Source organism: Zonotrichia leucophrys, chromosome 1A (genome assembly GCF_028769735.1).
Source record: "Zonotrichia leucophrys gambelii isolate GWCS_2022_RI chromosome 1A, RI_Zleu_2.0, whole genome shotgun sequence".
NCBI classification, from domain to species: domain Eukaryota; kingdom Metazoa; phylum Chordata; class Aves; order Passeriformes; family Passerellidae; genus Zonotrichia; species Zonotrichia leucophrys.
In genome coordinates, this window is record NC_088170.1 from 48,515,179 (window position 1) to 48,659,357 (window position 144,179).

At 40.1% G+C, this 144,179-nt stretch overlaps 2 protein-coding genes across 10 annotated transcripts; one reads left to right on the forward strand and one right to left on the reverse strand.

The window, feature by feature from the left end:
- The first annotated feature begins 22,743 nt into the window (after positions 1 to 22,743).
- On the forward strand, positions 22,744 to 27,077 carry LSM8 (LSM8 homolog, U6 small nuclear RNA associated). 2 transcript variants are annotated; one of them, XM_064702693.1, is made up of 4 exons: positions 22,744 to 22,869; positions 23,696 to 23,736; positions 25,100 to 25,227; positions 26,817 to 27,077. In XM_064702693.1, the coding sequence occupies exons 1-4, from the start codon at positions 22,839 to 22,841 to the stop codon at positions 26,905 to 26,907; spliced, it is 291 nt and encodes a 96-aa protein (XP_064558763.1). In that variant the 5' UTR covers positions 22,744 to 22,838; the 3' UTR covers positions 26,908 to 27,077. The 2 variants fall into 2 exon arrangements, with proteins under 2 accessions (XP_064558763.1, XP_064558762.1); XM_064702692.1 differs by having other exon boundaries at positions 22,766 to 22,929; positions 23,663 to 23,736.
- A 7,216-nt stretch (positions 27,078 to 34,293) lies between these two features.
- On the reverse strand, positions 34,294 to 81,829 carry LOC135442650 (ankyrin repeat domain-containing protein 26-like). 8 transcript variants are annotated; one of them, XM_064702695.1, is made up of 39 exons: positions 81,431 to 81,829; positions 79,561 to 79,675; positions 79,151 to 79,324; positions 78,917 to 79,023; positions 78,265 to 78,402; positions 77,346 to 77,491; positions 74,425 to 74,475; positions 71,618 to 71,651; positions 71,467 to 71,536; positions 70,194 to 70,254; positions 68,824 to 69,839; positions 68,168 to 68,297; positions 66,590 to 66,651; positions 65,377 to 65,488; positions 63,861 to 63,889; positions 63,698 to 63,764; positions 63,569 to 63,613; positions 61,406 to 61,488; positions 58,708 to 59,691; positions 57,665 to 57,873; positions 56,948 to 57,097; positions 55,988 to 56,021; positions 55,700 to 55,838; positions 55,059 to 55,272; positions 54,583 to 54,766; positions 54,032 to 54,178; positions 51,924 to 52,877; positions 50,365 to 50,517; positions 49,233 to 49,408; positions 48,943 to 49,036; positions 47,765 to 47,839; positions 46,492 to 46,626; positions 45,467 to 45,579; positions 44,299 to 44,440; positions 43,459 to 43,740; positions 42,506 to 42,741; positions 41,508 to 41,754; positions 36,847 to 36,892; positions 34,294 to 35,775 (listed from the first exon to the last, which is right to left on the reverse strand). In XM_064702695.1, the coding sequence occupies exons 1-39, from the start codon at positions 81,631 to 81,633 to the stop codon at positions 35,654 to 35,656; spliced, it is 7,479 nt and encodes a 2,492-aa protein (XP_064558765.1). In that variant the 5' UTR covers positions 81,634 to 81,829; the 3' UTR covers positions 34,294 to 35,653. The 8 variants fall into 8 exon arrangements, with proteins under 8 accessions (XP_064558765.1, XP_064558766.1, XP_064558767.1 ...); XM_064702696.1 differs by having other exon boundaries at positions 70,194 to 70,251; positions 71,467 to 71,539; XM_064702697.1 differs by having other exon boundaries at positions 58,726 to 59,691; positions 71,467 to 71,539.
- Between the last annotated feature and the right edge of the window lie 62,350 nt (positions 81,830 to 144,179).

The window sequence follows — 144,179 nt, forward strand, 5'->3', positions numbered from 1 at the left end:
GGTAGAAATCTCAGTGGAAACACAGTCCCAGTACCTTGCTGCTCCCTTGTAGGTATCATCAAAAGATTAAAAAGAAAGAAATGCTTACCCACTCTTTTACAGTCCAACAATAATATACATCTCCCAGGAATGCAATATTCGCAGATACTGTGTACAAATTCTGGTTAATATGGATCATATGGACTTGGCAACTATTAGTGTTTATGGCTTGTGAGCTAGATGACTTCCAGATAGATACAAGCTTAGGATCAATTGATGGTTTTCTTTAACATTTGTAGCTAGGCTGTTATTAAATATTTACAATAGTAAATAGTATTTCTTTGGGTGTTTTTAAATTTAGTACTTTTGTTTGTTTGAAATTTTATCTCTCTTGTATTACAAATTCAGAATATCTAGGTAAAACTGAAATATATCAATGTATAAGAATATGTGGCTCATTAGTATCAGTGTCCTGGACAATACTCAGGGAAATACAAATACATTGCTCCAGAATATTAAAAAAGTACCAAGGCATTCCTCTGCTGAAGTATTTTGGGAACTGGATACGAAAAAGTGCATTCTCAAGATCATATATTATCCACATAACTTTTATCTTGTACAGTGTTTCCTGGGTAGAGAACTGGAACCTTGTGAGTTAGAATCCTAGATTCATAGAATCACTTGGAAAAGACCTTTAAGAACTCAACCATTACTGTAATACCTGCAGGTCCTACTAAACCATGTTCCTAATTACATCTATCTTACAGGAGGGACACAGATCTGTTGGGGTGAGTCCTGAGAAAGGCCACCAAGGTGTTAGAGGGATAGAGCAGCCCTTTTACGAAGGGAGGCTGAGAAACTTGGGATGGTCCAGCCTGGAGAAGAGAAGGCTCTGGCAAGACCTTTTTGCAGCCTTCTGGGGCTTGAAGTGGGCCTACAACAAAGATGGGTACAAACCTTTTAGGTTTTCAACTAAAAGATGGTTAATTACAATTTGATATAAGGAAGCCTTTTTCACAATGAGGTGGTAAAACTCTGGTTGCCCAGTGAGGTGGTAGATGCCCCACCCCTGGAAGCATTCAAATTCAAATTGGATGGGGCTCTGGGAAACCTGATCTCATTGAAGAAGTCCTGCTCATGCCAGGGGGGTTGGATTAGATGACCTTTAAAGATTCCTTCCAAATCAATTATATTACACAGTTTGAAATACCCCCAGGAATGGTGACTCAACCACTTCCCTGTGCAGCCTGTGCCAGGGCTGGCTATGAAATCCTTTCCCTGCTTCTAGTGAAATTTTTTTCCCAATATCTAATCTAAACTTCCTCTAGTTTGAGCCCATTTCCTCTTATTCTATCAACTGTTTCTTGGGAAAAGAGACCAACTTCCATCTCAGTACAACCTCCTTTCAGGTAGTTTAGGAGAATGCCTAAAGGTAATCACTTTCAGAGTTTGTAGGGAGACTGGTGGGTTGAGCTCTAAGTCTTGTAGGGATACTCAACCTTTTTCAATTTGATGGGGAGTGTGGAGTGATGTAAGAGGTTTGCTGTCCCTAAATTTAGGCTCTGAATTTTACTTTGGCAGAATTCACCTCTGTATCGAGTATACAAAAATTAGGGAGAAAATATCTTATTCCAATGGACTTAATTATCTTCAACTCATATCAGTCAAGACAGATATAAATAAACATGGTGGTGTGAGTGTCATTCCAACAAAAGATTATAGTATTTAGAAGCCCTGCAAAACTGTTACTGTTTTTCAATATGAAATCATGAAAGTTGTCTCTCCTTTTTATGGGTGGGCCTTCTACATCTGCCTGGAGTAGATGGCAATAGAACAATGCAGGACAGCTTGAGCAGTCACTGCCAGCCAGCATTGTACCCACCCAACAGATAAAAACAGGATGCCAGTCTTCAGAGTTGTCAGCTTGGTAACTTCAAAGGCATTTCAACTCCTGGCAAAAATAAAACAGCCTTTTTCAGATTAACGCCAGAAATCTTGCATTATGGTGAATAGGTAGTACTAAAATAAGACTCCCTGCTGCCTTCCAATGTAAAAATAACTCAGTATGTCTGAGAATGCTACAGAAGACAAAGCACCCTAACAGTTTTTTTGTATTAACTAGGTAATTACTAGATGTTAGACAAAGATGTGTTTTTAATAGTGTACTTAGAGGAAATGTCATGGGATGGATGTGTACCTGTTCTACATTTTATCTCCCAAAAGAACTATTTTTAAAAATTGCATGGACTTAACTGATATTCATGAAAGTTCCTTCTCAGTCACACTAACTAGACAGATGCATCTTAAAACAAATGAAAATGCCATTTAAAAGCTACAATTAAATAATCACAGCTATACTGCATTAAAATTTTACAGTGGACACCTTATTACCTTGGACTTTGAAAGACTTTTCCATGCTTTCTACTTTCTTCCTTGCAAGACCTTAAGTAACAGAGGACCCTTTAACCTGGTTATGTTAGGAAAAGCTCCCGAGACCCATGACTGACTCAAAGGCAACATGACACATATTTGAAGGATACTATCAGCACAGCAGCACTTTGACGTCATTCTCATGTACAGTGATAGTCCTTGATCAAAATAATTCTTCTCTAGATAAAACAAACACAGGAAAAGAAAATAAGAGATTTACACAGATTTTCTAAGGTCACTGAGGAAGACTGGTAAAGACCTTGGAAAAAGACTTCATTAGTCATTACCCCATCCTTCCTTTCTGATTATGACTTTCTGCTGATAAAGTCCTGCTCTAAATTGAATTATGAGTTAATTAGTTTTCAGAAGGCTGGGTGAGAAGCTGCAGCCTACTAATTTGAAATAGAGCTCTTAAACAGAGCATATTAATGACAATACAGAAAGAAAGAAGGAATAAAGATTTTAAATAACAGCCAAGAGTCTTTGAAATTTCTTTTTTCAAAAAGACTAGCAACTTACAAATGAAGACATGTACCTAGCTTCCAAAGCAACAGGAACTAAGAGAGACCAGTCATAGTTTTTGTTTGCTGTTTCACAGCAGGGCTAATAAAGAGAAGCATGAAATACTTTATCCAAACCCACAGCAGGATTGTCATTGATAATTAATAGTGACAATTATTAAGATAATTTCATTAATTTTAAGATAATTTCATAGTGTCAATTGATATTTGACACTGTGAAAGGGGTTGCAAGGATATCATTAACTTAAAAAAAAGTTTGATGCAAACCACTGCTCAATTCACACAAGTGTTACAAAAAGATAATGTGTGCTTTACTTCGTTGCTGATATAAATGGTGAAGTTGAGGATCAATTATATCTTAATATTGACAGGAGCATCTTGGTCTGAACTGCAAATAGTTTCTTATTGATGCTCTGAGAGATCAGGCAAGAGGAGAGTTCAGAGCTGGAAGCAGATCTCCCAGGTATTGCCTGGGAGTAAAAGCTTTCAGTGGAGTTCAAGGGACTCATATCTTGCATGAAAACAAATTTCTGCTGGACCCTGACTTGTGCCTTTAGGATGTATGCAAATGACTAAGAATCCACACTCATTTTTCAAATTCAGAGCAAAGCACTATATCAGCAGGGGGGCTCCTGCTTTTAACAGCTTGATGAAAATGTTTCTACTGAAGCAGTCTTTTCGCAGAAAATGATGGCTTTGGTTAATTTTCCAAGGCCTGTTTTTCATGTTCCATTGATTTTTCTATGAAAAATGAAAACCTGAAAGACAAAACACTTCTCTGAACCTCAAAATTTTATGTTTGGAAATAAAATCAGGTGTCTTTTGAGTTTCATTATCCCTTGTCTTTTCTTGAAATGCTGTCCTGAGAACACCTTCACTAGTGCATTGTTGTCAGGAACTTCAGTGATCAACATTATTTACCAGTAGGTAGATCACCAGAAAAAGGATAAATGGAAAAACTGGACAAAAAAGAAAATTAATTATTACCTGCAAAATTAAATAATAAGCCACTGAAAAACTCTCACAGATTATTTGTGTGCATGTGTCTGTGTATGCTTCTTTTGAAAATGTGACTAGCTGTACTTATACCCAACTAGCTATAAAGATCATTATCTATATCTATCACTATCATTACCACTATCCTATGTAGCCACCTAATGTACTGGGCACCCAGCTATTCAAATATGCATGATTTACAGTGGTGATGCAAACTTCTATAAAGAATACTTAAATCACAGAAACTAAAGAAACACTCTTCCCCAGACAACTTGGGAAATTTCATCCACTGCAGAGTCAAGCCAGATAATGGTGCCATACCCCGCTTATAACAGATCTAGCTCCTTGGAAAAATATTAGCTGTGTGTCTATCCATCAAATGAATCACTCCGTCCTACAGAAGCCTTCCAAAACCAATGGGCTTCTCTGGGGTTTGTGCCAGCTTCTAAGAGCTGCCTGGTCCCCAGTGCCACTGATACCCCATGAGGCACTGCAATCACTACTTGCAGGGTTCCATCAGCAACTGAGGATCCCTCAGGACTTCATAAAGAAGAGTCCCTTGGATGGGATCCCCTTTCCCCTCTTGGATCATAAGCATGATGCTTCTGTTTGCATCCCTTGCCTGCACCTCTGATGGCTCCACTTTTACCAACAGTCAGATTATCTATCTGAGGCATCAGATAGAGAAGAGATACAGCAAGAGAAAAGATAAACAGGGCAAATAACATCTGCACAATCCACTTTGTCCTAAAAGAAAGTGTCTGACTTTTCACTCCCACTTCAACAGTCCATCATTTTGTTTCCCCAAGCCCCAGGGATGTCACCTTGATAGGAAAGGGGTCTCATGCAACCCTCCTAGTAGGTGTTGTTGCTATGTCTGTGCTGTGCCCTCAAGGCTCAGTTCTGGAGCTCCTCTGAGACCTGAGCTGTGCAGAAGAAGGGCAGACCTCTCAGCTGGATTTGTGTCAATAGGATCTGCTCATGAGGACCTATCAGATACAAGTCTACTTTTGAGCCTGACACACCAGGTTTGGGGTTTAAAGGGTGTTGATATAGGGACAGGCAGGAGTTACAGGCCCACTCTGTCATGCAAGAAGAGCTCAAAGTTTTAGGGTGTTCCACTAGGAAGCCTCCAAAAATTTTGTTGAAAGTGTCGATGCAGGGGTCCCCCTGATGCAGGTGTGATTAGTACTGACTCCAAGATGCAGAAGACTGAACCATTGCTTTATTCTTCTATACTATATTCATCCTATATTTTTAAGAAACCCATAACACCTTCCAGCCTGTCCGATACAGCTTTGACCTCATTGGTCAACCAACCAAAACACCACCACCCTTTGGTAAACAAATCTCCATAACACATTCCACATTTGCCCAGCAATAGGTGCAGCAAGTGGAGATAAGAATTGTTCTAATTCTTTCTCTGAGCTTTCTCACAGCTTCTCATAGCCTTCCCCAGGGAAAAAGCCTGGGAAGGCCTGTACCTGCTCTCTGTGGCCTGAGAGCTGCTGTCACAGAAAGTCTTATTTTTTCTTAAGCTTAATGCACAATTCTTGCTGGAGGAAACCCCTTTAGTATATCAACATGCTGTATGCCTCATGAAGCCTGTTTACAGACTTGTAAAGCAAAGAATATTGCTTAAGTGTAACAAAAGTGTTATCGTAGCTATGTGCACTTGTGGGATGAAATTAGAGGGAAAAGGCTCCAGGTTGAGGGCACAATAACTTGGCAATTGAGATGTTATGCACGGCATCCTTTAAATAATGAGTCAAATGCTAAAGGCTTTATTATAAACACTGTATTTCCTTTGAAGCAGTGTTTAGAATAAAATACCAGCTGGTAATGTAGGATTTTTCCAACTATTTGTATACAATTTTCTTTTTGAAATACAAGAAAAAAAGGAAACAAAGGTTTCCTGATGAGAACAAACTGAAATACAAGAACTTCTGCAGGGAACTGAAGGAGTAACAGGATTAAAAGCAAAAAATACATGCATCCCACAGACTCCCTTCTTGCCTCTGAGGCCTCTCATTCAAGCACTGACCAGGACCACTGTGGCTTTGTTTACGGCATCTAACAAGCTCTAAGCCTCTGGCTGTAGGACTGCATTATGTAGCTCTTAAAGCACTTTTGGAAGCTCTAGGGAACAATAAAATAGGAATCAAATTCAGCTTTTTCATGTTTGTCAGCACTCCATCTATACTGTTATTGTAGAGGTAAATGTATCTGTAGGCATGGATAGATGTGTGCATATATATATGTATGTAGTATGAAATATAGTAGAAATATCTTATTTATGTATAACAGAATTGCTAAGATCTGTCATTTATTTACATTAGAGAACTCCAGACAATTTAAGAAGGACATGTGATGTGATGCTTGTATATTCTTGTTTTATAAAAATTATCAACTATATATATATACTTAAAAGTTACATTTAACAGTCATTCATAGCATCTTAGCTTAAATGAAATAGCCTCTTTTCCATATTTAAGGTTTTTGGGGAAGTTTTTAAGAATTTGAGGAAGCTAAGTAATTTTTAGGCTTTATTTTAGTACCAGTAGAGCTAGTAATTTCTTATCAACCTTAGCATCTGGAGGACTGAAGTCCCAAAATTCAGATGGCTTACAGCTGTCAGCTTGCCCTCTAGTGGTATTTCTTTAAAGACACCACTGATGAAGAAAACAGATGGACAACAGTATTTTAAATTTATGAAAAACATAAATTGACTTATGTTGCTGCTGGAGAAGAAAATAGCTATAAAAAAGGCCTAACTATTCTAATTTCCCCTAGCACAGTAGGCAAAATAAAGCTGCTACGCAAACTCTGAAAACTTCACACAAGTTTGAAATTGTAGGTTGGACAACTCAGGTAGCTTGATTTATTTCATTGTTACACAATACCTCCGGTTTTTTCAACTTCTCCGGTATTTCATTGTCCTTCATCCCTGCTAAGAATATACTACCATTTCATTTCCTGGGTAGGGGCTATGGACTTGTTGGATTACTAAATATCATGTAGTTTAGCAATGACTGAGAGCAAAAGTTTAAAAAACCATCTTGATTGCAGGAATTTCTGCCTTTGATTTTGTGCAGGTAACTCTCTGGCTTGCTTACAGTATCCATAGAGGCTTAAATTCAAAACCTCCAGTAGAGTGGAAAAGACAGAGTTCTTCCCAGGCTGATGGGGGAAGAGGTGGCCAGGTACTCATAAAGAACTTCTTAGTCAGGCTGACCTGAAGCTGATTCACAGCAAACAAAAGGGATGCAGCATTAATCTAATTTATTTCTTACATCACTGCTGCAGTATGTTAAATGCATATTCTTTTATGGTCTCTACTTGCACTGTTCTGCAGGTAAAAACCAAACCAGGCTGGAGGCAAAATCAAGAGAAGGACAAGTTGTTCATAGGCACAGAAGACACTAGCCTATAGCCACCTAGGAGTTAAATATCTTTCTTAAGCCTTGTCACATGTTTCTACCTGGTTTTACACTAGAGTAGCATGATCAGGCAGGGTTTTGGAGAGCTGATCTAACTGCAGCCCAACCCAGCACAAGAGCAGATAATTTCTTTATAACTAAATCAAGTCTTCAATTCAGGTAAATCACAGGATTGATTTAAGAGAGGGAAGAGCTTCCCTGAAAATCCAGACTTTAAACAGCTTCATCTGCAAAGCTGCTTACTGCAAAATCTAGCAGGCCTGTGAGAACTAAACTTGCAAGTATCTACTGGCATAAGGTATTCTCACTTTTATAGATTGAACTTAAGATAATTAGAGTCTGATATTGACAGTGTACTAAGCATACATGCTTAGCAATTCTCAAGCTGGCAACTTAAACCCATTGAGCAATTCCTTAAAATACTTTTACAGTTTTGTCTGTATGCCAGAGTATGCACTTTATATATATGTGGATGTACATGCATGCCTATTTTATGCATGAGGTATACATGTAGGTATTATATATGATATAGACAGATAGATATTTAAAGAGAGAGATAGATGACCAATTTGTCATGGTCAAAGACACTTCAGTTGTTAGAAAGCTTACTTTTGTTTCGAAGTAATGGCAGGATAGTTAAAACATTTTCAAGGACCTGTCCCACAGTGAAGATGGGACTACTAATATAAATGGAGAAGAACAGTCCCCAGCATAAGCATTTGCCACCTGGCAGTCTAGCCACTGACTTGATCACGAAGTTTCTTGCTCATACTCTGACCTAACTTGAGCAGCACTAGTACTACTTAAGTAGTACTGGTAGTATTTAAGTACTACTAAGTAGTACTAGTAATAGTACTTAAGTACTACTGCTAAGAGTCAGGAAGTTATCATGCAGTTATCTACAGGCTCTGAATTACAAATATTCTTGAACATACAAATGTAGACACAATTATATATTAACAAAGAAAGAAAAGGAAGGAATGGAAGTACTGTGCCTAACATGTGAGAAGCAAAAAGGAGATCTGTCAAAGTCTGGGGTTATGCATAGCTGACTTTAAAAGGCACCCTACAGATGGATGGGTCCTCTCTGCAATGAGCTGAATTTCATCGAAAGTGCTTAATATGCTTCCTTTTACCTGAACTGGTACTGTAGGACCACCTCAATGCCAGGAGGACACTGGCACAGTCACTTTGGTCAGATGGAGCTCAAAGCTCCATGAGTTCAGTGACTCTGAAGGGGAAAGCCCACACAAAACGGAATAATGGTCTTGCTTGGTCTTTGCTGTAGAACAGAAAGGGCAGCAGACTTTATTACTTACCACCTAGCATTTGGCTTGATTTAAAACTGAGAAGACACCACTGGTCAATCTCATGTCCTGGCCTGAGAGGTGGAGACACATCTAACCTTTGGCAAAGTGAAGTCTTCAGAGACCTTTGTTTCAATTTTGAGGGCTGTGTTTCTATGGGTAGAAGTACCCATTATATAGCACAGAAACACAGAATATATGATTACTGTGTGCCAAATCTGTGGTGAGAGGGTGGGAAGTGTTCATCTGCATATGCTGTAAGAGTTCATTAAACACAGTAAAATGCCTGCAAAATTTGCATAATGAAAAGTCACCATTTCATTTTCTCCTCTCCATTTAACACAGACAGAGAACACCAAACATATCTCAGCAGTCATCATATTAAAGGATTCTGTTAATAATGGTACCTGGTAACACTTCAGTGGGGCGCGGCTTTAGCCTTGTGCTTGTCAGCTGCTCTCAGGTCCTTAATTCCAGAAACCAAAAAAATATGCTCCTAAACTAGAAGAAAATTTCTTTCAAGATTTTATGCAAAAAATCTTCACCACTATGTTTGTTTTATATAACTTATGCACTTGTAGAGTCACGTAAATGCAAGAGAAAATATCAGAACAGCAACCCTCAAAATCACTGTGGAAAAAAATTCAATTGTCAAGAAGCAGGATTTCATTAACAGCATCATATGATAAAGCTTTGCCTCCTGTTTGGGTGATCTCAGGTTACCTGCCATTTAACATTTGAACTCTGTCAGGAAACCAACAGTCATTCATATTTTCACTAAGTTACTTCCTCCAAGACAAGTCCTTAAGTGATTTGCCTTCTCCTGCTTGTATTTGCAATATATAATGTATTTGAAGTATATCATTATTTTAAACCAGAAAGAACCAGATGCATCCAGTCATCTTGGATTTCAGTGAAAATTACTCAGATTGAAAGGGATGCATTATTGTAACTCAGTCCTGTTTATATGCTCCAAAATATCAGCCATTGTGGGTGGCGGGGGAACCTCCACCATCATGCTGATTTGTTCTGTTACTACATGTTCTTTGAGATTATCAACAGCCTGCAAAATGAATTTGCCATATGTCTATACTCAGCCATTCTCCATTTGGTTGAATGGACAATTCCTATTTTATAGAGATCTGGATTTTACTCTCTTGAATCATGCTGAATGGAGAGACTTAGTACCCAAGTAAACTCAGTGATCTAAAGCCAAGCAGGACAATTACGATCATCTGTCTGACCTTCTGCACCACATAAAATTCTATGTAGTCGTAGCTCAGTCAATTTGTGTTTGAGTCAGGCTATTTTAGGAAGCTATCTGCCCTTTTAGTCAGCTGCAGAGAGCCTGAAAGTAAGGGGCAGAGCATCAAACATTTTTCTAAAGGAACTGGAACAAGCAGAAGACATAGCGATGCAGTCTCACCCATAGAAAATTATATTTTTAGCAATGCTGAGAGAAATCAGAGTTTTTGCGATATTGGATCAGGTTTAGAATATATCCTTAGCTACTGTGCAATGCTGCTGAAGAATTTCAAGTTCTCTGTGTATCCTCTTCTTTTGTCTCCTGCAGTTACACGAAGACATAACATTTTCTATAAAGTAATGACAGGTCCAAAAATGTTTGGCATATCAATTGAGGGCATTCAGATCAACTGCCTGCAGGAATACTTCTGGTTCCTTCACTAATTTCTTGGGGAGCAGACTCCCTACAGTCACTGTGAATACTTTTTGTAAAGTACTTCCTGTAACAATGTTACAGGATACACCACATTAACTCTTATTTCCTACCAGATAAGAAAAGCAGTAGCCAAATACGATTGACCAGATCTTAAACACCACCACAGTAGGAAGTCCAGGTTCTGGCACTTTTTCTCAGGGTTTTGTGGCTATCTTTGATGAGATGAGGATCTCCTTTTCTTTCATTTTTTCCTCTTTTCTTGTACCACATCCATCACTGAATGCAATGCAGAATTAGTTTCTTCTGTCAAATCAGGAGATTATCAGAGTCTGCCACAGACAACTATTGTCATTGTGCAATCCCTCCTGGTCACCATGGTGCTAAGACCTGCTTCACTCCAGTCAATGTTATCACTAGTCTATTTTCAAGGCAAGTAGTATTCTCTTTTATGACATAAGATTCTCTTTGGTTCCACACTCATGAACTTCCTTAGGCATCAATATTAACTGAATGACAATGCCTGCTCTTGACCCCACAAACTGCTCACAATGTGCTGCAAAGCCTTTCAGGAACCTCCACCTAGAACAACAGAGATGTGCACTGCAGGCTGCACCTTGGTATGGGCCATGGCCTATGAGAACAGTGTGTGCTATTTAATGGTGCAAGGCTTACCTTCAATCTTCTCTCTGCCCACCATACAAGGGTGAGCCAGTTAGAGGGAAAAGCTGCACCAGCAGAGCTTCCTCATGGCTGCTGGGGGAGCCAGGGGCAGGGGAAGAGAGATGGTATTTCACTAGGGGAAGCTACATGCACACCAAGTACAGAAGCAACGATCCACCGGAGAGGGGAAATGGCACCTGTAATACAGGAAACTTGTGGGAGGAGGCGTGTGGTTGCAAGGACTTGGTTAAGGAGGGATATGAATAAGCAAGGAAAAGCCAGGCATGAGATTCTGGATGTGAAAAGTAGGACATTGCACATTTGGTTTGACTGGAGTGGAAGTCATTTCTGAGGGGAAGAGGGACAGAAAGCATTTTGGCAGAGAGGTGGAACATAGAGAGTGAAGATCTGGCACAGACCAAAGCATAAGTCCATCTAAACTACCACAGCAAGGAAACTTGGGAATTGCTACTTTAATGAAATGACCAAAAAGTAAGAATGACCTCTAATCTTAGTTTAAATATTGATTCAATGTATTGCCCTCAGCAAGGAATTGGTTAGATAGAATTAATTAGATCTATCTACCTATTTCAAAGCACTGCTGCAAGGACTAATTAGTCATTGTTTGCAGATTTCTTTGAAGATGAAAATGCAAAACTGAATAATGAAATGAAATCATTAATCATAAAGTTATGTGACTTTGATGTTTTCAAAAAATACATAAATTAATACCATAACATCTACTTCCATTTCATTCTTAGGCATATTTGTAATCCTGGATAAGAATTAATAGTGCCTGTAAAACATTACTACACAGTGGTAACATGAATGAATTCCATTTTAAAAATAAGGCAAGATTAAATTAAAAAGTTTAAAGCCATAAGACTTAGGTTCATATATAAAGCTTCCTGTTGATATTCAAAGACTTAGTGAATCTGCTGTTTTAAACTATTGTTTCATCTATAGAAATCAAATTTCTGGTTGCTTTCCAACAGTCAGGAATTGTAGCTGATATTCCTCACAATAGCAGTGAAACCCCACTGAAGAAAAGGGATTACTGATATACATGTGATAAGGATTACAGTCTAGCCTTGGAGTTGTGCCTCCTGGGGTGACATGACAGCCAATGTGCACACATCTCACTGTCTTCTCCTGGACAAGCTTGGGCCACAGCACACAGGGAAGGGTGACAGGTTTTCTCCATCTTTGAATGAACTGAAAGACAGTGACACTGTTTGGCACACAGCTTCAGAAAGTATCAACTATGAAAGACCTACTAAGTCAAGAGATGCTGCACAATTTCATGTCATCATCTCAGGCTAGATGAGGTAATACCTTTGACAGAATCATATCTTTGACATTCAGTGAGGTTTTTTCGGGTTCTGCACACCTATTCACACAAGCATAACAAGTTCCTGTGTTTTTTCACCATGGTATCACAGTTCTATCATTGTGATATCACACTGAGTCACTTCATACCTATGAAGTCACAGTTTCTGCTGATATTTGAATTTTTCAACATAAATTACTCTGAAACCCTGGAAAGCTGCTTTGGGAAGTTTCTACGCTAGACTTGTTACCAAAGAAATTTTACTTTTTTATAAGGGAACTTTATGAAATGTTTCTGAAAGGGCACACCAGCTTCTCCCCAGTTTGCTTCACTGTAGGTGTTACTTAGCATTCATATAACTACAATGACACACCAAGTTTTGTTTTGAATTGGCTGTTTTCCAAACAGCCAGTGTTTTTGTGCACTGGTTTATTGAAGTTGACAGGCAGGAAGAAGTGAAAGGGAGTGTTAAGATTCCTTCAGGGTCCAATCATTCTACCTAACTTTTCACATCTTCTGGTATCCATACCACCCCCCCAGAGGACCCATCTGCTGGTAGGAAATTATGCCTAGGGCACTATACTTCTCACTTAACATTGCTGAATAGAAACAGAAGTTACCAAAATGACTGAACACAAACAAAAGATGACTGTTTTTACTTACCTGTCTTTAGATCACATGCAGCCAGCTTCCTTTATTAAGTCAAACCAGTGCCTTGACCACGAAGCTCAGAATTACGTCCTTATTTAATTCCATTGTATCCTATGGAAGCAAGTCTAAAGAAGATCTCAGCCAGAGACAAAGTACTTCCTCCTTGCCTTGGGACCTGTAGGGATTAACTCTCACCTCTACTCTTTTGTTTTGTCCTTCTCACCTTCACCTTGACTCTTGCTCTCCATCAAGAAAGTTATTGATTCTTAATTTATTCAGGAGATAACATCAGTACTCACTCCTCCCAAATCTTCATTGCTTTCACCTCATCAAACACATCTTCGTAACACAATCGTGTCCTGTTTGTATTTCAAGACTTTCAGAAAGTCTTGAAATGTGTTTTAAAAATCACTGCCAGGCAGATTCTTGGAACAAAATTTTCTTAACCAATGGCAATGTGCTGTTTTTCCATACCAAATGCATTTTGGATATTAACAATATCATGAGCTTTACGAAAAGATCCCCATTATTTATGAAAGTGCTATTCAAACAACACTGCTCATTTAGTCTAAGTAATCACAGCTCCTAGAGTGAAATTGGGAAGTCATGTTATACAACATCTGAATTAGATGAGACCATATACATGTAAGAACTCTGCAATTTAATAGCATGCTTGCATTTCTAACAGTGATAATGCTTCCGAGGTACAGAATAGAAATCAGACTCAAATCATCATGGGTACGTACGTGAACATAATGAACACTGAGTATGTTCTTTGAGAAATAAACATAACATCCTCTTGCCAAAAAATAGCAACGCTTTTTAAAATTATTTCCTCTTTAACACAGCCCATTTTCCATGTGCAGAACAGATCATCTCCTGTTTAAATACCACAATCGTGACTACAAAATACCAGAGTCAGCCAATACTAAAAACACTTACATGCTGTATATGTTCATAATAAAGAGCAAAAACACGAAAGCACTTGCAAAAACAGATTGTGCACATTATCTTCAGGGCAGCAGAGACGTGCACAGTGACAGCCTTATCTTGCTGCTGATTTAATTTGCAGTGGCCTTCTTTGCCTAAGAATGGTACCTGCCCCATCACTTATTTGACATTAAGAAATCGCAAACCATTTTGAAAGATGTATAAAGACCCTAAAATGTCATGCCAGTATCACCAGGAATGGCAATGAATATTCTTTCCATTATAATTATTATTTCTTTCAGATGCCTGTTATTATCTTTTTGTTTGTTTAACTATTTAAAGTCACACAAGTAGGTGAAGCAGATGATAGTCACTTACATCACACATAGCATCCATATTCCACTCTGAAACTTCTCTTTGAGGCTGAAAGAGGATGAAGGTGATTAGCAAAGTCCTGAAGTCTCTGGAAAGAACATGAGAAGGGGCAAGATGGGAAATGATCTTACATATTCTGTATCAAATTACATGTTGAGGGAGAAGCAGAAGATCCTTCCTCAAAAGACCACAAGGGTGTTGTAAAATAAACTACTAGAAATTGCCTAGAACATAGTTCAGAAATCTGGTTTGTTTTCTATGGGTAGAACAGAGCAGCCCTAGGCAAATTATTTGCTTTGCATTCTCTCTGTAAAATACTATAGAATAAAACAGAATAGATTATTTTCAGGTGGAAGGGAGTTTTAATGATCATGTAGTCTGTCTAACTACTCCTGGGCCAAACAAAAGTTAAGGCTTAAAAATGGAGACATTACCACCTTCTTCCCTTTCTCTTGACTATTCACTATGCAAAGTACTCGTAGCCAGAACTTTCTCTCTCTTTTCACATACCTATGTAGAGAGTTTACTGTTGTCATCATATTGTAAAGCTCTCCTACCTTCTTGGTGATTTCTCATAGGCATCTCCTCACAGCACTGACTCCTCCTTCTTCACAGCCCCACCAACAAACTCCATCTCTCTCCTCACCCAGCGACCCCACTCTTTTGTAGCACTCATCTTGGACACAGCTGTGGCCCGTTAAGGGCAGGCCTGCTCCTAATCTTTGGTGATTGGTACAGCTGCAACTCCTCAGGGGTGAGACTGCCTTCTGCATTATTTTTATTTTCTTACATTCTATCCCTCCACAGTTTACCACAATGAAGCCCTAATATTGACTGATGCCTTCTGGCATTGTAATACCAATATTTTTAAAATAGCTAATTTCTATTTATAGTTCCACCACTGAATTCAAAGGAAATTCTGCTATTTCAGTGAACATCTATGTAGTTCAAATAGCAGATTAGTACATGATTAGAGTAATATTTACTAATCATTTTGAGATAAGGTAATGCTCAAATAAATAGAAAGAATAATTTTACCCTCTACAATAAATGAAGCATGTGAGTCTTCAAAACATTAATAGCAGCACCATATCCAGCAGAAATTGAGTAAAATACTTAAAAAAAACCATTCTATTTGGAAATTTTATGCCTTCAGGATGGGTTCAACATTCAGCGACATATATATTTTTGTCAATGACTATAAAGGGAGTGCTTATGAATTGTATTTCACTCATCCCTCTTGCTATTCAATTAGATGTGGCTGATATATTAAGTGTTTTTCAGTAAGAACATCAGAGACCAGCATGGATGGCTTTCAACAGCATTAATCAATAATGCAATAGCACAGTGGAGGATAATGAAAAGGCAGAAGTTACCAGTGGTTAGCACAGTGCTCCCTGGGACACTGCTGTTCTCTCATGTGAGACACTGTGCAGTGATGGTAACCCCTCTACACCAGAGCCAGGTAAGCAGGTGAGACTCCAACAGAAGGACACTTCTCAAAGCCTTTTGTCATTGCACCCCTCAGCTCTAACAGCACTACAGAGCTGCAAAACCTGAGTAGTACTTTCAGGCCAGGTGTTAGTGTACCAATTCAAATAGCCCAGAAATTTCACAGTTTATCTGTGCCACCCATCACTCCAGAGTCACAATCAGGCCTTGGACACGTGATCATGGTAATCTAAGAACAATTTTTTTTTCCTGCAAATAAAAGGGGGAAAAATCCTTAGCAGTGTGCAACTTGCCATGAAGCTGATCTGCCTCAAACAAAAAGCTTTACCCATGACAATATTTCTTCAAACAAGAAGTTACAACAAAATTCCATCTCGTCATGATCCAAAGCCCCGGTTTGTTTTTTTTGGGTTTTTTTTTTTGTTTATTTACAAAGGTGTTCCCCAATTTAGACCAACTGTACAAACAGAAAGCCAACCAAAAGGAGTTTTCCTGCTGTCACTTGCTTTTACATCTATTAATCTCTGCAATCACAGCTCCTCCTTCCCCTCCAGATCCCCCTGTGCTGGCTGCAGCACAGTGTCCAAGGTGCAGCACGTAGAGTTCTCTTTCTCCCACCAAAGGCCTCAGTGCTGAGCCTGCCATTGGTGTCAGCTGCCCACCTGAATAAATCATGAGCTACCAGAGCTGGGACAAGCAGGGTCCTCAGTAAAGCTCAAATATCTCACTGAAGCTGCTTTTTCTCCCCATCCATTAACCCACCTCAGTATCTCAACAACAGCAAATAGCAGTTAAAAAGACTCATCACTAGAAGGTGTCTCAGGTGCCAGCTGAAACATGAACCAGAGGACATGAAGAGAGTGCCTAAAAGTACAAGCACCTACTCTGGCAGTGAACAAGGATGCCAGCTGTGATTACCACGGAGATCATGGAAGCAATAAGAGAAAATACCCAGCTGAAGCAGGAGCTTGTAAAATCCTAGGCTAGAAATAATGACAAAACAGCCAGCCTGCCTCAAGCTCTGAAGAAAGAATAGCATCTGCCATCCTTGTGTGCCACCTCTCTTCATTCTGTTGGTGAAATTCTGTGTCTTGTTCTTCAAGGTTTGCTTTTCACAGAATAGCCTACTGATAAGAAAAATAGCCTTCTGCTGCCCTCTGGCCTTATGCCTTTTATCAGAAAAAACACAGTGCCTATTATAGGAAAGCATGTAGTCCTATTTATCTTCTGCTCCTGTTGATCATTTGTCATTGGGGTTTCTGACAAGGATTCCAACACAGCTTCTAGGCAGGACAAATCTGCAGTATAATCTTTCTCTGCTTTCACAATTGGTTCAAAGGCCCTGCTGCCAAAAGACTGCTCTGTGGTACAGTGGATAACCTACTTCAAAAAATAATGATGCTATATAAATTACAAAGCAGAAATATATTGATTTTTTAGTGCAATCTACATTATATCTGGCAGCAGGCAAAATGTAAGTCACCTCTGAACAGAGCCCTTTGACAATGTGCTGTTCCTTTTACATGGTGATTATGTGCCACAGAGCATATGAAACAAGAAGTGGAATGGGGTCAAATGGGCATCTCTGCAGAGTATTAAGATAAAGGACTTTATAATTAAAACTGGAAGATCTAGTCATCTTAACGCAGACTAAAGATTAGGATCAGTGCTTTTACAGGAAGATGAATTATACTCTGAGAAACAGGGAATCTATCAGAAGGAAAAGCCTGCTTCATGAAAGCAATTTAGCAAATGCAATTTCAGCTATAACTGTAAAAATGATTCTATGACATGCTAGTAAATGTCAGTGACTTGAAGCTTATTATTTATTCTAGGTTCAACAGAATTGTCTTTATGTTCTGTTTAGAGCAACTGAAAACAAGAATCCATTAGCTCTGTTATTTTGTAGTAGGTACACAACCCATTACCAATGGCATTTTTCCTACCACTAGTTTGTAACATCCCCTAAAATGATTAGCTAAGAGGATAATGGTACTGAACTTCTACAGCTGCTATCCATTTCTTCAGTAAAAAAAAATGAGGGAAATGGAAAAGAGTTTGTTTTCCTGCCAACAGAAACATGCAAAGTTATTTTTTATGCTAACACATAAAGTAGGGATATTCTCATAAAGATTGCTATGGTATTTTGCATATTTTAGCAAAAATTGTTGGGGAAAATATGCACTTTCTCATATAAAGGAGCACTTGGAATAAATTTTTCTAATATTTCCCACAGCAGCAGTTGTTATCATAACAAAATTTAGATCAGGTGTTTGTTGATGAATTTCTAAAGATAAATAAAAAATACTTTGAGACATCATGCTACAGATTTGTTTCTAATGCATTGTAACACATTCACAGTCTACCAACCCTTTTCAGACTGCTAACTTTCTATCATATTTTCCAGTTGTTTAATTGCAAACCCGTCATTTGATATAATAATATACATGAAACTCATCTCAGCTTAGATTGCAGCTAGTCATGCATGAGATGAGTGAGATTGCTACTTTTCTCCAGCTACCAGAAAAAAAACAAATCTATGTCCTCACATTGCTGATAATGAGCTCTAAAGTATCTACAGATTCAGAGGAATAAAGTGGAGGTGAAGGGATGTTTCTGTTTTTCCTGAACACATAACCAATCATGTTTGCTAGCTTGGGTGTGTATAAACTAAAGACAAGCTAAAGGGCTAAGCTCTTTCTATGAAGTGATATTCTGGGCATCTGTAGGTGAAAACCAGAGATTTAAAACTTTCAGTCTCAGAAAGTACTAGAAAGGTTATCGGATTAAGTAAATTAAATATGTGGGATTTAGGGATGCTTAGTTTTCTTGTGGAGTACATACTGCCTGATTCTTCCTCTTCAGTATGTACCACTCCATTATTTCCTACCTTGGGTGCTACTTTTCTCTTGAGCAGCAATCAAGGGATGCAATTCTTGTTGAGCAGGCTGACAGATGTTACTAATTTGGGGAGTTTTGTTAAATTAAATTCTTTAAAGCTCCTATTCCCATAGTCATGAGGTGATTATACTAGATTTTCAGCTTCCAAGGAAGCTGGAGTAATAAGTCTTGCATCTTTCTCAATCTGATTTGACAGGGACATGGTTTGACATGCCATGGCACAGCAGTGGCAGTCAGGGCCCCTCTTCTCATGAGGCCATCACAAAGCCATTTCACCCTTCAGCATGGCAGGCTCTATAAAACCTGGCTGCTTCTGAGTAACTAAGGAAAGCACAGCCAGCAGCAGCTAGCATGGTTTAAAAGATGTAAAACTGATAAGCATTATAGTGACTAGCAACAAAACTTTTACTGAGGCATTTTACCAGCCTTAGGCTAGATAACAATTCTGCACACAGCTGCTTGCACACACACCTTACAAGTACCATTGCAGAGCTTCCTCCCTGCCCTGGCAGACTTCAAGGAAAGTGTGGAAAGCGGAAAGTGTGCAGGCACTACAGGGCATGATTAGTTGGTCACATATTCTGCAGAAAGCAGAACATGGAGCAATCACTTGCCATAGCAACCTTAACGTTTGGAGAATCAACTGCAGAAACAAACTGATTCTAATTATTGGAGCAAATGCAATTAGCAAGTAAGCTATATCTAAACAATGTAAGAGAAAAGGAAGCTTTTTTAAAAGGGTCTTTTGTTTCTTCAACTGAGAGCTTAATGGGCATTATTATTACTTAGTATGTCCCCAAGGCCAGTTCTGTAGCAACTGAAGAGAAGGAAGGGACAAAGTGTTGCTAGCTAGTTTTCTGATCCCAAATGTTGCCAATGTTACATAGTCACCAGAAATAAAATGTGTCTGGTCTAATGCAAGCTTGAACCTGTGAAACGTCCCTAAGTGAGTTACTCACAGTAGGCTCGCTATGTAAGCACGGGAGAAAGACAGGCATCTTTAGCGGGACACGCACCTCATTCTGGGGCAGAGCAGGATTTTTCCGTGTGGAGAAGGCGGAGGTGCCTTGCCGCGGCCGGAGCCGGTGGATCCGAGGCGCGGGGCCGCTCGCTGCCCTCCCTCCCCTCAGCGCCCGGGCCGCGCGCGGGGCGCCCCCTGCTGGGCACGCGGCCGAACCACAGCCTCGGGCCCTCCCTCACGGATCCGCGTGCTCTCCGCACCGGCCACAACTTCCACGAAATTACGCAACTCGTGCCCCCGAGTTGTAATTTAGCGTGCCAAACCTTGCTCCTGAAGGGGAGAGGCAGTATATTTTTTCCCTCCCCAAAAGATACGGGTTTAAATTAGGGCTCTCCATTTCCTCTGTGTGTGGGTGTTTTGTAAGAAGAGAATAAGAGCAGTGGTGGCTTCCAACAGAGGACAGAACCTCAGTCAGGGCTGTGGGAAGAAGGGCCGAGCCGCCTGCCTTCAGGGAGAGCCTAAGAGTAAACGAAGCCCGGAATTCTCTTTTCCGAGTTCCTTTATACTGAGGGTGCTAACTGCTTTTAAGCACCTGGTTTGGCAAAGCCTGGGCACCAGACTTCAGGAGTCTGGTCTTACTCTTTGGATTTTAATATTCCTTTGTAAAATAAAAACAGTTTTTTTAAAAGCCCTTCTCTGGTTTTCAGGGACACTTGTAATATAAACAGGTGGATCAGAGATCCTTGACATCAGGTCTTGTGGCACTGTTCTGCAAGTATTTTAAAATTTCATCCTACATCCTTGTATCCCAATGATCTCATGCTCTTGGCCTTGGAGAATGTCTCTTGACAGACAGAAAGAAGAGTATGAAAAGGAAAATGTCAATCTCCCCCCAAAAAACCCTTTAGCCTCTTACATGAAATACAGAATAATTATTGCAGTCCTGGTCTAACCATCAGTGGAAATTGTTAAGCTTCTTATAATAAAAGCTTAAGAGGATGAGAATTATGTAATGCCCAATTCCAAAAGTATTTTGTTCTCTGACATCTCTTGTCATGTTTCTGATAAAAGCTGAGCCATTGGACAAATTCTTCAGAGACTACATTGGTGTAGGTACCTTCATAGGTGCCAAAGAACTTCTTTTTTTTTTTTTTTTTTCTGGCTAATTTACCTTAAAAAAAAATTTGCTTTCCCTGTGGTTCAGATGGCTATAGAATGCAAGAAAAAAATTGGCATGTTAGGAGAATAAACAATAGCATTAACCTTTCTAGAAATTGTGTTCCCTGCAGGAATTAAACCACAGGCTGAACACCAAGTCCTAGTTTGGACCTCTTGCCAATTTGTCTCTTTTACTGAAATAAAAAGAAGTGGGACTACTGACAGGGACAATCTAAACTGCGAGGTTGGGAGGAGACACAGGGACAGGTGACCCAAACTGACCAAAGGTATATTCTGTACCATGACATCAAGCTCTGTACATAAAGTGGGGAGGAGGAGAAAGGGGGGACGTTCAGAGTGATGGCATTTGACATCCCAAGTCACCATTAGGTGTGATGGGGCTCCACTCTCCTGGAGATGGTGGAATACCTGCCTGCCTATAGGAAGCAGTGACTTAATTCCTTGTTTTGCTTTGCTTGTGTGCATGGCTTTTGCTTTCCCTATTAAACTGTCTTCATCTTAACCCAAGTTTTTCCAGCTTTTGTCCTTACAATTCCTTCCCCCATCCCACTGACTGCGAAATGAGTAAGCAGCTGTGTGGGACTTGGTGGCTGTGTGGAAGGGCAGCAGTCAGGGCCTCCTTCCTGCCCACCTCACAGCAGCAGCCCACAGGAAACCAAGGGAGGATTGCATGGCTCCCACACTAGCAAGACTCATATGAATTTACAGGTTGGAAGGGATCTTAATAATCATCTAATCCCAACCTCTCCTGCAATGGGTGGGGACACCCTCCACTAGATCAGGCTGCTCAAGGCCTCACCCAGCCTGACCTTGAGCACTGCCAGGGCTGGGGTATCCACAGCCTCCCTGGGCAACCTGTTCCAGTATCTCACCACCCTCATAGTAAGGAATTTCTTCCTAATACCTAACTTAAATTTATCCTCTTTCAGTTTGTGCTGTCACTAAAGTTCCTGAAAAGCAGTCCCTCTCTGGCTTCCCTGTAGGACCCCTTTGGATACTGGAAGGCTGCCATGAGGCTTCCATGCAACCTTCTCTTCTCCAGGCTGAACATTCCCAACTGTTCCCCTCTCTTCATAAGGAAGGTGCTCCAGTCCTCTTACCAACTTCATGCCCCCCCTCTGGACTTGCTCCAACAGTTCCATGTCTTCCTTTTGCTGGTAGAGCCTGTGACACAGGTAGGGTCTCACAAGAGGAGAGGGGAACAATCTGCCCACACTGCTTTAGAGGCAGCCCAGGGTATGGCTGGCTTTCTGGGCTGCAGACACACTCTGCTGGCCCATGTTGAGTTTTTCATCAACTATGACCCCCCAAGTCTTTCTCTGCAGGGCTGTTCTCAATGAAGTCTCCACTCAGCCTGTAGGCGTGTCTGGGATTGCCCCGAATAGGTGCAGGACCTTGCACTTGGCTTTGTTGAACTTCGCGAGATTCACATGGGACTTCTCTCGAGCCTATCCACATCCCTCTGGATGGCATCATTTCGATGGCACCACACAGGTTGGTATCATCAGCTATTTTGATGAGAGCAAACTCAGTCCCACTATCCATGTCGCCTATGAAGATGAACAGAGTTGCCCCCAGCACCAGCCCCTGGAAGGACATCACTAGTTACTGATCTCCACGTGGAGAAAGACCGCCTGACCTCAGCTCTTTGCCTGCGGCCACTGAGAGGCCAATTGCTGCACCAGGCGCTGAAGCCGGGCTGGGCTGCAGGGATGAACCTTCCCGGCCCACACCACACCAAACCCCGCTCCAGCCGCTCGGCTGCAGGGATGAACCTTCCCGGCCCACGCCACACCAAACCCCCGCCCCGGCCGCGCCTCCCTGCGGGCGGTGCCATGTGCCGCGGGGGGGGCGCCACAGCCTCCCCGCGCGGCTCGTTCCTTGGTACGGCCCTCTCCCATCTCCGGGCCGCCTCCTGCCCCCAGCGCTTGCGCGCTCCCCGCGCTCGCGGCCGGCCCCGCCCCCGGGCTGTGCGCCTGCGCGGTGGGCCGTACGTCAGCGTCGCGCGCCGGCCGTGCGGCGCCCCGCGGAGAGAGCCGGCCGCCATGACCTCCGCGCTGGAGAACTACATCAACCGTATCCTCCGCCGCGGGCCCCCTGCACCGCAGCGCGGCTCTGCTGCTCGGGCCCGGCACTGTGCGCGGTGCCGGCTTCTCTCACGGGAGGTTGGCCTGGGAGGCCGGAGGTTCCGCGGAGAACGGGGTCCCCTACAGCAGCCAGTGCTGCCGGGCTGAGCCGTGCCCGTGAGGAGCGGGAGTCGTGGTGGGCCTGCTCCCTTAAAGGGCTGTTAGCGTGCGCTTAGATAACAGCTGGGCAGCACTTGCTCAAAACCTGCCAGCTGGGGTTCTTGCAGCGCTTTTGGTGTTAATTTTTCTGTGCTTCTTGTAACCCGTGGACATTTTCAGTTTTATTCACTAACAGTAATCTAGCAACCCGGAATTAGTCAAGATGACGAATATGTGGTCATCGAATGGGGATAGTCAGATCTTCAGGAAGAAGGGATGCAGAATACTAGCCTCGAGATCACCACTGCAGAGCTTTTTAAGGACTTTTAAAGTTTTTTAAGGCCTTAAAGTGTTAATGAAACGGTTGTTTCCATTTTGAGGCAGTGTAGTTAGTAATGGGAAGAGAGGTGAGCTCAAATCTGTATTCTGTTTTTAAGGCGTTTTTCATGTTTGTGTATGACTGTCCGTGGTTGGGTGAAGAGAGACTTTCAGGGAGATGTTTATGAAAAATACTGCATTGTCACATGTTATTGTCAACCATGCTGCTTTAAGAAAAGTGCTGATAGGCTTTTGGGGGTCTAAATGGGTCATAAAACCTGTATTCCATATAAATGCTTTAAAAAATGTTAATGGTTCTATTCCAGATATGACTAAATGTTTCCTTAATGAAATATCAGGTACTGTTGCAGTAATTACTTCTGATGGAAGAATGATTGTGGTAAGACTTATTTTTTTTTAACATTTTGTTTTCCCCCATAAAGACTTCCCATCGTGGCAGTAAAGAAGCTCTCTTAGGGCAGTCTCACATATTCACACAACCAAACTATATGGCATAGAATAATTGCCATAAAGCTTAAAAAAATAATTTTATGAACACTTACTGTTTCTTGCATGTCATGTCAGCTTTTTTCCATTGATAAATTTGTGTCTGCAGATGCTCTGGCCTTTTTATCAAATGGCTTTTCCTGTGGGAATGCACCAAAGAATGCATTCCTCTTCTGTTCAGTAATTTAGTTTCTGTCTAAAATGTCCACTTTTTTCTGTATGCTCTTCAACTTTCCTGCTAAAACCATTTCTTCCCTATTGCTGTGAAAAACATCAGCTGGAGAAGTGTTGTGGGCTTCTGTTTGTACTTGAAAACCTGAGGATAGGCCTACTTGATACATTAGACTGTATAATATTTTTGGGTTTACTGCTTCTGTGTTCTGGGCCTTTTTTTCCTTGCATTGCTTCCCCCCATCTTTTATTCTTTTGTGTTTTGAGTGTAACTTAGTAGTATGATTGTTGCAGCAGGATTGTATCTTTCTGTCTGCACTTAGCTTTGTGCAGCCTCTGGAAAAATCTGTTGGCTTCACCAAATCTGCTTGGCTGAAGTCAGTGTGGTAAACTTTGTGTGTGTGCTACAAGATACTTCCTATCAATAAAGATTTGAATGGAGTTGGTATATAGGACTCATTGTTAGATGATACAAATGCAGATTATGGCTGTTTGAAGGGCTGTTTTATGTGAGTTTGAGTTTCTTAATCAATTAGTGATGGCAAATTTATGTTAATTTTCCAAACATGTACTTAAGTGCCACAAAATACTGTATTTTTAAATTTATTTTTTATATTATTTAGTAAACACAAGGTAATCTTCAAAGAGATACCGCTTTAAATTGCTTGTTAGGAATGGTTTCAATATTGTTGACCACAAGAATCCAACTTTTCTGTTCTTTGTTTATTTAATTTTTTTTTTTAAATTTCTGGAAATACCCATACAAAAACCAGTGTAGAAATAGTAAAATTGGTTGTCTAGAGGAACATTATTGATAAAATGATTTTTTTTTTTTTAATAATAAAGCTTAAGCTTATGGTCTTTTAGTATGAATACATAGTAACACATGGGTGCTTTTCTTAAATTGGTTATTGCATTTAAAATTTCATTCTTTAGCTTTTGTGTTTAAGCCCAAGAGTAAAACCTGAATAGAACATCTGTTCTCCAGTACCTTTATTTTGCCACTCTGTTTATGATATCCTTGACAGCAAAGAGGCAGTTTTTAAGGGCAATGACAGTGTGCTTTTTTGTGGTTTTTTTTTCAGGGAACACTCAAAGGTTTTGACCAGACCATAAACTTGATTTTGGATGAAAGCCATGAACGAGTATTCAGTTCTTCACAAGGAGTTGAGCAAGTGGTGCTGGGCTTGTACATTGTGAGAGGTGATAATGTGTGAGTATGGCATGCTCTTGTTTAAATCCTTCCATGCAGGCTTTGTGTGTGGGTGCACATGTGTTTGTGCATATTTATATATCCATAATCTGTATAAATTGTGATAGCCCTGCACACCTTGCATCTTTGTGGGTGGCACTGAAAGTGTTGTCAAAGCTGAAGGTACTGAAAGGATGTGTGGAAGTGACACTTGGGGACATGGTTCAGTGGACTTGGCAATGTTAGGGCAATGGTTGGACCTGATCTTTCCTAACACACAGCTGTGATTCTGTATTAAATAGCAAATGTCTACACTTCTTTTAAAGTAGTGATTGCCTTGCAGTGTTGAGATTGAAGATGATCTCAGGGCTGGAGCATCTCCCCTACAAGGACAGGCGGGGAGATGATGAAGGAAAAGACAGAATAATCACTAAAAAATGAGCTAGAACTTGTGTCTGCAAAAAGTCAGCAATCTGGTATACAAAGTTGACTTGCAACAGTTTTGTTTTTGTTTTTTTTTTTCTTTACTTTAGAGCAGATGTTCACAGAGAGCACTTTATAATCTGGAAAATCCTTGAAGGTTCTGACTTGGCAGTGTAGCAAGTGTTGAAGCCAATGTAGTGATGTGTCAAGCGTATGAGTTGGTGTTTGATGTAAAATTCCTTTACAAAATAAGGGTGAAAGCTCAGTGGGTGCAGAGGGGAGTAGCTGGTGTGCCAAACCTGTGGGAAGGTCACAGGAGAAGTGGAAGAAGGCCTGGTAAGTGGGCCAGCTACGAAGATTACTTTTGCAGAAGTGTTGTGAAACCAATGGCAAAAGTAAGATTATTTTTTTATCACAGCTGGAAAAAGAGTATGTTGCAGTGACCAACACATGAGCCTGGATAGGAATTTTCATCTTTAATTCTAATGGATACTTCTGTACAACAAAATGCCAAGGCTTAAATTGATATCTCGGTGCTTTTACCTAATATTGAGAAATTGGATCATTCTGAATGCTTTCATCACTTTGGACTTAAAATTTTAAGAAAAACTAATTTTACACATTGTATGTCACTCCACCAGTAGCTTTTCATTCAGATACTAAAAATGTGCCTAAAACAGCAGATAATGGTTTACTACTTCACTGCTTGATCATACAATTGAAATGTATGATGAAAGACATCATCATACAGCCACATTACTGAAATATATTCAGAATATGCTTCTGTGATATAGAATTGTTTCTGCAGTCTTAACAAATTCAAGCATATTTAATACAAGTAATAATTATGTATTCATGCAACTCTTCAAATTGCTGAAATTCAGTGTCCTTACAGGAAGAAGTAAAAAGAATCAACAGCTAAGTAACAGTAACTTCAAAATAGGGGACTGTCATGAAATAGGGAAGCTGATGAAAAATAAAAGGAAAGAAAGAGTACATGGTACAAAGTACTTTGAGCATTCCAGTGTGCATCACTAGAGGCTTTCATGGAATAAACAGCATCAATCAGAAGTTGGTATAGTTCAACAGGATGTAGGGCTTGTTAGAAGATAAAATACAGCTTCTGTTTTAAAACTGTGTGATTTGATTTCAACAAATAATAACCTGATTTTTTTTTTTAATTGCAGTGCTGTGATTGGTGAAATTGATGAAGAGACAGATTCTGCTCTTGACTTGGGGAATATTCGAGCAGAACCTTTAAACTCAGTTGTGCACTGAAAAGATAAAAATGCACTGGGACTTTGTAAATCTTTGGTTGTACAGACCTGTTTAGCAATGTGGACAGTTTTTACAAATTGTGTTTAATTTGTTTAGTCACCAGTTTTTTTTATTATGAACATGTTGTAGTTTTGCATGTAAATTAAAGTTTCTACATTTTGCTAAAGATACTTTCATTGAATTTCTTTTGAATTTCAGGCTGCATAATTTCACTGGGAAATGCAATCAGTATCAGTGATGGTCCTGGTACTGTGTATATATACCTTGTTCTTAAAATAAGATCTCATTCCTAAAGTTAAACCAAGGTTTTTTTCAAGTTAACCGAGGATTATTTGAAGGTAGAGGTGTGCCAGTCAGTTTAACCATCTCTAAATGTAGTTGGGGCTGTCTGTAGAGAACTGTTCTTTGTAATTTTTTTTTGTCTATGTGTGTAGTGCAGAAAGGAAGAATGTTAAAAGCTTTCACAGTCTAATTAATGGCATATGCACATAGTACTTTTTTTTTGTGGTGTCAGACCTTGACTCCACTGGAAGTGCAGGAGTTTGTAATGCCTTTAATCCTTGCAGACAAATTGGAGAAACAGATTTTTGAGCAGGAACAAAAAACCCAAATGCATGATTTATTTGAAGCCCATTAAATTCCAGACCAACTAATTCTCTGTCTTTACCTTTCAGCAGCTGTTGTGTTGCTCAAAATTTGGGTGAGACCTACAGAAGAGAATTGTGTGTTTGCTAAGGTGTAACCATTGTCTTAGAATGTAGTTTAGAAGACACAGAAGTACTTTTGGTAGGAAAATTACTTATTTTGAAAGAAATTTGGCTTAATATTGGATCTAAGGATCCCAAACAATGGTCACATACAGACCTCTTATACCAAGCTGAGTGGGACCAGCTGTGTGCAGCATAGTGTGTTTGATGCCATATCAGCATGAAGTCTGTACTCTTGAACAAAGCTCTTGTTATTCCCCAGTGTCCCACAGGTCCAGTATTTTTCCCCTGTATATAAATGTGCTGCCAAAACAAACAAAAAGGAATTTTAATGTGCATATTAGGGGTTTTTATACTAATTTTACTATTAAATGGGATTTTTTTCATTGCAAGTTCACTGTTTGGAAACCAAATACATTGAAGATACTTGTTTTCTATAAAATGTCTCTCAAGTCTTGTAGCTTCCGCCTTGTTTTCTAAGATTGTTCTTGGTGGAGCATGTGAAGCCCAGCAGACCTTTTTTTGCCTTTATCCATCTTGTGATCTAGTACTGTGTTGTGTTCTGTCCACGTTTCTTCTTGGAACTGCCAAGGAAACATTGAATAAGTCAAATAATGTTTTTCCTGTGATTACCAGAAGTCAGTACTAATCCTGGCCATAATTGATTATGTCAAGAGAATCAGTTTCATTAAACAGTCAAGAAAAAGCCTTTTTGCTACTGAAATGCTGATACCGTCACAAGAGAAAAGAAAGTATAGGAACTGAATTGTATTGATAAAGAAAAAGTAGGTTATTAAATTAGGTATTTTAGAGCTCAGCAAAAAGTGCAGAGGCAAAGAGTGGAGTCAGGATGCACTAATGCACTACTTATTGTTGGATGTATTAGGAGAGCTGTAGTTGAAGCACATGGATTGAATACTTGTAGTAGCACTGGAAAAACTATGGAAATATGTTGTCTTATAGCTGAGAAATTATGTTTGAAGATTAGTTATGGAATGCTAATGCATTATGGGGACCATTTACCTGAAACACATCATTTGCAATGGTGAAGGAATCAAAGCCAGGAGACCTAGTCAGAAGGTATTTATTAAAATCAAATGTAGGACTTGATAATTCTTTAAAAAATTTAAGATGCAATTAAAGCTTTGTGAACTTTCAGGGACTCTAAGCTATAGTGGCTAACTAGGTACCTGTAAGTATAGAGAAATCACTCAGTAAAACAGTATTTAATGCATGAAGTTGAATTATAACCAGTCTGAAAGAGTATTTTCATTGAATCAAGACTGTAGCACAGTAGGCTAAAAAACAGATCACCAATGAGAGTAATTTATGTCATTGTTTTCATAAATGAAAAAAGATGGGAAAAATCAATGCAATTGAAACCACAAAGTGGCCATAGACTGATGGCCTAGTAGTAGTGATCCTGAAGAGAGCCAGAGAGTGTTAGTCCCCAGAGGAAGAGTGGGGTGGAAGCTCAGCACATGGAAAGCCTGTGTATGTGTCTTCACACTAGGGGAACTCTGCAGTCAGTGTTGCAAGCACATTGAAGGTAGTAAAAAGGTACAACAGAGCAAATAAGGCAGAGCTGAATTTTTGAGAGCAAAACCCAGATGCTGAAGAGGTGTGAAAGGACTGGATGGAATGAGAAAAGAGCACTACAGGTTCTCCTTCTGTGTTGAGAAGGGACCTTTGCTGTGTGCAGCTGGCTGGGTTGAAGGTTCTCCTGTTTAACAGTGATTGCAGAGATGCAGCAAAGCAAATTTCTCCTGGGAGATAAGTAGTGTCTGCAAAAAGCCTTTGCTTTATTCTTCCTGGAGAGAAAAGTACTCTCAACAAAGAAAGAGTAACTCTTTCTGGAACTGAAGGTGCTCCCTAAGAGTTCTGACTGCTGGTGCCTTATGGCTGTCAGCTGGTTGCATGGGGTACATGAAGAGCCCTGCTGAGATCATGAATACTTTCTTCCTGAAACTGTCTTCCTGCAGTGAGCCTAGATTAAATATTCAGTAAATAACTGGGATATTTACAGGGATAAAATCTAGTGAGTCCTTGCAGAGTAATAAACATACTATACAAAAATGAGAAGGGCAGAAAAAGGTGATACTAAGGCCAAAAGGAAGTAATGCTGAATTGGAGGTAATTGTCATATGCCATTGAATTTCCTGCATTGTCATAGGTTGGTCACTTCCTCCTTTTGTTTGGTTAATTGAGATCTTGAAGTGAAAGGACAACTCTTGACTAGTGGAGAAACCCTCCAGTGAAATGAATGAGCTGGTTTATGAAGAGATGAAGTAAATTAATTTAGTGTGCATGAAGAAACAGAGAAACAACCTTCTGTGGTCCAAGGGCAATTTCTCTAACTGCAATCCACATCAAAGTGCTTCAAATATTGCATGGCCTACAAGTGGGTTACTGGCTGTACCTGGATTGAACACGGGTACTGTTGTGAGGATGTAATCCCACAGTGGACAATTTCTGTACAACTTGACCTTTCCTATCAACTATAGCCTGTTGTCCTTAGCCCTGGAGGTAATGTTTATTCTCCACTCCATTTTATAAGTAAACAGCTGAGATACACATCAAACACTCAGTGCTAGAACTGAACATAAAGTGCAGGTCGACGGTATTTATCTCATGGCCACTACTGCTTTTGTAGCAGATGCACCAAATCTGCGTGCCTGAGTAGGTGTTTTGTACCCATGGCAACATAATTCCACCAATTAGCCTCTGCTGCACTCTGCTAAGAATTTTATTCTGCAGATTGATATAGAAATTATCCTTAAATACCAGAGTTGTATTTTCCATGCATTGGTATGAAAGGATTTAATTTATTCCATTGTTAACATGACAAATAGTAAGTCATCTACTGTTGCTTCTTTAGGAATTAAATTACCATGACCACAATAGCACTTCTCAAGGAGAAGCCTCAGTTGAAGAGACTTGGAAACTGTGAGTGTGAGTTATGCCAGTTAGAACACCAAGGTGTGTCTGCTAGTTATATTTGGTCTATGATACATTTGTGTACCAGTGTATGCTACTCTACTTTTTACTAATGGATTCTTGTTTCTACTTTCCAATTTAGAGAACTGCAGCTTATTGATAAGAATAATGGAAATAATTCAGTGGATTAAATGACACTTGAAGTAGCCAGAAAAACTCATATCAATCAGTTTGAACTTGTGTGTTGCTTAAATAATAAGGCATTATAGCTTCAAGTATCAGGTATTCATGGACAAATAACTATGAAACCCAGATGTGCCAGAAGTTCAGGATTGTTGAGGTGAGGGAGGGAAAGCTTGTACAACACCTAGGTTAACAATACATGACAGAAGATAGTAAAGAGCCAGGTATTTGTTCTGGAAATCCTGTTCCTGATGGTCTCTCTCAGAGTGCTATATTTTGCCTTAGGGTCCTTTTCAGGGGCCTGTTTTTTCTGTAGCTTTTACAGTAGGGGCAGAAATGCTGACATTTCTTACATCAGTAGCATTTTCCCTGAAGGAAATAAAAGCTCCACTGACGCAGGTGAAAACCGAAGCTGAAAACGCAATAGCATTCAGACTTTTGCCAAAACCTGCTTACTGCCATAAAAGCAGGACTTATCTACTTGTTAATGTTCCTTCCTGGAGCATTGCAGCACGTTCCAGGAGCTCTGGAACTTGCTTGGAACAATGTGCTGCTGCCGGTCAGCCTTACATCAGTGCCACCGGATGCCAAAAAATTTCACTCAGTGATCAACTTCTTTCCGGCTCCTTGCACTTTTAGATGAAAGGCTTGCATTGCTTTAGAGAGGACAAGCACATGTGCATGTGCTGCTTTTGTCTGCTTAAACCTCTTTAATGGCTTTCCTGCCATTCTGTTTTATACTCTAGGTTTATTTTATCTTTTCTGTCAAATCCAGTGATGATTACAGTGCATAGAAATGAGAGTGGAAATTATTCAGTGGAGAAATTGAAGAAGTTGGACCTGAAGTACTCTAATGCATAAAAAGTAGAAATAACTAGGATGGAAACCTGTTAAATGTGAAGAGTGTTGGGCTTTACAGCAGTGGTCATTGTAGTGAAATTCTCTTAAACACAGGTACAGTTATTGTATCTGTATAAATCATTCATCTTATAAGAAATACTGAGAAATTGTGAGAAAACCTTTTCTACTCAGAAGTATTTTAAGGCACTGGAATTTTATATGGAAGCTTCCTATCCTAAAATGGTACTTCTTAATTATGGCTATTGCTTTTTATTTTTGTGCTTAAATTTTTGGTAATTCTCACTTGTGTAAATTTCAGACTTCAGCTCTGTTGGTGATGCAGATGGAAACCTGTATGCACATAAATGCTGTCATGTTTCTGCAAATTGGCCAGAGCTGCAGGGGGTGTATGGCTGGGATCTGCAGCATTCACAGTGATGAACATGTGTGATGGAGAGACCTTGGATACAGGGGACAGGCTGTCAAGCTTGTATTCAAAGCAGCATGCATGCAAAAGACCAAGAATAAACATGCAGCATTAACCCCCCCCCCCCAAGCTATCTATAAAGGTTTCAATTTTGGTTTGCAGCATTTCCAACTAATAAAACCATTTCATGCCAAGTGCCATGTAAATACCACCTCATCTGTACCATTTAATGCATACAGACCTCATCTACAGTTCTGTTTTGCACTGAGTTACCAGACTGAACAGAAGCCAAGGCAGGAAGTGATTGTGGCTAAGGAGCTGATGCTGATTGAAAATGTGTGGTGCTGTGGAGGAAACATCAGACAATAGAACCTCAGTCAGTTTGGAAACAGATTTAAAAACCAGCACCTTAGGATGTAAACAGTCAATAGGACTGGGGCCAGCCTTTCTCCTAACAATCACATCATTAGCAGTAGGAGTGTGCAGAATGATTTCCATGATTAAAGTGCAAGTGCAAAATCCATGAAGGCGTGTGCTCATCAATACTGAACGGGAGCAGCCTTCTTGCTTTTTGCTGTGTTTCTTCTATGGATTATTCTAACTCATCCTGGATACAAGAGTCAGGCATGAGGTTTAAATCTAGGAAGGGCAAATGGTCAAGGACTTTGAAAAGAAAGGTGTAAGATTATTTTGTGTAACTGTAATAAGGTAGGATCCCTCTGAAATTGTGCTTCTGATTTTCAAGACAGCTTCTGTGAAAAGTCATCAGCTCACATTCAATTAAAATTGTCAGGATCCAAGTGGAAACAGTCTCTGATAAGATTGGAACAGAGCAATTATAATTTAAGTGAAGATTATTATGTGGCTGAATAGGACAGCTTCCTCATTTGTCTAGAGACTAGTTTAACTTGGATCATTTATAACAGCCATGAAGTAATTTTGAGTTTTATGCTGCAACTTCTGATTTCACCATTTTACAAAAGTCCAGCCAATGCAGAAAGGAATAAGAAAAGCAAACATTAATATGTTTGTATGTATCCATTTCGTTGATGGGTAAGACATGTATACTGTACATGTCAATAGTTTTGAGTTTGGTTCTAATTATGCTATTTCTGAGTTTCAATGGCAAAGTGCAGATGGCAGCAAAATGGCCCTTAGCTAAAGGGGAATTACCAGGCTATCCTACTGTTAATGCCACTCTTCAACACACAGGTGTGCCTGAGCAATGCCCTGCATTGTCTTGGGTCTTTAAGCAGCAGAGCATTAGTTATGAAAGTACTGAAAGGACTGAAGTTCCCATGCTCCCTGCCATGGGCCACCTGAGCCTCAGTAATTTAATAAAGTGAGAAATTTCTAAGAAGCTTCTACCACAGGACACATTTGCCTGGCCTCTGGCTGTTAAGATCTGACCAGTTATTAAAATTATTAGAGACAAGCCTCTGTCTGACTAAAGGTGAAAGCGAGACCATATTTTTATTTATCAGTAAATGTGAGGTAGAGAGAGATAGGAAAAAGTCAAGTGGAGAAGGAGAGGGAGAGAAGAGAGACTGAAAAACAGAATAGACATCAGAAGTATCACCACCCCGCAGGTTCCAATGACAGCCTCTTGGTTCTCTTGTCTCATTGGGTTGCAGTCCTGTTGATGTGGTGGTTGCAGACTGTACCCATCAAGTGGGCAGGAAAGAGCCCACATAACACCAGGTCCATGGGGTTTATATTAGCTGAGGCTAGGTGGAAAGGCCCCTCTACTTCCCCTAGATGATGCAGGACTGGGTCATGGGACATTCTCTGAGTCGTTGACATCTTCTAAGGTGTTGCAGCAGTCTCTTACCCATTATAGCTCAATTAATCATGGCCCACCAGCTGAGATAAAGACCTTCACCCCATAGTACTTCAGAAGGGAGTTCTCACAGCTGAGCCATTATGTAAGGGAAGATCTGGCATGGTAAGAAGGACTATCCCACTTGGCAGGATTTGCCTGTTATCAGCCTCTTCTGTTATCTGGAATCCCAGTTTGCAGCCTCAGGTGTGCACACCCACCTGCACTGGGGAGGCCACTCTGTGCACCAGTGGCCAAGCACCCAGGTGATTGTTTGAGCCAGTCCAGCCTCCTGCAGCAGCTGGGCAGTTACTGCACCTGGTCCAGTGTTTGAGTCACTCAGCTGTAGCAGGCCAGTCTCTTACACGGGGACAGGAAAGGTGCATCTGTGAGCACAGGACAGTTCTGGAGACTTCTATGAGCAGGGAAGGGGTGGAAAGCAGTGTCAAAAAAAAGGAACAATAAAACAAAGCCATGTTCTAGACTGCAAAGTTTATTAAATATCAAGTTCAATTAAACACAGTGTAATAACTTCACAAAAATGTATTCATATAAAAAAGAAGAGTGTTGACAGCAGCATTTAATGCTTTTCTCACTATCTGTTAACTCAAGTCCTCAAAATAGTGGGTAAAATCCTAAAATTCTTTCAGTCTTGATTCATCTCAGTACAATTATTCTTACTTTTCCAGAACTGTGACTTTTGCGATGGGAAGTGACAACACACATCTTAATTAAAAACCAGTAACTCTCTGAAATAAAACTGCGTATATGGTTGCTATCAATTTTCCACCGCATCTGTGCTACAGACACCACATCATTAGCTGCTAGCAGCAACAAAAAGATTGGGTATGCTATCACACAAGTTCTGGAGAGTACTGAGTACTGAGGAGTGTTGATAATAATAATGTTCCTTTTTTATCCCTCCCACTGAAAGTGTTTTCAGGTGTACCGTGTTTAAGCAAGAGCTGCAAAAGTCTGAAGCTGCAGCAATTTTTCATACAGAAATCAACACCAATACCATGAGAGGTACTGAGTTTGAATACCCCTCATGATATTCAAGTGTATTGTGACAGTGACTCATCATGAGCCTATGGAGGCTTTGGAGTCTCCATTTTTTAATTAAAAAACCAACACAGATCTGGGAAACTAACTAAAGGTGGTCCTCCTGGAGCAGGAGGGCTAAAAAAAATAGCCTCCAGAGGTCCCTTCCAAACTCACTCATTCTGTGATACAAAATAAAAATACCAAAAGACCATAAAACAAGTCTTGGCACTACTACACACTCACAGTCATTTTAAACTTATGTTGCGTAAAGTGACAACAATGTAAAGTGCCCTTTTCTCCAGCTTGAACACCACTATAAGTTAATTAGCAGAACTTAGTACTGCATCAGGATTGAAGCACTGGGCTCAAAGAACATCAAATGATGTCCTAAGCACTGAAATAACACTGGAGAACTTACAAACACATTGAATGAAAGGAATAAACAAAACAAAGGGAATGCTTTTGTTAAAACAGAGAACACAAATAATGCAACATAATGAAACTACTGTAAGAGGAAACATTTCTGACAGTTTTGTCAAGCTCAAGAATCCAGATCAGTCAATCTCCTGGTCAGAAAAAAACAGATGTGGTTCTTACTGTGAGTGCAAAAGAAACCAGCTATGCAGAAAAAAACCCAACAGATGGGTGAACTGTGCTTGACATCCACTTAATAGAGTTTGTATTCAGTCTGCAATGAACAAATTTTCATTTCTGAACTGGGGAGAAGGGAAACCATAAATGTGCTTTCTATAAAAGCAAAGTGTTCAGAGCCTTTCCACAGCACTTAATTCAAATCATGTAATTTTTGGTTAAAACATCACGGTACTCCTCTATTGCTCTGGAAAGGGGATCCTGGTCCACATTAAGGTTTTTGGAAGATCCAGCACTTCCAGTTTCAAGTTCAGCAGTGGCTGAGGGGAAAAGAGACAAGATTCCTCATGTTACTTCTACAGCAGACATGGAGAAATAAGGCACTGTAAGAAGATTTGACATTACTTGATAGTCTGCAAATCTGAACAAGACTTTAAAATTTCCAAGGACACCTAATAAGGGAAGAGCTGGGCACAAAGGAAGAAACACATTTTGTGCACATGTGCTTATCAGTCAACAGCATTTCTAAAGCTACTGACAGACATTCCAGAGGCTACACCCTGAACATCTTGTGGGACTCCACATGACTCCAGTGGCCTTTAACAGGGCTGCTTAATGGAGCCCCTGCAGAGCTCTTCAACCTGAAGTCTTTGCTTTCCTTAAACGTTCAGAGCTGTGCTTGATTGCAACACTGCAACTGCACAGCTGCAGTCCCTGCAAAGCAGCGACTCTGGAGGACCAGCCATCATGAAGCAAGTGGATTTCCTCTTTGGATGCCTGGCCTCAAGTTACAGAGTGTGTTTTAGGCTCCATGTTGCAAGCATTGAACTCATGTTTGCCTAAACACTACTGAACCATCTCTTCCTAAAGAAATGTTGTCTTTTATCCCTGATCAAGTTCTTCTTAATTATTCAAAACAAGACTGCAACACCTAAGCTACATAGACAAGCCATGAATCATAGCAAAAAAAAAATCAAGATCTAAGAGCAGAGAATATGTAGGGTATGGTTTAGTACTGAATGCAGTCCATGTACAGGAAAGAAAGGGATGGCTGCAGTCTATAAAGATCTGTAAAAATCTGGGGGCTTCTTTGATGTTTTTGCTGGAGATTAACTCTAGTGAGTAGCAGCTTCATCCTAGGCTGTGTTTCTGAGTGGAGCAGTGGATGAATTTTCTTTTTGCTTGTGCATGTTATGTTATGCACTCCAAGGCAAGTGCATAACATTCTATGCAATGTTTTGGAAAGCAGGAATTTTTTGCATTCAAGTCTAAACTGGAGAGCTTGCAGGAAAAAATCTCTGTGCTTAGCAGAAGTTGAAAATAATGGCTTGAAAATTGTTAGAAATAACACCTTATTCCTTAATAACCCTCTAAATGGAATGACTCATTACCTTCTTTCAGTTCCTTAGTAATTTTTTCATCCAGTTCCTGTCGTACCTAGAATTATACATTAAAAATATAGTTAAGACACAATATGACCCAAATGTAACTGCTAAAACTTCTAAAACATTCTTAAACCCCATGGACAACATGATTAAACCTAAAAATATCATCCCAAATGGAGATGATGGCCAAGAAGATGCTGAAGGCCACATGAGCTATGTGGAAAGGCTGAGAGAGCTGTGACTGTTTCTTTCATGGAGCAGACAAAGCTCAGGTGACCCTGTCTGTGTGTATTAACTACCGGGGCTGGAGTAACAGAGATGGAGCCAAACTCTTCTCAGTGCTACCAAAAATTTTTCAAGTGTGGAAATAAAGCAAACACATGGATTTCTCTGAAAAGGAAGGAAAAAGGCCGTTGAATGAAAATACACCTTCAAGGACTGACAATGTCTCCACTGTCCTCCTGCCCCCTCTGGAAAAGTCATGAAGTACCAAGGACTGAACAACAGGCCCTAATGAGGCCTCAACAATAGACCTGGAGGCAAAGTTGACCTTAGATGAACCTTCCAACCAAATGTTATCTATATATATATATGTGCTCATTAACAAACTATTGTTATATGTGTACATTTACTGGCAGAACATGTATTTACCTTTCCGCTTCTAGAAACTCATCTGGCCTAACCCCCTAAGGGGGTACAGGATCTAAAACTTGATTCCTCCTTGAGCCCTGGCCAGGCTTTGGGAGAAAGCCGACAGGTGAATGAAATTACACATTATGTCAGCTTGTTTGTTTAACAGTATAAAAGCTGGACTATTTTCACAGCAAAGCTGGGGGAGCCTGGTGGCCTTCAAGGTGGATGCACCACAGGAGTTCCCAGTTACCTCAGTTCTCCAGTCCTTCACTGACACTTTTCCCTGACAGCTGAGGTGTCTCAGACTTGTTTTATAGCAAAGTACTGGAGTAATTGGTGATGTATCTTTCTTTATTACTAAAGGCAATCTTTTGTAGTATTCATTAGGAGCATTACTTAGCTTGTCCTTTATAATTATTTGCTAATGATTATATGCTTTGCTTAGCTCAGCATATCCTTCCAGAATTCAATGGAGTTTTACATTATAGTAAATTCCACTGTTCCTCGAGTCGGTGTCTGTCTCACTGCTTAGCTCTTCAGGCAGTAACATACTGAGTCACTTGCAGCAGTCACCATCTCAGTAATTCTGTTTCAGGAGGTGATGTTGACTTACTACTTACCTATGGGGCTTCTTGAGCACAGAGTAAGTTGGATCTTCCAAGACTCCATGAGATGATAGTCAGGGTCTAGGAACTCAACTTCACAGCAGCACTGCTACTGCACACACAACTGCTATTGCTACCCAGAACTTCCTGACTGTCAGAACAGGCAAGGGCACTAAAGAGCCTTCTCCTCTAGTTTAACCAAGTTCCATCAGCAGAGGTGAAATCCATACATACGGTGCCATCTTACAGAGGCTGAGCTACCACAGAAGCCATAACTTCACAAAGACAAAAAGCACAGAACTACTGGGCAGGAGTCACTCTTTTACTCAAGAGAAACCAGCAAGTTCAAAGTGTCCCCAGCTTTAGGCTAATGTGAATGCCTCAGTAAGTTTGAATCAAACCCAGCAGCATAAATAGACAAAACATTTGCAATAGCACCCAAGGTTAAATAGTACAGGCTACAAACCTTGTCATATATCTGGCTGCAAAGAGAGAAAAGATTTTTGATTAAGGATCTGAAGAAAGAAAAACAGCCTGAAGTTCAAAGGTCTTCAGTGAGACACAAGAACAAGGCCTACATGTACATGAGGCAAGGAAAAAATCTCACAACAGAAAGACCACTAAAAATACAAGGAGGCATTTGGAAAATGAAGCCAGAAAAGGAACAAAAGTTGAGAGAGAGAGTAGGGAGCTGACATTCCCTTTCTCACATCGTGTAGGGAAGCTGGTTTCATAAATCCATCAATTCACACTGGTTGCAGCTAGCAGAGTTCACTATTCTTTTGTACACACCCACATTCATTTGCAGCAGCCTTTGGCACAGCTGTTAGGATGGAAGCTTGACAGTTCGTAAGTATAACAAGTGGCCTCGTGTCCCAAAACCTTCTTGCAATACTTGCAGCAAGTAGTCAGACATTCTCTGCCTTGGGCTATGCACTACATTTCCAAATTCTGGTACACAGACCACTAACAGTACTTCCTATTTATGACTCAGAGAGGGAAGACCAAGTTTTAAGACTTCCCTGAACACACTGAACACTGAGGTACTTGAGGCTACAGGTGGTGCCATGACAGTCTCAGTTGTTCCCTAATTGATGATTTCAGGAAGACTTATCACAATAGAATGTGCAGCTCAATTTAGAATGAAGGCAGATAAATTCACAGCAGGAAATCTGAGTCCCAGACACCACTCTTTTGCTTTCATTGAGAGAAATCTGGCATGCTGAGATTTCCATCTTTCTCTTAAAAGAACCGGTGGAAATGGTAAGAAATAGGTATGTTTTCTATGGGTATAGCAGTTGCTTGTCTCACCTTTATTCAAGGGAGAAAAACTTCAGAATTTGATACAATATTAGAGCTCAAAGGGAATCCTAAGAAGACAAACTGTGTATAGTGAGAGTAAATTATCCTCAGCTCCTCTGGTGACAACAACCATAGGTTGTGATCAAGAGCAGAGAGAACTTCAGGGGACTAAGTCCTATCAACAAAACTGCACTAGGAAGGAAAAATGTTAGTATAAAAGAAAGCCCCCAAATTAAGAAGAAAATACTGGACATCAGTAATTGAAGACTGAGGAAATGTCATATATAATTGTTCAACAACTTCCTTGAGAATATGCTCAAAGCTGTGAGACACATGCTCTGGAAAGAAACTCTATGGGTGCTCTTGAAGTCAGGACACAGAGGGAACCATCTCACCACTCTCAGATCTAATGCAGACTTGTCTTGGAATCAGCTCAAATATTTTTCACAAGTGGATTTGGAAGCATTTTTCAAAAAACATTGAAAAGGCCTGTATAGCAGTTTGAACTATACATCTGTATTTATTAGCAGCTGTATAAAACAATGATCCACGAAATAGCCTGATGAAATGTTTAATTTCTGTAAATAAATTTCCCTACTTAGGGGAAGGCAGAAACCCGTGAAGGTGTCTATCTTGATATTGACAAAGCTTTGAGATTCTCAGAGAGTTCCAATGTGTTCTGGAAAATGAAAATGGAAAGCACTACCTGAACACTTGTTGTAACTGAGTTTTAAGAAGCACTGAGTACTTCCACTTTCTTTCCCTTCACTATCTGTTTTCCTCATTCTTCTCCAAAAAAGCCACAACTGCTAAGCTTTTCCTTGTAACCTAGGGCAGCTTTTTTTTTGCCAACAAGAGGAATGCTTTCCTCTTTTGCCTTTTTTTTAATGCCTTGTTTCCATCTCTCTGTCCTTTCTTTCCCTCTTTTGTTCTGTGCTCCCTACCCTCCTGGTCTCCTCTTTATTTCCCTTTCACAGTGAGTCCCTGTATTTTCCTTCCTTTCTAGTGCTTGTATGCAGAACAGCCCCTGCAGATGATACAGTATGAACGACTTCATGAGTGCTTCCAGTAATGTCTGTCCACCTCTGCCCTCAATAGAATGTTCACAGCTACACAGGCAAGTCCATCTCTGTAACTGCCACAGCTACACATTTCCAATGCTGCTTTGATCCCATCTGTTGTCTTGGCTTGCTTTTGTAGAACAGGTGCTCTGTGTAGACACACGGTTTAAATGGGTTCTTTCCAATGAGGGGGGACCATCAAACTGAGATGGACTTAAAAGTGAAGAAATACTTGTCACATTCCCTTGACAGCAGAATACAATATCTCAACAGAGAAACTTGGCCATGTTAAGTGAGTCTCTCACTGATTACAACTATTGGTGTGGGGTTTCCATGGCATAATCTTCAGCCTTCTGTGAGGGATGTGCTATCACAGGGGCTGCTAATTACACAGCATACTTAGACCAGAGGCATTGCAGAGGTTGCAGCATTGCTGTAAAATAAGAAAGCTGTGAAGACTTGCCAAAGGGCAGGTAATTTTACCATTTCATAAAATAACACATGGCAGAACTACAAGAACAAATGTCTCCTATGCATAGTATGTATTCTGCAATGAAGTGTGAGAGCAAAGTTATGCCATCCCATTCATATCATCCTACTTTTGAAGCATCCTTTTGTTGGTAGTAACATACTAATGCAAGATCTGTGAAGAAACTGCTGGAGTGAAGATCAAGGAAGAAGAAAAAAGTGTCTCAGAGATGTCTGATTGGATTTGTCACTCAACGTGATGTTAGCCACTTTAAACAGGTTGGCCAAACCATACACTGGAATTTCAGGATGAGCTTAGCTGGGAGCTCCCTATGCCACAGTACTCCTTGTCACAGTTTCTCTTGTAAAAGAATGTCATGGCACAGTTCACTGCTTTGACTTAAATATTTTATGGCCTTTACCCTCTTGAAATTTTTTACAACCTTGATGGCCAAAAGTCTTCAGCCTTACAACATACAGCTGTGCACTGTTCTGGAGATTAGCAATTGCTTTGGCCTATTATACAAAACCGCATGGAACAATAAATGGATTCTAACTTCAGGCTAAAAGGGAGAACCTTGCATATGACTACTCTTACCTTGGCCACAAAGGCTGCAACCCTGTTTCTCGAGGATAATGTGTTCTCAGCTGGGGTGAGGATGCTTCCTCCTAGACTGAGACTTCTGCTCAGTCCCAAATTGTTGCCAAGCTGTCCCAGTGCAGTTGAATACAGAACTGGAGTTGCAGCCAGACCTCCGCTGACAATGCTGCTTGTGATTAACGATTTGCTTTTATGGCGCTCCCGGAGGAGCTTCGCGTTGGCTTCCTCAAGTCTCTCATTGGCTCTGAAACATTTGCAAGCACACAAACAGTTACCTTCAGCAGCAACACTGGCCCAAAGTTACTCTCCAGGTCCTCAACTATTATTTGACTTCTGAGATGAAGAGCCTCCAAATTAGTACATCATTTGACCTGAGCTTGTTTGGAGGGCCTGTTTCTAGGACGTCACACTCGGTGCAAGGAGCAGTGTCACCAATGCGTAGGAGTGCTCAGCATGAGGGCTTCAAAGCCTTCCGTGAAAGCCAAGTGTTCACAGAGCTTCTTCTGGAAGGTACATCACCTCTGCAACAACTCTGGGCTGATCCCCTTCCCAAGGAAAGTTCAAAGCTCAGAGCCACTGCTTAAACAGAAGCCAAAAAAGGTAATTCCTATATTTCCTTCACAGAACAGAAGTTCTCTGAGAACTCTCACAGAACTGTTCTCTGAGAGGCCTACTCTTATTCAAACAATAAAGGACATGAAATTAATTTTTTCTGTTGTACAGAGGATGAGATTATAGAAACTGGCAAACAAAGCTGCCAGTTAAAACAACATCAACTTGAAAAGTATCCTATTCATGCTATGATCAGCTGTGTTCCTGTTGAAACACTAGAGAAATTAAGGCCTGCGAAATGGGAAGGGTCTTGAGGTATTTTTCCCACAAACATGTCATCATAGCCTTTCAATGCTGGCCAGGTGCAGAAGAGAAATTAACAAGAAATATGCATGCGGAAAAAGGAGTCTCTTATTACCAGTCCAAAGAAAGCACAGACTTACCTTTCCAGCTTCTTTGCTAAGGATCGTCTAGTTTTCACTTCCTCCAGATACAGCTCCTTGTACTTTTCCACTTCTGCCTGTACACATTCTTTTGGAAAAGTACTCTCTTGTTGAGTATTTTTTATCTTGTCCAATTCACATTCAAGATCTCTAATTCTGTCTTTTAGCTGGTTTCTCAGAGAAGCATGATGACTTGCTCTGATGTGTTCTAGTCTGTCCTGGGAGGCTGCCTGTGCCTGAAAGAGACAGTGCACGTTCAACCACCACAAAGACCAAGAGAACTCTCCCCACCTGTCAGTTGCATGTACCCAAGATCATGGGCCCAGCCTGGCTCACAGAGGCAGCTGTGCCTCTTCATTACCATCAGCAGTCAAGGCAGAACCCTGGAGCTACCACCAGGGTAAAAAATTCTTTTCACTCAGGATGAAGCCCAAATCAGCACCACTGTTCAAAGCTACTAATGAAAGGGCATTATCTCTGTAGGACAGGGCATGGAGAACAGGATTCCTCAAAGACCTCAGCAGGGTGCCTCACCTCCTTCCCCATCTCCACACCTGCAACTTCAGTCACTTGTTTTCTGAGCACTCTCCCTTGTACAAGGAAAAAAACTGGACCTGTAGGTCTGGCTGTGACAGCTGGAAGGTGCAACACCTCTTCAAACATGAACAGTGAGAAGGAGCAGACCAGTGGACAGAGACAGCCCAAGCACTGCAAAAAGGAAACCTACCTTGGGCAAGCTTTTGATTCAGGGACCTGCCTTCAGGGACATTGCTCTTATGGTGATAAGAACACTCCTGCCCAGCCATATCCCCTTCTCCCACTGCCCTTTGGCACAGACACAAGTACAGCACTGACACACAGAATCAGGCACCCAAAGCAAAACACTAAAAGATGGTGACCACAACCAAAGTCTGTACAGAGTGCCTACAGACACATGTCAGAAAGTCACTCACTTGCAAAAACAGATTGACTTCTTGTAGTTTTTGTCTTATTTCTTGGCCTGCTCGTTCATCAACCTCTCTTTTATACTGCTCTATTTGGCTGTGCTCCACCATGTTAGTCTCTAAGTGATGTTGGAGTTTTGCCACTTCTTCTTTCAGCTGGCATTTGCTCTTCTCCAGTTTTTCACAGTTCCCATGCAGGGCAGACAGCTCTTCTCGCAAATCCCGGTTTTGGGCTTCTAGCTGCATGCTTTTTTTAGACTCCATGTCCAGCTGCTGGGAAAGTTCAGCAACCTGTATGTGGGGGAAAAAAAAAAAAAGAAACTCAGAGGCAACTAAAGGCAGTGAATTCTGTTAAAATTGCTAAAGGGGTTGTCCATGGAGACTATTTATCATCTGCACATTCAGCCCTGACCCTCACCCATGGACATGAAATCCTGGTAGGACAGCAGAACTGCCGATCCCTAAGGCCCTCCCTGAGGATCTGCACTCTTGGCTGACCCTGCCCTGTCCTGTTCTTCTTGGTGAGTGCCTGTGGAATGGCTCCTTGGCCCATGAGGTCATGGACCCTGCCAGCCTTGCTGCCACTCTTGGCCTGCCCTTCTGGTGCCAGTGCAGATGCTGCTTTGCACTTTAGGATTGCATCTTTACCCATACTGAACTACATCAGTATTAGTTAATAGTCAGCTGCTTCTCTAACTGTAGAAAAACCATAGAGAGAGACCAATCAAATCAAAAATACAGCCAAGGAAAGCAAATCATCAACATGACAAGAAAAACGGCAAAGCTTCACACAGGGTTGAAAAGTAGTAACACCACAACCAAACAAACGTCAAATTAAGCAGAGCTCACCTTTGTTCTCAATCTATCAACTTCACTGACCATTTCAGAGTATCTACTCTTCATTTCTCCCTTCAACTTAAGCTGTGACTCCATTTCTCTCTCCTCATACACCTTTATTTTCTTCGTAGCTCTACTGAGAAGTCTCTTCAACCTAAATAGCAAATCAGTTCAGGAAACAACAAAACACAGGAATAAGCAACTTGCTTATATGCTCTCCAGTAAGGCATGCAGAAATAGCTTTCTTCATCTATAACATACTTGAAAGTACCAGGAATTGATAAAAACCTGGTCTTCCTGTGCCACAAACCATCTGGCACATCCAAATTTCAGCTGAAAAGATGAATTGAAGACTATGTTCCCCACCCCCAGAGAACTGCAAAGCCACCTGGATTGGCAATTCTTCTTGCAGCTGTAAGTATAGGCTCATGCACAGAGGTACCTTGCAGGAACTAAAACAAGACTTCAGTTTGCTTGCAGAGTACCTATTCTTATGTTGCATTGTGATTTCAGGATATACCTCATAACCTCGGGCTCCTCCCATGACAATTCCCTGCCAGGTGTGTCAGGCACCTCTCCTTCCCCCTCCCTTGCCCCCTGCCAAGTACTGTCTGGAAATCCTGGCATTCCAGATGGGCATGGAGTGATTGGCAGAATTCAAAAGATGCCATCTACCCCTGGGGGCACATTGGGCCATCCAGGTGTCCTTTGTCCCTTGAGACCTCCTGTCATGTACCTGGTTGGTGGGATCCCTACCCCTTCCCTCCCCCTCTGCCCAGGGTTAAAAGAGCCAGCAACCACACGGTTTGGGAGTTCTATTGGAGCTGTTGCTGGATTCAGAGGCCCGTGGGCCAGAACAAAGCTCTGGATTGAAACCCTCCATCAGAACCAACTCCTTTCCTTCACCATTGCCTTAAAGCTTCTCTGTCAGAGGTAAACCTGAGCTCCTGCATGCCTGGACTTGTCTCCAGGTGCCCAGCTGCAGCATCCACCCAGCCAAAGGTGTCTCTGGGGTGAAACCACCACAGCTGCCACTGTTTGGTCAAGCAGCAAGGACCAGACAAGCTCAGGCACGTCCTGTCCGGCTATATTGCTAATTATTCCAATATTCTTACATTACAGTTCACTAAAACTGCACTTCTATTCAGGGATATCTCTCCACCAGATGGAAAAGCCATACCTCTTTAAGTCTTTCTGCAATTCTACATTTCGTCTCATTTCTTGGTCCAGACGGAGTTCAACTGGGCGTTTTAACTCTATCAGTTTCTTCACTTTCTTTCTTTCACTCTCACACTTCCAAAACAGAAAAGACACACAACATACACAAAATGTAAAAACAACAGCTATGTGCAACATGTGTCTCTAGCATTCTCCATGGAGAAGCTGCAGTCCATTCCCATTAGCCCAGTTACATGTTAGGTTTCACAGCAAACCGGGCCAATATCGAAGAACAAAAACAGAAGCCTCCACTGAAACAAAGGTGGAGAAGATGCTGGACTACTTCTAAGAGTTCTCAACTCATAGTGAGGATTATTTAGATATGCTTATCATGGGAGAATACAAACTAATCTAAAGCTTTTACAGAATCTTCATTGATAAGCAGGCAGAGGAATTTGATCTTTGGGAATTTTTTCAATAAACTATTCCCTTCCACCCCTTCTTTGTGGCCACTTATGTGCTAGTTGCTTTTTACTTCCTTTATTCCTCTACAGACAAAGAGGGAAAGACTGCCCTATTGCAACTGTCAGTCACTTCTGATTTCCCAAGCACTAGTTCATTCCCCCAGAATTCCTTCACTATGTTTTTCTGCAAGGATTTTAAACGTCCACTACCCTGAAAACACGCTGTTGCTACTCCCTGCACTGCACTGGAAAAATTAAATACTTCAACCCTGCCCAGAAAACAAGGGGTCAGAAGATAGCCAGAAGGAATCCAAGAAAGACCTGGGGAACTGAAGCCCTGCTTGATGTGTTCAACTGAGGCAAACCATACTGGGAACTCTTTCAAAGAGAATCACTGCAAAACTTACACAAGATACCCAGATAACTTTCATTTGCCTCCTGGATGATCCACAAATCACGACATATCCAGAGCCCGAATGGCAGGGGTAATAAAAAAATGTTCTTTACCTAAGAACTTGACCAAAAGGTTAATGTGGTACTCTCAGGTACTGGCTTAGGTCTCTAGAGAATTTTCTGGATTTACCTGTTCAAAGAGGTCTGCCTTTTCCCTGTCAAGTTGAGCAACACGCTCTTCAAGGTTAGATCTTGACTTAAACTGCTCTTCCCACATGTTCTGCAAGTCCTTTGATGTCAGAGCCAGCAGATTCTGCTTCTGCACCTGTAAAAACAACAATAGCAGAAGAAGAAACTAAGGTGACCGTAAAGAATACACTGGAACAGAAAGCTGTAACTTAAATGGAAACTCTCTCCTTCCCATCGTTTATGTTAATGTGGGATGTAGAACACAGCTTGGGAAACATAACCAAGAAGAGAAACTGAAGATGGTAAAAAGAATGAATGCTGTAGGGGTGGTTAGATGAGGTGAACTTTGAGGAATAACAAACACACACACAAAATCACCCTGTAGCTTTCTTCCAAAGGTTCTCCAGAGTTCATTACATATTTTCTAATGCAGTCTTTTCTAGTGCCCACCACAGAGTATACCCTACCCTCATGGCTTCTGTGACAGCTGTATATCTCCTCACAGCAAGAAAACGTTTTGAAATTGACAATGGCATTGATAGTTCTATCTAAAGGCACAAAGATTTGCCTAACAGATGCATTTGAGTTGAACACAACTTGCTCATTCAGTTCAAGTATAAAGACTGGAAGTTGACTAGAGGCTTTTTTCTTTTTTTAAGTAAAAAAAAAGAAAATTACAAAAGCATAAAAGGAAAAAACAAGAGATGCTTACTACAGAAAGTGACAAAACACTTAACACAAAGTCTCAGGTAAAAAAGAAATCCTTAGGGTGCATGACTTTCACAAGTCCTCACAGAGGAGGTAAAACACTGGGGTCTCACGACAAAAACTAACATGGCCTCAAGACAAGCTCTGACAAACTTACAAAGAAAATATGGATCTGTAAAGTCTGCTCTCCTCTCTCAGGTTTCAACCACAGATCCCCATGCTGTCCACAACACCCACTCTATCAGTCATCTGCTATGGCTTAACCCTGGTAGGCAGCTAAGCACTTCACAGCCACTGGCTCACTCCCCGCAGGTGGCACGGGGAAGGGAATTCATCACATAAATCACACTGATGAACACAACTATCTTGCACACCACAACACATATAAAACACAGCAGTAGGAAAATCAGGAAATTTACAGTCTTTTCCCTTGAGGGTGCCTTGCCCTAAAACCAGGACATTTAACAGCTGTGTGCTTACACAACCCACATGATCTTTTCATCAATTACCTATACACAAAAAAATTCAAAGACTGAAACAGTCGTTCACAGAAGCCCATCATGTACCTGCTTGTGGTGGTCCTCTGCAGCTGCCTGTGCTGTCTGTAAGCTCATTATCAAGTCTTCCAGGCGGTTATGAACCTACAGAAGCATTACAAGAAGCAAGAAGGCACACTATCACTTTCTAGATTGAAGTTACACCTCACTGACAAAAGTATTACACAAAACCTCTTAACCTCTTTATTCCTACACTATTTGCACCCAGCAACAATGATCAGAATGGCCTTAGTTTGATGCCACTGTAAAATTGTTAGCAATCATCACCTCTGGCATTTGATGTAGAGAGTGAGAGAGAAAAGACCATGTGGGGTATAAAGAATATTCAGTGAAAACTGGCAGGAGTAGCTTTTCTCATCCCCAATACACTTCAAAATCATGCCCTATTAATCAAAGTGGAAGGATTTGTTACTGCTTTCCCACTGGTAGTCACAGTATCAGTACATCACAAAGTTTGACTACCACATGTAAAGATTTTCAAAATACCTTCAGCTGTAATTGATAACTACAGTCGTAACAAGAACCCTAGTTCAGTGGCTACAATACAAAAAAACAACAATAACAATAAAAAAAAATCTCTTAATTCAGGCCACAGATGTTAGCGCCTTATCAAAGCTAAAATTAAACACTCTGTAGAAGCTGTGGTAAAGTCCAAGGCTCGAACTAAGTTTTGCAGATACCACAAGCAGTCCACTGTTTCATGAGAACAGACACACAGCAAGTAGCCAAAGAAAAAGCAATTCTGCACAGCAAAAGCTCTGGGACATGTAATTTTTGTTTCAGTCTGATGATGTCAGCCAGATCTCTGGCATAAAGGGCTTAGCATCAATATACCCTGTGGAATTTCTACCAGTAAACTTGAAGAATACCTTAAATGGAACACATTGCAGTCCCCAAAGCAGCATCTGATGTTACAAAGGGCCTAAAGCAGACAATAGTTACACCAGATATTGCTGTCAAATCCTTATCTTTTTGAGTCTTATGTTTGACTTGCTATAGCATGGAAAAATTTTCAAAGCTGGATGGCTGGAAAGTAGAACAGGCTGCTTTCTGAGCAGCCTCTATTCAGAAAAAGCAGGCACTGAGCTCCCCTTGGCACTCCAGGAAAACCTCACCATAAAATTTCCCCACAGAAATAGGTAACTAGGCTCAGGAGACACCAAAAGAGAAATTTATAATCAGCTTACTGAGGCAGAAGCTTGCAGGTCTCTCTGCAGGGCTTCAATCCTATTGCTTTGTTGCTGGACAGTGGCTTCCAATTTGGTGTTTTCAATTTCAAGGCTTAAAAAAAAATACAGGTCTTATTATAAAAATCTGCCAGAGCACCAATTCCCAAAGAACAGTGCAAAATAAAAAAAAAGAACATTCTTCATAATCTTCATAAATTGCTGTGACACAACAAGGCTACCTATCTATGCTGTGGTTTCCAGCCAATCTCTGCAAGTGACAGATACCTCGCCCCACTGTGTTCTCTTACTGTTGCACGTGTTCTTCCAGTTGTTTTATAGTAGTGTTAGTCTCAGAAGATGCCAACAGCTGGTCCTGCAGTTTCTGGGCAGAGGCTGTTGCTTCTCTTTCCTTACCATCCAAGGCAGCCTTCAAGTCACGAACACAATGCTCAGACTGAAGATACTTTTCTTCCATCTCCCGCAGCTGTAAAATGACAGAAAGAGTCCACAGTCATGAGGTGAGCTTTTATACAGGGCAGTCAGCTGCTGCCCAAGGACTCACATGCTGCAGATATCTGCCCATGCCCACTGCTCAAAGAACTGTAATTATCTCAACTATAAAAGCTTCTACTAGCAAATGAACACAAGCTGTGTTACTTCCTAATCTTCTACAGTGGCCTCTCCCATCCCTCCACAGATTTCCCAGAGCACAGCTCTAAGCACTGACACTGCTGCCCTAACCCTTTTGGGGACTAAGGATGCTCTCTGTAGTCACTCATTTGCTTCTCTGTGAAAGCATGAATCAAAAAGTTTATCTGTCTGTAGTGACTTCACAAGTCCCTCATAAGGATCAGATTTTAAATTATTTTCCTTTCAGAACTCCAAGGCCTCTCTACGTCCACACCTTGGAAAAACACTGTGAAAGGTAGTCCCTAACTCAGAAAGCGCTTACACTTCCCTTGCAGGAAAACCACTTAAGGATGGCAAATTATAGCAGGGCCAAAGGGGAAAAATGTAGAATAAGTACAAAAGCATTCAAAATTTGACATGTTACCTAGGGGCAGGGCAGGGTGAGGGAGTGGGGGCAAGGGGAAAGCAAGAGCATAAAAATGTCCAAATACAGCAGTCCAATATTTCTACTGAATATTGTCGGAATTCAGAAATCAGACAATCTGCTTGGCTAAACCAAAGGTAACAAGGCATAAATACAGACACAAATTTATTGTGAAAAGCACCTTTGCAAAAAAAAAATTTGTCCAAGTTAGGGCATAATGTCCGCATGTCAAAGAAGTGGACACCAAGTTTATAAAACAACGCAATTGATTCCCACATCATTAAATCTATCCTCTTTAATTTTTTCCTGGGGTTTTAGGATGACATCCAATCCTACTTTTAACAGCCACCATTAGATTTATTCATATAATTACAGACATTATGTACCTTGCTTTTAGCCTTTTCCAATTCCTTTTGCAGGCGCAGCTTGTCTTCCTCCAGGTCACTGCGGTAGCGCGCAGTAACTTCGAGTGAAGCTTCTGACATCGACTGCTTTTTAAGAGCATCAGCAAGCTCCTGCTGCAGCTGTCTGACCATGCCCTAATGAAACAATTAAATGAGCATCAATAAAGTTGTAAGAACATGAAAAATGCCTTTACTTTGACTTATTTCACTATAGAGTTAGACTTGTCTTTGGACTGAACACAAGTGAAATTGTCACCAGCAGGCATGTGCACAGACAATCATCTCTCCATCATCTCAGCTGAGCACCCCCAAACTGTCAGCAGCTGTTCATGAGGATTTTTGTTTCCTAATACATAAAAGATCCAGATATTGTTCTTCTTTAAACCACGCATAAGCACACACTGCAATCATGGGAATTTTACTAATGTAATCCAAACAAATCTGTTGTGATGCAAGAGCCATAATCTGACTGCAGATACTATATTGTTGACCAAAGCCAGGACTTGATATCACATCATTCTTTGTTCTATTCCTACATTTTACAAATATAATTAAATTAATACCTATATCTAAAAGTTCTTTAGATAGATCTAGTAGACAGATTTTCAGAGGGAACTCGTTTTGGTATGAAGAATACACAGCAATTCACAGATTAAAATGACTGATAGTATTGCTGGAGTTCTCTCCCCACACACACCTTACAGTAACTGATAAATGAAGAGTAAAGCAGTTATCTCACACACGCCTGTATTTTTCTCACTCAAAGATTCTGGACTTGTTAGGAAGAAGGAAGTGTAATTTTAAACCACTGTTCAAATAATTAAAGGCAACAAACCATACACCAATGTGTCTAAATACTGACTTTTATTAGTTCCTATTTTCTAGAAAGTAAAGGAGATAAAACGGGTAAGGCACTTTTTAAGTCATTGCTCTACCCGAAATTGGCCAGAACAGTCTATCACAGAGTACCCTACCTACTCCTGGGAACATAGATATTGATGCAGTCTCTAGGCAGACCCCTTAGAGCCCCCAGAATATTCATAAATACCTGGACACTAAAATACTCCTCAATTTCAATAGCAACTTAGGGAGAAGCAATGTTTTTCCTCTGTAAGAACTCAATATAAGTCCATCTCACACAATTCCCTCATCTGCATTTTCATTTCTCAACTGTCATATATTAGATCATTCTTCCTTTTACATCACTTACATGTGTCACCAGTGCAATACTGAAAAAAAAATTCATCAAATACCTAAACCAATTTTACAGGGCAAAAAATGGACTATAGAAAAGAGAAGAAGTTCTAGAGAAAAATCACCTTTCTTGATCAAAGCAGACTTGGATACCTTTTTTCTGCTCTCTGCTCAGATCTGAGCAGCAACACCCCATTTACCAAACCCTTCCAGTTTCAAGACAAACAAACCAGAACAAATCATCATTATTTGGTCCAATGCATATGGCTTATATCTGATACACTTTAGAAACACAAAATAATTTCAAGAACTGGAAAACTTTAAATTGCTTTAAGTCTATATTTTACCTCTCTCTCTATTTTGTCAGTCTCATATTTGAAGACTTGTTCTCTTAAATCAATACATTTGGCATTTAATTCCTTGTTTCTCTCTTCCACTAGGTAAACTTGCTTTTCAGTATCAGCTCTGAGTTTGTTGAAAATATCATTAAACCGATCTTGCACATCAGTAACTACTTTTTCTTTGATGATCCCCTTGTTCTGCAGATCTTCCAGTTGCTGACGGAGCAAAAGGTTTTCACTCTGGAGCTGGGCCAATCGCTCCTGCATGGATTCCTGCTTTATTGTAAGTTTGTTTACTTGGTCTTTTTCAAGCTGTCGAGCATGATCATATTCCTTTGCCTGACACTGGCTTTGACTTAATTCTTTTTGTGTCATTTCTAAAAGCAATGTTTTCTCTCTGAGCGTCTGTCTTAACTGGTGAAGCTCATTTTCTAGACTATTAGCTTTGCTTTCAGCTTTACTCAGCTGCTGGGACAAGCTCTTGTTGGCTTCTCGCACATCTGCGAGGTCGTGATGGAGCTTGTCTTGCAGGCGAAGCCATTCATCGCGGTCTCGCTGAAACGCCCGCTCAACGTCGCCTCTCGATGCCTGCTGACGTTCAAGCTCCTGAACAGTCGTGTTCAAGCGGGAACGAAAGGATTCAATTTCTGTCTCTAGCCTGTCTTTGCTTTCTTTTGTCTGCTCAAGTTTGGAAGTTAGCATTGCAGACTCTGTCTTTAGTAAGTTCAGCTGTCCGTTGTACTGAAAAACCGTCTGCGTTAAGGCTTCCTCATTCAGCTTAAGTTCTTTTTTGAGATCTTCATTTTTTTCTTTCAAGGTCTCATTTTCCTCTAAATATTTTCCTTCTTCCTCCTGGTGCCTAAGTCTTATTTGATCAAGTTCTAGTCTTAGCATGGCAATCTCATCTTGCAGTAACTGATTTTTGTACAACAGATCCTTTTCTCTCTCAGTGTCGGATTCCTGAAAGACAGAGAACATGAAAAAATATCCAGGAGGGAAATAAATGTAAAAAACCACTTCAGCATTAAACTGCATTTTAATGTTTCTAACACTGCAACATGACTGCAAAGATGAGAATGAAATTTCAGATAAGACAAGCTACTCTATGAACCAGTGCATGTGTCCAAAGCAGGCATAGAATGAAGGTGTAACACATCCATAAATATACAAGCCAAATACACAATGCCTTTTTTTCTGTAAACCAGCAACTAAATAATAAAATTATTTCAAATATTTCAGGTATAAACGTTATAAAATAACATTGCTTTCTTATGTGTGCATGCCTTTAAAATATTCCCTTTTAGATTAATTTAGCTGTGTTACTGATCTGATAAAATCTCTGCTTACCAGGCTAAAACGGGTATTTTCCTTTTTAAATGTCTTCTTGACACTTTTTTTGGCATTACTGAAAGTTTGCTATACAGCTGAACCATCTCTGGAATGCAAGAGTCTTGTACAGTGCCTGTTTATTATACAAATTATTTTCCATGTAAACACATTCACCCTATATTTATTGGGCAGTACAGCCAAGAACAAATAATTCTTCCAAGAATTTCACATTCTTAGTAAATTCATTAAACTTTTCAAGATTTCTTTTTTTTTTTTTTTTTTGTCCATGATTGCTTATTCTCCTTAAATTATTTTAACTGGTATTAAGAGTTTTATTGCTGATCTTCCTTCATAAAACTTTAATATGTGGAGGTGGAACAGAACTTCATACTTCAAGCTTGATAAGGGAATAAATAATTTAAAAAACCCCAAGTAATGGGAACAGAGAGTGTCAACTTCCTTCCTGGCCAGTCTGGATGTAGGTAGCTAAGTGCTTCACTGCTAGAAACCTTAAAAAGTGGTAATAACATGTCAAGGAAATAAAAACAAGACAGTTTAAAAAATAGTGAAAATAATGTTTTCTTTTAGCTTCCTACTTGCACATACAGCACTGATACTGCTTCCCAAAACTTTTAAAGACATAAGGGAAAACAGAAGACGTGTTTGCACAATAAAATCACACTGTAAATAATCCATCAAGAACCAGAAAAGAGTTATAAACTTTATTATAACTTTAGAACAAACATGGTGAAATTGAATTAATTAGAAAAAAAAAATCTCCTTACATCTGAACTTTTTCCTATAGTTCTTCTTGTCTCTTCTTCTAGTTCCTTTTGTCTCCAAAGGTGGTTGTTCAAAATGCCTTCTTGCAGGGCTCTGGCACTCTTCTCCTGAGAGAGCTGCCTCTGTGCTTCATCACGCTCGTCTTCAACCTACAATAATACAATTAAATAACCTGCACCTTCAGAAAAATCAAAGCTAGCAATATTGTTCCACTCTCCCTTTTATTCTTTTAAATATTTTTACTTTCCAGAGTTACAATAATCCATTAATAAATTTTAATTTTATTCTGAAAATTAAGAAGAAATACAGAATAATTTAGTTATTTTAATTATTATTTTGTAATAATTTTGAAAAGTAACTCAAAGTTAGACTTTGAAATACAAACAAAAAAAAGGGAACACACTACTTGGAAACCAGCTGTTGGCAAAATCTGGCAATAGTTACCCAATGCCTCTTCCATGAGCAAAGTACCTCTAGGTATAGTGGAATACAACACCAATTAAAAAGAAGCAGAAAATAAGAAGACAAGTGTTTAAGTCATTATCTAACATACCTGTTTGAAGAGCTTTCTCAGTGTTACTAACTCCATTTCTAAATTCCTTGACTGTAACTCAAGTTGCTGTTTCTCCTCCATCTCTTTACAATATTGCTCTTCTTTCCTTCTGAGTTTTTCTTTTGTTTTCTCATAGAGTGTTTCTAGTCTGAGTCTCTTTTCTTCTTCTTGTTTCAAAGTAAACCTGGGAATTAACAGTATAGTTGAGAAACTAAAGCACTAATATAAAAATTAGATATTCTACACTATGAACCTGCAGAAACAACTCAAACCATAAAAAATGGTAAACATTTTCAGATTTTATATTTTGACTCTAATTTTTAACTTTTTAAAGAATTCTATCATCATTCCATTATCTACAGTATCACATTTACAGTATATGGAAATAAACTATTGACTGTTTTATCACTTGTAAGTTTATCTAGGTAAATATACTGTTACAAGACAACACATTATCAGAACACAAGATTACATACTTAAGGCTTTGGATATCACTTTTCCATTCCACTTCTTGATGAGCCAATATGGATTTCAAATCTTGAGTCTCTTCTACTATTAATTTTGATTCTTCCTTTTCACTTTTCAGTTTTTTTACTTCTCTCCAGACTGCTGCATACCGATTTTTTTCATGCTCTATTATTTGTTCATATTTAAGAAGTATGTTTTGAATTTTCAGTAAAATAGCAGAACCTATTTTGAGATAGAGAAGACAAAGTTGCACATATGCATAAATACTTTCTAATGTGTAAATTATTTGATTTGGTGCAGGTGATAAAAGTTTTGGTAGTGGGAAGATTGAAGGAAGGCAGTGGGAGTTCTCCATGAGAAGAGGCCAGAGCTTGCCCCATTCCAGACACAAGACAATGGATCAAATGCAAGGGCACAACTGAGCCTCTTAGCTATGCTGGTGGCACCTCATAAAAATATATTTAGGAGAAGACAAAACCACCACTGAGGCAAAGGCAAAAAATAGGAAAAACAGCTGCTCTGTACACACATGTCAGCGATGAAGGGGGTGGTGGGGAGGTGCTATCCTAAATATAAATGAACCAAGATATCTAGGAGTGCACACAAAGAAACTTGTAACATCTGAGGAAAAAGTGACTTTAGAATATACCTGTATGATCCACAGTGAGCTGCTCTAAGAGCAACACAGCCTCTTTGTAGGTGGATGTTGGTAACTTGATGTCCTCTGATGTTGTGTCAGATGAGTGAGTTAAATCGAGGTCATCAGTTACATCCATGTGTATGCTGACCTACAAACAATACAGTATTTTCAGTACACAACTATGTAATATTACACATGTATGAATTACTGATTCTTTCATTCACAGTCCATATCTGATTGGTTCCATCTAAGTGATTAAAAGCTGATAAAACTATAAAGAAACTAATTTTGCAATACCTTGTTCTTTTCATTCGCTGTCTTTGCTGCAGGTCTGGAAAACAGAAATGTATTTCAGTTCTGGAATGTTTATCTTGCATTAAGAACAATAGCTAAAGTTGTTTTAAAAATGTAATTTCAGTAGGGAATTAAAGTAAAATTTAATACGAGAGTATTTTTAGACGTAGGTGAATACTGGAAAAAATTATCATCCTTATTGGAAGATTATTTTTTTACAAGGTATTAAGCGAATAGTTGAAATAACTGTTCACTCAAAGTGACAGGAATCATATAGCTACAGACATGGAGACATACAGATACACAGTTATGTGCATTCTCTGTTTAATACTAGAGGTTTTGTTCCCTTCAGTATTTAGACTCTTTCCCTTAAGGTCAAAGAACTGTAATTTTAGATTCTCTAGTGTACTTAGGCTGACTGGAGCGGAGTTATTTTTGTTCAGAGCAGCCCACACAATACTGTGTGCTACATTTCTGACCAAAACAGTGCTGACAACACACCAGCTGAACAGTGCTTGTACCCTGTTGACAATTGGTTTCTCATTTTGCCCCTCACTGTTAAGTCTGAGTATGCGAGTAGTCAAGAGGATGTACAGGTGAAGAAAAAAAAAATAAAAAGAAAAAACTCAAGCCCTAAGATGCATGTGATGAAATAGCAACTTTGTTCTTGCATAAGTCTCTCTTCTCCCTTTTAAAAAAATATATGTTCACATATGCAGTGACCTTCAGGTAATTTTTCAGCACTTGTGCACATTTGTCTTTATAATGAACTTGGATAAGATGTTCAAAGCACATAAAGCAAAAAGTTGTGTTTTGAAACACAAAAGATATCAAGTCATATTGTCACATGAAGGAACAAAAACCACTGTGCACATCAGGTTTACCAAAAAAACTCACCTTTAGCCTTAGGTCAATTTTTATCATTAAGTAAGTTTTAGTCATAACAGTTCTTATATTCAGTACCTTCCTTCCTCTTGAGATGTTTCACTTGAAGTGCTATCATCTGGTACTTGAAAATGATTCCCACTGGAAGAGCTCATCTGCTGATTAGCCTTCTTCTTTGAAGTCTGTCCTTTATTATTCTTTGCAACATCATGATTCAGGGAAAGTTCACTACATTTAACAGAAAAAAAACCAAACCCACCACTTGAGTAACTTTATAGAAAATATTTCTTTGAAACAGACATAAGATGATGTCAGAAACTCAGACCTGCCAGATCTCAGAAGTAACTGAGATTAAAAATATCTCTGATAAAAACCAGACAACTCCAAGCATTATGGAGTATTTAAAAAACCTTGCCCTAGGAATGAGGGGGGAATGTGGAACCTGAACGAGATTCAGGCAGTATCTTATATTCACATTAGAGGAAGTATAAGAGCAGAGATCTTTGAAGGACAGACAGAAAAGCCCTCCTGCTTAGGACTTCATAAAAATATCAATGCCTCCTTCAAACTTTTAATATTCATTTGGTAATATCTTTTCCCTCTTCCTAAAAAATAGTGTTTTTCTTAAATGTTTCTGAAGCAGTGGTCTGCTCAGTATTGCTTTCAGCATCAAAGAAACTGCTTCAACTAGTACAATATTAGAAAATCTGAAAGATACTTAAGCATTCCTACAGATATGAATTAGAGATCATGTCTTTAGTTTCTACTTTCATTGGCATTTTAATAATTTCTGACCTTTCCTCAGGTGAAAAATTCTTGTTGGCTTTTTCTTCTGTAGTGTTTTCATCCTCCATTTTCAAAGAGTCATTCTTCTTTAGTGTAAGCTTTTCTTTCATTTGCTGATTAGTAACGTTGGCTGGTAGTGTATTTAATTTATCAACATTTTCCTCTTTCGCCACTGTCTGTGTATTGAAACTTCTCTCTTTGTTTTTTTCCTTCTCAACCTACAAAAATAAAGTTTCAAGTATTAATCAGTCTTTCCATAAAAGAGAAACACAACATCCAAGACTGATTAATTCAGGGTTTACCTCTGAAGAAGTGTAAAATGAAAAAAAATATAGACAAGTATTTTCACAAAAATTACATTACAAAATGTATTGCTATTGAAAGTCATTCAAATTCACTCATGATTCTATGATGTAACAGAAACATGGTCCTTAGAAAGAAAACAACAATGTATCTTAAACCATGAACAACAAAAATACAAGAGCATTACCGATGGATTAAAGGGTTAGAAGGACTGCACAATGTTTGTTATAAAAACAGCAATAAAAAAAATCAAATGGAAGTGTGCTTGGTTACTGCTTCCTCCATGGAGGGTAGGCAGGGTAGCAGGGAAAAAGATGCCAAACCCACAGGTAGAAACAACTCCACTCAGAGCAAACAGGAACTTAAGTGAAGGGCAATGAAGACACACCATGCAGAAATCACAGCAAATGAGAAGATCAGTCAAGACCCTGTTCAGAAGCTATTTTCATTCTTTGTTTCAGAAACAAAACTGATTTAACTGTGTGCACTTCTTTTAATGTCAATGAAGTGATAACTTCTTACACTGGAACTGAGTGCCACATAGTGTTAAAGCGGAACAATAGTGCATTCTGTGTTTTCTGAAAAAGGGGAAAAGGCAACTCTCCACTGCTGTCTTTATTCATAAGTATTGCATTTTCATTCAAACAACTAATGTGCACAAAGCTTCTTCATTTAATGATGAATAGCTGAAGTGAACAGGACCATTGATATGGAGAAAGACAAAGAATAAGGAGTAGCAGGTGAACTACCTCTTTTTGCAGCTGTACCTTCTCTTTCTCCAAAGCCAGGAATACTGCTTGCAGTATTCCTACCTTACTCTTAAATCTTTCCATATCTCTTTTTAGCTCTTCATCAAGACTCCTTTCCAGCACGTCACACGATTCCTGAGCACTAACGAAAAGACTTTCAGTTTCTCCTATATTACTGTTGATACAGCAGTCCTTGGGAACATCATCATTAAATCCAGAGTACTTTTTAAGTTTCATTTCTGTTACAGAATGTACACTTTCATCACTTGCACAAACAGGTCTTATTTGAGGAAGAATATTAGAAATGTCACCCAAAATACTTGATTCTAAGCTATGTCTCAGGCAGTAAGCAGGACCTTCCTCTGCACTTTTACTATTTCCATTATCATTCTCTTCTGTTTTCATAGTAGGCATTTTTTTTTCCTCTCCTTTAGCTAGAAACACCTTTCTGTTATTGACATTGTAATTGCCAGCTTCTTCATCTGTATTCCAGGTATCTTCTACATTTGTCTTTAAGTTATTTTGATCAGGAAGAACATCATGACTTGGAAATACAATTTCCATTTTGGGTATTTTTCCACCTAGTGTAGTTTTAATATCCCCAAATTCACCTTGGCTTTCTAAATTATTGCTTGATTCTGTCACAGGAGATGAAAAAATGTGAGAACTTCTCAATTCTTCACCAATGCCATCTTCTGGTATTTCTTCCACAAGTGAAGCTGTTTCCCCAGCTTCATTTTCACCAAACAACTGCTTCAGCTCTGCTGTAATGTTTTTGAAATTTGTTTTCAATTCCCTTTTCTCATTTTCAACCCACATTCTTTCATATCTTTCTTCCCAAGGTTTTAGATTTAACTCCTTGTCAGCACTGTGCGATTCCTCATTTTTTGTTAGGGCTTCCTGATGTGAAACTTCTGCTTTGTCAGTCTGATTTTCACATGCTGTTTTTTCTATCAAGTTAGCAGATTCTAAAATATATTTATCCTTAAGTAAACAGGTACAGACAAAAAGATTACCAAGAAAAAGGAAGTTAATCTAAGTAATTTCCACTGCAAACTCATCCTGTCATGTAACAGAAATAACAACATCAAGATATTCTGAAAGCAATTTCTATAATATAAATCAAGGGATACTAAACTAAAGGTTCACTGACTCACCTTTTTCTTAAAAATAAAGGACTTACTAGCTACTAGGACTTATTAGAGATAACAGCTTTTCCAGGATTGGAGTTGTCTAGACAAGGGTTACTCTCACCTTTAGGCCCGCTTGCTTTCTGTAACCAGCGGCCTTCGTTAGAAAGCAATTCATTTTTTCATGTTTGCTGCTTTAATACCACTTTTCTTTGGAACTGCCCATGTTTCCTCACCTTCCTTCCCTCATACTGTCTGGCATTTTACAATCCCCTGCCAGCTAAGCTAATACAGTGTAAATGAACATGACAAGCTTTTTACTGTGCACAACATGAACAACTGGGCCTATTTCTTCACCCAAGGCACAGATATGTTAAATTTCATTCCAAGAGCCAAAGAAAAGCATTTATGAGGGAAACCTGTCCATTCTTTCCCTCATCCCAAAAGTCAGGAACCCAAGCTTATGTGAAAACCATACCATGGCTCACTCAACCCCCTCCAGTCTCTGACCCCACACACTTCTTCCCCATTGCTTCCTAGTGCCTTCCCCACAGGCCTGTGCCTCAGGCCCCAGGGGCTAAAACCATTCACCTCCTCTCTCTCGTTAGCAAGCCCTTCTCTGCGCCAAATTCCTGCTTTCAGGACAGGGAAGGAGCACCTCAGCCAGCTCCCATCTGTCTCAGCCTCACCATCCTCCAGGTTCACTGCCCAGCCACTGCCACTTTCAGTAGGCCTTAGTTCCATGCTCTGCCTGTCAACATTTAAGCATATTCCTTTGTCATCATACATGGGTGTGGGATAGAAGTGATTTGTTCCACTGTCCCTTGAGGTGCTACAGAAGACTCCAGACCCCTCTATCCAGCCCTGTCCCTCTCCAGTTGTAGGCCCAACACAAACAAGATTGTCTGCCTTATTCCTGTCTGAAATGCCCTCTGAAAAAAATAATTTCGAACACTTACTAACATGGCCAAACAAGCACATATTTTGCAGAGACAAGGAAAGCACTGAGGTCACAAAATTTAACTTTTTTTTGTTTCTTCTTCTGTTACCAAGTGGAAGGCCAGGCATACTTAATCAAATTGATCAGCATACTGTAGACAAATTCTCTTCTTTACTTGAATGTGCATGTTGCATAGGGAAACAAATAATTTGACTGCGCTTTTTCTCAGCACTGTGCAAAAGGAAAAACACTGAACAAAATCTAAGCAAACCAATCTTGAATGTGCACGTTGCATAGGGAAAAAAAAGAATTTGACTGCACTGTTTCTCAGCACTGTGCAAAAGGAAGAACACTGAATAAGGTCTAAGCAAACCAGCTGGAAACAAATTAGTGTAACAGCAAATATCCAATATAACAATAAGGATCTTTCCTCATTATAAGAAGACTATTCCATTTTACTTCAGGCTGTTATACAACCTTTATCTACAGAATTCTCCAGAATTACTTACTCCTTGACTGGTAAGTTTCCTTCACTTTACATGTATATAACATATAATTCTTTGCTTTACAGTGTATAATACAATTTACTGTTTCAGGCTCCTAATTCAAAACCTTTGGTGTTACATACCCACACTCCATAGTTTTCAATGGCATCCTTATCTTCTTTTTCAGCTGCTGATGACATATGAAAAGTAGATCCTGAGCACTCACCTACAATGAGAAAACTATATTTTGATAACCAGCATGACCTAATACTACTTACATTTAGAGTGCATCTTGAATCATATTTGTGAGAAAAATCTTAACACAAAATAATGCATTGCCTCTAATTTGTGAGCTCTTAGAGACAAAAATTACCCTAAAACAGATTGAAGATGTATCTGTGTACATTGCTTTCTTACAGGGCACTTAAAGGAAATTTGCTGAAAATTGCTGCAAGTGGTGACAAATTAAGCAATCCTCTTTCTTAAACATGCATTACCTTGATCTTTCTCTTTGAAACACTGTGAGCCATACAGTAAATAGTTACATGGCTCCAGCAGCTGTAATTCCCCTATGTGTATATGTGCAGTACACAAAAAATCATGAAAAAAAAAAATCACAGCTTTGAAATATTTTAAGGCCCTAGCTTTACATGAAACAAATCTGTTTCTAGACATGGATCTGGACTGAGTATTTCAAACTGCTACCTTATCTGTTGCCAAATGGAAAATTGAAAAACAGACTTGTGTAATGCTGAGAAACAATCCATGATCTGAACACTTTGCTTATATTGTTGAAAACTGGATTCCACTCTTCCTTCTCTCAGAATTTCTATATAATATGGGCAGGTCACAAACTTCTCAGATGCATTCACTCAGTCTGGCAGCCTACCCTGAATCTCTGTTACACCAGAGAGCTGCACTCCAGATAATCCCAGACACAATCTAGAAACAGCACCTCACTGTCATTGTTCTTGTGGAAGTCATATTGTACACTTTCAAGTGAGAAGTTTTCAGAAAGAAATGAGTCTTAGCAACTCAACTGGGGAATCTAAAAACAAGAGATGGAGGATTTCACCCACATCACTCTGCACCTCCTGTCTTGTTCCATAAGGTCATGGATTCTACACAACAGCATTTCTATATACAAAGCTTCACTGCTAAAGAAGGACACAATATCCTTCCTACAAAAAAATGAGCAAGACTGAGAAAAATACATAGGTATCATCATAAAAACACAAAAGGGCACAACCTCACGTCTTGGCATCTTCGCTTTAGGTGAATACTTTTGCAAGCCTTCCTTAAAGAGTTCTTCACATTTGATACAAGCTCAGAGTTACAACTTTATGTCTGAACTCCTCAGTCAGCCAAAGGTCTCCAGAGGTCAATTCTGACCCCAAGTTACTCAGTGTGAAGTAACAACCTTTTCCTCCCATCTCACTGCTAGGTAAAAATTCTGAGATTTTTGTAGATTTGATTGTTGGATATTTCAGTACAAGGCATTACACAAGTCATTAGTGGATTGACAGCACTTCTTTCACAGGGTTGCTATGATGATCTCTTGATAACTGATGCATTTCAGATAGTCTGATAAATACTAAAGACAATAATAACAGCAATAATTAGGGATAATGTTCTACAAGGAACACAGGCACTTTCCCTTTTCCTTGTTTTTCAGCAAGAGGAGCTTTAGACTTTACTCATGCTTATAGATATCCCAGTACCAAGCTGTTTGCTGGTACAGATGAAGGCTCCAGCCAGCAGTAAAACCAGACAGATGCTGGTGGTCAAGGAACATTTGCAGGTAGCACCACAGAAATTACAGCAGAGGGTATTCTAAGTTATCACTATCAAGACTGCTGTAATCAAAAGCAACTCTAACTCCCATTTAGTCTCGCTCATCAGAGAAGTTTTCAACAGCAGCTATGTTGAGTTTGGAGTCTCAGTCTTCAAGAAAGATTTCAGGATCTTTGGAGCCCATAAGATCTATTTCACATAGTATTTAACCAATCTTGAAATTTCTGTAACTGGCAGAGAACAAGGGAAAAGGTAGGAAAGACACAAGGCATCAATGTTCCTCCATCTACAGGACTGCCTGAAAAGGGGAATGACAACATGTATGCTGGAGGAAGCCATCCTCACGGAAGGGTAGACTGCAGGAGGGAGCAAACACGTACATGTGCATATTTCACTAGTCCTTCTGCTTCCAGAACACCTTGTTAGCACCATTCATTTAAAATTAAGAAAAGATTTGTGATTACAATGTGTCTGTCCATGAAAGAACATGACAAAGAGACGGTCATGAATACCTTCAATATCCTCAACATCTTCTATATCAAATTCCTGCAATAGATCTGCAAAACATAAAACAGATGCCTTATTAAATACTCCTAAAAGATTATGAAGCTAAATCCAGAATCACTTAAGGCATATATTACCTGATTTCTGCTGCCTGTTTTCATGAGAAGTTTTGTTCATTTCCAAAGAAGAAATGGGAGTCTTCAGCTACGAAAAAGAATTCAGCGTTAAAACATCAAATTCAAAGCAACTACTATTTAATGAGCAGAATAAGTAGTCAGTCTTACATGAAGAAATACTTACCTGTGAATTGTTGGGTTTCTCCAAAAAGCCTGGAAGTGTAAAATATTTTGGGAAATGTTATTTTTTTAAATTATGGGTACATTTTACTCCATTCAACATCAGTAGTTTCTACAACTAAGTATTAGTCACAAGCATTATTTCATCAAGAGTACAATACTGAACATTCCATTTACTTCATCATGCAGCATGTGTCTTAGTATACAAGAAAAGAACAATGCACACTTCCCATCATACACCTTGGATTTAAAAAATTATTATCACAGAACTAGGACATTATAGGTGAAGCAGTAAAGTCGTGCTTGTTAACAGAACAAGATTAAAATATTTAGTCCTTTTGAGGAGCTGAATCCTGCTTTCTAAAAGGATTATTTCAAAAGCCAAAGCTGGTCTGCTGCAATAAATGATCATCAAACAGCCCTATGACTGTGATTATTCTACAAGTGCTTAATATAGAGGAGCATTTTCTTTTCCATTGATGGAACTAAGAAAGCATGGGTGCAGACAGAGAAACCTCATATATGTCTAACAAGGTAAAATCAAGGCAGTGCTCATCAGATTGTTGTGGTTTAGCTTTCAGGGGAACAACAGAAACAAATGTTGTCTGGTTTTAATCTACATTTATAGTATAGTTCCAAATATTTTTTAAAATTTTGTTCAACATTAAATAATTTCCAAACCCACACAATCCCATCTGTACTTCTCAAATCCTCTGCTTAAGTCATGTTATGGTTTGAGTCCTTTCACTAAAGAAGTATATGAAAGGATACTTAGAATTATTAAGAATGGCTCCATGGCAAGAACTCTATATTTAAATAAAATTGTTTATACTTTATATTTAAAAAAATCCAAACCAGCATTAAAAAACAAACAGTATTCAATTTCAGTAAACCTGGTGGTCCAGCAGTGTGGAAAGACCTTAGAAAGATTACCATAACCACCTTTCACCATCTTTTCACACTCATCCTAAACCTTAGCAGAATTCTTGTCTAAGCAGAATTCCATGACAAATAGTTAACTATATTTGAAACTTCTGGAAGCTTGTAAAGTTTTGCTCAAGACACTCAGGAGACAGTGTCACGAACTCCAGGCAGAAATCCTCAGCAAAAATCCCTGTACTTGTAGTCCTACTTTAGCTCCTAGGCAAAGCACATCATAAAGTTATCAAAATGCTATCAAAGGTTAAGCTAGGGGCAACAAAAAGGCTAAGCCAGATCACAGCTGTCTTCTGCTGCATTATCATCTAAGAATGGTCAGTCCTAATAGACATACACTGTCATCCCTATGAAACAAGAACCTGAACTAGATACTCACTGGAGGAACACAAGTAATGCAAAGAATTTCCTTTACAAACAGGCCAGCAAGTGCTGTGATTACTGGCATTAGTTAACAAACAGTAAGAACTTCATTGGTATGGTTCACACTCACATCGTGAAGCATTTCTAGGACAGACACTGATAAAAGTTTACTCTAAGCTTATAAATGCTTACAGACAAACACTAGCCCACCAGGAAGTTACCATTGTCACTTTCCCCTGAAACAAACTGGGAGCATGTTCCATGTCTCTCTGCAGCTGGGAGCAGCACACCACATGGTATCTTATCTGGCATTTCGGAATCCGCCTGTGTAACCTAAAACACAAGAAGGAAAATTAGTACAAATGCATTTTCAATTCTTTTCTATATAATAAGTTCCTGCTAAACCAATTCATGTAGCACAGTATGTAAGTATATTCTAGATACAAAAATGTTTTTTGAGGCCCTTGGCAAGAATCCATCAGAACACAGTATATTGGAAAATCACAGCAATTGTGTTTGTTTTCAGATCTTAAGCAAAAACTTCATGCCACTATTCTGCCACGCTGACAAACCTGGACAGACTGGATAACCACAAACAAGAATTAACATGGTAACTCAAGATACAGGTTGTGAACCAACAGCTACATGTCTGCAGTGGCCCAGCATTAGTACTGAACTTGTATATGACATTCAAGCTGGTACTGACATTCCCTGCAGCAGTGAATGACCACAGTGCTGCTCTCAATTGCAAGAGCCATTTATTGAACAAAGATTAGCACAGCAGAGCTTAAAATTACCTTGAAACTAACAATGTTTGGGCCTTGTATTTTTAAGAAGGGGATGGGAAGAGTTCTTTTTTTTAAAAGAAGAACCAGAGGGACTTAGCTACAGACCTTGCTGATTGTCATGGACAGAAAAAAATGAAAAAGGCAAACAGGGCCAGCATGCGCAGTGCGCCTCTGTTGAACATGATTTTAAAGAGGGCCAGAGTAACCTACAAAAGGTGGAGAGGATCTGTTCAGAAGCAGCAAGCCATCTAGCTTGTAGAGCCCAAGGGCAACAGCTAACCAGGTCAGCAGACTGGAGCTGTATGGTGAAAAAGCAACAGTCCTGCCAGCCTCTGTGAAAAGGTCAGAGTATTTTAAGCAGCAAGGAATTTCACTGTTTCAGGACTATACTAGAAACCAAACTCAGCCAGTTGCCTGTGACCCAAGCCATCAGCTCACCCTAACTTCATCCCAATCCTAACCGAGCAGCTGGCCTAGAGCAGAATTATTTCAATGGCCCCCAGTTATAAATATACAGCAAAAGGAAGAAAAGAGGAAATAAGTCTTATCAACAGTAGTGTCCAAATGAAAAGGAAGCTCTCAAGTGATTCTGGATCTTCCTTCGACTTCCTGCAGTGGAAACCCTTGTGTCCTTCACAAAAAGTACCTCGGAATCCCAGGGAGATTCAGCATCTTCCTCTTGCTCTGCTCCCACTGTTGGAAGGGCACCTACAAATAAGGTAAGAAGTGAGATGCTTGAGTGCTTGTACATCCAAAGATGCAGGTTCCACTGATGAGGACAAACTAAGAAGCAAGTTTTATTCAAGTGCTTCTTCCCACCCAGACACACCATGTTACCTCCTTTACACTTCCAGTTTCTTTTGCTTCCTTTCTATCAGAAGATAGCTATGCACAACAGCTAGCAAAGCTACAGGCAATATCCAACATACTTGGGTAACATTCAGGAAGATACTTCAGTATCCTGCAGTTCTGCTGTATACAGAGTTAAGGTCTCCAGCCTACGGCTCCAAAATTTGGCATTTGCTTTCACTTTCCATTGTACAGGGGGTACCACAGAAACCCTGCCCAAAACCTCCTCACACTAACATGCACAAAGTCACCAAGAAACAATCCTCCCTTTGTTGTGCTACTAGGAAAGATCTTCCCTGACAACGTTGTTACCCGGCCCCTTCCCAGAAGCTACACACCTAAGCATTCCCATTTAAAAATAGAGGCTCACACCTCAAACACTTAACCCAAACACACAAAAGCCATTTCTGTCTTGTGGGGGATGGAATTAAAATCCAAACCTCTTCCCTACAATTTTAAGGGTCAGTTTCAGGGGGTTACTAGCCAGATTTTACAATCGTACTTCTATATGAAGCTACTCCATTAGGAAAAATTGATTCAGGATTCAATTGTGGGCACACACACACAAAGCAGGAGCAAGGACCTGGATGTCTGTGAGGGCACCCACTCCAGAAGAGGCAACTGCTGGTTCCAATCTCACCTCTGACTACTTACACTATGCCAGATACATACTTACAGTAAACACATAAAGGCAGATGAGCAGGTACAGGCACAGCAGGACAGCAGGTTCTGCCAGTGCCCCCTGTGCAGCATCTGAGCAGCAGCTACACATGCTCTAGTAACATCTCTGGAGACAGACAATGGAAATGGTGCTTTGTCTTCCTACTGTCAGACCTCAGCTAAGTACCAAAGTGCTCTACACTCTGACTAGGCTGGCAATGTTTTCAAGCACACACATGTGGTGCTGGAGAGACCTTCTACATTTTACAACTGGACAAGGTGAGGCACTGAATAGCTTTCTCTCAGCTTGACTCAAATACCTCCCTGGCTTCAGCCAAGAGCAATTACAGCCATTCAGTGTGACAGTACTCGTGATAAAAGGAATACTGTTGTCACTCAAGATCTTTCAGTCCTCCTTCTCTTTGTTATCTGTGCATTTTGTTCACATCACTTCAGGAAGAACACAGCAACAAATCAAGAATGGCACTTGCTTCGTACTGCATTGCTTCATACCCAGTGCTACAATTTCAGTTCTTTAAGAATGAATGAAAAGCAACACAATCTGCTTTCCTTCTCTGCCAGTGCCCACTGGGACTCACAGGAAAGAGAAAATTTTGCTATTGTAGGAGACAATCACCATTTTAGCTCATTTATGATGCATTAATATTTGTAGAGGAAGAACTTGGGTCAGGATTTACAAAGTCATTTCTCTCACCAGAATTGTCCTTTGAAGCTTTGTGGACTTCGTGCCTATCATTACAAACAGAATTTTTCACATCCTCAGCAACTGTAATTCGTAGCTTTTTGCTAGCACCCTCCTTCTCTTCATGTTCAGATGATTCTTCCTAAAAGAGACCAACCAAAACAGCTGAAAATAACAGTAACACACATTATCTTTGCTGCTCCTCCATAAGCAATTCCTCGTGTCAGTCTAACTCCAGCTTCATTTAAGTTCCAACATTCCAGAGCATATTTCTTTTTTTCCTCTACTTTGCTCCATGGAAAATCATTAGTTTCCTGCTCTCGATCTAATACAAAATCCTTTTTGTTTCCTCACTTTCAGCTATCATAACATGAATTTTCCTAAATGGTAGTAAAACTTCACAGATAAAAGCTGTAACATGGAACTTAGAAAAATCTAATTGATTCCAGAGTGTACTGCCTATTCTTTTTCCATACTATAATGTATTACCATACCATAGCAAAGAAACTGTTTGGACTCCAAGTAAGGCACTAACATCAAAAATGAATGATCAAAAGATGGATATATGTGAAAAATAAGTGTTAAGAGAAATCTGGTTTAGAATGTGTTTCTTACTTATCTGACCCTTACAAAATACCCTTGTGATTGAATCATCCTTATATACTTACTTCACTGCTGGAACGAAATGCTGCTCTCAAATTTTCTTCTTGCTTATTTAAGTGCAAAATTTCACCTTCTTTTTTCAGTGCTTTACAGACTTTATCATCTACTCCATCATATTCCTCTTCTTCAGTATCTTCACCATCCACGCGTTCAAGTATGACAGACGTTGGTCTTTCCCTTTCAGGTCCCGGGGATTTTTCTGCTAACCAAGAATTATTGTCACTTTCAGAGCCTTCACTGAAGTTTGGCCTTTTCTCCTTAACACCACAACTATCTGAGAGAGGCTGAGGTATCTCTTTTTTCCAGTCTGTCCCTTCAGAGTTTGGAAAACAGGAGTCAGTGTTTCTGTGAAATTTCTCCTCAATCATGCTTTTTCTGTTGCAGCTTTCTTGCATATCTTGCAGATTATTTAGATTTTGAAAGACAGCTTGTTTAGGTACTGACTTGCAAGATATTTCATTATTCATGACCTTTGGAGAAACTGCTGTTATATTTTCTTGAAACCTTTCACAAGACCCAGCTATGAAAGACACAGGAGTATCAACCGATTCCTCCAGTTTTTCATCATGCTCTTTATTTATTTCATCATCATCACACACATTTCCTGTTCCACATCGAGCATCCCCTTTATACTTGGCTTTACTCAAATACTCTAATTTCTGATTAATTTCCCCTTTAGGTTCTGTTTTCTCCTCTTTCAGTATTTCATTAGACTGAGTTTCTTCATCCTGCAACTCTTCCTCCTCCTTTTCATCTTCAGTAAAATCTTCATCATCATCTTCCTCCTCCTCCTCCTCTTCCTCCTCATAATCTTCATCACCATCTTCATTGTCATTTTCATCCTCTTCTTCTTCCTCCTCCTCCTCTAATTCTTCTTCATCCAGGTTGCTTGCAGCTGAGATATCTTGATTGAACAATTCTTCACTGTCCCCTTTGTTCACATTTGCACCTGATGGGATTCTTTGTTTGAGACTTTTCTTTGGTGACTTAGGACTTTCAATTCTAGAACCACCACCATCATCTTAAAGTACAAAACAAAAAGAAAAATGCATGTGATCAGAAAGAATTAGGTAAACAGTAATAGGGATGTTCTCAGATTAATGTACAAGAGAGGAGCATTTGGGAATGTCTAGAAATAGAGAGGTTGGGCAGGATGGAGGATGAACTTGATGAAGGAAAGGGGCTTAAGAGGTGATTAATATCTTCATTTTAATGACTTATTTTATTCTGAATTATTCAGTGCCATGTTTACAAAACGCTACTTTTCTCATTTACTATTAAAAAAAAAACAAAACACCAAATTAACAAAAAAACCTACTTAGCAAGTCCACGTTATGTATCAATATATCATCCAACCTTTTGCAAATTAACTTACTATTTTTCCTGAACTGCTGTGATGCATTCATTAACAGTGTCAGGTTTGGCTTCTGCAGCTTCTGTAAATGAAGATTTAAGATTTTTTTTAACAGTAACAACAACAAATCCTTTGTTCACATCAAATCTTGAACAGTAAATACAATCACTGTCCTTATGATAGTGCTGCCTCCATCCTACATTTCTAACTACACAAACACTCCTCTCATATCTAATTCAGTAAGTAAGTGCAGGCACACTTCTGCAAATTGTTTCCAAAAATGCTTACGCGCATAACTGTTCTAAAAATCTGTTTCTAACATGTGCAATACTTAAGTAAAATTCAATTATATTTAAAAGTGCATTTTCAGGATGCTTACTTGCACACGTACACAAGGTAACTGTTAATATCCCCATACTTAAGGCATAAATTTAGTCCCTGCAAGTACACTTAAAAAATATCCCTAAATTTCAAAATCATGGCAGAAAAATGTATCATTTCTATTTAAATCAGTGCAAGAAAATAAAATCAAGTTAAAACTAAACATGCTTGCATCTCCAGCATTACAGAGTGGGTTGAACTACCACACTCAGGTTCTGCATCACAGCACAATGCCAATGCAATAGATGATGCTCCAGACACCACCCAGAAGTTCATAATTCTACAGATCATTAGTAAAAACAGTAGGCATAAGAGCTTGTAACTAACAAAAAGAGTACTACCCAAGCATTAAAAAAAAGTGGAAAAACATGCAGTGTGAGATCACATGCAAGTACTGAATGCCATCTTATAGAAGAAAATAGATGACCCATTTGAGTAACTCATCTGCTCATTGAGTACTCTTGAGGAACCTGCTGAGGAAAGGAGAACTAGGTGATGTGGATTTTTACAGATCTTGATAAATAAATGTCCTTTATCACTTAGGAATCTATCCCCAAATTTACAGAAAACAATAACAATGGTCGGACAAGAACAGGATAGGTTATAATAATAGCTTACAAATTTTTCAAGTCTGCAAATCTGACTCATATTAACAAGAAAAAATATAAAACTATGTGGTTATCTTGTCACCTACTTCTTTTTGGCTTCAAATTACAAATCTACTGCACACTCTGTCACAGCTACAGGTCCTTTAGGAAAAACTTACAGCAGAAGGAAGGCTGGCAGGCCAGAGATTACTTTAAAGAGAAAATAATATTGGCTAGAGCTGCAGTTTCTTTCAGTTCCAAAGAATTTGCCTTCAAACCCCTTATTTTTTTATTTACAGGATATTTTTCCTGTAAATGCACCATACCTTGGGGGTAAAATCAAGTTCCTCTTCCTCAGAGGTATGCCAACTGTCATCGCTCCCCTCTTTCTCAGAGCTTCTTTAAAAGCAAAGCAAAATGAGTACCGTGTCTCTCAAGTCATTCCTCAGGTAAGTGTTATTATTTTTAAAGTCTCACCTTATTGAGTCTCCTTGGGAGAAGTCATCTATTGCTGTTCAAACATTAATCAACATGTTGAAATTAAATTTAGCATGCTAAAAATTAACCATTTACAAATTAAATATTTTACATGGACAACTTTGCACATCATAATAGAACGATGCTTTGGGTAGTAAACTCAGTACAAGGTGGTATAAATGACTGCATTTCCAAAACAAAACTGCATCTCAAACAACACTGAATTTAAAAAAAATAAAAAAGGAAATAAAAAGACCAGAGCTATATCTCTTTTGGAGTCTTATACCTAGAAGTTTAAAAAGCATAGAAATATCCCTAAACTTAAAAAAACAAAAAAAAAAGCATAACATTAATATCCTGCATTAGTAAACAATTAACAAAATGGTGGTGGTTTAGGAAGACATTAAGACTTCCAAAGTCCTCATCTTACACACACGTACACACCACATGCAGAGATTTATTATTTTATGCAGCATTATGTCTAACATTATGCTAACATTACACTATCAGCTGCTCTACCCAGATACAGATTGTTTTGCAAAGGTAATGAAAATCAAACACTAAAGCTCAAGTAGAAGAATCACCAACACTTCTGTACACTGCAGCAAAAAGGGAATTCAGCAGACACAAGTGACAAACCCAGGGCACTCTATAGGACACTCCAAGCTTTCATCAGTGTTACAAACACGACTTGCACGTAGGATAATAGGATAAATCAGGTCAGAAGGAACCTCAGGAAGTCTCTTAGCCAGCCTTCTTAAAGCAGGCTCAGTTATGAGGTCAGAGAAGGTTGTTCAGGGCTTTATCCAGTCTGGTCTTAAACACTTCCAAGGAGGGAGACTGTACATCCTCTCTGTTTTACTGTTCCCACATCCAATTTGAAACTATTTTGTTGCCATTTATGCCTCTTATATCTCTGCCTCCTGTCAATGTACCACTGGGAAGCACCTGACTTTTGTCTTCTCACATATAGCAAAAGCTGCTGCTAGGTCCCCTGCAAATTCACTTCTCTAGGTTGAAAAATTCCAGTTTCTTCAACCTGTCCTCAAAGGGCAAATACTCCCGTCCCTGATGAATCTGATGGCTTTCCACTGAGCTTGCTCAATTTTGAAAGACAAATCTCTCTTCAACTGGAGGCTCAAATTACACCTAGAGCACTGGACATAATCCTGAGAGCGCCAAGTAGAGGTGGATAATCACCTTCCTCAATCTCTTGGCTATGCTGCTCTTAATACAACTCAGGACTGTTGTCAGGGCACCCTGCTCCTGGCTCATTCTCAGCTCACTCTGCCAAGACCCATCAGGCTTCCTCAGCAAGGCATCTCTCCTGCCAGGCAGTGGTAGCATGCTTTTAGCAAGGGGTTGTTCTTTTCCATGTGCAGATTTTCCATTTGTCCAGGCTGAATTTTGCTAGAAAGGCCTGAGAGTTCATTTACACAGTATGTCAGAGTAAATGCCTCTCAATTACAGCATTGCCCTGAAGTGCATCCACTGATCCTCCCAACCCAGGGCTATTTGCAAACTTGTTGAGAGTGCACTCCAGCATATCACTGATCCACTAAAGAAACCTGACCTCTAGGAATCCAGCTTCAAGAGTCCTGGAACCTTCTCAACTATCAACAGCTCAGATGATATAAAAGGGCTCTTCAATTCCCAAAACAGAAGGGGAAAACAAACAATTTCCACAACTTCCAATAGTGCCCATTTCAGCATTCCTCAATTCTTGATAACTAATTCTTGTCAACTATCATAACAACCAATCCAAGGTTTTAGGCAGAATCATTAAAGGGAAAAGAAAACAAAGGCATATCATATGCCTGAAGACATTTCCTCCACTAGCAGCAAACACAAAAGAGCATGGGAATTTTGTCTATTTTTTAGACAGGGTACGTGTAGAAATGTTCATGAGTACATCTCCAGACCTGCACTGGGCTTCTGGACAATGAAATACAGTGTGCATGTCACGTAGAGAAAACCTAGAAGCTGAAACAAGGACAAGCTAACAGTTAAAAATACCAACACAGTCTCTAATTTTTACTGTTTCCTTTTGTAAACACACAATATTTAAATAATATTAATTACTTGTGCATACTACAGTTCCTGTTAATTCAATCAGTACCAGCAGTCTAACCTACCTGCTAATTTCCCAAGCTGAGTAAAAATGCCTCCACCAGAGTGGAGCAGTGAGTTATCATGCCTGATGGGTGACTTCAATTATATTTTCAATTAGTACTCAAGTAATCAAACGAGCTGAGTAAGTTTTCTGAAATTTTGCTGCCAATGAATAGATTAGTTCAGCTGGGTAGAGCCAGTCACTTAAGAGCTGGAGTTGATGATCTTTGTGGGTCCCTTCTAACTCCAAATATTCTGTTATTCTGTAAATAGTGACTTTAGGCAGGGATCAAGAACAAGTTACATTGTCCCTTAGAAGGCAAGAGACAAAGTTCATGAGCTACCTCTCAGACAGAACTCTGATTACAGCAGAAATGGGATCTAGAAAAGCAGTCTCTGGGGATTGCTTGTTTCCACTTTAATTCAAGCCCATTTCCATTTCAGAGTAAAAGAAGGGTGTACTGAAAAAAAGATTTACTATCATGAATGACACAAAGCAAACACTAAATTCAATAATAAAGAACAAGGCAAAACATGCAAACAAACAAAAACCACACAAAGCCTGCTCTCAAATGTAGTTCATAAAACCAGAACCATCAAAATAGGAGCCTCCAGGATAATAAACATCATAGATGTGTTGATATCTGTATACTGTACAACAGATTTCATATTCTAAATGCTACAGCACAAAATACCTTTCCTTGATTTTCCTGTTCTTGATGTCTGGTTAGGAGATTGCTGCATTTCTATATCCATTTAGGAAAAGGCATGGAAAGGACAGATGGAACAATGACATCAGAATAAACTGAAATTTCCAGTAACTTGGAAAACATAAGCAGTACATCAAAACAGCTACAGCAATGGGAGAACACACTGTGACTATCAGCCTGTTCTACAGTTAGAAGTGCTGGAAACAACCCAATCAGAGTCTAAAGAACTCTGCTCTCAAGGAACAGCATCAAACAGTAACTTAATGTACTTGCTCCATGTAAAACATCCATATTTCAGTATTTTGAAACACTGAAACATATTTTCAGAAGTATACTCTCCTGACAACTTTGTATTTCCCTCAACTCGACTACTTGTCTAGCAGAGATGCTAATTCCATTCCTTTGTGGTTGCAGAGTGCCTTACACATACAGCAATAAGGACAAAAGTCCTTATTCTAAGCATCTCAAAAATCCTTATGTGTCAAGAACCAAACTTTGGAGACTATCCAGAAGTTTCAAGGGAATCTTGGCTCCCTGTACTCAGACCATGCAACTTTGAGACATTATGTTATTTACACACACTCATCTTAAGTTACAGTTTTAGCATGTTTATATCCCTTGCTGAAAAAGAAAGCCAGTAACTTGTTGCCTTAAACCAGCTCATGTTAAAAGTTGTGTCAGTTGGTGCCTGATACAAACATAGGCCACTTCCACCTCAGTTTGAAGAGTCCTGCTTACATTCATTTGACCATGCTGAACCACTCAGACATGACAACAGAGCAGCATGTTCCCCCAGGGCTATAGAGCAGGCCACAACTGGACTGAAATGGGTGCATTGACTGGTGTATCACACATATGTATTTGTGTACATGTCTGTGTGTTGTGGAACAGAAGATGCATAAATCACTATGCATCTGCTCTACTCATCCCACCTAGTAAAATGCAAGAATTCATTCTGTTATTGCAGTTAACTGACACCAAATTCCTTCATGATGCAACATTTGTGTCAGAACAGAAGGGAGACCTGCTTCTATCGATTTTACCACAGGGAAGGAATGTACTTGTATCAAAACAAGATACATTTAAAGAGTTAAGAAAGGACTGCATGATGGTGTCTCATCTCTTCTACACTTCTCAGCTTTCTGAAGGGATAATACAGGACAGCTTTTACTGAACTTGGGAGACAGAAATCACTGAATTCTTTTCAAAGAGCTCTATGATGGAAACCCAACAGTTTCCATAGGGACCCAGGAACACGAAAGGAACAACACATCACACAGTAAGTATTCATATAAACAAAAGCCAACTTTTGAAGTAGGCTGAATTACTCATTAGAGGAGAGTATATTGAAAAATATTGAACAAGTGCAAAATCAGCAAAAAGAACAAACACAACACTGAAGATCCCAGAAAAACTATATAGAAGAGCAACAGAAACAAAAATAATCCCAAAATAGGTTTCTCTGTTCTCCTGAGATCATTCCAAGTTCTCCTCTAACAGAGGCTTCAAAGTCTGTTACTGCAGCATATCAGAAGGACTCCCACGGTACAGGACCTGTACTTTTTGTGGCCAAGTTAAAGACTGCAGAATTAATGCAGGTAAGTATTTTCTTTATGTTACTAATATCTAAGAGACAGTAACAGTGTGCACTGTTTGGGCAAAAGCAACAAACCACCTGTATCAAAATCTTTAAAGAAGAAAAAAATCTCTGCAATCTATCAAGAAACTTTCCAAATCTCTGACTAGGTCAAATCAAGTGTTCCTAAGTGAAAGCAACAAAGCCTGACTCTAAATTAAATTCCTGTATCTAGGAAAGTTCAGTGAGGAAGAATATCCCATTTTTTGCTCTTTTTTCTAGACATATTTAAAAATGGAGTAAGGAAGTGTATTTAAAGGAATAATGAATTGTGTTTGAGCAGGGTCTTCTGTCCATTTGCCACACAGTACCAAAGTAACACCCTTAAAAATTCAGAAAGAATAAAATCTCCCACTTGTAGGGCTTAAAATGTAAGGAACAAGACAAACTATTTCATTTATACTAAGGCATTCATTTTCTAAGATTCCTCTAGGACTCTGAGCTCATAACCGTTGACTGAATTTTTAAAACTCACTGAAGGAGTTAATTTTTTGATCACAAGGTAATTTATTTTTTCTGGATCACAAGGTAATAACTATTTTCTTTAAAAAATTCATAAAAATTACTGAAAGTGGAAGAAAAGCATTATTTTTATTGTAAATCAAACTATGCTCTAGCCAATGCAGCATTCACAGACACTGCAATGTTATTGCCAACAAAGTTACTTTTCCAATATAATATTTGCTGAGTGTGTCTCTACAGCACCTACATGGAAACAGCTATAACTGATTTTGAGAAATAGGCCAAGCAAAAAGGACCTTAGTGCAGATGGAACTATTAACATTAAAATGAAGACACAAACTCCATGAAAATCAACAAGACACATACCTTTCTGCTCATTTCTCTGTTGCTTCCCAAGTACAGAAAGAGGAACAACTACTCAGGTAGAACCACTGCTTTTGTAACTGGATTTTCACAATCTGAGTTGCCATCTCTAGGTAAAAGTATACACTTGAAATGTAAACACTTTTGCCTAGTTCCTTCCCTATCCTCCTCTCTCTGTTAAGAAAAACCCAAATAGGTGGACAGTCTGACAGCCAGAAAGTTACAACCCTAAGAAGTGAATACAGAGTGCAAACCAAATGCTTTCACAGCCTGACAAGCAGCACTTCCAACTACCATCAAATAAGCACACTGACAAAGCTAGTGCTACTCCATCTGATGCCTCCACTAAAGCCAATGGTGAACACAGTAAGCACTAAGAACACAAACCCACTAAAAAAGCCACACTGATTCTCCTCGTGAGCTACTCTCTGGTGAAGGGTCTTACCTCCTCTGTCCACAGCAGGTGCACCCAAGGTGAAGCCAGCAGCTGCTACCCTGTGTGGAGTGCCAAGTGCTGGGATGCCTCGTACACCTGCAGAAGCTTCTCCTGTGTTTTCCCAGTCTGCATATTCTGCCAGTTGTTTGCTAAGACTGTACAGAAAAGAGAGGAAATGCATTAAGTAAAAAATAATCCCGTACCAGAACATACCATTTAATAGAAGAGTTAACAGCCAGTACTTATCCAACCTATTCTTATCCTATCCATAGCCATTTAGACTTATATACTCATATGCATTAACTGCATGACTATTACACACTTCAATATTCACTACAGTGATGTTCACTCTACAGTCATATTCAAACCTACAAAAGTATTAACTCCTGCTTGGTACCTGTCAAGTTTCACCTCTGGAAAACCGTGGGATACAGATATATTTTAGAGTTTATATTGAGCAAATGTGAGCTTGGTAATAAAACTTGAAATCGAACAGAGAACTCTGGGTAAAAATTTTCCTCAACTTCCAAGTTCACACTAGACACTGGAATGATACATATTAGAAGACAGGAGGACATGACCACAAATTGTGCTGGGGAAGGTTAAACTGGATATTAGGAAAAATTACTTCAGGGAAAGGGTTATCAGGCATTATAACAGACTGACCAGTGAAGCTGCTGAGTCACCAGCTGTGGAGGTATTTGAAAGATGTTGTAGATTGGCACTTAGGGATGTGGTTTAGTGGTGGGCTTGGCAGTGTTGATTCTTTGAGGCCTTTTCGAATTTAAATGATTCTATGAAGACATCACTGAGAGCACCTTCAACACAAGTCTCAGCACACTATTAAACCTTGGTGCTGTTATCAAAAATTATCAAAATCCACACTGATAACTGACAACTTACTCTAATGATACAGTTTAAAATTTACCTAGAATATCCATGAATAACAGCATAATCCTCAGCTGTCCATCCATTAGTGTCTTTATGGGAAACATCAGCACCATACCGAAGAAGAACCTTTATCACATTAAGCTCTCCACCAGAAGCAGCAGTCATAAGTGGGGTTCTGAAGGATCCAAGAAATATGATATGAAATAGATTGATTTACAGTCACCATAAATATTTTTGTTTGTTTGCCCTCAAAAAAGTTTACTTTAAAATGAACAAAAGAAAAAGCATTTTTCATTAAGATAAAGAATAAAATGGGAGAGGTCTCAAAACAATTAAATGTTTAATCTTAAAACAAAGCTTTCACACAGACAATACTTAGAAATTCTACTGCTATGCAGGAGATGGCTTTTCAATGTGAGGGAATGCCACTGAGCCAGTGGCAGGCTTCCTTACAGCCAGAAAGGCCATCACACAGAGTAACATTTTGCAATCCTCAATGTGGAAAGCATCGAATGAGATACAACAGCAATCGCTGAAGTACAACAATCCTTCACAAGTCACACAGAAGGAACTGCTTCTGTGGGGCTCCTTGTTCTGTATTTTTTCAAACCTCACTCCCATTGTGGTCTCTTTCAAGCCAAGCTGAAGAATATTAAAGAGACCCATGTAAAGATTTGACAGTCCCTCACCTTTCACACTGATCTCGAGCATTCACGTCAGCTCCTTTTTTAAGGAGAAACTCCATTATTTCTCCATGATGTTCGGAGATAGCAAGAATAAGAGGGGTACATCCCTCCTGAAAGGGCAGATAAAGTTAAAAATCAAAGTTAAAAAACCAAAGAAACAAAAAAACCCCAACCAAACAAAACTTTATTGTGAATGCAACTTTTGGAAAGCACTTCACTAACAAATATAAAATTTACCTTATTTTGGGCATCAATATTGGCATCATGCTGAAGTAAGAGCCCTGCTACAGCAGTATTGCCAGACAGAACAGCCAGGTGAAGGGCAGTGTTGCCATCAGCATCTGCCAGATTGGGGTCAGCACCATGTTCTAGCAGAATAGCCACACATTTTTCTTGCTGGCATTGTACTGCCTGGAAACAAAACACAAAAAACTTCCAGCATTTACAGTTTCACTTTGCAGCAATTCCTCCATCTTCCCAATACAGGGAATTAAGAGCACCTTCAAAGATCGCTAATATATGCCCATTCCACAACAATCACAATATGCGTGATTTTACAAAAGTTCACATAAAGAATACTGAAAAATACATCATTTAGTTCAAAATCAGTAAGTCTCACTTGCAAGAACATACCATAGTCTACGTACCTTCATCAGTGGTGATCTGTTATCATTGTCAAAAAGATTTAGCTTGCACTTGTTTTCTACTAGAAATGTAACTACATCCACGTGGCCATTTGCACAAGCAAGATGCAGAGCCGTCCTAAAAATTAAATAAATTGAATTAGCACAGACAGGGATAATTTCAGGTTTTTTTGATAAACAGACATGACCACAAGTTTGACTTTGCAAATCTCAAACTTAAGAACCCACTCCATTAGCTGCACAATAGCTGCACACCAAATGCTTGGGAGTTGCTAGCAAATACCTTCCACAGCATCTGCTTAGTAAGGGGACATTTCCTTCAGTGTAGAATATAATCTGCAGAGATTCCTGTGCCCAGGCACTGGGTATTGTCCTCTGTAGTGTGGGACTACACATGTGGCATAGCAACAGAGACCAAAGCCAGGGAATCTGAGCTGGAAAATCAACTTCTAAGTTTTTCTTTGACCATTCATGGGCCAGAAGTGTACTGGAGATGTTAGAGATGGGTTGAATTGAAAGAATATTACAGCTTCCCCTCACTTCGAGAACTTTTCCTTTTTCTCTAGCTTTTTTACTACTGAAGCAAAACCAAGAACATATTTTCACCAAAGTGCCTCTAACAACATGTACCAAACCAGAGAGCAGAACACTCTGATCCTGACTACAGGAAAGTTGTTTTTTACTTTCCTGTAATGTTTAACTATCATAGTCATAAAAAGCCTACTACAGATTAAGTCCTCTCCAAGGAGGCAATACCGTGTTTCCACAATATATAACCAGCACAGGAAAGCTGAACTTTCTTCTTCAATTTAAAGCCTTGCCAGAAGGAAAAGCAGTCCTTCAAACCACATCATCTTAGGTCTGATGTCAATTAACCAGTCTACCTGCATATTGGTAGGTAGATCACTGTGGAAGTCTTTGCATGTGATTCCTTCTACAAATCTAGTAGGGGTTTTTAGGGCAATAAAACTAGTTGAGCATTATTGCTGCCAGAAGTCCAGCCTAGAAGCTGAGCTACTCTGCTAAAACCAGACCCTCTTCAGAACATCACAAAAGATTTGGCTCTGAGTCTTTTCAGAAAAGGTGATTCGCTTTTGCTTATGATAGATCACTAGGAACTATGCTGCAGCCCAGGGCTTCTCCTGAAGGTAGAACTGTGAAGTGATGCTGTGCTTGACTCAAACCCCCACACAACACCTGCCTGACAGCAACAGCTTCTCCTGCAAGTCACTGACCAGATATTCCAGTCCAAGGCACTGATCAGCTGTACCAAAGCCTCAGAGCAAAAAACTAACTGCTACCTAAAACCACGTGTGGCTTAAGCTGCCATATCACACTCAAAAAAGGCTACTATGCGTACAGCATCAATAAACAACATGTTTATTTTGCGTTATAAATCCTTCCTAACTGCAGCATCCACCTTTCTTTAAGTTGCTTCCAGCTGAGACAGTACATCCTTCGGGCTCAGCTACTGAACCTGCAGGCTGAGCCCTCAGAGGTGCACAGAGATGGAAGCGATTACACTCAGACTTCAAAGCCTGGCTATAGAATGGCCACAAGACTCCTCTTAGAACTCTTGTTTGCCAGGCTAAGAGCTCGCTTCCACCCCCGCGCCCCTGGGCAAGGACACAGGAGTCCGGGAATGAGGGCACTGAAGAAGCCGGGTCAAAAACTGGTAAGGCCGAATTCAAGGGGTTTTTGGTAGCCCCAGCCTGATTCCCACAGCCAACCAAGGGCTGCGGCGCTCGCACTCCCACTCCTCACAGCGCCGCTGCCGCTCCGCTCCTGCGCCGGGGAGCTCCCGGGGCTCCTACAGCTGCCCCCGGGGCTGCCGAGACCCGGAGCTACCGAGACCCGCGGCTCCCGCCCTTACCGCTCCGCCTTGTCCCGCCCGTCGATGCCGTATTTCTTCAGTCCCTGCCGCACCTGGGCCAGGTCGCCGCTGGCGGCCGCGCGGTGTAGCTTGCCCAGGTCCTTCTGCCGAAGCTCGTAGGCACCGCCGGGGGAGGGAAGGGAGGCGCTGCCGGCCGGCGGCTGCCCCTTCCTCTTCCTCCCGAACCCGAAGATCCTCTTCATCCTGCAGCAGGAACGCAGGCACAGTCCCGTCTAAGGAGAGCGACGGCGGGAAGCACGGGCGGGCTGTATCGTGCCTCAAGCAGGGGCAGGGAAGGGGAGCTCCCAGCACCGAGCTCGACTCGATGCGGCTCCCGCGGAGCGACCCCCGGGCGGGGCGGGACCCGCGGGACCCCCGGGCAGAGCCCGCGCCCACCGCCCCCGGCAGCCCCGTCCCACCACCCGCGCACCGCGAGCTCCGCGCAGGCGCGGCCGGGCCCGCGCAGGCGCGGCCGCGGGAGGCGGGGCGTTAGGGAGGGAATAGCTCGGACGGAGTTAATGTCCCAGGGCGCTCAGTGCCGTTATCAGGCTTGGGTGAATGGGTGAGGAGAACAGACAGCAAGGATTAATACAAGAAGAAAGGGGATGGAGCTGAGATTCAGACATCATCTATTTACGTGCCAGATGCTGGGGAATACGTCTGGTCCAGGTAGCTGAGATCGCAAACTGCTGACTGAGATTAAGCAGGTTAAGCTTTGGGTGGGAGCCCGAGATAAGAGACCGTGAGCTGCCAACCTTCGGGATATCCAAGGGCGCGAAGATGGGTGACGCTAGTCATGTGAACAGACGCGGGGAGACCCAGCAGGAGCCTGGAATTGCCGACTTTTTGGGTAGCAAAGGAGATGAAGAGCGCCAGCCAAGTCATTGAACACTGAGAGTGGGACAAGAGCCGAAGACCCCGGCAGGACTGGCTCAGGGGACGACTGAGGCTGTAGAAGCCTGGAGGTTCTTTATGTAGGTGCTCTCCTCAGAGGCACCAGCTCGAACTGTTCCTGTGTTACTGCACAGGAATAAATTGCTTTATGGAACGAGATATCTGGGACTCTGCTGTGGGAAAGCGGGGTCGAACGGTAAGGAAAGCCGGTGTGACCGTGTGAGAGTCGGGCTGCGGGGAGATGTGTCCGGCGAGGCGCCCTCACCGCGCTGGAGCCGTGCGGGGCCTTGGGCGCTGTGACCGTCAGAGCTTTGGGAATGGTCAGACTGGGAAGCTTCCCTAACATCCATGACAGGCTCAGAAAGTTACTTTCTGATAACTTCCCTAACATCCATGACAGGCTCAGAAAGTTACTTTCTGATAAGTGGGGCTACGTTGGCACCGACACAGAGGTATACAAACATGCATGCAGACAGCCTGTATGAAATTGCAGTAAAGAAAGCAAATATTTATTTATGAAATAATTATTAATATTGTACTGCTACAGTGATGCCACTGGGTAGTTCAGATACCATATAATTTGGGGATGATGCCATGGTACAGTATACCCTAGGGTATTTGGCTAATGGAACACCTTGCCAAAACAATTCTTCCTATCTTTAGAAACTGCCTTTTGCATATGAATTTCTAAAAAACAGATGGCAAACAAAACCTAATTCAAACAGAGAAATGCATTTCACTATGATAAGCAGTAAAAATATTTATTGGCAACTGGACAGGAATATAGTACCACTTTGTAGGGAGGTGATTCAACCCTTAGAAATAGCTTATTTTCCTTCATCACTAAGAATGGTACATACACTAAAATCTTTATTTTCCTTTCCAGAATGAATCTTCACAGCTTTATCAAATGTTTGCTTCTGGCAATATTCTCTTCTAATGCGGTGACTGATGTACAGACACTTTCATTAGTTGATTCTCAGTGTATTAGCAGTGTTCTGTTTTTTCAGACCTGACTCTAGAAAGAAGAGCCAAAACAATAACAATAATTTAAAAAAGATGTAGAAATACTCTTTTGCTGAAACCTCAACTAAGTAGATTCAAGCTGCAAAACCTAAATTTCTATGAGTATTAGGAAATAACTATTAGTAACCATTTTGAGAGTGTCTCTATAGTCAGTCTGACCATTTAATGGAAAAATGGGGAGCAAAATGCATTTTCTAACTGGATATATGTGTTTTCTTCCAGCCATCTTAGAAGAAAAACAAGTTTTTATTTACAAGATGGCAACATGGGATAAACATGAGTCATCTCTCTGCTCTTCAGGAGGAAGTACTGAATCTCAAGTTTTCAAGTGGACACATGCTCAGCCACAGATAGTTTTGTTTTTACAGGTTACCCCCCAGCTAAGACCAGGAAACCCTAATTCTATGTCAAGTATTTCAGAATGGTATTAATAAAAAACCCTGTGATTACAAAGTCAGTTTCAGTTGGTGACTTTGATAGCTGAATGGGCTAAAATTTAGTTTCATGCTTTTGAAGATAAGGGGATGCAGATGGGGTCATAGAGTCATATGGGTACAACAGGAGCTGTTCATTCCTTACTAGCCAGGAAAGATGCAAAAGAAATAACTAGTCTCTGTCACTAAAGCAACTGTCAGCTGTTTTATCAATATGACTTCTTTACTTGTGTTGGCTCAGAGTGCTGTTGAAGATACCAAAATACATGTTTTTAGTTTTGATCCATTTCTATTTTAAATTTCATTTTTATAGTTCTTTTTTGGATTTAGGTTTGTTTTTTTTTTTTTTTTAATTTTGGTATTTCCTATTCTGTTCAGTGTTCTATGTGCTTATCTGTAGTTTTCTCAGTGTCATCTAATAGCGGCTGTTTCTTTTCCTGTCTGCATGAAATGTTTCATTCCTGTTCCTGAATTCTTGTTTCATTACAAGACTTGTGTACCACAGGGAGATTTCCAAATAGGGCTTAAGTGTGACTTAAGTGTTGCATAAGCACTGGTATTTGGATTAGTCTGCTATAGGTACACCTTTCCTTCAACATGTTTCACTGTAGCTGGGTAATTTAGCTCACAGTCTTTGTACAGCTGAGTCTGAAATTCCCCTTTGCCAATATGGCTAATTCCCCTATTAGACCACCTGGTGTATTTTGTCTACCAGGAAGGAAAAGTGTCAGTAAGGACTTGGGCTGATAACAATATGCTGCTAAGAATCTGGTTTAGTACACCTGCTTTGCAACTGCTGTATTTATAGAAGAGTGGTACAGCTTAGAAAAGCTGCCTGGGAGGATTGCATGTCTCAGTAATGCTGACTCTGAGGCTTTGAAGGGGATGGGGTAGTTAGAACATCCTGCAGCCAGTGACTTCAGCAGCTTTTGCTCTAAGGGCAGAGCTGCAGCTGTGGGGATGCTTCTGGTGTGCCACTTCTGGAGCCTTCCAGAGTCATTGGATAGTTGTGAGTCCAGTGGGGACAGTTTACTTGCTCCCAGTCCAGCCTTATACACCATATCCCAAGCATATGGTAGGATTAGCAGCTAGCTTTCCATTCAGAATGTGGAAGGGATTTTTTTTTTTTGGCTTTCTGAGTGATGAAAAAGAAAATTTATTTTCTCTTAAATACAGTAAAAGAGTTACTGTATGAGATTGGCTCAGTTGGTCAGACAATAGTGCTAACACCACCAAGGTTATGACTTCAATCCTTTTATGGGCCATTCACTTAAAAGTTGTACTTGATGATCCATCCTTGCAGATCCCTTCCAACCCAAAATCTTCTGTGATACTATGATTCAGAAGAGGATTATTAGAGTATTCAGAACCACACAAATCCACTGGCTCACACTTTCTGGGCTACCAGTATACAGTTATCAAGGAATGAACTCTGTGTTATTGTGGAGTCAGGTAGGTCGCAATTGGATTTGTTAGGTTTGGTTCCTTTTAGTTGAGAAAAATGCAAAGTAAGACCTTTGTCTTCCTTCTTTTTATTAAACTACTTGGAAATTATAAACCACAAGAAAGAGAGAAATGTCTGCTGACAGTAGGACTGCAATGCATTGAGAACTTATTCCAATTCCTAAATGCTGTGGCTTAACCCTAGACCCAAACTGAGGTACCACACAGCTGCATGATCACTATCCCCTGCATACACACCACCATCCCCCTAACCCAGTGGGATGGGGAAGAGAATTAGAAAAAGTAACAAAAAACCCCTGACTTGTGAGTTCAGATAAGAACGGTTTAATAATTGATACAAATAAAAAGGTAAGAATTGTAATTTCTAAAAAAGGAAAAATTAAACCCATAAGAAACAAGTGATCCACAATACAGTTACTCACCACCCACTGATTGATGCCCATCCTGTCTAACTTGACCCAGCTTCTATGGTGTGGAATATGCCTTGGGACAGTTTGGGTAAGCTGTCCTAGCTTGCTCCTCCCAGCTTTTTGTGCACCTCCCCACTGGTTGAGACATGGGGCATTGAAAACTCCCTGACTTCTGGTAAGCACTGCTCAGCAACAAACAAAACAGTGTGTTATTGTGCTGGTGGGGCTGTGGTAGAGTTAATTTTCTTCACAGTGACTGGTATGGGGCTGTGTTTTGGATTTGTTCTGAACACAGTGATGATGATGATGATGTAGAGGTGTTTTTGCCATTGTTGAGCAGTGCTGTTGGGTCCTAAGAGTGCAGTCCTGGGCCATCTGCTCTGGGATAGCCAGAAAATATCAGGTTCTGAGAGCATAGTCACAGACCACTTACCCAGGTAGAAGATATTTGGGATACCCCTGGGCTAAATTAGGCAGAACAATGCCAGACAGTCAAGTAGAAAGTTTTATTCATGGCAGCAATGATGACAGAACTAATCTTAATTTCCAGTCCTACTCATTCTGAAAAGTGCTGAATGTTCAGAATACAAATGCATTAAGGCTGTACATTCCTCTTCAATGGAGAGTCTATCAGTGATTCCAGTAATGGCAATGAAATAATTTGAGCTGAAATGCTTTGTAGGATTAGACCTATGTTTGGGTTTGGTGCATCCTACAGTGAAACTTAAAACATCAATTATTCTGAGGCTGCAGTGCAAATATCAGCCCAGCCCAGAGCTGTGCTTGAATACAGAGACCGTGTGAGAAACGTTTTGATGGAGAGGTATGGGAGCCTTCATCCTTCCAGCAGTGAACAACTAATAAGAGAGTAGGCAGAAAGTTAATGATGACATTATTCATTTGTTGTTTGATGAAATGTTTTGTTGTCCTTACAGTTTGTGCCAGCTGTGTTTTAGATACTGATAAATTTGAGTTTAGAATAGGCTTAGACATGGTTTTCAACAGACACTGAGGGAGAGAACCATGATTGTTCCCAGAAAAGTCCCCTGAAAGCTTCAGCTGGTAAATGATTTTTCTGTGACCCTCACATACTGATTATTAGGCTTTTTTTCAAGTTCAAGTTAGTTTCAATTTCTTGAAAGACAGACTTTCTGAAATAATTATGCATACTTGGTGTTTAAAATCAAGCCAGCATCAAACAAAAAGAAATCAGTGCTAAATCAAAACACACATGCAGTGATCAAACTGCTAAATAGCCAGATTTCATCAGCTTACATGGCATCACTGAGTTTACTGCTGCTTCTTACATCATGTGCCTTTACTTAAAGTTTACAATACTGTTGCTCCTCTCCTCCTCTGAGCAGAAGTCTCATTCTCAATTATGTGAAGAACTCATGCAATGTACTGTTTAATTAAAATTGTTAGCCTCCAAAGGGCATTTGGGATTTATAACCCATACATTCGCTAATAAATGTAACTTTCACAGGGATCACCTGGAGAGGAGGTGGAACATTATTTTAATGCACATTTTGCCAAGTGTACTTTGGTGTATGTGTGGAGAGTGATGTCTCAGAATTCTAATGCCTGCCTTCATGAATTTGAGGATATGAGGAGTGGTGAGGTGGACTTCCATAGATTTCTACTTCCCAGCAAGACCTGGGAATGGTTTTTCTTCTTGACTTCCAGGTCTCAAACATGTCTTTAAGCATGAAAATAACACTGGAAACATTCCAAACACATTAAGCGAAAGGATGAGAAAGAATAAAGGGAAACTTTGGTTTAACTTTTGTTAAAAAAAAAACAACCCAACAGATGGGTGCACTGTGCTTGACATCCATTTAATAAAATTTATGTTCAGTCTGCAATGAACAAGTTTTCACATCTGAACTGGGGAGAAGGAAAACCATAGATGTTCTATAAAAGCATAAAGTCTTCAGAGCCTTTCCACACCATTTCATTTAATTAGGTAATTAATTCATTTAATCATGTAATTTTTGGTTAAAACATCATGGTACTCCTCTATTGCTCTGGAAAGGGGATTCTGGTCCACATAAAGGTTTTTGGAAGATCCAGCAAATCCAGTTTCAAGTTCAGCAGTGGCTGAGGGGAAAAGAGACAAGATTCCTCATGTTACTTCTACAGCAGACATGGAGAAATAAGGCACTGTAAGAAGATTTGACATTACTTGATAGTCTGCAAATCTGAACAAGACTTTAAAATTTCCAAGGACACCTAATAAGGGAAGAGCTGGGCACAAAGGAAGAAACACATTTTGTGCACATGTGCTTATCGGTCAACAGCATTTCTAAAGCTACTGACAGACATTCCAGAGGCTACACCCTGAACATCTTGTGGGACTCCACACGACTCCAGTGGCCTTTAACAGGGCTGCTTAATGGAGCCCCTGCAGAGCTCTTCAACCTGAAGTCTTTGCTTTCCTTAAACGTTCAGAGCTGTGCTTGATTGCAACACTGCAACTGCACAGCTGCAGTCCCTGCAAAGCAGCGACTCTGGAGGACCAGCCATCATGAAGCAAGTGGATTTCCTCTTTGGATGCCTGGCCTCAAGTTACAGAGTGTGTTTTAGGCTCCATGTTGCAAGCATTGAACTCATGTTTGCCTAAACACTACTGAACCATCTCTTCCTAAAGAAATGTTGTCTTTTATCCCTGATCAAGTTCTTCTTAATTATTCAAAACAAGACTGCAACACCTAAGCTACAAAGACAAGCCATGAATCATAGCAAAAAAAAAAAAAATCAAGATCTAAGAGCAGAGAAGATGTAGGGTATGGTTTAGTACTGAATGCAATCCATGTACAGGGAAGAAAGGGATGGCTGCAGTCTACAAAGATCTATAAAAATCTGGGGGCTTCTTTGATGTTTTTACTGGAGATTAGAGAGTAGCAACTTCATCCTAAGCTCAGTGTTTCTGAGTGGAGCAGTGGATAAATTTTCTTTTTGCTTGTTTTTTCCTAGGCAAGTGCATAAAAATCGATGCAGTATTTTGGGAAGCAGGAGTTTTTCACATTCAAGTCTAAACTGGATAGCTTGCAGAAAAAAAATCTCTGTGCATAGCAGAAGTTGAAATAATGGCTTGAAAAAAGTCAAGACTTAGAAATAAACACCTTTTTCCTTAATAACCCTCTAAATGGAATGACACATTACCTTCTTTCAGCTCCTTAGTGATTTTTTCATCCAGTTCCTGTTGTGCCTAGAATTATGCATCAAATGTACAGTTAAGACATAATATGACCCAAATGTAACTGCTAAAACTTCTAAAACATTCTTACACCCCATGGACAATATGATAAAACCTAAAAATATCATCCAAAATAGAGATGATGCCCTGTGATGGCCAAGAAGATGCTGAAGGCCACGTGAGCTATGTGGAAAGGCTGAGAGAGCTGTGACTGTTTCTTTCATGGAATAGACAAAGCTCAGGTGACCCTGTCTGTGTGTATTAACTACCGGGGCTGGAGTAACAGAGATGGAGCCTAACTCTTCTCAGTGCTACCAAAAATCCAACTGCCTCCAAGCTGCACGTATTTTTCAAGCATGGACAATAAAATCCTGGGGAAGAGGGATCCCCCTAGAACATGAAATTAGACATGGGTAGTGGAAGGAAGCAGGAAATCTCAGGCCTAGACCAAAAGATGACCTAAACAGGCCTAATCCTAAGCAAAGCCATAGTAGTTGAGCTGTTGGAAGAAAGCACTTTCCCCGGTTTATGAAGCCTTCACAATGACCAGAAGAGGTCCACAGGACCCTCTGCTACATGTGCAGATTAATCAAGAGAAGAAAAAGGTATTTTTTGCCTCTTATTTATTTTAGTAACCAGCAAGTTCAAAGTGTCTCCAGCTTTAGACCAATGTGAATGCATCAGTAAGTTTGAATCAAACCCAGCAGCATAAATAGATAAAACATTTGCAATAGCACCCAAGGTTAAACAGTTCAGGCTACAAACCTTGTCATATATCTGGCTGCAAAGAAGAGAGAGATTTTTGATTAACAGTCTGAAGAAGAAAGATAAATAGCCTTAAGTTCAAAGGTCTTCAGTGAGACACATGGCCTACATGTACATGAGGCAAGGAAAAAAGCTCACAATAGAAAAACCACTAAAATACAAGAAAGCAGGAAAATAAAACCAGAAAAGGAACAAAAGTTGAGAGAGTGCGTACGGAGCTGACATTCTATTTCTCACATTTTGTAGGGAAACTGGTTTCATAAATCCATCAATTCACACTGGTTGCAGCTAGCAGAGTTCACTATTCTTTTCTACATCAAGACACCCATATTCATTTGCAGCAGCCTTTGGCACATCTGTTAGGATGGAAGCTTGACAGTTTGCAAATATAACAAGTGGCCTTGAGTCGCAAAATCTTCTTGCAATACTTGCTACAGAGACATTCTCTGCCTAAGGGCCCATCTTTCAAATTCTGGTACACAGACCACTAACAGTACTTCCTATTTATGACTCAGAGAGGTTTATGAGTTTAAAATTTTTACAACCCTGATGACCAAAAATCTTCAGCCTTACAACATACAGCTGCGCACTGTTCTGGGGATTAGCAGTTGCTTTGGTCTATTATACAATATGGCATGGACCAATAAATGGATTCTAACTTCAGGCTAAAAGGGAGAACCTTGCATATGGTTGCTCTTAAGCAAGAATCGAGAGTGGTATTTCAGAATGCTTACCTTGGCCATAGAGGCTGCAAACCTCTTTCTTGATGATAAGATCATCTCATATTGGCTTAGGAAGCTTCCCCCTAAAATAAGACTTCTGTCCAGTCCCAAATTGTTGCCAGGATGTCCCAGTGCAGTTGAATACAGAACTGGAGTTGCAGCCAGACCTCCGCTGACAATGCTGCTTGTGATTAACGATTTGCTTTTATGGTGCTCCCGGAGGAGCTTCGCATTGGCTTCCTCAAGTCTCTCATTGGCTCTGAAACATTTGCAAGCACACAAACAGTCACCTTCAGTAGCAACACTGGCCCAAAGTTACTCTCCGGGTCCTCAACTATTATTTGACTTCTGAGATGAAGAGCCTCCAAAGCAGTACATCATTTGACCTGAGCTTGTTTGGAGGGCCTGTTTCTAGGACGTCACACTCGGTGCAAGGAGCAGCATCACCAACGCTTAGGAGTGCTCAGCATGAGGGCTTCAAAGCCTTCCGTGAAAGGCATGTGTTTACAGAGCTTCTTCTGGAAGGTACATCACCTCTGCAACAACTCTGGGCTGACCCCCTTCCCAAGGAAAGCTCAAAGCTCAGAGCCACTGCTTAAACAGAAGCCAAAAAAGATAATTCCTATATTTCCTTCACAGAATCCAATTCTGTTCTGCCTATTCATATTCAAAGAGTAATGGACATCAAATTAATCTTTTGTGTGGTCCACAGGATGAAGAGATTATAGAAACTGGCAAAAAAAGCTGTCAGTTAAAAAATCATCAACTTGAAAAGTATCCTATTCATGGCATAATGTTGCTACTGTGGTGTTGCTGTTGGAACACTAAAGAGAAATGAAGAGAAGGCTGATGAAGAGCAAGGTCTTTCACCAGAATTATGCCATCTCGTGCTTCCACACAGGACGCTAAGCAGGTGGAGAAGAGTGATTTGGAAGGAAGATTCAGGAGGAAACAAGAGCCACTTTTATTACCACTACAAAAAATATGGACTTGCCTTTCCAGTTCCATTGCTTGCCATTTGCTAATATTCACTTCCTTCAGATACAGCTTCTTGTACTTTTTCACTTCTGCCTGTATACATTGTTTTTGAAAAGTACTCTCTTGTTCAGTATCTTTTATCCTATCCAATTCACATTCAAGATCTCTAATTCTGTCTTTTAGCTGGTTGGTCAGTGAGTCATAATTGGCTCTGCTTTGTTTTATCAACTCCTGGGAGGCTGCCTGTGCCTGAAAGAGAGTGCACCTTCAACCACCACAAAAAAAAAGAGAACTCTCCCCACCTGTCAGTTGCATGTACCCAAGTTCATGGAATTCAATGGAATCCAAGCTCTTCATCTTCATCAAGGGCCCAGCCTGGCTCACAGAGGCAGCTGTGCCTTCTCACTACCGTCAGCAGTTAAGGCAGAACCCTGGGGCTAATACCCTAAGTCTTTTCACTCAGGATGAAGCCCAAACTAGTACTACTGTTCAAATCTCCTAATGAAAGGGCACGATCTCTGTAGGACAGGGCATAGAGAACACTCAAAGGCCACTTGCTATGAAAGACAGATAGGACCTCAGCTGCTTTCTGAGGAGCCTCTATTCAGCAGAATGCAGGAACTGAGCTCCCCTTGGCTCTCTGGGAAAACCACACTACAAAATTTCCCTATAGAAATAAGTAACTAGCCACAGGATTCATCAGTAGGGAAATGTATGAGCAGCTTACAGAGGTAGCGGTTTGCAGGTCTCTCTGCAGGGCTTCAATTTTGTGGCTTTGTTGCTGGACAGTGGTTTCCAAACTGGTATTTTCAAATCCAAGGCTTAAAATGAAATATAATTCTTACTATAAAAATCTGCCAGAGCACCAATTCGAAAAGAACAGAGTAAAATATTGAAAATCAAGTACATCATTCAAAACCATAATGATTTCCTCTGATGCAACAAGGGCTCTATTCTGTGGTTTCCACCCAACTTCTGCAAGCACCAGACACTATGTCCCACTGTGTTGTTCTCTTACCGTTGCACGTGTTCTTCAAGTTGTTTCACAGTCTCCAAATATGCTGACAACTGGTCCTGCAGCTCCTGGACAGAAGCTGTTGTTTCTCTTTCTTTCTCATCTGAGGTAGCCATGAGGTTCTGAACACAAGACTCAGAATTTTGGTATTTTTCTTCCATCTCCCGCAGCTGTAAAATGACAGAAAGAGTCCACAGTCTTCAGTGAGCTTTTATACAGGGCAGTCAGCTGCTGCCCAAGGACTCACATGCTGCAGATATCTGCCCATGCCCACTGCTCGAAGAACTGTAATCATCTCAAGTACCTTCAAAGCTTCTACTAGTAAATGAACACAAGCTGTGTTACTTCCTAATCTTCTACAGCGGCCTCTCCCATCCCTCCACAGATTTCCCAGAGCACAGCTCTAAGCACTGACACTGCTGCTCTGACCCTTCTGGGGACCGGTGCTGCTGATGCTCTTTGTATTCACTTTATTTGCTACTGCAGGAAAGCATAAACTGAAATGTTTTTAGTCATAAAGAAGGAAGGAGTCTTGCAAGTGTCAGATGAAAACTGCTCCACAGGACCTGCTCTGGAGCACAGCATTGTGCCATGGGAGCACAGGGAGTTTTCTGAAGTGGCAGAGACCTCAAATGCAGCACTGAGAGAGGTGCCCAGCTCCCACTGAGTGGGAAGCAGCAGATTCCTGAGGAATGGCAGCTCTGCCTCTGTGTGGTAGGGCCGGGAGGGCTGGCAGCAGTTCTATCCTGGTGAGCACCATTTCAGCAAAGGCTCCAGGTGAACTAAGCCATAGGCCTGCTCTGGAGTTGGGAATCATGCCAGGGTGCTTGGAGAGTGTTCTTAAACAAGGAAGACCTCGAATGTAGAGCAGAGAGAGGAATCCCACTGTCGCAGATATCTTTAATGAAAAATCCTTTCCTTAGGATTTTTCCTCCTGAGAAGCTGAGAGGCCTCAGGAAAAAAATGTAAACATTGATTATCTGCTGCTTTGGAATGCAATAGGTGAATCTTTGATTGGCCCATGTTGGATGTGTGTAATTAATAGCCAATCACAGCCCAGCTGGCTTGGATAGACAGCTGAGCCACAAACATTTGTTATCATTTTTTGCTATTCTATTCTTAGCTAGCCTTCTGATAAAATCCTTTATTCTATCCTTTTAGTATAGTTTCAATGTAATATATATCATAAAATAATAAATTAAGCCTTCTGAAACAAAGAGTCAGATCCTCATCTCTTCCCTCATCCAAGAACCCCAGTGAACACCATCACATCCCAACGCCTGAGTGAGGAGTGTGGAAACCATGAGGAGAGGCAGCTCTACCTCTCCATGGTTAGAGGAGGAGGCAGGAGGGACAAAGGCACATCAAAGCCCTATGTAACCACCACTTCCTAGGTCTCTCTCCTTCCCCTTGGAGTACTGTTTTGCTCTTTTTCAAGATGGATTGGAAGAGAGAGGCATGCACAGCTTGATTCTAAAGGCACAGGCTTTCCCTAACTCTGCTCAAACTCTAGCCAACTCCTTATGCAAGTACAGCCTGCCCTTCTCCAAGTCAGCCTCAAGGCTCTGACAGTAACTGACAGCGAAGCTTTGGATATAGATTGCTCTAGAACTGCACTGGCAACCTTCTGCTGCAGGTGTGGCACTGAGTCCTACGGAAATGGTGCTCCACAAGCCTGAAGTTTTTGCTGAGCATATTATGGGTTTTTACTTCTTCGGTTGCAGAATTACACCTGTCTTCAGAGTGAATTAAATTAAGAAACGCTGCTGGCCACCAGTAGGTAGCCAAAAAACCCCAATGAACTCTCACATCTCTTTTTCCAGCCAAGCAGCTCAATGCTGCAGGGCAAAACAGAGAAAACTTCACTGCTTCTATTCAAGAAGAATAGAACTGCCACTCAAAGGCCACTTGCTATGAATGCCAGGTCCTCAGCTGGTTTCTGAGAAGCTTGCATTCAGGAGAATGAAGGCACTGAGCTTCCCTCAGCTCTTCAGAAGTCGTCCACAATACAATTTCCCCATGGAAATAGGTAACCAGGCTCAGGAGTCTCCAAGAGAGAAATTTATGAGCAGCTTACTGAGGCAGAGGCTTGCAGGTCTCTCTGCAGGGCTTCAATCCTGTCGTTTTGTTGCTGGACAGTGGCTTCCAACTTGGTATTTTGAATTTCAAGGCTTTAAAATAAATAGAGGTCTTATTGAAGAAAATGCACCAGTACAAGCATCAGTCCCAGCATGAAGTAACAGAACTGAAAAGTGCCCTTTACAATCAGAGAATCTATTCTGTGGTTTCTGCTCAGCCCCTGCAAGCAACACACACATCATTCCTCTGTATTGTTCCCTTACCATTGCACATGTTCTGTCAGTCCTTTCACAGTAGTCTGGTTCTCCAAATATGCCAACAGCTGGTCTTGCAGCTCCTGGACAGCAGACAGCTCTTCTCTATCCTCCTCATCTGAGGCAGCCATCAAGTTCTGAACACAAGACTCAGAATTTTGGTATTTTTCTTCCATCTCCCGCAGCTGTAAAATGACAGAAAGAGTCCACAGTCTTCAGTGAGCTTTTATACAGGGCAGTCAGCTGCTGCCCAAGGACTCACATGCTGCAGATATCTGCCCATGCCCACTGCCCAAAGAACTGTGATCATCTCAAGTACCTTCAAAGCTTCTACTAGCAAATGAACACAAGCTGTGTTACTTCCTAATCTTCTACAGCGGCCTCTCCCATCCCTCCACAGATTTCCCAGAGCACAGCTCTAAGCACTGACACTGCTGCTCTGACCCTTCTGGGGACCTGTGCTGCTGATGCTCTTTGTATTCACTTTATTTGCTACTGCAGGAAAGCATAAACTGAAATGCTTTTAGTCATAAAGAAGGAAGGAGTCTTGCAAGTGTCAGATGAAAACTGCTCCACAGGACCTGCTCTGGAGCACAGCATTGTGCCATGGGAGCACAGGGAGTTTTCTGAAGTGGCAGAGACCTCAAATGCAGCACTGAGAGAGGTGCCCAGCTCCCACTGAGTGGGAAGCAGCGGATTCCTGAGGAATGGCAGCTCTGCCTCTGTGTGGTAGGGCCGGGAGGGCTGGCAGCAGTTCTATCCTGGTGAGCACCATTTCAGCAAAGGCTCCAGGTGAACTAAGCCATAGGCCTGCTCTGGAGTTGGGAATCATGCCAAGGTGCTTGGGGAGTGTTCTTAAACCAGGAAGACCTCGAATGTAGAGCAGAGAGAGGAATCCCACACCCCTGAGTGAGGAGTGTGGAAACCATGAGGAGAGGCAGCTCTACCTCTCCATGGTTAGAGGAGGAGGCAGGAGGGACAAAGGCACATCAAAGCTCAATGTAACCACCACTTCCTAGGTCTCTCTCCTTCCCCTTGGAATACTGTTTTGCTCTTTTTCAAGATGGATTGGAAGAGAGAGGCATGCACAGCTTGATTCTAAAGGCACAGGCTTTCCCTAACTCTGCTCAAACCCTAGCCAATTCCTTATGCAAGTACAGCCTCCCCTTCTCCAAGTCAGCCTCAAGGCTCTGACAGTATCTGACAGTGAAGCTTTGGATATAGATTGCTCTAGAACTGCACTGGCAACCTTCTGCTGCAGGTGTGGCACTGAGTCCTACGGAAATGGTGCTCCACAAGCCTGAAGTTTTTGCTGAGCATATTATGGGTTTTTACTTCTTCGGTTGCAGAATTACACCTGTCTTCAGAGTGAATTAAATTAAGAAACGCTGCTGGCCACCAGTAGGTAGCCAAAAAACCCCAATGAACTCTCACATCTCTTTTTCCAGCCAAGCAGCTCAATGCTGCAGGGCAAAACAGAGAAAACTTCACTGCTTCTATTCGAGAAGAATAGAACTGCCACTCAAAGGCCACTTGCTATGAATGCCAGGTCCTCAGCTGGTTTCTGAGAAGCTTGCATTCAGGAGAATGAAGGCACTGAGCTTCCCTCAGCTCTTCAGCAGTCGTCCACAATACAATTTCCCCATGGAAATAGGTAACCAGGCTCAGGAGTATCCAAGAGAGAAATTTTTGAGCAGCTTACTGAGGCAGAGGCTTGCAGGTCTCTCTGCAGGGCTTCAATCCTGTCGTTTTGTTGCTGGACAGTGGCTTCCAACTTGGTATTTTGAATTTCAAGGCTTTAAAATAAATAGAGGTCTTATTGAATAAAATTTTACAAGGAGAGCTCCAATTCCAGATAACAGTGTGAAGTAACAGAATCACTAGCATGGGTGTCTTTCAAAATCAGAGTATGTGTGCTTTGCAAGCCCATGTCCCAGCCCCTGCAAGCAACACACACATCAGTCCTCTGTATTGTTCCCTTACCATTGCACATGTTCTTCCAGTCCTTTCACAGTAGTCTGGTTCTCCAAATATGCCAACAGCTGGTCTTGCAGCTCCTGGACAGCAGACAGCTCTTCTCTGTCCTTATTATCCAAAGCAATCTTCAAGGCATGAGTAAAATGCTTAGACTTAAGATACTTTTCTTCCATCTCCCGCAGCTGTAAAATGACAGAAAGAGTCCACAGTCTTCAGTGAGCTTTTATACAGGGCAGTCAGCTGCTGCCCAAGGACTCACATGCTGCAGATATCTGCCCATGCCCATATCTGCCATGCCACAGAAGAACTGTGATCATCTCAAGTACCTTCAAAGCTTCTACTAGTAAATGAACACAAGCTGTGTTACTTCCTAATCTTCTACAGCGGCCTCTCCCATCCCTCCACAGATTTCCCAGAGCACAGCTCTGAGCACTGACACTGCTGCTCTGACCCTTCTGGGGACCGGTGCTGATGCTCTTTGTATTCACTTTATTTGCTACTGTAGGAAAGCATAAACTGAAATGTTTTTAGTCATAAAGAAGGAAGGAGTCTTGCAAGTGTCAGATGAAAACTGCTCCACAGGACCTGCTCTGGAGCACAGCATTGTGCCATGGGAGCACAGGGAGTTTTCTGAAGTGGCAGAGACCTCAAATGCAGCACTGAGAGAGGTGCCCAGCTCCCACTGAGTGGGAAGCAGCAGATTCCTGAGGAATGGCAGCTCTGCCTCTGTGTGGTAGGGCCGGGAGGGCTGGCAGCAGTTCTATCCTGGTGAGCACCATTTCAGCAAAGGCTCCAGGTGAACTAAGCCATAGGCCTGCTCTGGAGTTGGGAATCATGCCAGGGTGCTTGGAGAGTGTTCTTAAACCAGGAAGACCTCAAATGTAGAGCAGAGAGAGGAATTCCACGCCCCTGACTGGGAAGTGGTGAAACTCTGAAGAAAGGCAGCTCTACCTCAGCATGGTGGGGTGCAAAGGCAGAGGGGACTGAGGAAGATCATAGCCCAATGTAACCTCTACTTCCTTAGGTCTCTTTTCTTCTGGTCCACAGGATACTCTTTTGTTCTTTTTCGTGATGGACAGGAAAGCATCAAGCACCCCATGGTTTATTCCTGTGGGAACAGGCTTTCCATACCTCTGCTTCAACCCTCTCCAACTCCTCCTGCAAGCGCAGATTGTCTTCATCCTCATCAGCCTCATGTCTTGTAGTAACAGCAAGAGCAGCCCTAAAGAATCCACAATTTGATAGGAAACATCCAATTTGGCATCATTTTTTCCCTGCTTGCTCCCAAGTCTACTCCTTCCCCTTTCCTACAAGAACAGTGAAAGGACAGCCAAGTACATGAAAGTTTGGAGAATTCAGCTTAGAAAGAACCTCAGGATGACTCCAGTCCTACTGCCTCTGCAGCGCAGCCTCGACTACGGGGTAAGGCCATGCTGTTTAATGCTCTTTCAACTACTCTTCAAAATCCCCCTGGATGCAGCTGCATGAACTCCTGGGACAAGCTTTTCAACTGCCTGATCATCTACACGGCAAGATGTTTTCCCTTCATGTGTGGTTGGAATCCATCAGTTCCCCTTGGACAAGTTTCTTCTCTTTCTCCCAATGCTCCCATTCATAGCACTTAGTTCCTTTGCTTAAAACCCCCTCTCCTGCAGAGCAACCTTGCTGCTGATCTAATGGCAAGTTTCCCAGTGAGTCTGGGTCTGTGCGAGGAGAGTGCACCACAGACAACACGTTCTGGCAGTCCTCAGCAGACAAAATACAAGACTACCCAAGGTCTGAGAGCTGCCAAGAGCAGACCTGCTTTTACCAGTCACATTGGAAGAGCCTCAGGGCACAAGAGAATGGGTGAAGTCTAAGCAGCTGTGAATCAGCCCTGCAGAGACAGCAGCAAAGCGGCAGGCCTGCAGCATGCACTTCCAACAGTGCTCCAGCTAACCAGGCCGCTCCAAGCCATGGAAAACCCTAGAGTTCACTCTCCAGCTGACAGGACAAATCTCGCTTTTCAAGCCATTAGCTTGAACGCCATCCCACACAAGGCCTTAAGGGCGAGGGCTTCCATGTGGCATCGAAAGCTGTAGAGGGGGGTGCTGATCACACCATGCTGATATTCTCGTTCTGCCTTTTTCTGAGGAGAAGCCTGCTGAGGACTGGTGGAGCTTGGCTCGGAAAATGCCGCGGCAGCGCCTGCCAGAAGCAGCCAAGGTGTCCCATCAGTGGCCCACAAACTGACCGCCTCAGCTGCTCTCGCGGCTCCATGCCGACTCTCTTGAACCCCCAGCGCCATGGCCTCAGCCATGCCCGGTCGCGGCGGGCGGCCGAGCGGTGCAGCCAGCCCTGGACCTTGTCCCTGAGCTCGGAGGCAGCGGCGGCGGCACAGGGCTGCCCAAACAGGCTGCTGGATGGCCACTGCCGCCGCCTACTGCCGAACAGCCACCCGAGTCTCTTCTGCGGGGCGTGCGACGACATGGCCCTGCTGGGGGCGATCAGCAGCAGGAAGCACCCGGCGGGCTGGTTGGCACCGGGTGTGGATGGGGATGAAGGACAGGACGAGAATGAAGGACAGGGAAGCGAAAAGGACCAGAACAGGCGCTCGGCACAAAGCAGACAAGGTCGCCCCGCGCAGTGGCGGCGGTCTGGATTCCCTCAGAGGGCGGCAGGGACGGGCAGTGCTGCCTGTTTGGGACGCGCCGCGGCTTCCCAGCGGTTTGGGCAGCTCCGAGCGCCCGCTCCCGGCACCCACAGAACCTGCGGTGCCACAACAGCCGGCGGCACGCGCGGGGAGGCACCGGCGGCGTCACAGAGGCCGGGCCGCTCCAGCCGGGCCGGAGGCTGCGGCAGGAGCTCGAGAAACTCTCGCCTCATCCACTCAGGGCTCTGCCCTCAGCGCATGGCCACGGTGTCGCTGGGCTCACGGCCCCGAAATGAAGCTCAGGTGGGGTCGGATCCCAGTCCGAGCGGGCGGGGCCACCGGAGCTCTCAGGCATCTCGGAGGTGATCGCTCTGAGGCTGCAATGCCGGAGTTGCAGGACAATTCCCCAACTCCTCTGTCTTGTCCCTCCTGAAGAGCAGACAGAACCTTTATCCCGGTACACCGTGGTAACTGCTGGCACTTGCTGCTATGCCAGCTGCCAATGCTCACTTTGTGTTTTGCTGCCCCACCAGCCAAGCGGCAGCACCCGGCCCGCTGCAAACACGCTTGAAAACACCTCCCTGTTGGTCCCAGTCACAAGAGAGTGTGAAGGCCCAGAGGTTCTGCACTTGCTTTCTGGGTGGCTTCAGTTTGCTCTTTCTTGAGTCATCGTGCTTTGCATGGTGTTGTGAAGTCTTCTAAACTGAAGAAGCTTTGGAAAGGGGATTTCGATGTGAAGAAGGTTAGTAGGTGCAAAAAGGGGATGAATGGACTTTGTCTGTAGCACTGTGCCAGAATAAATGAAACTTGCCAGTAATATGGTCCTTTGTCACAGACTTGCCAGGATGTATAGCACAAGTTCTTGCTGCCCTATTAACCAGTGACCCTTGCAGTCATTCAGCTCTCAGGGACATGTCAGTTTTTATTCACAAAGATGCAGTGACAGTAAGAGTCACTTCCCAGTCTAGTGTTAAAAGGAGATGATGCTGTGTAGATGAGGGAAGTATGCTGGGGGATCTGTTCCCCAGTATGTTTGGAAAAGAAAACTTACACCACTCTCAGTGTGGTAATTAGTGTTTGGTGCCAGTGTTTTCTCAAGTGACTCCCACAGTGTTGCCTGTCCCCAGGCCTAGTGTAGGTGAGATAACTTTGTAATGTATAAGTCTCTGTTCATATCATGTGGCATGTCCCATAATCACTCCAACAAGACTTCTGGAGTAAATCCTTTCAAATGGCTCAGGAATTTCCTATGTTCCCTCCTCTTTCACTATTCTCACAACTTCATAGTCTCTTGCAGCCAGAGTTCTGAACTCTATTGTGTTCTGTCTTTAAAGCTTCCCTGAACAGCCTTTGGGGCTTCAGCTGCAACTTTGTTATTGTATTTGTTGCTGTATTTGTTGTATTTGTTGTATTTGTTGTTGTTAGCTAGCTTTAAAACACAGCTTGATGGAATGGGAGGTGAAGAATTAGACAGTGTTGGGATACAATACAGCTTTTCGAAAGGAACATTATATACTCAGGCAGGGCTTTTGTGTTGCCCTGTTGCCTTCCTACCTCTATTTCCCTATGACGGAGAATACTCCACTAAGTGAAGAGACCATTAGTTGTGCTCTCAGAAATGCGTTACTGCTTTTCATGGGCACTTTATGCCATCTAGTGGCAGCCCGTATGTCTTCGTGTACTGTTTGCCTCACAATTTTACTTTTTAGGCACTATACAAAACTTTGTTGTGTGACTCCTCCATCAAGCAGCAAGGTGCAACCCTCCATCCATGCCACTGACTGTACTGCTGTGGTGAAGGGTCAGCAGACTCGATGGAATGGTCAGATTGGGTGAAGGATGCAGTGTCAAGTAAAACCACAGGAATGCTCAAAATCGGTGCTTTTCTGAAGCTTAATGAACTTGTGAATTAATTAACCAAATACTCATTATGTGATCGTATGGAAGCCTGGTTGCTGATTTAGGGATGTATCCTGGAAGGTAACAAGTCTTACGAGGAATGAGTGAGGGAACTGGGGTTGTTTAGCATAGAGAAAAGGAAACAGCAGGGAGACCTTTTCACTCTCCAGGATGATCTGTAAAGGAAATTGTAGCCAGGTGGGGGTCAGTTTCTTATCCCAGGTAACAGGTCACAGGACAAAAGGAAATGCTTCAGGTTGTACCAGGGGAGGTTTATGCTGGATAATAAGAAAAAAATTCTTCACAGAAGGGTTTGTCAAGCATTGGAAGAGGCTGCCTAGGGAAGTGGCTGAGTCACCGTCCCTGGAACTATTTAAAAGATGTGCAGAAGGGGCACTCAGGGACATTGTTCAGTGGTGGACTTGGCAGGGCTGGCTTAACAATTGGACTTGACAACCTTAAGGATCTTTTTCAACCTAAACAATCCTGCAATTCTATGACTGTAGAGCCTCTAAAATGAAAAGCTGTATTTTGATGGGAGTGTGTGTTTCATGAGTGCCTCCCATAATCATTAGGTATGCTGTGTCTCTGAAATGCAGCAGCTGTGTAAGACATGTAGGTACTTAAAACAGGTCCACAACAGTGATGCCAAGTTGCTTTAGAGGAATTTGCTTCACTGAAATACAGTTCTGCACACCTGTAAGGATTGTATGTGGCCATTTTCCTGAGCTTCCATCCACTTTTGAAATGGTATGAACTGGAACTAGGGTGTCTTTATTGATGACTTTTTCTACCTGTTATGGGGCTATTAAAATATGTGTCTTTTCACATCCAGAAATTAGAGACTTGCTATTGGTTACTCCATATCTGAAACATGCTATAATCCCACCAGTTTGCAAGTGATAGGAATGATATCCATCCATATTACTGCTGAGGAACTGAGTCCCTGGCATGGATGGTACATGCAAAAAGTTCATAGCACATAAATTTGTGGTTCTTTGGGATAGTTGTTTCACACAGGAGTAGACATGGCATAAAGTGCATGTATTTGTGGATTATTTTGGACACGTTCTGATTTCCCCAGAAACAACTTTGGAGCATTCCAGATAAAAAAAATCAGGGAGCAATGCCTAGGAGCAATTTTGCAAAACCTCACTGAAATGGCCAAATAGTCTCCAGGAGGTTATAATGTCTGAAAAGTACTATGCAAGACCTACCTTTGGTAAGCAGGCATTTTAGACAATGCACTTGGCTTTAAACCAAGCATTAATTCCCAAGATACAGAAACACTGTGCACAATACAGTCTAGTCAAAAAGGAATATTCAAATCACAGTTGCATTGCACTGGAGGAGGGAAACTAAGGTTTCTAATGTAAAGAAGTGGAGGGTTCTTATCTACATTCCATGATAGGGGAACTTTCTTAGCACAATAAGATTATGTTGTTGCAGCTAGATTTGCACCCATAAGCATGTGAGCTTGTGTAGCAGTATCTTCAGCCTTCACCAGGACAACACGATGACAAGACTCCTATCCCACCACGTTTGCTGTGTGACTACAGAGCTGTTTCCCCACTGAACTCTAGTGGCTTGCTTCTCCTATGTGTGAAACTCGTTAATTTGCTTTACCCTGTGAAAACTTCACAGATGGCTACTCCCCAATTACTAAACTGTTTGTTTAGATGTTTAGTTGATAAATGTTTGCTTAGCAAGCATATGTGGTGATTTAGGATGATCCTGCCGCTGTGCTTTTGCCATCCGCTCAGAATGAAAGAGGTTGCCCTGATTCCTTCATGGGCTTTCCCTTTTAAAGTGATTATCTGGATTCCACCTGAAGCAACTGTGTGAAAAAACCAGCCAAAACAACCCACAGGCTCAGGGTAGTAGCTTTAGATATGGATATTGGTGGCTGTTTGCAAAGTTAACCTGCTTCCACCCAAACATGGTAATTTGTTCCCTCATTATTCTGAGACAGTGCTACTAACCAACACCTTGAACCAGCTTTTCCAGTCCGGCTGAATGCAGGGGGTGTGAATGGTCCAGCCCAAATGCTGCACAATATAAAGGATTCATATGTTTTCCATGCATCTTCTTGGGAATGAGCATGTTATTTATAAAAATCTATTACTTCAAGACAAGAACTTGAGCTGAAGTTAAGGAAGGCTAGCAAAGAAAAAAAGAATACCAATAACAGATATATTGAAGGTGTATTTTGTTATTGGGGTATTGACTGACTTTTTCATAATAAGTCAAAGACTTGATGTGCTGATCCATAAGGAGCCCAACATGGATGTTACAAATGTACTTACATAAATAGTCCCAGTAAATAAGCCAATTTTTTTTTCTTTTTTGATGGGAGGTGTGGAATGGCTAAGTAGTGTACCAATCTGGGGCAGAGCCCTTATCTCAAAGAAGCTAAGAAACTCTACCTGTAAGAATGATATAAAGAAGTGGCAAATTCCTCTCTTGAAGTGATATTTTTGATTAAAAGATAAGTAGCTAGAAATGGTGAAACAACTCTTTCTTCTGTGGTTAGTGCTCAGTTGGCTGTGTTTGGTATTGTACAGTAACTGGACAATTACTCTGTTTTATTGGTGTGTATTCGGTATTGGATAGTATGCTGAATGCAGTTAGCTCTTTCTTAACACCTTTCTCCATGTTTTCAGTTACTTAACCTCTCCTTGTTTCTCACTTCATGTTTGGATGGCCATGTGGCTCACTATATCTGTACAGAGCTTGCTGTAAAGGGCATTGAGTGTTCCACTGCTATTGCAGAGTTATAATAGTTTAGGTTTTACAAGTCTAACCTGTAAGTAGAGGAAAAATAGACATTTATAATTTTATTGGCCCACCAGTGATTACTGGATGGACAACCATCTTTTCAGTAACTGTGGTAAGAGGTAAATAAGCAACAAATACAAAGGTGTCTAATGAAATATAGTGCAGCATTTCCACAGATTGCAGGTTTTTGATTTGCCATTACATTTTATTAAAATGTAATTAAAAGGCAGAAAAGAATAGAATCACCCAATATACCAGCTAGGAAGTGTAGATGAATTTATTTTTCAGCAACACATTTCTATAAACACTGGCTTCTGTATTTTAAACTCTAAATAATGTAGTGTTATTGAAAGACAGGGTATTAATTTTACATAAGCTAATGAAAGAATTACTTTTGATGATGAAAATATTAATTGTGTAAGAAAAACATTTTATAAATGTTGTGAAAGAACTGGTTACATTTCTTTGTTTTGTCTCTGGATACTGCTGTTATGCCAGGTATATACTCATGTTTGGTTGGTTTCTATTAACAAGATATTTAAGTCAGTAATCACAAATCAGTCATTTTCTTCATATTTACAAAGACTGGAGCTTTCCTTGCATGTTGCTATAGATTTTAAATTACAATGATGTATTGTATACACCTTGTACTGTTTGTGTCTTTATATACATAATAAATATGTATGCATGTAGTTGAGTAAGTATGTATATAAAATACAATTGATAGTCTGCTTAAAACTTGTAGCTAACTTTGGAATACAAACCTTGTTGTTTTCAGAGGAATTATGGTGTTAGGCTACTTGGGAAAAAAAAATCTCCCTTGTTTTGTTTATACAGGATACAAGCAAACAAAAAAATCCCCAACAAAAATGAAATTTGGTGTTGTGATAATTAATTCTGATTCATCAGGGATCAAATTCAGAAAAGAATATTTTTCTCCTTGTTCCAAGAGGGGATAAAGAAGGATAGAAAGAAGTACATTTCCTTATATAAAAACCAAAGACATATATTTGAAGTGCCTTGTTTGTCATATGTGTAATACCACATGTCAGAAGACTCTTCTCTGCATCTAGCAGCTATGTGCAACATCGAGTGAGTGGGTCAGTAGTGAATACTTGTGCTGTTCCCAGAGGTATTTGATGGCTGTTGCTAATCTCTTTAGCAGGCTGCTTTTGTTTGTTCTCAGGGAAAGATATTACGGAGATTTTGATTCTACTTAATTTCAGTAATATATCTCTAGGCTTGACCACAATGAAAAAAAAAAAAAGGAGTGTCATTGTTACTGTCACTGTCCTCTAGGGACAGCTTACCTGTCTGTTCAGCACTTTGTCTGCAACAGGCTTTGGCTTAGTTGTGTCTCACCCTAGCAATCAGAATGCTAGCTAGGGAGCTGAGTTCCTGCAGTTGCCACTGGAGATTTTCATTTGTATATTGTGCATTCCGTTGTTTTTGGAAGTGTTGGTGAGCTCCAGGTATGGATGAACATGAATGTTTACTGAAGAACCACTAGATTTCCATTTTATTTGGCATTATCTTAATGCATAATTCTGTTTCCTGGGTTTTACTTGGCTGGCCACTTCTTTCTCACAGAAGTACAACATATAGGCCTCAGTAGAGTATACAAATTTAATTATTTCTTCCTGATTCATTTTTTTGCACAGGTCTCCAGGGTCTGTGATCTACTACTGAACTACTAGCTGTGCTGTGTCTGTCAGACATCTTGGGAGTAATGGTTTATGGCAAGATAGCAAGCTGTATAGCAGATTATTTAAGATTAACAATACTGGCCTCTCATTCCTTGTATGTTCAAGTTCAGTTTAATTGCAACACAAACAAATTAGCAGGTGCACTGATATGAAGAGAGCAGACAAAAACAGGTGTAAAGAAAGACTGTAAGAGAGGAAATTACATATGGGCATACTCAAGAGAAAAATATTTAAAATAAACCAGTACATACAGCCTGTAAAATGTTCATAATTTAGATCAGTCTTAACTGTAAAGATGGGGAACAGTGTGTCTGTGTTTCCACACAGAGCACCTGTTCTGAATTTTAAGGGAACAGCAGCCAAACTACTTCAAGGTTGACTACTTTTGAAGTAAAACCTCAGGCACCCCAGACACACAGCAGTTGGATGCAGGCTGAATGTAGGCTTCAAAAGTCCTTGCCTCAGTGGGCTCAAGGACCATAATTAATATGTCTAGGTCAGTCAATTGCAGAGTAAAAAGTCATTGTCCGTAGACAGTAGGGATAACCAGTGCCATTACTGGTTATCCCTGGATCCCCGAGATCTGAGAGACAGGCTACCCATCCTGTTTTCATTGGGATAGTTGGGGTAACAGGTCTCCATGTCCTGATATTGGTTGACATGCCTAAATATTAAATCCTCCAAATCAGAACTAGCATCCTTTCCTTCTCCAAGATGGCCTACCTAAAATCTGCACAGTACCTCTGGTACAACCACAGGAAGACAATCTCCTTGGTCACCTGGTGATGACTAAGCTTCTCACTAGCTGTGGTCATGCTTTTTGCTTCCAGAAAGCAGTGCCACCCATGAAGCCCTGCAAGTCTCCACTTCCCCCTTCACTTCTCTCCCTCAAAATCCCTTCAGGGCTGTCACTGACTGTAAGATGTATGACATCCCTGAACAAAACACCACACAAAACAGCAGTCAATGTGATCTCCAATCTCTTCTGCCTTTTCTCTGTCTAAAAATGGAGCAGAAGAGTTACAAGAATTCCTGTCAGCATTGCATAAGGGGTCTTGTTTATAACACAGAACAGTCCATGGAAGAGCACTGACTTTCTGACAAAACAGTTATTGTAAGACACTTTCTGACCATTTCCACAAGTCATTGGTCAAAATCTGTGGAAGGTTTTGTCCAGGACAAAAAGACCCATGCCCTTTTTCATGTATGGAGAGAATTGTCTTATCTTGAGAAGATTATTTGTAACACAGCTTTGGAACAATTTTCGCAGCTGCTTTATTGAATAATGTTAAAAGGTGCTTGGAGGCTGACAGCTATTCTGAGACCTGCAACACCCATTACCTGTGAATACTTAGAAATCTCTGCAACTGGGTTACTAAAAAGGCAAATCTGCACATTCATTCAAGGTGTTTCACTGGAGGAGCATGGAAACAGAATTTCCATGTGAAAAATAATGACCAAAAGTTAAATATTTCTAGAGTAGACTGTTGCTAGCAGGAGGTTGGGCTCTGTCACTGAGCTGGTAATTTTCCCCAAACATGTGATAAGGGCTGAGATCTCATCTCTGACCCTTTAGCTCAATTTTTTGAAGATCTCAGATAGTTAATTATAAGTTTTTTCTGCATCAGTAGATCTCATAATGTCTCATGCAGCAACCAGTGGTAAACTATAGAAAAGTTGTTCCACGAACCTATTCCTTGTAGCCAGAAAAAAGGGAGGATGGCCACAGCTGATCAATTGGAAGGTGAGAGAGGTTAATTATTTTTGCCTGTTAGCTCAATACCAGCCTTTTCAAGCCTCTGTAAGGAGAGGCTGTAGAAAATTAAGTGACACAGAAAATAATTTCCCTGGTGAATTAGTTTATTTACACTCTGTGCATATGCTCTGTAATGAAGAGAGAGGGGTGAGGCTCAGGGGCAGTGCTTTGTCTCAGTGTGAACAGTGTGAAGCCTTGCTGTCCATGGGGAACTCTTTTCTCAGGGGAGCACCACTGGGTAACCTGTGAGCCCAGGCAGAGCACCACAACGTTGGCTAACACAGTGCTGTCAGCAGCAGAGAAATCCCTGGCAGGAGATGTAAGCCAAGCCAGCCTGGGGCATCATTCCTGTGTAGAGTGACACAGCCGTGTCTGCTCCCGCTGCCCACAGGTCTGCATTTAACAAACATGGTTGTGTGGTTCCTGGGATGAGCCTGTTCATGGCTCAGTGGTAGGGCATAGGGGAGAGAAGCCCAAGACAAGTCCATCTGTCTAGACATCCCCCACTTGATGTCCATGGGCTCAGCTTTCACTGAGAATTTCCCTTGTTTTGATATGTTTCTATAAGATATAGAAGCTGCTAGAAGAGCAGGTAAATTCAGTGGTGCATTTCCTTTACAGAGAGTTATGCAGTGATCATTGGAGCTCAACATTCTTATTTAATTAGCAGCTTTTGGCTTCCTATTTTATATGTATAGTCTCTTTTCTGCCTGTTTGTTATCATGGCAGATTATCAATCATATTTTGGGAAGAAGTGTTAAAGCAAAATTTTACAAACTTGCATTTTATTAACGTTTTGCATTTTTTACATACAAGAGAGTTTTCTTCTGGATTTCCTTCATATTCAAATCCCTCTGGAAGATATATTTCCAATAAATACACTATCTGGAAGGTAACACAGATGCCTGATGCCAGATGGGAGCTGTTGCCTGCTCCAGTATATCCTTCACTATCCAGCTGGTAATGGTAGGGATACTCCTAAGGGAGAAATGTAGAACACAGCCACATGAAGAAAATTCAGGTTTTCTACAATAGTAACTTTTAGTTTGAATTTTAGGGCTTAAGTGTACCATTATTATTGTAATACATCATGCATGGCAGCTCCTGAAATCCTATCATTTAATGAATTAAACAAAAAAGGAATGGATTTTCAACAATTTCTATGGAAAAAGAATTAGATTAGAATTTTTCAGTTTAGAGAAATGGTAATTAGCTACTCTGCTAATTTTAGAGTGGATGAAAGAGTCCTGATCAGCCCTATGGGCAGTACATGGGGCCAAAACAAATGTGAGGAAATCCTGCCATCATTACACACACATAGTTACAGTAAGGGGATGCAGGAGATGCTTGCAGGCCTTCCCTAATCTCTGCTGGAGGTTTGATTAAGAGCTGCCAGGCTGCTGGTTGTCTCTTGGCATGAGAATGTATGGCACAAGGCTTTTTGGAACCAGCCAGGTTGGGAACCTGACGCTCTAAGGCACACAGAATTGTTCCGGCTAATGTGCATGAGCAGGGGTTTGTGTAAGTATGGGCTGGGTACTGCACATGGGACCAAGCAAAAACCTGGGTAACACTGACCTCTGCTCTGTGGGAGCAGCAGTTTATCTGAGATAGACTCAGTGTTTCTGCCTGACACTCATTTGAACAAAGCAGTGTAACCTCTGCTAGGATGCCAGAGAGATAGGGAGGTGTACACCTTTTCTCTGTAAATTTTTTTCTTGCATTCAGATGTTACTACATGATGTCTCAGATTTTAAAAAAATGGCATTTGACACAAGGAAAGTTTTTTTTTCAAATAAAAATAATTATAAAAAGCAAGTTATAATTAACTGATCATAAATCATTGCATTAAAAATGAATGAAACTGTTGTGAGCAAACATATTAACAGACTTTTGTTGCTACATTGACTTGCTTTGTTATGTATTCATCCATTAGTCACTAATTTGATCCTCCTAATCATTACTGTTAATTAATGAGGTGGGGCTGTTCCAGAATGTCAGTGAGAGATTTAAAATTTATAATTTATAATTGGTGAACTAGTACAGGATATTTTCAGCAATACTGAAACTCTGTTTTTATAGAATCATAGAATATCCAGAATCCAGCATTCATCATGATGATAAGCTGTACTGTCTTCTTTTTATGCCAAAACACAATGACACAAGTCATGAAGGCTTTTTACCACAGATGATGTGTATGGGAGTGGAATTTTTTCTGCCTTTTAAGTCATTAAAAAGAGCAGTTTTATAAATTGATCACAGGTGATAGGTGGGTTTTGAGACAGAGAAAGAATGCAGAAGATAAGTATGACATCTTTTTCCATCTCTCTTTTGGGCAGTTGGATATCAGCTACTAATCTATAATAAGCAAAACTTTATGCTTCCTTTCTCTTCCTCTTGTGTGCTCCACTCTAGTTTTTCAGTTGGGTTTTCATTATCTCAGGTGATGAAAAGCAGGTAAGATAAAAACAAAGGCCTTGATGTTAATATTTCTGATGCTGTAATTTGGTTGCATAGCAAAGTTATTTGCTAATGTAGGACTCTAAACAGAATTGAGTTCTTTAGATTCTCAGTCCTTTTTTTAGAAGGCACATGAGTGGAAGTTCTCAGATTACATTTTCAACTTCAGTAACTTGCAAATGACTCCTGAGAGTATTGTAATGTCTTACACAAAAATTGATGGATAGAGAGTACAAGGAAGGCTTTAACAGAGGTCAGGAAAGTGCACATGGGAAGCCAGTGGGGATCAGGCAAGACCAGTATCTGAGATTTTAGGAAGTTTCCCTCCAGAAAGTGATTTTTTTAAGGTGACAGAGTAATTTAGTTGAGAATGGAGACATTTTAGGATTTGCTAATATTGGGAGTGATTCATTTTACAATAAATTTTTCTATTCAGACTGCTTCTTACATTGATGCAGTTAAATGTTTTGATTCTTGTTAAATAACCCTACTCAGTATTAGCTATCTCTTTTATTTCAAGCTACAAAAGCATAACATGGAACATGTGCCCACAGGACAACTTCCTAAGATGGAGAACAAGATTATATTATGCATCCTTCAAAATTCTGACACGAGTCTTATTGTTACCTTCTAGTGAGCAATGTGTTTCTTTCTTTACTTATAAAATCTTCTGTATAGATAAATTTTGTCTGATTTGGCAGACAAATAATATAATTCTATTCCTTCTTTACTCATGCTGTATGTAAACTATTAACCCTAGCAGTACACAAAGGCAGATTTTTTGCATTTAATTATTACATAGTTGCAGCCTGGAAACAGTATTAATCAAGACAAAGTCTGGTATCACTCCTTTCAAATGTATGCATTTTGTGTGCTGTATTGTTGAGATTAGGATTATATTGGGATAGTGCTTCTCTATTAAACTCTTATTTTGCATCATCTTCTGTATTTCATGGGATTATGAAGGAACTTACTGAAGCCAGGAAATCTTAAAGAGAATATGGTCTAGATGTGCTTCACTGTGGTGCATAAAGAATTTTAGCTCTCTTATTAGCCCTTGGTCCTCATTTTCTGGTTTTCCTTTGCAGTGCTGACAGCTGACCCAACCTTTGCTCCCGCTCAGGGTGAGCCTCTCCTTTAGCTTCTCTTATGTGGATATGCATTAGTGGATGGCATGACCCTCTTTTGCTGGGTCTGTTTCTATCCCTGCATTCCAGTGAAAGTGGGGAAGGGACCATGTACAGTGCAGGAGATGGGTACTCAGGATGGGTTGCAGGATTGATACATTTCTATATAAAAGAAGGATGATGTAGTTGTTTAAAACCTAGCTGGAAAATTAAACACACTCAAGCTTCTCCCTTTCCCTTTCCCCTTCTCCTTCTGATAATGGAAGAAAACTAGGACACATTATGAATTGGAATAACAATTTACTGAAAATTGCAATAAACACAACAATATTAGTAACAAAAAGTGTACAAAAGAGAGAGAGTGTTTTACTCACAAAAGGATATTCACCACCAAGCAAACAAGATCACTTCCCTAAGGTAGTGCCCTGTGTGGTTTCCCAGATGAAGGCAATATGGCAACTGGCCCTGTGCCGGGGCCACGTGGTATTTGGGAAGACAGGAGCAATATGGCTAATGAGAGTTTCCACAGCTTAATGCTCCCACTGCTCTGACAAAGCAATGGAGATCTGGGGCAAACAAACCCCCTCAGAAACTAGAGCAGCTGCTCTGTGCCATGCTGCAGCCTCAGACTGTTCTGAGCAGCTGCCTCCAGCACTGGTGTCACTCCACTGGGGCGTGTGCTCTTCATGGCTTGGCCGTGTACGGGCACCACTCTCTTGCTTGGGGCAGTGTCTTGGTTCACTATCATGCAAATGCTATGTATAGATCATATTAGAGCAAAACTAGCTTGGAGGTTAAAGTGTGTGCAAATAAGTGTTGTGAAAAAGTCTGTATGTTTCAGAAATACATTTCTCATTTCAGTTGTCTTTATGGCATGACTTCAAATACATTATATTTTATCAGCTTTTGGAAGATGGGTAAATATTGCAAGAACCCATACCTCTTAGTCATGACAAGTTAATTGCATAAGATGTACATAAACCACAGGGCAGATGAATTCGTTGTGTTGATATTTTTGTGGAAATCCAAGTAATAACCAGACATAGGTATAGCAGCAGGGATGAGGCTTTATTCTTTCCATTAGGATCAGCTGACACAAAATATATTTTTCCATTGATGTCTGTGCTGTACAGCTGTGTGGGTTCCCCCTCCCCACTCTCTCCCCCTGGATCAGGACTCTTTCCATCCCTGTTATAATGCTGCAGGCTGCCATGGCCTGTGCTGAAGTTAAGCACATCCTGGCATCAAGTGTGAGAAATGGATGAGGATACTGTCAGACATTTTTAATTTAAGACATTGGTATTATCCATTGCTGTAATCAATCTGCTGGGTTGTGTTTTGTTATGCTGCAGTTTGCTGCTTTTATTCACTGGCCCAGCATAACACTGGATTTGGTGCAGGTGCAGAGCCCTGCTGCATTTCCCTCACTGCGCCACTCTGACATAAATGGATGGATGGCTTGGAAGACATTTTAAACAGCAGGGAAAAGGCAACAGCTACTGCAGTTTAGGAGATATAAATGGGAGAAAGGGGCCAAAATATAATATTCTTCTGTGAGAGGGGGGAGGAAAGGAGATACTGTGAATTGAAAGTACTCTGGGAATATTAAACACTGTACAGTTATATACAGTATATTTAAGCTGATAGGCTGCAGTTAATGAAGAAACTATTTTGGTGGGGACAGGAAAATTTTAAAACTATTATCTATCAAAAGTAATAAAAATTAGAAAAGCAAATACTTTAATATGCTATCAGACATCAGTGACAGTCACTAGGTTCAGTAAAACTCTTGCTGATTCACAAATTAGGCCACTGAGAAATTTGATGTTGATGATTTGCATGAGCTTGAAGCAGATCAATTCACCAGTGATTTTACCTTTGTTGATTCCTACAGCTGAATCAGACAGAGTAATACACTGAAACAGGCAACTGAATGAAATCGGATCACAAGTTCTGTACAAATAGGAATATTTTGAAGTTAACAGATTTAGAATAAGCTAAAGTTTAGTTTTAATATTAAACACTTTCTTTTAGTTACAAAACAAGCAATTTTGTTCCCTTGTAACAGCTGTGGGGCTAGGAAGTAACAGCAATATCCTTCCACAGATTTTCATACTGTAATTACAGAATGTTCATACATCTGAAACATCACAAGCATGCATTACAAAGCTACTGGTTACTTTGAAGCTTAAGTGAGAGAAGAGTAATAAAAAAAAATCCAAAACCTTTGTTCACACAAAACAATCAACACAGGTCTTTTCTGAAAACTCTTCCTCCTAAATTACTGACATGAACCTTCACTTGACACTCTGCTCTTCCTGGGAGCCAGGAGTTGCAGGAAGGCTCACCTAAGCTTGATCACCTCCCACCTGGCAAAGGCCCTCTGACCTACCTCTAAAAACTTCTCCTCAGATTTAGCCCAGTGCCCCTATCTGGCTTGATTTATTCTGAAAATGCTTAGATCAGTTTTAGATTTAAGCTGCACTTAGGAAGTTTACTAAAGGAGGTTCTAGGTGACATATAAAATAGTGGTGGGCAAGTGTTCTCAACAGCCAAAAGGTAGAATGAAGGAAGAATGTTAAATTCCTCAGCTTCTTTATTAGAGACTGTCTGGATCTCAAGGAGGCAGGAAGCATGTATTTGCAGTGTTAAAAGAGGATTGATTTATACATTCAGGGCAGATAGAAGTTGTTTTTCCAACACAGAGGACTCAGAGAATTTAAGTATAGAGCTCTGTGGCTTCTTTTCCCAGAGCCAATAGCAAATGCCATAATGAGACTTTGTGTCACTGACAAAACACCTTTTCAGTCTGATGTCCTTGTTCCTATCTATACTAATGATGGTTGTTTTTCCCCATAAGCAGTCCCAGGAAGGCTTTCAGGGCCACAAGAGGCCTTTCTTCCCTCCCAAAGGCATTAGGCCCAGCACCATGTAACCAAGGCACAGCTGTGCTTCAGCAGCCCTGTCTTCCATGCTGCAGTTTGTTTCCTTTGCCTGTAATGGCTCTAAAATGTGTGCTTGCTGCACCAGCTGCAGCAGGATGAAAGAAGTAGAAAAAGCTTGTGCTGAACCTGCCTCTATCCCAGAATTGTTTTGGGGAAGGTGCCTGTTTCAGGACACATGCACTCAGCAGTTGTGCATCAGAGTCCTTGTACTCTTACTCCATTTTATTTGGGGTAAGCATTGATTTCAGTACTTTAATGGATTTTATCCTGTCTCAGCCCTAGAACTTCTGTCCACCAGTGGAGCACTGATGGATATGCCAGGGACCTGTGGAAGAGAAGACTTCGTTCTGCTGTAACGTGGTTTGTGGTTTGTGAACTCGTTAGGCATGCACGTCCTCACATCAGACTGATCCTGATGCTACCCAGGCACTGCCCGGCTTTGCTTGTTCATCAGTGAGTCTGAGAGTTCAGAAGTCATTAAGTTGACTAGAGCATTTGTAGCTCAGACTTAAACTATAGAGGAGCAGGAATTTGTTCTTTAATCCTGGCAAATGATTTAAAATACTTGTGCCTCATTCCACCCACCTGTGAGAATAGGAGCAGCGCTAGTTCTCACACCACAAGATTTTAAGAACACATGTTGCTCAGATTAGAAACTGTATCAGTAGGAGCCAATAAGTATATTAAATAGACACTGAAGAGATTGGACTGAAAAAGTGCTGATGGACCCAAGACCTACCCTGGCAGCTCAGCATTTTCTGTTGTAATTATAATCTTCTTTCCCTACAGGAGACCGGCCAAAGACTGACTTCTTCTCAATGGGTGACATATAAATCACATAAAGGAATGCTTTTTGAGTAAACCAAATTATCCAATCATCTGTACTGATCTCAGTAACGCTGACCTGAGGGGTACATTTCTCCTGTGCTTTTAATGTTAAGTTATCAAACTGCATTTGCAAGGTACAGTATAACTTGGATGCATATATCTTGTTTTCTGTAGCCATGTCATCTGTTTCACATGGATTTGTGAAAAGGGATGTTTGCTTCATGTAAGTAAATGTTCTTTCACTAGCAATAAAACCTCAATGGGCTGAGACTAGGTGATGGAGAAGAATATAGAAAGGAAAGAAAAGTAAATGAAAGGGAAAGAAAAATTCTTAAAAGTGCAAATGCAGTCATTGCAGAGTTTCTTGCATATAAAATTTCCGATAGCAATAAATGAAAGAATGTAGTAGATGAACCTGAATGAGTAATAAAAAGCAATCTCAGTGACAGGAATGCATTAAAAAAAACTTTATGAAAGTAACCAGTTACTTACCCTTTAACAAGATAAAGAACAACTAAGATATGTGCATGAAAAGCACTTAGTTTCACCTAGCCATGATTCCAAGACAAAAGAAGGAAAAAGGAATTCTTGGATTTGCTTAGTTTTTATCAAACCTCTGTATATTTTTCTATTTTATTTTTTCCTGGTAGTTGTTTTATAGTTTAGTCAAAATACTGGGCAGCTAGAAAAAGAAAGCAGCATGTAATACTTGAAAAATGCTTGGTAACATGAATTCCTTTGTTCTAATGCTTTCTGTCACAAAAGACTGCAAACACCTTTTATGTTTTATTACATTTTCCAAAGATTAAAAAACCATCTTGCTGTAACAGCTCATTGACCAATTGCAAGTGAGGTTGAGATCTGGATGTTTCAATAGCTCAGTTGGGAGAGCATTAGACTGAAAAAAAAAGACATGCTGCTTACTTCTTTCAGCATGATAGAAGAAAAACTGAGTTCTTATCTAAATGAGTTTATTAATGTCAATTTGATTTTTATAACTCAGTATTTTATAATGTTATTGCATTTATATTTTTGTTAGCATTTATTGGTTAGGTTTAAGTCTTGATGTGGTAAGTAGCTATTTAAATATTCAAATTATTTTTTCAAAGTTACTTGGACTGTTGCAGACTTTAGATTATGAAGAAGAAGAACTTGGGCTGGTTTTAACCCCATTCCCCCACAGTCATTTCTCAACATGGAAAGAATAATTAGATTACTTTTTGCAGTTTCTTTCCAAAGCACTTAAGGTTAAATACTGCAAAATGTCTAAGTTTCCAGTGATAAAGTTAAAGTTGCTGTTAGATTAAAACATTACATGTTCATTGACAAAGGCATACAGAAAAGTTGCTGTTCATGCATTTCGATGCTGTTTTATTTTCTCCTCATGTTTTTTTAAGGTGCATGATATTCTGAATTATTGAGTGGAAGTCTATACAAAGGACTTCCATTATATTAGGTGTTCATACACTTAGAGCTATTTTAAGATGCTTTATGGATTTTATTACTTCTGTTCTTACCATTATTTCTTTTTCCTGAGTATTTACTCTGCTGTCTCTCACTGGTGCCCAGGGAGACCTGTAACCGACTATTTAATATTTGTTGCACTCTAACAAGAAAGTTGTCAGAAGCTAAATTCATGATAGCTACAGCCTGAAATTTGTCTTGTCACTATCATTTGAGGAAAGACTAATGCAGAATGTCTTCACTAGATTTATAGACTCATGTTAATCTCTCTTACTAGTGTTTCAAGATTTCTAGGAGTATAATACTTCCCTGATAACCAGAGAGTGGTTATTGCCTGTCACAGTTTGTAGTTAAACACACTCCATTATTGCCTGTCATAGTCTGTACTTCAAATACATTCAGTTCAATACTATTTCAGTTCAATACTATAAAACAGTGAATTATAACACAGAGAGATAGATCCTGAACTCAACTCTTCAGGTAATGAAATATAGTGTCATCTCTACAGTGTTATGATTAAGTGTGAATTCTTGTTAAAGCCATGACTTTACCAAATGTATTTTAAATTGTCAGTGTATTTTGTAGCCAGCTTGTAGCTCAGTGTGCTGGTTTTGACACCAGTAGGGAAATTAAACTCCAGCTAAGCCATTGGCTCTGCCCCTTATTTGTAAGTAAGGGACAATAAATGAGATCATGAATTGAAATAATAATTTACTAAAACCACAATAACAACAGCAAAATCATTTAGTGTACTTGCATTCCACACTACAAGTGATAATTTTGCTTGAAGATAAAATTTCCCCTACATGATGAAGGGTAACACTGTGTTGAATACACAGTAAGGACTAAACAACAATTTCCATTATAAAGCTTCACACTAAAAAATATTTTTCGGGGAAGTAATTTAGGCAGGTGGAGAATTAAATGTACAAAAAAGGCCAGATTCTTATTTTGAAAAAAGTATTATTTCCTATTTTATATAACTCATGGTTTAAAAGAAAAAAATGTGCATGTGTTTCTGGACATTCAACTGATAACTAATTGAGATGGAAGCTGCAGTGTGATGCCATCCACTTGCAAAATGTCTGGCCCCTACAACTGCTTGCCCATTTCTGAAAATATTGTGAAATGTTCATGACTTAATGTCTGGATTCAGTAGTGCCTAGTTAGTTGCTGTTGCAGGAAAGATCATCCATTGTTCACAGAGATAGCAAAGAAAGTGCATTTCGTTCCTTCCAGGCACAAATCTTGCCAGTAAAAATTCCCTTCCCTTCAGTTCTCTGCATGTAGATGGGTCATGTTACAAGGGAGATGAAAGGGACAGAAATGAAAAACTGTATGGGATTTATAGCATCAAGCAGTGTGTCCCCATCACTGTATTGCCCTTGGACTAACATCACATCTTCTGCAAAACCTGATAATAATATTTTAGATTTCAGTTAGAAAATCCATTTAACTGCCTCAGACTTTGTGTACTTTTGTCATTGGAGTATCAGAGTACCTCCCAGGGATTTAAAAGTAGTAATGGTAATGATCAGCTGACTTTCCAGCCTCAAGAAAAAAGTGTTGAATTAACTGATGTCATGGTTTAACCCAAGCCAGCAACTAAGTACCATGCAGCCATTAGCTTAGCCCACTGCACATGCCCTCTGCTGCAGTGGGATGGGGTGGAGAACAGGAAAAAAAAGTAAAGCCTATGGGTTGAGATAAGAACAGTTTAATAATTGAAATAATATTTATATATTAACAAAAACCAAATGATGATGATGATGTAATGAAAAGGGAGACAACAAAAAGATAGAAAGTTAGAAAAAGTGATGAACAATACAATTGCTGACCACCTGCTGATGCCAATGCCCAGCCTGTCCCTGGGGAGAAGTCTGAGCCAACTTCCTCCAGCTTATATACTGGGCCTGATGTTTTGTGGTGTGCAATATCCCTTTGTCCTGGCCATGCTCTCTCCCAGCTTCTTGTGCAGCTCCTCACTGGCAGCGCATGAGACACTGAAAAGTCCCTGGCTTAGAGTAGCAACTGCTTAGCCACATCTAAAACACCTGTGTATTATCAACATTATTCTCATACTGAATACAAAACACAGCACTTTAACAGATACTGAGAAGAAAAGTAATTCTATCCCAGCTGAAACCCACACATCTGATGAGTTTATTTTATTTTAATTACAGCGATGCTTAAGTAGATGCATTCTTGGACCTTTAAAGGTCATCTAGTCCCACCAACCCGGCAATAAGCAGGGCATCTTCAACTAGATCAGTTGCTCAGAGCCCTGTCCAACCTGACCTTGAATGTTTCCAGGGATGAGATATCCACCACTACTCTGGGAAACCCATGTCAGTGTTTTGTCACCCTCATAGTAAGAAATTTCTTTCTTACATTTGGTCTGATGTATGCGTGTAGATAAATTCAGGAGACTTCAGCTATTTTTGAGTTCACACAATATTATTCCAATATCATTAGAGCTGTGTTAAAATTTTCAGTCTTCTTTTAAATTTGATTATTGAGCTTAAACTGACTTCACATTCAAATCTGAATATTATCACTTTCCATGACTGTAAAGCATATTTCTCTTTGACTGTAAGTGAAGACGGTTTCTCATTATTGTCTGGTGTGAGTTAGTAAACCAAAAGGGAACTGCAAAAAATTTGTGAAGCTAACAGGAATTCTCTGTATCCATACTGATTCCTTAAATCTTGAGAGCATCTTATGAACAAAAGTGTATTCCCTGCTGCAGACTTCTACCATGTAATGTTTAGCATGGTGTATTACAACTGTGAATACAACCTGTATTCTAGAAGCGAAAATAGAGATTGTAGTAATTATGTGAGGCCAATATCAGGTGTCTCTCTGAGGAACTGAATGGATCACATAAATAATTCTGCAATAACATGTTTTTCCCATCTAAGATACATGCCAGTGCAATGTGCACCAAAATTTGTTCTGCTTTTAATGACATGATGAACAGTGAAAGTGTACATGCCAGTAGTCCCTGCAGAAAAGGCTTTAAAGCCCAGTGCATATTGCAGCACAGCAGCTATATATGATCTACTGGATGGCAGCCAAGAGGAACTTGGAGGAAATGGTAAAACATGTGCTTTACAGTAGTTCAGTGAAAGTTGTCTTCTTTGTAGGAAGATAAACATTTTCAATTATGTTGGTAGCTGTAAGAGTTTAACATGGGCCCCAGTGGTAGGATTTTGTGCCAGGGCTTGGTGCAATAGAGATGTTCCTATTTTATAAAATGTTGTTCCTTTCTCCCGCTTCACCAGCACTAAGGGCTGGAGCTTTTTCCAAGTTGAAACATTAGCAATTTACATAGCAATAAATGTGAAAAAGCCCCTGAGATTTAAATCTCAGTTGATGCTGATTCTGTAATAAAAGCATAGAAACATTTCTAAAAGGCAATTTCTTCACTTGATTTCCTCTTCTGTAACTGCATTGCAGTGATGGCTTTACCAATTATATTCATTGTGACCTTTATTGTCATATTCACTGAAAAAATCTTTTCTTCTCTTGTATTTTTCTTTATAATTGTTTTTATCTTCTTGTTATTGTTATACATAACACTGAATCATAAATTATGTTCTCTTCAGATTGACATAGATGAGTGCAATGTTGCTTGTGCTTTTCCCCATTCTGACATCCCTGTGTCATTTACCATCTTTTGGATGGAATGCCAGTTTTTATTGTTGCCTCCTCCTCTGAATTGTTTGTAGTAAGTAGACTGACAGGGACTGCAAGTTTATGACCTGTTTTCTTAGAAGGGTCATGTGTGACCTACAAGATTCAGTGTTATCTGAGGATTTATAACATCTCTGTTGAGAACTGAATCAAGAATTTTAACTTCAGACCAGTAATAACCAACTTGGTTTGATAAAGTAGAGCTTGGGTGTAGTGGATACCAGCAGAATTGCATTATACAGACAATTTGCAATTAGACATCAAAGAGAGAAGTGTTGCTGACAGAACAAATGAGGGAGAGTGGGAGGCATGCATGCTCAGTCTTCCTTCTAAAAATTGCACAAAAGTACAATGTGACCTGTTTCCATAACTCAGCACAGTAAACTTGTGACTAGTATATTTGATTAATGCATTGCTTGTCACATTTGATGTGATATGCCAAGTTTTTCCCAGTTAGGTTCTTAATTTTTGACGATTTCTTAATTTCTGATGTTTGTACAGCCAAGAATATTGCCTTACAGAGTCCATTTATTTCTTCACAGAGTCTACCACTCTAGTTATTTATAACAGAGATGCCTGAAAATGATGCATATAGTAGACACAAAGTGTAATCAAAGCCAAACACACACCTGAGCAATATGCAATAAGTAATATGGCTTATTATTGTTTGATGTATTTGTCCAGTCTTACCTGGATTCTGTTTGCATGTACTAAAGTAAAATGTCAGTAATGTCACTGGTTTGTTTATTATGGAAACTTGATGGTCCATGGAAAAGAATAGTTATAGTTCCAAATCCACACATTTTTCAGAGCACACATAGTTAATATATTGTATGTATAGACACAACTAAAAATCTTTTAATATAAATAGTTTTCAAATAAAAAGAATTCTAAGGCTATCCTGTGTCCTTGTAGTTTATGTGAAGGGATATCTTTTGACATTTTTGAAGATCGCTAAAGTAAAACTTAGATTTAGGTATATGGGTACCTAGAAGCAGTATATCTAAAGGTATTGATTTGTTGGGGTGTTTTTTTAGCAAAAAGAATGAATGTAGTATTTTGAAAGAATGAACACAGTATTTTGGAAAATGTTCCTGTTAGGTCTTGTAGTCAAATAATCACTAATTTAATGAAGCTGAGGGAAATTTTTTTTCTTTTTGTAATACCATCTCTGTTATCTATTGTATTTTGGATGTGGAAAGAAAATCAGGATTCTTGCTTCAGAGATAGAGTGACAAAAATACTCCTGAAGGCTGATGTTAAGAGATTTTCAATAATGAACGGCAAGTAAACACAAAACCTCCTACATGTGGTGTCTGCCAATTCAGATGGCAAAAGAGAGGTTTGGGGTTTTTTGTTTCTAGTGTGTAAACTTCAGAGTAGTCCTTAATTTTGTGCTCCAAAGGCATTTTAAAATTAGCAGGGATTTTTCTTTCTGCTTATATACATTGGAAAGCCAAATATCACAATCTTTCTCTAAGGCAAAAAATGAAATAAAGACTTTTTGCAAGCAAACATTAGTAGCCCATGTTTAAATATCATAGTACTTTGGGTGTTAAGGATGAGAGTAAGTATTTTTGTGGGCAGATGCATTGCTGAAAGTCCTGGTAATTGTGAACATGAAAACTTCTCCAGTTTCTGTTTCCTAATTTTTAAACTTTAAAGGTCTAGAACCCTGGCCTTGAAAAAAGTAGAAATCAACTATAAGTGATTTGTAAATCACAGCATGCAAATTGTATTACATGAAGAGCTGAGTTATGCCAACCTATAAACACCAATGTCCAATAAATAATTAAGCAGAATTTTCACCTATGTTCTTAGCAATTTCTTGGTTACATCACATCACACTCATCTTCAGGAATATAACTAGAACAGAATAAGTCTATGCCATCTCTAATTTAGTTTTTTTTCCTGGTATTAGATCTGTTTCCTCCCTGGTGCCTAATTGCTGTTAGAATAAGAAGCCATGATACATAATGAGGTATTGGAAAATAGCTCATCTGAGCTTTGCTAAAGATACTAATATTTATTGAAATATGCTTTATGTTTTCTAAATTATGTACAAGTATCTTAGAAAGTACCTAGGCTCTGTACCACTGCATACAGAATAAGTTTTATCTTGTAGAAGTACCCATGAAGTTTGATAATGAATGCATTATTGCTCTAAGCACAATTTAAAAGGAAGATCCAAAAATAGCCTCCATATTCCCCTGGAGTGACAGCTTTAATATTCAACCCCTTTTTTTTCAACCTCACACTATTCTGTTCATGCCACTGTTAATGCATGGGCTTTATGTCCTCTGAAAAACCAACAGCAGTGCTTTAAGTTTAGGGACACAGCAGTGCTTTAAGTTTAGGGACACTTACCATATACCATAAAATAAATCATTGGCCTTGTCATTTAAAATGACCTATTTTATGTTGGTTGAACAGTGGTGTTGGTGGAGCCCTGAAAACCCCTTAAATATATTTTTCCTTAATTTTATGCTTAGCACTTCAAATATAAAATAGCACTGAAAATATACTTTTCTATAACTCAACAGAAATAGGACTGATTTTGAGGAAGGTTTATATTCTCAGGGATCCACATCCTGTCATTTCAATTGCTTCCATGGGAAATGTGTTTCCAGAATGATGGTTTAAATGGTTGACAGCAAATTTTTTTTTTTTAAATGTAGACTAATTAGACAGTTCTTTGTCATAGATATTCAGCTTCTGTTCTCTACCGAGTGACATGCTTACAAGCATATTGCCCCACTTATAGTCTGGTGATAAAAAATGCTTTTAAAACAAATTACAAGTTTTGATATTTAGAAGATACTTCAATTCATCAAGGATTAATGTTACTTTAATTTCTTAGGGAAAACATGAACTGTGTTCCCAGGCTGGGCTCTGATGGTTCTATTCACATGTATCAAGTGACTGTATGCTACAGTGATCTGTGGGTGGTTCTCAGTTGTTCTGAAATAGAAACTACATTGCTGTATCTTCTTACTTTCCCTCTTCTGTGAGAAGTACAATAGGAAGTCAACAGCTGAACTGAAGTTTTCTTATTTTACTTGTGTTTTGCTGCATTTTAGGCCCACAAGGCCTCTCCAAACATGCGGTGCATTTCTGCTGAGAGGATGTTCTCTTGCTGAGTAATAGGCACCATGCTGCACTAAAGAGGTGTAACATTTGCCTAGCAGTAAAGAGCCATAGGCAGTTCCCAGGAACTGTGCTTTACTGACCTACAGAGTGGGCTCCAAGGCTAAATTAGGATCATACGGTTGGATGCTATGGATACCCTTTCCTAATACTTTTATTTCTGCATTCACAAATCTCATAGGAACTGGAACTCTCCTTTTGTCAGGGTACTACATAACAGTTTGTACATGCTGCAGCTCATTAGCAGTGAAAGAAAAATGGATAAAGGTACACAAGAACACAGGAAGTCAAGTTTGTACGTCAAGCCATGGCCAGGGCTAGTTTGATTCTTAATGCAGTGTATTGCCTGCTAAAGTGCCTTATACAGAACAATTTATATTTACAGAATTTAGGTTATGTGGTGAGACATTAGGGGTTGCAATAAATTCTATTTTTTCCTTCCAGTATGTTAGCATTTTGTACAGGCTTAAAATCCTAAGATGGGCAATTTGGGGCCACTGAATGTAAGCCCTTATCTCCCATCTTGAATACATTCCTTGTTCCCATAGAAGAATCAGTGAAATCTGTAAATATGTTTGTCAATAAAAAAAACCCACTAGGCTGAATTATTTGCCCTCTTTCTTTATTTTCCAGTCTATCTAGGCTGAGTTGTTATTAAATAGCATGTTTTTCAAGTTCTTAATCAAACTAAATCAGGATCTGAACTGAATATGCAAATGCAAGTCATGGGGAAAAATGTTCAGTTTGAGCCTGGATCTGAACATAACAATTCAATTCTTGCTTCCAGCCTGAAAAACAGCTGAAGTCATGCCCAGCTGATCTAAGGCAAGAGGATGAAGCTGCTTCCTTTCCACCCTCTTCCTTTCCCTCTCCTTCTACTGGATAAAGGACTTTATGATCCTTTATTTGCTCTCTCTTACCAACTGGCAAGAAAGATGGATTCAGACATAAGCAAAGTATGTGCTTCAATGGCCAACCTACATATGTCCTTAGTTTTAGCTTTTAATTTAGAAAATTGTAAATGTATTACCTTTGAGTAAAATGTAGCATTAGAACCTCTGCATGTTAATGCAATATACCCATGGCTGAGGTTCTGACATTACAGAATAAGAGCTGTGTTGAACTTGAGGGCTTGTGGGACATGGATATTTTTGAAGTTTAACCTGACTTGTGTAGGGAATATCTGACAGTAGCTCACTAGTGGAGCTTTTAAGCAGCACTGCAGTTTTCTGTTTGTTTACTATCACCCCAGAGATCCCTTGCTTCTGTGCTTTCTACTCTTCAGCATGTTTTCTCTCTTTAATATGACCTGTCAAGTTTTCCTTTTTCTACTTCACTTTTACCATTTTTTGTGATTACTTTTTTGTGCTTTCTTTATAGGGTGATCCTTGTTTCTCCCTAATTTCTATGTCTTGACACATATGCCAGGAATAGTTCAATCAAATACTCACAGGGATCTATTTTCCTTTGAAATGTCCTTGGAAATCTTACCCTGCAAGTCCAGGAATGCTCACTTGTGTTCTGTATTTCAGCTGCCAGTCCCATGGAGATGTCTAAAGTACTATAGAGGATCTCAAATAGCACTAAATGCCTCTCTTTCAGGAACTGAATTGTACTTACCATTTCTTTCTCATCCTGCTGTGAATTCACCGCTGTATTCTCCTCCTCTCCTAATCTTTCCCAATTTTTTCCATTTCCTACAGTTCCACCTTAAATTATCTCATCCTCTTCCTCAAAGCACTACTCCTAGCACAAGTGCTTCCCTCAGGACCTCATCTCAGACTTCTGCCAACAACAGTCTTTGTGCTAAGAACCATCATCTCCAACTTCCTCCTTTCTCAGACAGTCCCTCAGTAGTCATCACAGCTGTGTGCTCCCATCAAACTTCTGTCTCCATGCAACTGGAGACAAATATAGGACAGAGAAAGAAGATTAAGATTTTGTTCAAAGCACAGAGGAAGCTGAGATTTTGAAAAAAAAAATTAGTATGTGGAAAAACATGAGGAGGATGCTAAGTGAAAAAGTAATCTTTAGTTACACAGCCATACTCACTTGATAATTCTCTTTTGAAGTCTGACTGGAGGAAAGTGGATTCTTTAAGGAAATTCAGACAAGCAGCCTGAAATAGCATAGCCACAGGGGAATAGGAAGCAGACAACCAGTTGTTTGCTTTAGGAAGGAATGGAGGAGAATTAAAGACAATCAAGTTTGATACTGAGAACAACAATCTAAAAACACATTGTGCCTCCTCTCCTCCAGGGATTAACTGCCCTTGGCTGATAACGAAAAAGAGGCCTGTAAATGTTTTAGACCTAAATGTACACAGCACTTCTTTACACTTCAGGAGCACTGAGCAATCAATGAAATCTGCTAAATGCAGCTGTTGTCCATATTTAGCATGCATAAGGGGTCAATTCATACAAGTAGAGTTATGGTTTCCACTGTGCTTAATGAATGAATGAATGAATTGCTAGTAATGGGCTGTTTCAGTCTAAAAAACCCCAAAAGATATTTTGTGATATGCAATGCTGCTGGTAACAGGAACCAGATAATGTTCATGAGGAAAAGATTATGCATTTATTACCTTTTCCAACATTTCTTTCCTACAATGATGCTTTTGTGATTTTCTGTTCAGGTCAGTGCAACACTTCTGCATAGTCAAGGGAGGTGTTGAGGGGGAAATTTTAGCACAGACATTTGGGGGAAATAAATTTGAATCTCACACAATTTTAATTGCCAGACTGGGCACACCCATGAAAAGTATGCAAAAGGAAAACTCATATGCCTTGAGGTTACATCTGGTTTTATGCAGTTTTCCAACAAGTTTTGTTAGAAATTTTTAATAAGATTTGCCTGCAAGATGAGGACAGAAAGTTGTTAGGCCACAGCTGGGCCTTGTAATGAGCCTACAAAAGACTCACTTGCACTGTGTCACAAACTCATAGCTCAGGGTGGATATTCCAATGCATTATTGCGAACAAAGCTAAAAATAATGCTGATAGTAGCTGTACTGAGGATGGTGTAAAAATTACTCATTTTTGGAAGCAAGAGGCACCTTGATTGCTTGGCCATAGTGTTCAACATCATCTGAGTCCAACTTGCTTACATAACTGAATGTTCTTTTTATTTGCAGTGACCAAGTTAGCAACCTGTGTATTAATTTCAAAATCTAGGGTAAATTTTATAACTGCTATGTTTGTTATGTGTTTTTATGGTATGAAATATATGAGTCAATTAATAGCATAGTTGTTCACATCTCCCAGCCTGTTCTAAATCCTGCAATGTATACCTTTGTCATAATTAATTAAAAATGTAATTATTTCTTGGACTATATCATCATTATATAATAAAGAGAAATTTTTACTTGACTATAAAAGAGAAATTGAGATACTAGGTATAATCCGGAAAATTTTAATATAACGCTTATTACTCTGCTTGGCAACGTGTTTCCAGCAGATAAATTTACATTGCATATACATAAATAATACTCTTCTAACTCATTCTTATGATCTTTTATTCTCTGCTCATATCCATAATAAAAGGAACAAGAAGTTAGGCTTTAAAAACTGTTTCACTAACTTTAAACTCTAATGCACATCAAAACTCATGAAAAGTTCCCACTAACTTCAACACCATGTCCCTTCAGTCAGGTGGCCTTATACTTCAGGTAATTACTTTTCTTAGCAGAGCTTATTAGGGAGAATGAGGGTGTATATGCTGGGCTGGCTTCTGTGGAACTGGCTGCGGTGTTGATGCTCTCTACTGGCACAGTGGTTTGCACTGGTGCATGAATGCCCAAGCACAGAGGTGCCATTGGCTTTGTGCCAGTCATGGACTAACTCCACACAGAAATTTTTAAACAGAAACATACAATAAGAAAATTGTCTGATAATAATGGAAAGTTTCCATTTGCGGTCTGGTAGAAAGAAAATATGAAAAACCAACTGAAACATTTCACTGTCTAAATTATGTCTCTAAAGATTTTGTATGCTGATGTCCCTCCTGATTCTTCTGGCAGGCAGCTTATTTAAAAGCATTTGAGACTTTTTAATTCTTAGTTTATGGCAGCACTTGAGACAACAACCATAAGTAATTATGCTCACATACATGGATAAAGGCAATTGCCAGTCCTATTAGTGTCAGACAGTGATGCACATTTGAAAGAAAGTGGTGCTTTAGTTCATCTCATTTATGCCACTGACAAACTGAGAAGTTAATGGTTCCTGGGAAGTATTATGAGGCCTACTAATTGAGAACTCTACCAAGCTTTAGATAATATTATTATTACTGTTGTTAGAATTAATTATAGTAGTAAAAACCATAACAGCAGCCAGTCAGGAGGAATGCCTGTATGTGACTAAGCAGGGAATCATCGTTGCATCCCCCTCCAGAGCACCTGTGCTCATGCTGAATAAGAAACAACATTTATTGCAAATGTCTTGTGGTTTGCAGGTCTTCTAACTCTAAAAGCTTTAGATTTCAGTTATAGAGATGCCCCTCAAACCTCTATTTTACCCCCACCAACTTCTCTAATGCATCTGAGATATTTGAAAGAATTATCAGTAAAAGACACTTGACATGAGAAATGTACTGCTGCTACTACTACTACTGGCTAATTGAGATACAAAATGAGACAGCCTGCTGACCTGAAGGAGGCAGAACTGATGCTCAGGTTCTTAACAATGCATCAAAAAGAAAGAAAATGAAGTTGCTAGAAAACATTTTGTTATTTGGGGAGTGATAGGTTTTCTCTCCATCATGGCAGGGAAAGTATTTTCAAAAGGAAGAGGGAGCTATCAGTTTTGGGGTGTGGTAGGAACTCCAGGTGAAACCAGATCCAGACCTGGATCTCATGTTCTTACTAGCACTGTGCCCCCAGACTTTTTCTATACGTTCACTTCCTGGCTGAGGGAAGGCAGAAGAATCTCATAATTTTTCATGGACTTAAGACAAATTTTACTGGGGATTTTTTACAGATGTGGATGTGTGTCTGCATGTTTATCTGTCTGCATGTGGAACTTAGAGACATGGCTTAGCATTGGACTTGGCAGTGTTATGTTAACAGCTGGATTCAATGATCTTAGAAGTCTTTTCCTACCTAAAAGACTTTATGATTCTATTATCTGTTTATCTTTGTTGTATTCCTGATTTTTTGCTATCTTGCATGAGCGCATCCATAGCAGTGATGAGGAAGATAGCTCTTCTGGGCTGGGAGCCAGAAATCTTTTGGTACACAGTGTCTGCACTAACTTTTGAGGTGAGTTTCCATTAGGCAGAAGAACAAACAGCAGGAGGAGTCTTGCATTAATACCAGTGCACTGAGATGGAGACCTGCTGAGCGTGCCTGGCATTTTTCTGCCATGCTGCATGGAAAGGAGTAGAACAGCTGACACGAGGAATGGTGCACCCCCAGCTGCAAATCCTAGGGACATGGTATTTGACTCTCTGTGGCCCCATTTCTGTTTTGACTGTGTTGTTCCCCATCTCTATTCCTTCTTTTCCTCCCCTTATATCCCTCTCTGCCCACTCCCTCTTGTCTTTCCACTATTCATCCCCTGTCAGCCCTGCACATGCCACTGTGCAATTACACTGTTTCTCCTGTCAGGAGGAGAGGATGTTCCTGAGATGCTGGCCCTAGTGTTGGTCTTCATCTTACTGGCTGCCATGAGTGCAGAAGGCTGTAGCAGCATTTGGAAAGACATTCAGAGAAATGGCTGGAGGCTAAGACAGCTGCAGTCTTTTCTGTGGGACGTGCTGTGCTGGTCATGGAACATGCAGCTGGCAGAGGGTTGTGGGGTGAGATGCACAAAATGACTCCCCTATTTACTCAGTGGCACACATGATGAAAGGCTGAGTGGACATAACTCCTGCACTGCAAAGGCTCAAGCTCTTTGCTGTGTGCGTGTCACTGGAACTTGCCAGTGTTTCCAAGAACAGATATACCTGTGCAGGTTTTGCTGGTACAGAGAGACTGATAGCTTTTGTGAGTACCCAGTTTCTCCTCTCGTGTTTTTTGACTTTTGACCACAGTGAATGAGATTTAGCTGGGCATTCCCTACCTTTTTGACACTGATCAGACATAAGTTTCAAAAGTTATTGTTTAATGAATAAAACAAGAATACACATTAGACAGAATGGAGTATCTTGCCTCACCCAACTGGTAATAAATCAGTGTACTGATAAGATACAGATAAGATACACTCCAGATAACATTTCTGACTGACACAGTGTTTGACATCCCAGAACACTGTTTTTGCCAGAATAATCATGATTTTTTATTCTTGTCATGTGCATGATGTACAATGCCAGTATGACTCATTGCACAGTTTTTCTTTGAACATTTTTGAACAGAGTGTTTAGAAAGTGTCAAATGGCCGTATTTTTCCCAGAAGCAATAGTGCATATAAATTGAAAAATGATTTTATCATTTCTGCTAGAGGTGGGGAATATGATCTGCTTTGACACTTGAACAATTTTGCCAGCATTAATTGAAGAGATTTTAATTAGATTTTTAGGAATTACTTCAAGCTATAAGAAAAATGTAATTTCTTGATTAAATTTTGCATAATTAAGTTGTATTTTGCAAATCTTTGTAACCTATACCTCTTCACTTGTAAGCTAAAAGAATGGAGAAATTGTACAAATAAGAAACTGAATTGGCTGTAGAAATGGTCTTACTAGTTTTGAATGTCCAGGAAACTGAAAGTACTACACCAAATATAAAGTCTAATCCTAAATGTATTCTGTTGTGTGATTAAAGTCATTATAATGCTTTGGGAAATAAATGAATCAATTCTGAAGAGCTAGTCAAGTGAAATTAAATGGCAAAAGGATTATTAGTGTAACATGTAGGCGATGTAATTCAGGACACAGATTGTTAACAGCACAAAGCAGAATTAACTTTATTATCCTTGCATACAATAATTCAATCAAAAGTAATTTTAGTGACATCTTGAGAGGTACAAATAACTGTAAGGACTCAAATTTTTGTGGGCATCCAGTGGAAGTTAACCACATCAAGTTAACCACCCCTTTATGTTTTTGAAAGATTCCCACAATCTTATAGACAAATCTGCCATCGGGAAGCACTACAAGATGGGAGAAGCTGAATGGGTGTAGCACTAGGCAGTATAACCCTTTCTCCTGCATTATTCCATAAGACCCTCATTTTGGAGATGAGCAGCCTATATACCCATCTGGCCCCTCAAGTAGGACTGAAGCTGTATCAATCTTTGGGACATTATACTGTAGCTATCATTGTGGTAATTTGGAACTGTGTATCTGAGTATTTAATTTTTATATTGTATTTGGCAGATCCTTGTAGTGCAAAGTTCACTTGTACTGCAGTGTTTTTGGAAGGACTTAGCCGAGGTTGTTCTCTGAAGCTGGTCATCCTGAGTGCTGCCTCTGAAGTAGGATGGGGTGCTTGGCTGCTAGCAGGAAGAAAAACCTTCCCTCTCAGTACTACAAGAACCAGAACCGTAGTTGTACTTGAAAGAATTACTTAGTATTTTGTTGAAGTAGCTACACAACCTGTTCACACTGGAACCCTCTCTGTAGCCTTCTCCTGGCCCAGGCTGGCACTAGCGATGTCCAAGGATCCTTGGCTTTATTTTGCATGGACCAGATGCATAACCCTGGTTTATGTTGCTGAAGGAATTGCCTTATGGGGAGAACCAGCTATGAGAGGTCTACAGAGAGATAAAGAATGTGAAATTGCAATCAGATGTAGGGTTGTTGAGGCAGAGATTGAGAAGAAAATAAAATCCATTTTGAAAATATATAAAATCTCAGAGGAGAAAAATACAGGGAAGTCTTAGGCTTTTTTTGGTCAATAAGCCATTCCTTTTTAGTTTAAATAAGATATATGCTTGCAGGGTCTCTGCAAGAGGCTAAATGTGTTGGCTGGCCTGAATGGGACTGCTAACACTTAGCTGTCCTTAGGAGCAGTGACTTTTGCTGATAGTCGGGGTACCTCAAGCCATTCCTCCCATGGATCACTTCCAAAATGTGCCCATTGGTAGGCACTGTGTTACTATTAATCTTGGGACTTGGCACCGAAGTCCAGCAGTATTGTCACTGCTTCTCATTTGAACACCTGAAATTTTTAGGGAGCAAATGGATGATGAGTTATAGGCACACAGTTTGTGGTAATTGAGAGTGGGGCTGCTGCCCAGCCTCATCCCCAGTGGGCACAGCTGTGAGCAGCAGGTGAGCAGCACTGACAGCCATGAGCCATGGAGTGCCCAGGGGCACTGACCAACCACCAAAGGGAACAGAGGGCACACAGGGCCAATGCATGAACATGAGGGGTATAAAACATTGGGCTAAAGAACAACGAGGGCAAACACTTGCAGCCTTCTGAAGTGGTGTGATGCTGCTCTGATGTGTTTTGGTGTTACTCTGGACGGGTTGAAGCTTTCTGAAATTGTGTGCGATATTGTGTATTGTGGCTGTCCCCATTGCAGCAATAAGTAGCTGGATTACTAAAACCAAGTCCTGTATAAAGAAGAATGAGTGTTCTTTGTTGTGTGCAGGTTTATTTTGTTAGCTTTGGTGAGCGTTTGCCTGGGGAAAACGCATCACATTATTTCTGAAAGTGTTTGGCTAGTCTGAGCTCATGTGGGATAATGTTTGCTTGAGACTAAGAATGCAGCCTCTGGAGTTTTCATAGAAGTTTGCAAATAATTTTCTGATTGTATCAGACTCTTCTACTTCTTCCCTAATGGGCAGTAGTGGTCCTTATGAATGCTATCAGGGCATCTGTACAGAAACTGATATGGTTGCAGTCAGTGGTTCCAGAAAATTTGAGTCATATCTATGATTTTTTTTTAAGCATGAAAAGTTCCTATGAGAGGAAGCCATAAATATGATATATTAAAAAAAAGTATATTTATTTCTGATCTTTAGTGCTTTACAATTTTGTTTTATGTGGAAATGCTTAGATTTCTTTGCTGAATTCTGAGCTTTTGACTGAGTTTATGACAGTAGTGGTGGTAAAGATGGGATTTAACTTCTAAGGGAATATCATATGTGATTTAAAATTAATTAGCCCAGACATTTATTAATCAAAGGGAAGCTTTAAAATTAATGATTTTTGTGTAGCAACCTTACAGTCAGCTAGGCCATCATTTCTGCAATGAAATGCCACCTTTAGCAGAGCAATATGTCCATATAATGTTATGAGATAGTTATAGTGATGTCAGCATTTCTTTATTTGGAGAGTGTCCATAAAGCAAAGAGAGTTTGTGTGTACCCACTGAGAGAATTGGGTACACCTATCACCTTCACTGACAGATTTGTTTCTGTGTGCATCCATTCCACTAAACTGTGTGTGTTGAAGTGTGATATTTTCCCAGATGTGCAACAGATGTTTTAAAACATCAACTAGACTTTTATAAATTATACAGATCAACACTAAATCATGTTATAAGCCCTATTACTGCAATGCTAAAGCAGGATTTATATGACCAGGAGTAAATAATTAATAGAACAGTTGATACACAGGGAGGGTTACACTGGTAAAGGGTACATGAGTTATATTAGTTTACCAAACTAAACTTTTCCTTTGTGTTGAGAGCCTTTGAAGGCTGTCAGGGGTGAATGGATTCTGGGTTTAGCTCTTAATTTTTGATTACATCTACTTGTCTTCTAACAATTCACCTCTGTCACATAGACATGAAAGGTGCATCATTAAATTGAAAATATTGGGAACCAGCTGAGTAAGTGTCTGACACAGGATTTATTTCCCTTTCAGAAATATGGCTTTATGTTGTTGTGATTCCACCTACAAGGCAGGGTTTGTGTAGTCTTTCTAACTTGTGTACACAGAAATGCTCCAGCCAAAAGGAGTATTGAAGCCTAACTAGTGCAAAGCATTGATGCAAATCTGTTTCTAGCCTGTTCCCTCCACTCTTATCTCAAACCCATTCATGCTGCGGGAAAGCACTACAGGAAGATATTATTCTTGAGACGAAAAGAACTAATTACCATAGCTTTTCTTCTTCTATATTTCTGTCACATCAGCATATGTAAGAGTCTCACCGAAAAGCTTTCTGTTCTGTGGAATGTTAGATAGAGGGCAGATGTAGTGCTGTCTTTACTACTGAGCCTGTCTTTTATTGATTGGTTTTGGAGCAATGTGTTCCATCATGGTTAAAAAGAAGACAGGACAGCTCATTGAAAACATAAGTTGTTGGCTGTTCTTTTCCTCAGGAGGCAGCTGTAATAGGTCTTGTTTGCTCAACCAAGTGTTTAACTTGTGCAGAAGTTATTATTCAGCTGGTGCAATTTTCACATAATACTTCTTGTTAGAATCTCTACTCATTCAAAAGTCGTGAATAACAAAAATAAGTTTAGATATTGAACGAAGCTGCTTGCATGGCAGGTATATGGTGCTCAATGCAAATTCAGTCTATATTCTAGCTATAAAAAGGAAATAGTTTTTGGGATACATCCAAGCATATTCTAAAGCTTGTGACAAGTTTTCCTGTAACATTTTTACTTGAGATAGTTCTAGTACAGCAATTAATAATTGCTTTTTGAGAAATAGGGTTTGGACATATTCTGGCCTCTGAAAGTGATTGATGATTTAATGAGCAGTTTTCAGCAAAATACCTGTCCTATGAAATAAAAGGCAAAGTTAATCTGGCATACTGTTTTGTCTGCCTTCATTCACCATAATTTTAACAGTTAAAAGGAGTTATTAAAAACAGCTTAAATAACAGAGATATGGACTGGACAGTTCCTTCCACCTCTTTTTCTGTCATTCAAATGTTATTCAAAATGGACCTATCTCTGAGGAGAAAAGTTTTCCCTTGAAGCATTTGGTGATGCTGTATGCCAAGAAGGCCACCATATAAAAGCATAGCATCATGCATATCAATGAATGGCCTGTCAGACAAACTGTTCTTAGTTATAGAACAGATTACATTACACATTGTACATATTTTTTCATTATGTTTGGTGAAAAAAATGGAAGTATTTTCTATTTTTATAAATTAAAATGTAGCCTGCAAAGCTCTGTGTACAAATATCTGTAAAATAGGCATTGGAGGTGACACAAATTCATCTCATAGGGTTCCCTGTGCATGTGTTGTTTCCCAGCACTTACAGCAGCAGCAATGGCTTCTTTGCCTTTGTGGAGTCCATTTTCTCAGACTTAACTTCTTCTGTCCCCAAAATAGGTGAGCTAAGGGATGTTGTGAATGGATACTCATGTCAAAAGACCTGTCAGGCTCTCTGGTCCTTGTTGATGACATGCAACAGTGTAGCCTTGTGATAGCTTGATTTAACACTGTACATTTAATAGGTAAAACCAAACTGAATTTTGTAGCTTGAATCTATCACATCTGTCCTCCATTAAAAGTGCTCAATTAAATTACCAGCTATTTTCCAGTTAATGAGAGACAAGAAGAGAAATAAAGATGGTCTGTTTTTCCATGTCATTCATAGACAGTGGATATGTACATCTTCAATACAGAAGAATGACATTCTCTTTCCTATGATCCTTTACTTGGAAATTGTACTACCTGTGCAATTGGAGACACAGAGATCTTCAAGCAATGCAGTAGTCCACTATGTAACTGAAAAATGTCATACTATGCCGACATAAGGGGAAGAAGGCATTGTTGTTAAAATAATTTTAGTTCTAATTCTTTAGCTTTTCCATGACTAATTTTAGCTCCCTCACCCCACTTTGTTCAAAGGTCTTCTTTCCCCCATACTTTAGAAATTGTTTCTTCTAAGTGTGAAATTTCTATGTTTATAATGGAGAGTTATTGGAAAGTGAGCGACCTCTCCAAAATTTATTATTCTTTTAGTCTCATAGGAGTCTTCCCTGAACTCATGGAATGAAGTGGTGTCCTGAATCTAAAGTTAATATCTCTGAGTAATGTTGTTATATTAATATAATTTCATTTAAATACTTTTAACATTTCTGTGTGTGTCAGTCTCTTTTACTTAAACATGTGGGCATAAAATTCAGCAAGTCATGAGTTTAGTAAAAATATGCTTGATTTTTGAGTACAAATATTTTGATGAAACATCAAAGTATTTTACTTAAGATCTGATATATCTGTGTAGGTATCATGATGGCAAAAATGCTGATACACACTTTTTAAATGAAATTTCTTTTAATTTCAGAATAGTCTTTAAGAATATTTGGTTAAATAATTTCAGCCTGTTCGTAACTCTGAGAATATTCTTTTCCTTCTGCTCTAAGTGTGGTACTAGCTATGGTCTTTTGAGATTAAAAAAATTGTTGTTGCAGACAGCACAGATAGATGGCTTTCCATTGTGTACTATTTTCACTGTGCTACTTAAGTTTCATCATAATTTGATATCATAGTTCAACCATGTCACTTTTTGTTGAAAAAACAGGAACAACCATTTGTCTTTTACTGTCACCATATGGTGGAGATATTGATATGGAAGAAGGCATTAGTCAAATTAGCATTTTCTGCAAACCATGCTCATCTGTGTAACTGATTCAATAATTGCATGTGTTCTTTCTTCTCTGCAATGAAACTTACCATCCTTGCTAATTGAAAAGGGCCAGTCTCCTTTTGGCAAATCCATGAATGCTAAGTAATCTAGTCTTGGGAAGAAGTTTTTAGGTTTTTTTTGTTTGTTTGTTTTTGCTGACGGTTGCTTTTTGGAGAGAGAGGGGAGTCCAATAGTATAATACTAATATTGCATGTTACTATACAATGATCAAGAACTTTTTGTTACTCTTGGTACAGTGAAGGCTTTTTGCTATTTTAATGCATTTGTTCAAGGATGAGGCTACTGTTAAAACTCTTTCAGGCTTACCCTCCAAACACTTTTAAATTTTTATGTTTAAAATGGAATAAACCGACTTTACTTACATATTTTGCCATTCTGCATTTTTTTAAGTTTTTTGTTTGATTTGTATGTTTTGTCTCATTTTTTAAAACTAGCATCTTTTGAGCAGTCTGTCTTATGATGGTTGTGGTAACATGATGGATGCATGACTTTTACACAGTTGCTACTCCATTCATCAAAGTGATTTCATTACTTTCCATGGCAAATACTGTCCATTTTTTGAAAATTTCTACTTTTGCTCTTACATTCCCAAAATCATCATCAGGAATGTGGTCTGAAGCACACAGCCTGCAACTGAAACTTCTCAAAGTTTGTTCTGCTACTGTATGTTAAAAAGTCCTCAGCTCTTTGTCATTACTAAACAATGTTTTGGATTGGATTTGTGCTTTTAATTTTTTTTTTTTTGTGAAGAAAGGAGAAAGTGTCTGTCATCTTGGGGTCAAGCCTTCACATTCAGCAGTGCTCAGCATTTATTGAATAAAAGTGTCTGCAGAAACTAGTTCTGACCTGAGAAGGCTCAGGTCCTACAAGGCTCCAGGGAGACCCCAGTGTCAGCACTCAGGTGTCTGAGGGCTCTTGTAGATGCCTCATACTCCCCAGCCTATGGATTATGGAGGATCCTCAGCTGATTCTGAGGTTTAGCTAGGATGAATCTTGATCTGAGTTTATGTGGCTTTCAATGCACTAGATACATTATATTTGCTAGTTTTCTATATTTTCATTTAAGGTTCTGATTCTAACACAAAACCTGGGTATTTTAATTTGTATTTTGTACTTACCTATGAGCCAAGACTGATGACCACCACCTGCAGAGAATCTATGGGTAGTACTGTAAGTTAGAGACACATGAGGACACCATTCCCTTTGCTTTTGGAGTTAGTGGTTTTAGGCTCATGTAAGAACAATCTTCATGGACTTGTTGGTGAGCAAGAGTGGTCCCAAGGAAGATTGGACACTTTCTCTTTTGCTGTGACCTCTTGATCCCAAGATGTAGTGGGTGCAAACTCCTATGTGTCTGCGTAGTCAGTATGTTTTGCTTTCTCTCCCAAGCTAGCCATAAGTTAGGAAATATAGGCAAACCAGAAGGTGAGCTGAAGAGGATTCACAAACCTACAGGAGCATACAGTATAACTCAAAAAGATATCTCTGTAGAAAGAAAATCTGCTGTCCAAAGAGTGGGGTGTTTCTCAGTCTTCTTTTCCTGTTTGAGGAATTTTAACTCTCCTGGCCTCCAAATGCCAGTGTTTTGCATTGCCCTTTAGTCTCCTGCCTAATAGTCTCAGAAACTTACAGAATCCTTAAATGCAAGTTTGATGCTGAAGTCCATTTCACAAATACAGTTTTCCTCCTCTGGGATTGTGGTGAATTTTAAAATTTTGTAAATGCTTGTTCTGCAACCGTGCTGTAGTTATCTGGAGTCTGTAGCTGGCTGAATGACATAAGTAAAGCCCACTTGGATATACCTTATTCCTCTTAGTAACAAATTCCTCTATTTCCTTCTCGTTTATATTTAGTCCTAATACCTTGTAGTCCTTCCTTAAATGAATGGTTCCATTTAAAGGGCAGAACACAACATAAAATATAGCAGTCCATTACAGCCTTACCACTTTGCTACAGATTTATCTAAGCAGTTTAGTTTCTATTATAACTCCACTCAGGAGCTTTGCATGCCCAGTTTCTCCTCCCTTATCTCACTTATCTTTCTGAGAATGTAAGGTACAAAATGATAATTCACTTGCCTGCTGTCTCCCTCCTTCCAGGCTGTACCTCTGGGTGTACCCTTAATGGCTCAAAGAAATTTGGTGGTCACTTGCATTTATTGTATACATTACAATCATATTTGTTTTGTACAAAACACTGGGTATTGAATTCATTGCAACAGTACACAAATATTTGCTCAAGGTGGGTTATGGATCAGGCTGGGTCTCAGTGCCTGCCCCTCCTAGGGTGGAGCAGTACTGGTAGCAGTTTTGCTGAGTTGGCTGCTGGAAAACCTCTGAAGAAGGTCCCTTATCAGATGATGATGCTACTTTGGGGTGATAGGTTGCCCAGCCCCTCCCTACCTCTGCAGGGTGCTGTGCTGCTCTCTGCCTGCAGTTTTGAGAGGGAATGCAGGAGAGAGCCCCCTGTTCTCCTTCTGTCTCCTGCTCCCAGGAGAAAGGACTTCTGATGTTTGTTTGGCAGCCCAGTGATGCTGTCCCTTATATACAGCATCCTTTACCACCTGTCTGTCCCTTGTGATGACCCTTCTCCATGGGAACCTGTCTTTCTTTGCTTCCTAGCCCTTTCCTAGGAAACTCCATTGTAGACCACAGGAGAGCAGCAGTGCACAGCCACCTGATTCACTTAACGTGTATGTAGCTGAAAGGTCTCGTTTTCAGGCAGTGCTGAACAGTCAGAGCTCCTGGGACAGTCAACATGAATGCTAGCCTTAAACCTCGGGAAAAGTCAGATGTGTAATGATTCTTTAATTCTCAGGCTGGAGGTAGTTTTTATTATCTGTAGTAAACTGTGGCATACAATCAGAGCTGAAAGCATATTTATCTTAATGGAAAATGAAAAATATATTCCTCCCTCTGTTGATTAAATATCTTGTGTGCTACAAACCTTTCCATGGCAGCTACCCACTATTATTGTCATTACAGTTCAGGTGCTGTAGGACAATTAAAGTAAAATCAGGAGGTGTCTGCCAATCAAGCAGTTCTATAAACAACTGCTTGTATATCAACTCAGCTCTTCTGACATTCAGTCAAACATCTGACAGCTGCAATGTGTAGCAAGGCTTAGTCCCCATTTCAAATAAAATAAACTTCTGGCATGAATGGCTATAGCCCAGGGTTCTGAAATTGAAAAGACATTACTTTCAGGTCCAGTTGTAGATGACAAGAAGGTTAACTGATATAGCCATAAATCAACAACAAGAAAAAAATAATAAAATTAACCATCAGTGTACTTTTGGGCAAGTAAATCTTGTTCATCTTTCTTAGTTCTGTTTATCTAGAGAACCTCCTGCACAGAATTTTCCTCTCCATCAAAAAAGATAATTGGTAGGAATTTGGTGGTGGGTGTGGGTGGAGCTGAGAAGGTGGATGCTTGGCATTTATGCATTGAACAAAAAAAAAAAAAAAAAAAAAAAAAAAGAAAAGGAAAAAAGGGAGAAGTGTTTTGAAACCTGCTAATTTTCAGGCTCTGTGGGCTGTGGTGGCAGAACTGAGTGCTCTGGAGCTCTGCTGCTGCAGTGAGGCTGCGTCAGCCTGAGGACAATGAGGGCATGCAACACATTTTTCCTGCACCCCAACAATAACAACAGTCCAGGGAACAGTAGTCTTGTATCTTATGATGCAAAATCCTTGTGGTGTGACCTTCTGCATGTGTGTCATTTATAGGCAGGTTGCTGCTGCTGAGTTTTGACATGGAGCCTGGGATTTTTTCCTTATGTCAAACACACTGCCAGTTCTCATCCAGACTGTAACTGAGCCTTACATCCTTGGGGCTGGAGATTGCATTGCTGGCTGGAGAGGTGCAGGCTTGGTGGTGAACAGCTGTGGGGGAATAACAGTAAGTCAGCAGTAACACTGTCACTCTCTGGGAGCCCAGGAGACTCCTCTATCCCATAGATAAATCACCTCTCAGCTCACCATAGATTAATGAATCCCCAGACTGTGAGATCTATCACCATATGCTGTAGCCTATCAATAATGAATGAAAGGTGTAGATTAAAGTAGTGACTGGAGGTGTTATTTGTAAATAAGAAACATTGTCCTGTTCTGAGAATAGATTAAAAAAAGTGTTATTCACCCAACACTGTATTAAAGATTGTCTCATGTAGAAAAATTACCTGTGCTGATCTCACTCATACAGTACTTGCTGATCTGATGGTGGATAATATTGTATATGCTAAATTTAGGCAATATGGATGCTTACAAGAAGCTGTGCTCTCAAATACAACAGCACCTCCATACTCAGCAAATCTGTTCCCCTCTCTCTGTTCATAAACATGCCTGTGAGCGTTACAAATAATTTTTACTAGTTTTTCGGTCTTGCTAGCACTTCAGAAACAATATAACTAAGTGGTGTCAGCTGAATTTTATTCACCTGAGAGCATTGTTGTTAAAATTGTGCACTGCATTCCATTACAGGGACAAACAGGACAGGGCTGCTGCAGTGCTGTAATGGGTCACAAAGCACAGGACAAATTCCCTCTAGCTAAACCTGTATGTTGCAGCTACGTGCATCAAGGACATGCTGTACTCTGACTTTTCATGCTTTCGCTGTCCTGGCTTTGGCCCGTGCCAGCTGTGCCACTCCAAACAATGCATGGGCACAGCTGGTAGCTATGCCTGTAGGGGAGGGTGCCTTCTGTTCATAGCTGAGCTGTTTTGTCCATCAGCAAAGGAGAAGCTCTGGTGCCGCATGGTTGTGTGCATTGGGTTTTCCCCAGAGATAAGTTACCTGACCTTTCCCCAAGCCAGAAACATTCCTATGATAAGCCACTCTTTGCTCTGAGAGATCATATTCAGGGTCATGTAGGTTTTGTTTGGGAGATGAGCTTTAGGGTCATCAGTGACTTTTCCTGTCTGGAAGAACAATGCCAGTATCAATTGTTAGCCAAACAGGTTCATGCCTCATGCTAACCCAATATTAGAAAAATGCAGTGGAAACTTATGAATACCCGTGTAGCTTAGCAGAACTTCTATAAATTTTCTTACATGAAACTTTCCTAGAGATGCTCTGTTAGAGCCTCTACCTTAGAGCCTGCACTCAGCTTTAAAGATCTTATTTTTCCTTTGGAAAAGATTATAGGATCATAGGGTAATCAGCCCTGCACATGACAAGAACACTTCTATTTTTTTGGTGAAAATATATTTCTGGCCAGTTAATAGACAGTTGATTTTGTGTCTGTACTATTTATTATCCTTTAATCTGGACAATTTTCCACCCTCTCAAATGCTGCTTTTAATGTGTTTATAAAAGCTTACCATATTCCTCTTCTAGGATAAACAGATAAAAGTAATTTAACTTGTATCATGAGATATACTAAGGGTTCTCAAAAATTCTCCATTCTCATAATCATTGTGATAGTGCTTCTTTGAGTCTGTTCCCATTTGAATTCTTCTATCTTGAACATAAGTGAAGGGATATCTTGTCTTTATAGAGAATTTTCTCTTTTCCTTGCATCACTGTGAAATGAAATGCTTCTTTTCTCTCAACTACTGTTGAGCTCTTCTTTTCTTCCTCTTTTTTAATGCTATTTTGACTTCTGCTTCTGTGCCCCTAATGTTATATCCTATTCTGCTCCTCTTTTTAATGTCAGGCATAAGCAAAGCATCTTATTTTGGGAAAACACTGCTGTAAAAGTAAGAAAAAAAAATCAAAGTACTGCTTATTTGTGTCATACATGCAGTGACAGAATTAGGACAAAACTGAACAATTTCAAGCTTTTTTCACATTTTCAAAGTAACCTGGAGCATTTTGTTTTGGCATAGAACATCTAATGAGTATCGTCATGGTAACTATTTGAAGAGACTGCATCGCGCGTTATTGAGTTTTACTGGTATCACTTCAATGCAGCAATAATAAAAATAGTGAAAAGTCTACCCTCATTGCAAAACTTGAATCACTTGAATGATTCATGATGGAGTCTGGAAATAGTTTCTTTGCTTGCTGATCTGCACGTGCTTCTACTGAGAAGAGCAGTGGGTTAGATGTGGGTGCTGTCCTGAGCTGCCTGGGGATCTAGATGGTCGCCCATTTTTGACTTTCTGAGTGTTTATTAACAACCTATTGTGTAACTCTGCAGACGTTCTAGTGTAATAACAAGATTAAGATTTGGTGCTCTATCATAGAAAGTATCCTGGTGGCAGCATAGCCCTCATCTAATGTCAGAAACATAGGCAGAGGCAGAACAAGAAAGTTCAGGATCATTCCTAATTTCTGACTGAGCTCAGTTTACAGGCAAATTGGCCCAAGTGGGAGGTGGCATGGCAGGAAGTGTGGTCAGAAATGACAAAAGCAGCAGATGGAGTGTGGAAAGAGGCAGTGGTGTGAGTCCATGTATTTTGACAGGTAGGAATTTATATGTTGTTGAAGGTATCAGCCTACTAACTTTGATAACAGCCTTGGAGAGATTAAGTACAGAGTGGGAAGGTATAAAGGTCATTAGCTTGCATCAGACAAGATATGCTTAAATGTCATACCCAAATTTTTGCAAAAAATGCAAAGATGATTTTAAAGCTCCACTGATTTTTCTGATCAGTGATTTTGCATGATGGGTAATTATAAGACTGCATGAAGGGCATTGGCTGCATTCCTTCAAATTCAGGTGCACATGATGTCATAAACTCACAGAAATCTGATAGAAATTGATTACTTCAACAGATTTGCAGGGTTGTGTCTGCATACAAAATAAAGCTTCATATCAGATTTGCACAAATATGGACAATGTTGTCATCAGGCATTGTGTCTTCATCACAGAACTGTTTTGCAAGCTTCTTTTATGTTTCATGATATCAGAGATTTCTTTGATAGTTCAAGAGCTAATACTAAAGCAACACTAATTTGTTTTCCTTTTCTTGAGAATAATACTATACTTGCTATAATATAAAAATATTTAAAATGTTTCAAGTGCAAATTCATTGCTATAACCATCTTATTTTATCCCTGGCAGGTGTAAGATTCTTTATTTGTCTACTTCAGGCACAGATGATGTCAGCTGGGGATTATTGTATGTATGAATGACAATAACAGATTGGGTTTTATGGGTGTGTTTGTCTGACAGGCTAGGTAAAATTAAAAGAAAAAATGGGGCTTAGTAATTGTTGGTAATAAAGAAGAGTTAGAGTCTAGTTCAACGTGATACTGAAGTAGGTGCTTAATTTCAAGCATGTGAGAAGCTCTGTAAAACTTGATTGCATGAGTAAGTGTTTGAAAGATCAGTCCCTGAAAGGCTTTTAATGTTCAGGACATAGTGTGGAAGAGCACAAGCTTCTGATAACCTGTCCTATTTGATCTGAAAATTGATCAATGAATGCTTTACATTCATGGCCATATGTTGTGAAAAAGTAGCTGAAAGTGGCCTTAAAATATAAAAATGTCTGAAATGAAGGACAAAAGGAAATGTCGGCCTTTGCCAGAAGTGCTTAATTTGGACCTCATAATTCACTGAAAGAGGAGGAAGGAACAAATGCATCTCTGTTGTCAAAAACAATTTTATTATCTCCTTATGGAATTTAAATGCCTTCTTGGAACACAATAAAACAAGTCTTCAAAATTTAACTGCATGCAGATCCTATGAAGTGAAGAACTGGGACACTGAATTCTAGCTCATTCAGTGATTCTTTATAACTTTATGACATAGACTTAGCTGGAGACCTAAAATAAGAACATACTGCAGTTTAGGTAGTCTTAACAACTAGTCAAAAGATGAATTCTTGGAGAACCTGTCTGTAGATTTCTGAGAGTAATTGCAAATATTCTAGATGTATAGATGGAATAAAAAAAACATTGCCCGATCCCAGAACTAGTAAGATGTAATCTCTGCAAAAGTTGGGTTGGAAAGCAAAGAATACGTAAGAAAATCAAAACTGAGGTGAGGAAAAAGAGCTGCATAGCATCCATGAAAACTGTCTGAAAGAATGTTGGGAACAAGTATGTCACAGGTTTCTCCATAATGCATCTTCTAACAAAGATGAAATGTTACAGGATGACACCTCTGAGACATCTTCCACGTAAATTACAGTAATCATTGAATCAATATCTCAGTACAAAATTCAGCTTTCTCTTTCACAGGATGAGATGTAATTAATTAATTTTATCCACTGATGTACAGAAATTATGGAGAAATCTGTGTTTCCCATGTGACACTAAGGCTATGCAGTACTCTCTGTTACATCAAGTATATTAACTAATGGGAGAATTACTAAAAGAATACATCACAATGACTCTTTCTATGGTCACATTACATAGTTCAGATAAGTTTCTCTAATCTCTTAGACGTGTTACTTTAAAGCATCTGAAGTGGTATTCCTGCTCCTTGTTAACTGAACACACAGACCCTGTTGCTTTTGAACATCTGATTTTCTTTTTAATGTTAAATATCAATTTTCCTGAAGAACTAGAGCAACAAGATCTCAACAGCCAGAATATTTTTATTTCCATTTTTTCTTCGGCTTTTGCTTAAGAAATTCCATAGGGGAACCGAGACATCTCATTTTCTATCTTATCTGAATCAAAATATATTTTTGTATGT

Bases quoted from the DNA above. Each gene is read 5' to 3' on its own strand.
- LSM8 (XM_064702692.1), top strand. From the start codon at position 22,839: ATGACCTCCGCGCTGGAGAACTACATCAACCGTATCCTCCGCCGCGGG. The intron at 22,930-23,662 runs GTGCGCGGTGCC...GTTCTATTCCAG, and splicing joins TGCTGCTCGGGCCCGGCACT to ATATGACTAAATGTTTCCTT. The intron at 25,228-26,816 runs GTGAGTATGGCA...TTTTAATTGCAG, and splicing joins ATTGTGAGAGGTGATAATGT to TGCTGTGATTGGTGAAATTG.
- LOC135442650 (XM_064702694.1), bottom strand. From the start codon at position 81,633: ATGAAGAGGATCTTCGGGTTCGGGAGGAAGAGGAAGGGGCAGCCGCCG. The intron at 61,489-63,568 runs GTATTCATGACC...TTCTCATTGTAG, and splicing joins AGATGTTGAGGATATTGAAG to GTGAGTGCTCAGGATCTACT. The intron at 49,409-50,364 runs GTACATAATGTC...GTCATTTTACAG, and splicing joins TGGAAAAGGCTAAAAGCAAG to CTGCGGGAGATGGAAGAAAA.